The sequence below is a fragment of the Melanerpes formicivorus genome, unplaced genomic scaffold (assembly GCF_026170545.1).
Source record: "Melanerpes formicivorus ecotype bairdi unplaced genomic scaffold, bMelFor1.0.p_v2 SCAF_5, whole genome shotgun sequence".
NCBI classification, from domain to species: Eukaryota; Metazoa; Chordata; class Aves; order Piciformes; family Picidae; genus Melanerpes; species Melanerpes formicivorus.
Genome location: NW_027142357.1, coordinates 36,676,995 through 36,788,878, shown reverse-complemented (window position 1 = coordinate 36,788,878; position 111,884 = coordinate 36,676,995). Strand labels below are relative to the sequence as shown.

At 47.0% G+C, this 111,884-nt stretch overlaps 2 protein-coding genes across 10 annotated transcripts; one reads left to right on the top strand and one right to left on the bottom strand.

Moving 5' to 3' along the window:
- Positions 1–248: 248 nt before the first annotated feature.
- Positions 249–91,949, top strand: TANC1 (tetratricopeptide repeat, ankyrin repeat and coiled-coil containing 1). 6 transcript variants are annotated; one of them, XM_068139177.1, is made up of 26 exons: positions 249–287; positions 24,355–24,429; positions 43,682–43,885; positions 51,104–51,205; positions 53,429–53,550; positions 55,536–55,725; positions 60,814–61,071; positions 61,952–62,077; positions 63,208–63,489; positions 64,800–64,954; positions 67,117–67,348; positions 69,816–69,982; positions 70,392–70,999; positions 73,079–73,187; positions 73,399–73,521; positions 75,204–75,440; positions 76,011–76,199; positions 80,816–80,894; positions 83,603–83,736; positions 84,238–84,361; positions 84,479–84,654; positions 85,397–85,529; positions 86,349–86,440; positions 88,038–88,184; positions 89,646–89,746; positions 90,620–91,949. In XM_068139177.1, exons 2-26 carry the CDS (start codon positions 24,369–24,371, stop codon positions 91,947–91,949), a joined length of 5,481 nt encoding a protein of 1,826 aa, XP_067995278.1. In that variant the 5' UTR covers positions 249–287; positions 24,355–24,368. The 6 variants fall into 6 exon arrangements, with proteins under 6 accessions (XP_067995278.1, XP_067995282.1, XP_067995280.1 ...); XM_068139181.1 differs by lacking the exon at positions 249–287 and adding an exon at positions 593–698; XM_068139179.1 differs by lacking the exon at positions 249–287 and adding an exon at positions 965–1,041 and having other exon boundaries at positions 43,685–43,885.
- WDSUB1 (WD repeat, sterile alpha motif and U-box domain containing 1) lies at positions 87,685–111,052 on the bottom strand. 4 transcript variants are annotated; one of them, XR_010987424.1, is made up of 12 exons: positions 110,842–111,052; positions 109,298–109,719; positions 106,912–107,096; positions 105,163–105,255; positions 103,084–103,177; positions 101,056–101,089; positions 98,328–98,368; positions 98,136–98,242; positions 96,242–96,421; positions 94,358–94,498; positions 89,419–93,680; positions 87,685–88,434 (listed from the first exon to the last, which is right to left on the bottom strand). XR_010987424.1 is itself a non-coding variant. In XM_068139182.1 (11 exons), the coding sequence occupies exons 2-11, from the start codon at positions 109,693–109,695 to the stop codon at positions 93,523–93,525; spliced, it is 1,431 nt and encodes a 476-aa protein (XP_067995283.1). In that variant the 5' UTR covers positions 109,696–109,719; positions 110,837–111,052; the 3' UTR covers positions 92,119–93,522. The 4 variants fall into 4 exon arrangements, 2 of the variants coding, with proteins under 2 accessions (XP_067995283.1, XP_067995285.1); XR_010987425.1 differs by having other exon boundaries at positions 90,649–93,680; XM_068139182.1 differs by lacking the exon at positions 87,685–88,434 and having other exon boundaries at positions 92,119–93,680; positions 110,837–111,052.
- Positions 111,053–111,884: the final 832 nt, after the last annotated feature.

The window sequence follows — 111,884 nt, the reverse complement described above, 5'->3', positions numbered from 1 at the left end:
AGATCACTAGTGTTGCTCTCTTCTCTAATTTTTCAGTATCTTGGAAAACACGGATAGAGTGACTGCAAGTGTTGTTCCAGGGCTGGTTTTACCAAAGCCAGGCTCAGAGGTGGCACCAGCTTTCTGCACATGCTCGCTGATCCCTGCTGTAAACGGGCAAGGCACGCACAAGGATTTCTCGAGGCAGCAGCGTTCACGCTGCAGGCTTTGCTGTCATGGCCCCAAAGCCTCTCGCAGGATTCCAGAGTTCGTCCCTGCCTGCACTGCGGGCAGTGGCCACGTTCCTGGTAAGCCAGCGGCCCAGGTTGGCCGGTCGCTGGGGTCACTGCTACCTCGCCTGTCACTGGTATTCACACTCCACACATCCTTAGGTCCCTTGCAGACCTCGTAAGCAGCGACGCTGTTATTTTCAGGGTACTGCTGGGGAAGGCTGAGTGCTATGGGGTGCGACCACTTCACCCGCAGCCCTCGGGGCCTTCCCCGTGGCCTCGGCCCGCCCCAGCGCGGGGCTCCCGGGACGGGTCGCTGTGGTGCGGCTCACAGCCCGCGACCCAGAGCTGAGGTCCCCGAGATCTGAGGGAGCTGTAACGCAGGCGCTGAGGAGGTGCGGGATGAGCGGCTGTGCAGGTGTTTGGAGCGGCCCCCGCCCGCCTTCAGCCGGCGCGGGGCGGCACCCGAGGCCCTTCCCGCGCGTCCCGGTAAGTTCTGGCGGCGAAGCGGGGGCCCGAGGTGCCCCGTGGAGGATGCGTGCCGCCGGGCCGTGCCCGCCGCCCGCCCTCGCTGCCGTCCTGTGGGGTCACAGGGATCCGCGGCCTCGGGCGGGACCCCTGTGCGGGGCTGAGGCAGCGGCGGGACCTGCCCCGCTCCGCCCCGCGGAGCCGGTCCCTTGGAGGGGCGGCCGCGGGGTGCGCGGGGCGGGGACTGCTGCCGCCCGCTCCCAGTGAGCTCATCCCGCCGACGCGCCGGGCCGGCCGCCGAGCAGCCGTGCCTGGGCCGCGCCGCAGGAGCGCTGGGCGCGGGGGCCGGGCCCCGCGGGCGGAGGTGAGTCCTGCCGCCGCCCCCTCGCCGTGCGGGGCGCGCCCCTCGCCCGGCCTCTCGGGGGCTGCGCGGGGGCTCGGCGGAGCGCGATCGCGACAGAAACTTTCTGGACGAGCCGCCAGTCCGGGCATGTCGGGCTGCGGCCGCGCCCGGCGGATGCGGGGCGGGGGCCGCGGCCGGGGCCGGGGCCGAGGCGGCGCGGGGGGGCGGGTGGAAGGTGGCGGGACGGAGGCGGTGGCTGCCTCACGCCGGCGGGGCCGGGACCGGGACCGGGACCGGTGTCGGGGCCGGCACAGGTGGGGGCAGGGTGGGGAGGAGCGCGGAGCGGGGCGGGCGGCAGTAGCTGCCCGGGGCCGGGGCCGGGGCCGGGGCCCGGGGCGGGAGGGAGCAGCGGCGCTGCCGGGCGCTGCCGCGGGGGCGAGGCCTGGTGCTCCCTGCGCGGCCGCGGTTTCCGTCTCCTCGCACACACCTTTCCGTCTCTGCCTGGCACAGTTCTCGGTGCCTTGGCTAGCAGGAATTGTGGAGAGGAAGATCCTGCTTTCAGGAAAACTTGGTTTTGCGGCTGGTTTTGGTAGTCAGAGGCGAAGAAGCCCCTGCCAGGGACAGGAGCCGCGATTGCCGGGGCGATGGCACTGAAGTTGGCGGCGGCGGCAAGGGGAGCTCCGCGGTGCACAGCCCGGTGCTGGGGTGCCCTGGGCAGCGCTGGCAGGGGGAGAGGTGTGCGAAGTTCAGCCATTCACCCTGCAGACTGGCAGGGATGTGTGGCCGTGGGCAAGGACTTTTCTGTGACTGCTGCAATCGAAGGTCCTGCCCTTGTGGTCGTTACTGTTGCCTGCTGTGATCTCGAGAATAAAACGATAATTTGATTTGTCTTTTAATGCTAATAATGTATAGTAACTGGGTATTTTATCCTGTGCTCTAGAAAGCTTCCTCATTTCTCAGCAGTGTTATTTCAGTTAACTGTTTGCCCCAAGCCTCTTAATGTGTATTGGACAGAGAATAACAGTGCTAAAGGATTGCTTTCAAAAGTAGAATCTATCTGAAGATGTCTGTGTGAGGATGAGCGTGGGCGGGGAAAAAAGGGGGTATAGATCTGAGTGGGTCCCCTCGACCCCGTTCTCTGCACTGTACCCACCTGGTTGTCCCCTTTGGTGCCAGAGTGAAAGTGGCACTTGCCTGGTCTGCTCCAGACGTGGTGTTTTCTGCCTGAACCAGCAAGCGCTGCGCTAGCGTTTGGAGAGCTAAACAGTTGGGGGTGTGGGAGGTTTGCTTTGGGCTCCTGTCACTGCTGCCTGTCAGCTTGCAGGAGGTGTGCTGCCTTCAAGTATGCTGAACGTTTTGCTCATCCAAGCTGCTTCAAGAGTTTTGCAGGATTATTCAGTGCAAGCAACAGTCCTGTTTTAGATGGGCTTTTTTTTTATAGCTGTTGCTTAAAAATAGCCTGATGCTTATAAAATAAAAAATACCAAGGAAATAAAGGGAATAAATGTGATAGCTTGGATCCTACAGAATTCTCTCCTCCTGTGGCCTGATGTGGAGCTGCCAAAATTGAACCTTTCCCATTTGTTCTGCTCTGACAGTTAAGTGCTGGAAAAATAGAGCTATGTTATTAGATAATTCCCCTAAACAAGGTCAGCACAAATGCAATTTCTTTCAGCTTACTGCGGTGTACTTGGAGCCTCATTTACAGGGATGCTCTAAAGTGCTGGTTGCCTTGCTTTCTCAGTTTAGCTAACCATTGGAATGTCCAAGTGGTGATGAATTATGTCTGCTTTGGAGCCAAAACATATTTGGTTCATGGCCAGAGTTGCTCAGCTTCCCATAACAGTCTGTAGGAAAAAGACGTTTTGTGTGTCTGACCACAGTCCTGGAGTTGATGCCATAGCAACTTTGTGATCTGAGCATAGACTTCTGAAGGCAACTAGGCAGCCTCAGCAGAGCTGTTCTGTTTCTCTTTAGCTGAACTTCTTACTGTCATCAAGATCAGACCTTTCTTTGAAGATGAAAGATTAATCAGCAAGCTTTCAAACCCTTGCGTATGAGAACATCAGCCCGATCTGTTGGTTATTTGTAATGACACCCATAAGCATCTGTAAGTTGAAATGTATATTAATGGGTTTTAAATTAAGGTTTAAATGGAGAGATGTGGTTTTGACTAAAAAAAAAATATTGGTATTTCAGGCTTTATCAGGAGGTAGACCTTAATGTTTTCCAGGAAAAAAAAACAAAAGAGAAAGGTCAGCTTTGTTTTGTGTGTGGCTAAGGTCTGAGAAATCTGGGTTAGTTCATTTCTTTTGGTTGCTTTCAGCTCCCAAGACTTACCAGGGAGGTTGGAGAGTTGATGATGACAGAGCTGAGGCAGTGGAAAGAGACAAAAGCATATGGCCCAACGAATGTATAAGGTCTTACTGCTAAAAACTACGTTTGTGTGTAGGAGACGCTGCTGCTAGAAAACTGACTGCTGAATAATAAGTAAGGCATTGAGCACTTCCAGAGAGGGGGCATCCACAGCTTCCCTGGACAACCTGTTCCAGTGTCTCACCACCCTCATGGTGAAGAACTTCCTACCATCTCATCCAAATCTACCCTCTTTCTGTTTAAAACCGTTACCCCTGGTTGTGTCATTGTACCCCCACATAAAGAGTTTCTCCCCACTTTACCTGTGGCCCCCTTCAAGCACTGAAATGCCACCATAAGGTCTCCCTAGAGCCTTCTCCAGGCTGAATGACCCCTACTCTTTCAGCTTGGCCTCACAGCAGAGGGCTTCCAGCCCTCTGATCACGGTTGTAGCATCCTCTGGACCCACATGAGCAGGTCCATGTCTTTATTAGACTGGAGCCCAGAGCTGGACACAATATTCCATGTGGGATCTCCCCAGAGTGGGGATGGATGTCATCTCTCTGGACTTCTGCAAGGCCTTTCACACGATCCCCCACATCCTTCTCTCTAAGTGGGAGAGAGATGGATTTGATGGGTGAACTGTTTGGTGGGTAAGGAATTGTCTGGATGTTCCATCCAAAGGGTAATGGTCGATGAGTCAATGTCCGTATGGAGATGGGTGAGAAGTGGTATCCCTCGGGGATCCATAATGGAACCAGTGCTGTTTAATATCTTTATCGACAATACAGACAGCAAGACTGAGTGAACCCACAGCAAGTCTGTAAATGACATCAAGCTGAGTGGTCAATATGCCAGAGGGACATGATTCCATTCAGAGAAACCTGGACAGGCTGGAGGAGTGGGTCCAAGTGAACCTCATGAAGTTCAAGAAGGCAAAGTGCAAGGTCCTGCGCCTGGGTTGGGGCAGTCCTTGTTAGCAATCCAGGCTGGGGGATGATGAAATTGAGAGCAACCCTGCAGGAAAGGACCTGGGGATGCTGGTGGATGAGAAGCTGGACATGAGCCAACAGTGTGCCTTTGCAGCCCACTCAAATCTGGAGCAGGGTAGATTTAGAAGTTTTTTTACTATGAGGGTGTTGGAACACTGGAACAGGTTGCCCAGGGAGGTGGTAGAAGCCCTATCCCTGCAGACATTCAAGGTCAGGCTTGATGGGGTGCTCAGCAACCAGATCTATTTGGGGATGCCCCAGCTGACTGCAGAGGGGTTGGACTAGATCACCATTAAAGGTCCCTTCCAACCAAGTGCACTCTATGATTCTGCACCACACAGCTTGGTGGTGTTGAGGGTGCATTGATCCCACTGTCCACATCCCCGACAAAGGTGCTGAGCATCAGCAGTCCCCGTATTGATCCGTGTCTTGATACCTGAACTGCAGTGCATGGTCTCTCTGTGTCAGATTCCTGCACCTAAGGAATATTCATGAGAGTCTGGAGGCTGAAGGCCAGGTAACCAAGGTGTCTGTTGAAGTTCTCTCTCCAGTGTGTGACTGGGAGCAGTTACTGGAATATGTGTTTGATTTCCCTGGGCAGTGCCATCTCCAGCTTCATGTTTCACTTGCCCTCCTTTATCTTCTTGGTCTAGAGTAGTAATTTCTAATGAGAGTGCCAATTTGACAGCAGAAGTTCCACTAGCTTGTTGGACTAAATGCCTTGCAGAGCAGCCAGCTTGCCAGATTTGAAGTGTCTCCTCACTGGTGTCTTGTTGTGAGGGATGTCAGTTGGTAAGTGCTGGAGGAGGACAGCGTGCTGGGTTTCAGGGACTGCTTGAGAATCTCCCTGGGTCTTACAAAGGGAGCACTTCAGTGATAGCAGTAACTAAGTACTTTGCTTAGTTGTTCACAGGAATTTCATTGTCTTTGAGGTCAGATCAGGAGCAGCTCTAGGGTCTTGATGTTGTTGAAGTTGGTGGCAGTGCTCAAGACATCACTGCACATTTCACCCTTTGCTGTAGATGCTCTGTGTCAGCAGGTGGAGGGGTTGTGGTTTTCTTGTGTCTGCACAGTAACTGACCTGGTGAAGCACTGCTTTGTGAAGTGCTTTTTGGGCACTTCTGCAATCCAGTGACCAAAACAATTTTGGGAGCAGGGCTGGTCTTGAAGTTCTTCAGCTCTCCCTTTTGTGCCTTGGTGAATTCAGCTATGCCCAGACCTGTATGAAACTGCAAAAACAGATACAGCTTAGAGTTCTGGTGTTCTTAACTGTTGTACCCATGGCAGGCACAAAGCTACAGATTCACAGCTGGAATCTCTCTCTCCGTCTCTGTGTTTTTTTTCTCAGCTGCCTTAAATTCCTGGTGTTGTCTTTAAGTTTGAACTTGTTAATTGTCAATAAACATTTCAGATGTATAAACTATGGGGTGGTATTAAAAGAGAAAAAAAATCACCATAATCTAAGGTCCAGTTGTTCACAGTAACATTTTGGCCCTTAGAAGACTTTCTCTGATTAGTGATCCAAGTATTACTCTACCACCTTTAAAGACAAGATGAAGGTATTCCAGCACTGCTGAAGAAGAGTGTGGAAGGTGAGTGTCTGACGTGTGCTTCGCTGTGTGGGAAGTGAAGGAGTCGTGCTGCTGGAGTGGAAACCGCCAGTGTGGGCGGTCTGGAGAAGGAGCTGCATTGGCATCCTGGGACAGCGAAGGTGTGTGAATGTGCCAGTCTGTGGCTGGAGTCAGCAGTGTGGATGTTGAAGCTCCTTCACTTCACCTGGTTTCTTACCCTTCTACCTGCATATCCCCATCTGGCTCAGCCAAATCTGTAATTAAAGCCTTCGAGAATTAGCACGTTTGGAGCAAGGTCTGAAGACTTTGTAAGGCGACTTTTCGGCTTAATCCCAGCTACTGCTGTGGTTAGTTCTCTAATCCAGATAGCAAAGCACACTTGGCCATAGCAAAGAGCCTTGGCTTCTGGCTGAACTCCTGACTTCCCCTGTGAAGGTCACTCACTTCTACATCCATTTACTGAATTAGCAGCTGGTGTTAGTGCTTGTGTTATCTACACCTCCTGGCATACAAAGCACGGCTTCAGAAATGCATAGGGCAGAAGGGTGAGGGGCTGCTGCTTGTTCTCTGTATCACTGTCACAGATTTGATAATTAACAGCTTGAAAAGCCAAGGTGCCTGGGAAATGCTTGCTGCATTGCACTGAAGTTGCATAGCTGGTGTGGGTTCGTTTTTTCCCCCCCTTGTTTTTACTTTGTAAGTGGGTTGGGTTTTACGTTTTTAATTTGGTTTGTTGTTTCGTTTTTTTCTTTTGGTTTGGGCTTCTTGTTGTGTTATTGTTTTTTTTTTCTTCTTCTTCCTAAGACTTGATCTTAGTCTTGGTTAAATTTAGATGGAGCAGGAGAGAAGCTGGAACTTGTTAGCAGCACAGGAAACGCCCTGCAGTAGGTTTTTGATGTGTGTGTTTGTGTGAGCGTGACCTCTCAGCTACATGGCTGGAGTTAGGCTGCGGGGAGCTCTGCTGGGCTCAGAGCAGTTTTGCACCTTCCAATGTTTTATTAGGCTCTGGAGGAACGTCCCTGCCGTGGACTTAATGCAATTAAGTATTAATCATTAAACATCTATGACTTGTCAAAAGCTGGTAGTTTCAAGTCAAATTCAAAGCTATGGCCCTTAAAACAGCTGAGATGTTTAATGGCTGGAAAGACAGAGTACAGATTAAACTGTCTCAGCTTTGTTCTACCTGGAGAAACACTAGGACTTGAGTAATCTAAGGATTCTTGCAGCCATTTACAATTAAACTAACCCATTTCTTTCCTTAACAGATGTTCCTTTCCTTTCCTTAGAATGTATGTTTCTGACTAGACTTGAACAAGGTTGGGGTTTGAACAATAATAAAGGGAATAAAAAGAAACTAAAGAGAAGCAGAATATGACCTTTGCTTTTTGAAACTTAAATGAGATGGAATTTGCTAGAGACTTTAATGTGTGGGTTGGTTTTCATTCAGCTTTGGTTTTAGATGGCTTCCCCTCCCCCCCTTTTTCTGTGGTGTTTTGTGCCTGGTTTTTTTTTCCCTTCTTCTTGTTTTTGATGAAGGATGACAAAAGACAAAAATATTCTTAATATTAATTTTGGAGAGGAACAGGTTTTGTGTTTTACACCAGAAATGCCTTCGAGTTGTGTTGATTATTTAGTTAATATCCTTCCAGATCTGTTTTACTCAGGGCTAAATTCCCATGGAGATCACAAAGAGGGTTTTTTTTTTGTGTTAGTTAAGGACTGAGTTGCTGGATTTTTTTTTTAACAGTATTTGCCAGAAACTGAAAGTTTGAAGGATGGAGTGAGGAATATATTCCTGCCACAAAGTGTAAACATGGCTTAGCTATGACAAAGTAAACTTTTCAGCATGCAAGCAAAATTTTCTTTGTGCATGCAAGGAATCACTTTGAAGAGTTCAAGAGCCAAGGGGAAGGCATCAAGGTTAAACTTCACTTTATCTTCAGGTAAATTATGCTTGCAAAAGTAGATGGGAGTGTAGGAGCACTGTGCCTCTGGAATGATGTGCCCAACTGACCTACAGCTTCAGATACATTTCAAACCTCTAGGAATACAGAGCTGGAGTGTGCAGAGCTCTTGTTTGTTCTCCGCCTAAGCTGTGTTTTGTGCCTCTCTGGTGCACTTCCAGATGTGTTTTCTGTAAGTCTGCAGTAGGTCAATCAGTGCCTGACAGGAACACTTGATAATTTACACTCATTCAGAGGGTGCTCGGTGTACTTTGAAAGTTCAGGGGAAAAAAGAGATCTAATTAATGGTGGTTGGGTTTTTCCCTGACCAAAAATGCTGCTCTTTGTCTTTAAAGGACAATAAAGAAAGGAGAACAAAAGTGACATTAAGTTATTCTGCTGAAGTTCAAAGCTTTGTAAAAGTGGTTTGTTACAGAGGACTTTGTTCTCTTTCTCCTCCCTGCCCTGTGCCTGCGTCGAGGGTTCTTCCAAGGCATCCTCTGCAGCAGTGTGTGCCACCAGCACTGCATCTTGGGTCATTTGGGCTTCTTGAGGGAGCTTCTTTTATTAGCAAAGTGTTCCAAGGAGCTAGCTACCTGTATCTGACTGAGAAATCCAACCCTGTCCCCTGCTCTGGTAGAAACAAGATTGGTTTCTTCCTATTTTTATCATGTCTGCTAATAGGAAAAACAAAGGCTTCTCTCCTCAGTGAGCCTGGCTTGAGCCTCCTTTCTTCAGTTCTTACACTTTCCCCTGGAGAAACCTTGAACTCCATTTCTTTGAAGCTTTTCCCTCCGTTCACAGGATTTGGAGCTAAGTGAGTTCTTGGTGGTGTTACATCTGTTCTCCTCATGAATCAGTGAACTCTGCTCCCTGAGTTACACAGGACTTGAAAGCATCCCTTTAACAGGTCAAGGTGAGGCAGAACAGACTCTCTTGGCAAACCTGTCAAGATTTAGACAGACCTAAGAGTTGAGTGAATCTTTAGGTTTTTGAAGGATAAAAGTTTGCATCCCACCACTAGGCAAGTACTGGCTGTGTGGTTGTAATTTTTATGTTCCTTTTTAGCACTTGCCCGTGGAGGGAATGCTTTCTGAATCAGAGGTGTTAGTGGTGTTGGCTGTTTAATTGCTGCCAGCAATAGGACAACTGTAAAATTTTCATAAATACAGGCTTGCCAGGTATTTCATATTTTTGGTAAGAGCATGTAGGATCTTGTCTACACCAGGGAGTTTACTGCAGAATGAAGCAGGGTGTGAATGTGAAGCACTCTTCCCCTTGTATAGACAAGCCTTTATATTTTCTTCAAGAGCAAACTCTGGGATGTTCCATGCACGCTTTTGTCCCTCGTTTGAGCCCTGCAGTGGACTTACAGCTGACAAGGAATAATACCTAAAGCCTGTGTATAGTTTCTGTGAGTAATCTGATTGATTTCAGTGGTCTGCTTGGGTGCAAAGAGAGTGCACACACGCTGGGTGGGGGCAGGATTGGAGGGCTCACTTGTAAGCCCGTTGTGCTAGATACCGCTGGTCATAAATGTTCAAACAGAGCTTATTTTAACATTGGAACAAGCTCTCTTGATGCTGCTGCACTGCACATTAACATGGAAAGTGCTTTAAGGGAAAGGCAATTAGAAGAATATGGATGTTAGAGTTTTCCCTTGTAGTTTACACTCTAGAAGAATGCCTGAGTCTGGTCCATAAAATAGCATCATCAAGTAATTAAAACCAGAAGGTTTACATTTCACAGGAGACAGAAAACTCTGGCATCCCAGGATCAGTGATGGGAAGCAGGGAAGGTAATATTTCTGATCTGCCACATTCCTATGGGTAAGTGATTTCAGGAGATAATTGATCTGTGATTCCAAGAAGTGTTTTTTCTTCTTTCTTTACCTTCCATGAGATCCTCCTGCTCTTTTTTCTCTGTCATCTTCACTGCCTGTCTGACTCCATGGTGCAGTTCAGCATACTGACAGAAAATCTTGTCAGTGCTGGCATGGCACAGCAGGAGCACACAGCTGACCCCTTTGGCTGTCTTGTAAAGACCTGGAGCCCGTTCTGACCTTGAGCAAGCTGGGTTTTGCTCTTTTTGAGTAAAATGGAACTAGTACTCCTACTCTCCCTGCAGGCTGCTAGGAGCTGTAATCTGTTTTGAACTGCTCTGAGAGAGAAAAGGCAGTAGATGGAGATGCCTGAGATACATCGTGATCTGCATACCCTCTAGATGATGTTTGCTTCAATGTCTAATCTCTGGGCAGCCTTGAGAAAGTTCATTTTAGATTCCCAAGTTTGCTGATTCATTTTATCCACTCAGTTTACAACTTTATACTCTCCTCTTGTGTGCATGTGTGGAATGTGCTGATGTGTCCTGGACAATGACAACAACCCTGGTACGTCTGAATCTTATTTCCCTGCTTCTTTCCACGTTTCAGTCACTGAGGAGTTGCACCTTGTTCCCCCTTTTTTTGAGCCATGTTTGTTAACAGATCCCTTTAGACAGCTGCATTCTCTAAAGGAAATAACTCTGTCTACATTGCATTTTTAATACCAGTTTCCAAGATTTTCTCGTGTGACTTGCTTGACTCGGGGAGGGGGTTGGGCCAGATGGCCTCCACAGGTCCCTTCCACCCTCAGCTGTTCTGTTATTGTATCCTATTCAAAGAAATCTTAATGAGTGTGGTTACTTCTTGTCATCATGGGTATTTCAAGCTGTTGTTGCACATATACCACCCCAGTAAAGGAGGCTGGAAGATGAATGTCCTAATGTGAAAATGTCAGGATCAGTTTGAAGGCAGAGCAGTGTATTTAAAAAGTCCTGTTACAGCCTCCAGAAGTGCTCACTTAACAACAGACATGTTTATCTCCTTCTTTAGGCCTGTGAGGCAGGAAGTGTATAAATAATGTGTCCTTTGTATGCAGGGTAGGGGTAGAGCTCTGCTTTTGATTTCTGGCAACAGTGTGTGGCTGTGATTCCCAGCCATTGCAAGATGAAGGATTTTATGATTAGGGATTCTACAAAACATACTGTCCTAGAATTTGTAAGGGTAGCTGGCATGGGGAAAAAACACCCAGCAGCCCAGAACGTGGCACCTGCATTGGACATTGATGTCTGAAATGGAGACCTGTAGCGTTAGGAGAAAATTCTTAAGTAAAACAGGAGGAGAAGGACCATTTTTGGATGAAGAGTATAGGAGATCTGGAGTTAGATGGGATAAAGACCTAAAATAGAAAAAAAGCTTTGAGTTTTATCAGCACCATCTTGCTATTATTCAGGGAAATGCAGCTGTCCCAGTGTGTCCTTTTTTAGCAAAACCCAATCTCAGGCATTTTGGATCTCCTGCAAACATGGGAAGGAGCTGTGGTAATGAAGCAGCCCTGTTTGCTGTGCTCTGGATGTAATGCTGCCTTGGAGAGCTCTGCTTTCCTGTGGCCAGCTTTAGCAAAGGGGCGCTGTGTTGGGGCAGCTGGGTTCCAGGGCATCTCTGCATCGTGTCCCTGAGCAGCAGAGCAGTGTCTGGAGGAGCTCTGGGCTGGAGAGGAGATGTTACACCAAGGGAACTGCTCCCTTGCCAGATCACTTCACTCTAATGGTAGTGGTGGTACTTCATTAGTGCTGGTGGTTCAGCTTCCTTCATGTATCTGTAAAAGCATCCAGGAACAGACCTGGTAGGACTGCAAGCTCAACAGCTGTGTGTAAGAGAGATGGTGATGTACCAGTGTGCAGAGGCTGAAGGCAGCTGGGTGGCCGCCTCCTCCACCTGTGCATTCATTGCAGTGTCAACTCTCTCAATATTTTTCCTCTTCTGAGAGATCTTCTCAGGATCTGTAGGTATCTGTCATACTGAGTATCTGCAGCCAAGAAGAAGACTCTGAAAGGAAGGAAGCTGTGGGGCAGTGGCTTTGGCAGGCAGTGTACGGTGCCAGTACATATCAGCACTCTGTAAATTCAGCAGGGGTTTGGCTGGTCCTCTTTTCCTGTTTGTTCCAGAGAGATGAGGACAGCCATCCATACTTGCTGCAAATTTGCTTTTCAGTGCATGAAAGAAAAGGTGGAGGAAACCTTCACTTGTAGACACTAAGCATGTATTTTCATACTATGTCCTACAGTGTTTTCCTTGAGTTCTCCGTCTACTGATCAAATACTGCCAGGCTTCACCAAGTGCCTGCTTTGGCTTGGTATCAAATGCCTTCATGTAGCATTTGGAGGGAAATTGTTAATCCTTTGCTGCAAGGATCACCAGTTAGTCTGTTCCACTCTTTGGGACTCAGTGATCTGTTGGTGTAGGAGGTGGTACCATTGCCAGAGTACCTGTGGTAGATGTGGCAGGTGGCAATCCAGCTTTACAGGAACATCCTTCTTTCAAGTGTCTGACCGATGACAGCCATGCTGCTTGTGTTGTCTGGTGGTAAAATCATCTCATTTTGAGGTACAACAAAGGGGTTTTGCCAAATCTGGAACCACCCGATGTTGTTTATCCATTGCTCTTGTTTTGCTTTGCTGGTTTGCTGTGTGTAGCTCTGTAGACAAAAGAAACAAAGAGGGAAATGAGGGTGTTTGTTGGACCAGGTGCTAGTTTTGTGTGTCCAGGAGGGATCTGTGGTGGTACATCACTCTGAAGGCACAGTTTTTTGTCTTTTACCTGGAGTGCTGTTTTGAGAGCTGCCTTAGCTGACCAATATGACTGGCAGCCAGTCACTAGTGGTGTGCCCCAAGGATCAGTGCTGGGCCCCATGCTCTTTAACATCTTTATTGATGATCTGGATGAGGGCATTGAGTCCATCTTCAGTAAATTTGCTGACGACACCAAGCTGGGGGCAAGAGTTGATGTGCTGGAGGGTAGAGAGGCTCTGCAGAGGGACCTTGACAGGCTGGACAGATGGGCAGAGTCCAAGGGCAGGAGATTGAACACATCCAAGTGCCAGGTTCTGCACATTGGCCACAACAACCCCATGCAGTGCTACAGATTGGGGTCAGAGTGGCTGGAGAGCAGCCAGGCAGAGAGGGACCTGGGGGTACTGGTCGATGGTAGGCTGAACATGAGCCAGCAGTGTGCCCAGGCAGCCAAGAGGGCCAATGGCATCCTGGCCTGCATCAGGAACAGTGTGGCCAGCAGGAGCAGGGAGGTCATTCTGCCCCTGTACACTGCACTGGTTAGGACACACCTTGAGTCCTGTGTCCAGTTCTGGGCCCCTCAGTTTACGAAGGAGGTTGACTTGCTGGAACGAGTCCAGAGAAGGGCAACGAAGTTGGTGAGGGGTTTGGAACACAAGCCCTATGAGGAAAGACTGAGGGAGCTGGGGTTGCTCAGCCTGGAGAGGAGGAGGTGACCTTATTACCTGAAGGGAGGTTGTAGACAGGTGGATGTTGGTCTCTTCTCCCAGACAGCCAGTACCAGAACAAGACACAGTCTCAGGCTGCACCAGGGGAGGTTTAGGCTGGATGTTAGAAGAAGTTCTATACAGGGAGAGAGATTGCCCATTAGAATGGGCTGCCTGGGGAGGTGGTGGAGTCGCCGTCATTGGAGCTGTTCAGGAGGAGTCTTGCTGGGGTGCTTGGTGCCATGGGTTAGTTGTTTAGGTGGTGTTGGATTGGTTGATGGGTTGGACGCGGTGATCTTGAAGGTCTCTTCCAACCTGGTTATTTCTATTTCTATTTCTATTTTTATTTCTATTTCTAATTTCTATGTGCTTCACTGGAATTCTCCTTTTAGCCAGGTCTGATTTTGGGAAAGACAGCCTGCAATTATTTTCTTTCCCTTAAAATATTCAGGCTGATAAGAGCTTGCTTGGACTGAAAAGGAATAAAAATGGCTGCCTTGCCAGATCTGGGTTACAAATAACACATCTTAAATCTGCAAACAAAATTCTGTGCAGGCTCAAAACTGGGTAGGTTCATGCAGGATTTTTTTCATCTGTGGGATTTCTCATCTGCAGTATTTGGCAAGTTGAAAGTGTTAAGCAAGATGAAAGTGAGACTGAATACCTTTATCCATCCTGTTGTTGGTTTAGCCTGATCTTTCCCTCTAACAGAGTATTTGATGATATTAAATCTTTGTCCCTGGGATAACTTCCTTCCCTTAATTCCAAGGTGGTTGAAACAAGCAGTAATTTATTTGTTTGTCTCTGTGAGCTGTAGTCTGAAAGCCACAATAAACAAGCAGATGGTGGCTCCCCCGGCTCAGCTGCAGTAGGTCACTTGCTAAGCTTGCGGATTTTAGTGATATTTAGTGAGGCTAGGAAGGTTAGGTCATCAGTATTCAACCTCCCTGGGTGGACTTTATAATCTTCTCAGTAGTCCCAAAGGAAGGAAACGTGACCCTTGGCTGCCCACTCATCACGAGGCTGGAGACCTTACCCATCCTTTGAGGGGGCTCCCAGTAGGAGTGATAAATCATGGTTAAGACATTTCTGTTCTGCACTATGACAGCATGCAAATGTTGTGTATGCTGTCTGATGAGGAAGCACTGGCCATCTTAAAAGAAACTTCTGCACCAAAAACCTGATTAATTCAGCTGCCATGATGTCATTTTCCTGTCCACTAAATGAAATTGGGGGGTGTGGGGGTGTGGTTGGTTGGTTGTTTTTTTCCTCCTGTAAAAGAGAGCATTGAAATTGCACACAGAGCTGGGGGAGGCAGCCCTGTGAGTTGCAAAGCATCGTGGATCCGATGTGCCAGGTAGTGTTTCTGAACCAGCTGGTGGGATGACACTGCCATGCAGACACGAAATGAGCTGTCACTGGGCTCAGTTTTCATGTGGTGAAGACATCACTCCCGGTGCTCGAGGAGAAAGTGTGTTTTTTGCTTTTGCTGCAGCACGAAGAAGAGAGAATCCCCGACCAGAAATAGATGTTGTAGCCCTTTGAAAACCCTGCCCAAAATGATTGCAGGTTTGCTGTGTGGCTGGTCAGTTTGGTACTGTTATAGGAAGTTTTTGACTACAGTCATAGATGTTTTGCAAAGTAAGCATTACTTGTAGTTATTGCTTGTGTTTAGCACTAAAATATTTGTTCCATCTGGATGGGTTTATTCTTTTGGGGTTTGTTTGTTTGTCCCCCTGCTTCACTTTCTAGACCAGGAAGATTCCTTTATAATATCTGTAGGTTAACAGGAGCAGAAGCAGCTTGTCTAAACACAAACTGCAAAGACTAACACATACAGGCTGCCTGTCAAACTTATTTAGAGAAGGGGGAACCCACAACTCTTCTGAAGGGTCTGCTGGACACTGCATGATGCCTGGTGAGTCCAGAGGCCCAGCCTGTTGAGACATCAGTTAATGCAGATACCAATGTGCTCTCTGATCCCAGTTTCACTTTGCTAGATCAATCCTGTCTTCAGTTTTATGGGTCATGAAGCAGTGTCTGGAATTGCAGCAGTGTGGAGGAAGCAGGCTTGAACTGGAGTGGTGGGCTGAAGGAGGCTGAAACTGCAGCCTGGGTAACGTCAGATGGATGCACTCTGCATTGCACTTCCTTTTGGCTGCTGGGAGCGAGTGGTTGTGTTGTTTTACAAGCAGCTTGTTGATGTTCATCTGGAAATTAGGGCTGTATCTAGGACAGTTGAGAAACTGGAGACAGATTTTTATCTCTGTACTCATCTTCCATGGTTTGTGGAGAGGGCTGTGTTGTCATAACCTCAGCATACAGCTGCTTGGTGAAACAAGACTTGATTGCTGTGAGCTGGGTCAGGATTTGGGGTAGCAGGATTGTCACCTTCTTTTCCTTTCCTGTGTGCTCCTAAAGCTGCAATGACAGTTTCTGACCTAGTTTTCATCTAGTTTTAGGCTTCTGATTTTCTGCTGACATAGTGTGTGCAGGGTGTCACTTCTGCCAGCTGGAACGTGGTGAGTTTTCTTCCCCTGTGTTTTGGCCCTTTCATAATTGGTTTTAAAGTAGGGAGTTTGTCACTTTTTCTGCATTTAACGTGGGAAGATGGAGAGAGAGGTGGTGAGAGTGGCCATTATGACAAAGGCAAGAAAGAAACAGATCTATGGTTATATGTAATTTTCCTTTGCTCACTCCTGCCTTAGTGCAAACTGTGTCTGTGACACCCACTGGTTCCTAGGAATTGCTGGCTGGAGTGCTGGCAGTGTGGGGTTTCATCAAGGCTCCTTTTTTTTAGGCCTTATTTCACTCTAGAAGGCCTCTTTAAATAGTGACCTGCCACTTCAGGAGGGACCAACTGGTTTTATGAAATGTTTTTGTTGAGGAGAGGATTGTTGTTGAACACAAGCAGCAAGGAGTCTTCTCCTTACCCACCCTTCATTATTCTGCTCTCACCACACCCACCCACCTTCTTCTTGCCCCTGAAGCGAAAAACTGGTTTTGTGGCATGATCTATCTGCACTGATGCCTGCCTTGCAAAGCTGGAGGAGGGGAAAGATAAACCATTGAATTTGGAAATAAATGGCAGTGGAATGGTAGAGGGTGATGTACTGCTCTGGGAATGGTAGAGGGTGATGTACTGCTCTGGGAATGGTAGAGGGTGATGTACTGCCCTGATACCTAGAGCCAAACTGGATGGAGAAAACAGCCCTGGTCAAAGCAGAGCTAGGCTGAATGAGATGAAACCAGGAGGGCACAGTGGAGCTTTGAAGAATTTGGCAGTGTCTTGTGAATGAGAAGAGCTGGAGGGGTGAGGTTCAGAGCGAAGGAACAGCTGCAAATCTCAAGGATTTTACAGCTCCTCTGTTGACAACTGCTGCTCATTTCCCCAGTGCAGACTGGCAAGTGACTCAACCCGTGATTCTTCATCTGAATTACGTCTGGAACCATTCAGGTCCTCTCAAACAGGTGCTTACAACCTTTGGAGTTGATGTTTATGCCTTGTTGAGTGCTCTTCATCTGCTCCAGGGCAAGAGTAGTTTCTTCAGTGCTTCAGGGTAGTAACAAGTAGCTGGGGAAGAGTAATCTCTGAAACTAATGAACAGCCATTTCTGCAGTATCTGGCACCTGACCAAGAATTTTTGGACAGCAGTCAAGTGAAGAGACCATTCCTTCCCTTGTGTTCACAGCCTGTAGAGGCTCTGGCCAAATTTGCAGCTAAAAGAGTAGCCTAGCAGAGAACTGGGGGATTGCAGGCTGAGTGGATACATCTGTGACATCTGAGAAGCCAAATCTAGAACCAGACTGGTGGGAAAAAAGCTACTGCAAAAGCACATTCTAATAGCTAACATGATAAAGAGGGTTTTCTCACGCTTCCTCATCTTTCACCTCTTTCCTTGTATTTTAATAGTGCTCCAGGGCATCATTCCACTACTGAGAAGTGAGCAACAAACTGGAGACCTCAGTGCTCTTTTGCAGGCTCCTGTTAAACTGGTGCATTACTTTGAGGAGTGTCAGATGGAAGTGGGGCTGATGTGGATCTCATAGGTTATGTAATAATTATTCATGGAGCGAGCAGCAGTGAAACAAATGCAGTGTAGCTTTGTCAGTTGGGTTATCTGTATTGATCTTCCCACCTAAGAAACATCTACAAAGGGCAAAGACCATGTTTGTTTAGGGCATTGTAGAAATATAGTTCAATAAGAGCTGTTGAACTTTAGTTAGTTTGTTTAGATTTGGCTAAATAAAGTCCACTGAAAACAGCATCAATGTAATTTACCTTTTTATTGCTTGAAGTCAGAGAGAGATTCCTTCAGTGTATCTATTTGTACTATTTTTTTACTCCCCAGAGAGTGGTGGTGAATGGTGCCACAGCCAGCTGGCAGCCAGTCACTAGTGGTGTCCCCCAGGGATCAGTGGTGGGCCCCATCCTCTTTAATATCTTTATTGATTATCTGGATGAGGGCATTGAGTCAGTCATCAGTAAGTTTGCAGATGACACCAAGTAGGGGGCAGGTGTTGATCTGTTACAGGGTAGGAGAGCTCTGCAGAAGGACTTTGGCAAGCTGGACAGATGGGCAGAGTCCAAGGGCAGGAGATTGAACACATCTAAGTGCTGGGCTCTACACATTGGCCACAACAACCCCATGCAGTGCTACAGGCTGGGGTCACAGTGGCTGGAAAGCAGCCAGGCAGCAAGGGACATGGGGGTGCTGGTCAATAGTAGGCTGAACATGAGCCTGCAGTGTGCCCAGGTGGGCAAGAAGGCCAATGGCATCCTGGCCTGCATCAGGAGCAGTGTGGCCAGCAGGAGCAGGGAGGTCATTCTGCCCCTGTACTCAGCACTGGTTAGGCCACACCTTGAGTCCTGTGTCCAGTTCTGGGCCCCTCAGGTTAGGAAAGATGTTGAGATGCTGGAAGGTGTCCAGAGAAGGGCAACAAAGCTGGGGAGGGGTTTGGAGCACAGCCCTATGAGGAGAGGCTGAGGGAGCTGGGGTTGCTTAGCCTGGAGAAGAGGAGGCTCAGGGGTGACCTTGCTGTCTACAACTCCCTGAAGGGAGGTTGTAGACAGGCAGAGGTTGGTCTCTTCTCCCAGGCACCCAGCACCAGAACAAGAGGACACAGTCTCAAGCTGCACCAGGGGTGATTTAGGCTGGATGTTAGGAAGAAGTTCTTCATTGAAAGAGAGTTTGGCCATTGGAATGTGCTGCCCAGGCCTTGAGGTGGTGGAGTCACCATCCCTGGAGGTGTTTAGGAAGAGACTGGATAGGGTGCTTGGTGCCATGGTTTAGTTGCTTAGATGGTGTTGGGTGATGGGTTGGACTCGATGATCTCGATGATGGTCTCAAGCTGCGCCAGGGGAGGTTCAGGTTGGATGTTAGGAAGAAGTTCTATACAGAAAGAGTGATTGCGCTATGGAATGGGTTGCCCGGGGAGGTGGTGGAGTCGCCGTCATTGAAGGTGTTCAGAAGGAGACTTGACAGGGTGCTTGGTGCCATGGGTTAGCTGTTTGGGTGGGTTGGATTGGTTGATGGGTTGGACACGATGATCTTGAAGGTCTCTTCCAACCTGGTTTGGTTTATTCTAATAAAGGTTTATTCTAATCTCAAAGGTCTTTTCCAACCTGGTAAATTCTATTCCTACTCCTATTCCTACTCCTATTCCTACTCCTATTCCTACTCCTATTCTATTCTATTCTATTCTCATCTGTGCATTTGAATACTAGTAAAACAAACACATCTCATCAGAAGCAGCACCTTAAAAAAAGAGTCACAAGCACTATTCTCTTGCTTTCAGATGATTCTCTTCGTTCTTGCAGTATGAGTCTCTTAGACCTATGTTTTATGGTAAAATATTAGTATGGATGACCCAAAATGCAGTCATTTTAAAGGTGTGTTTTTTTTCTTACCACCTTGTTTTGGTTTCTGTCACATCAGTAACACCTTGCTGCTTCAAGCCTTTTCATTACCCACGTCCTCATTGGAGCGATGCAGTCCAGCTGAAGGAACTCAAATTTGCCAGGAAAGGGAATACTGAAACTTCTCTGTATGTAGACAGCGAAACTGTTAATGCATTTAGAGGCAACAAAAGCCTTAAAAGAAGTTTTCTGCAAACCTTAGGACCGAATCTGGGGATGTTTACAAAGTCTGCTCTTTCAAACAGAGCTCTTTGGTTTTGAAGTGTCTGTTTAATAAATCCCACGCTGAATGGTGGGGAGTCCTCAACGCTTCTGTGCAGGTGGGGGAATGACCAACAAGCCCCACTCTTCATTTCCTTGCAAATGCATGCCAGCTGGTTTTGGTTTTTTTCAGGATTTAAATGGGAAGTTGAACACCACAGCTTGGGGAAGCAGGAAGTGTGGGGTTCATGGGAGTTAGTTGAGGTAGTTACATGCCGTTTAGTTTGGGCTCTCCAGAAGTGATGAATTCTCATAGATAGATCATAGTATCATTCAGGGTTGGAAGGGACCACAAGGATCATCTAGTTCCAACCCCCCTGCCATGGGCAGGGACACCCCACACTAGATCAGGCTGCCCAGAGCCTCATCCAGCCTGGGCTTAAACACCTCCAGGGCCGGGGCCTCAACCACCTCCCTGGACAACCCATTCCAGGGTTTCACCACTCTCATGGTGAAGAACCTCCTCCTCACCTCCAGCCTGAATCTCCCCACCTCCAGCTTCATTCCATTCCCCCTAGTCCTATCACTACCTGAGATCCTGAGAAGTCCTTCCCCAGCCTTCTTGTAGCCCCCTTCAGATCCTGGAAGGTCACAATTAGGTCACCTCAGAGCCTTCTCTTCTGCAGACTGAACAGCCCCAACTCCCTCAGTCTGTCCTCATAGGAGATCTTTGAGAAGAGTAGAGTAGAGTAGAATAGAATAGAATAGGTTGGAAGAGACCTTCAAGATCATTGTGTCCAACCCATCATCCAACACCATCTAATCAACTAAACCATGGCACCAAGCACTCCATCCAGTCTCCTCCTAAACACCTCCAATGATGACAACTCCACCACCTCCCCGGGCAGCCTGTTCCAATGGGCAATCAAAATAACTCATCCTGATGGGTAAGGGATAGTAGGCAGGCAAACAGAAGCCGTGGATCCTGTTGGTACTGTTGTTGGTATCTGTCACTTGCAGCTAGAGGTGGAAAATAGTCTCATGCAGGGAAGTTGCTGAGTTTTGAGGGGAAACTCACAGAGTAAGATTTTAGTTTTTTTCATCATCATAGAATCAATAAGGTTAGAAAAGACCTCAGAGATCGTCAAGTCCAACCTGTAACCCAGCACCTCATGACTAACTAAACCATGGCACCAAGTGCCACCTCCAATCCCTTTTTGAACACCTCCAGCAACGGTAACTCCACCACCTTCCTGGACAGCACATTCTAATGGCCAATAACTCTTTCTGTGAAGAACTTTCTCCTCGATAGGATAGGATAGGATAGGATAGGATAGGATAGAATTAACCAGGTTGGAAGAGATCTTTGAGATCACTGGGTCCAAGCCATCACCCAACACCATCTAATCAACTAAACCATGGAACCAAGAGCCCCATCCAGTCTCTTCCTAAACACTTTGTGATGGTGACTCCACCACCTCCCTGGGCAGCCCATTCCAATGGCCAATCACTTTTTCTCTGAAGAACTTCTTCCTAACATCCAGCCTAAACCTCCTCTGGCACAGCTTGAGGCTGTGTCCTCTTGTTCTGGTGGTGGTTGCCTGGGAGAAGAGACCAACCCCCACCTGTCTACAGCCTCCCCTTTACTTTTCAGAGGGGGCTCCCTGAGTAGTGAAGTTAATTTGTAAGAGGTTAGGAATGAAGTAAACTGTTGTGTCTGTGCTCCCTACTCTTTACATAACCCAGCATTTGTATGTCATAACCCTCATCTTCTCTTGGAGTCCCTCATTTATGAACAAGTTGATCATACACATTCTTATATAAGGGACCTTCTGCCTCTTCCCTTTGTGCTCTGAGGATAAGGCAGTTGTGTGGAAGCTGTCATGGATCTGAAGACAAACAGCTGGGCTAGTGGGAGGGTAGCATCCATTTTAAAATGTATGCAGCATGAGCTGGGATCCAGTTGGCAGAGTTGATCTTTATACAACTTTGCAAGTGGTTTATTTTCTCTTATCATCAGATGGGCTTTTCCCAGCTGACCATGGCCGAGTCTCTCAAAAAGTCATTCTTTTTGGCTAACAGCATAGCTGGGGATGTGACTTGCCACCTTCCCATGTCCCTGCTCTTTGAGCAAGCTGCTGAGTAAGGGAGAAGTGCTGCTTTTTCCCTTGGCAAAGCTAGAAGGCGTAAGTCATGGGAAAGGGGAAGCAAGAGCACACACAATGAGTGAGAGTGGAGATCCAGCACTTGGTTGGCTTTCTCATTCCCCCCAATAACTGGCTGTTGGAGAACATGAAGTATATGGTGTTCCAAAGTGAGGAACCAGGGCTGCAGTTGAATTTTGGTTCAGGCTGTTCCACTTTAAACTTGTTTTCTAGTCGTCGGTGCTGTTGGTTCATCGTGGGAGATTCATTGCTGTGGTGGATTGTGTCTGGCTCAAACAGACAAGTAAGGAATCACAGAATGCTTTGGGTTGGAAGGGACCTTAGAGATCATCTAGTTCAAACTCCCCTGTGATTGGCAGGGACACCTCCCACTAGTAAACACTGCTCAAGACCCCATCCAATCTGGCTTTGAATATTTGCAGGGTTGACTCCACAGCTTCTCTGGACAACCTGTTCCAGTGCAGGAAGAGAGAGTGCATTCACTTTTTCTTTCTCATGATTTTATAGCTGAATTTCAGGAGAATTTTTCTTATTTCCAACAAACTGGGCATCATTCAGGGGAATGTCATTAACCACATTCTTTCAATCCAGTCTTTTCTGTGCTGCTGGACAGATACATGGAGAGCTGGCTCGCTCTGTGGGCACACTGCCTATAGAATATGATAGATACTAAGTCACTAATGAGTACAGGGAGTATGTGGTTAAAATTTTGGAAGTGTTTTTGTGGCCTTTTTCAAAGGTATTTTTTAATGCAGAAGCTGGAGAGGGCTGCTTAGTTAAGGTTCTTGGGGAAACACCCAGGAGTGCTGCAGAACTTGTTTGACTCCTCAGGTTGCAGAGCGATAGTATCGGCAGAGTGCCTGTTCTCCATGTGCAATCCTGAGCAGATCCTTTGCCCGGGCTGCAGAGCACAGAGGATGGTGTGCTGGCTGCCTGCCTGCTCTGTGCTGTGTGCCACTGAGGAGTCAGCTTGTCAGAGGTGTGTCCCTGCCAGGTGACAAACAGCCCTTGGTGTGCCCAGCTGTGCCTCTGCGGAGCTGGCCCCAAAATTCCTGCATGGGGTGTGAAATAAGCTCTGGAAACCTCCCAGTTAGTCTGAGTTAGTTGTATGTGCTTCAGGTTATTCATAGAAGCTGAAGATCTCTGCTGTACTCACTGCTCTGCTTTACTTCAGTAAAAAAGAAGTGAACTTTCTGAAGAATCCATGCTTTTTTGGGTGGACATGTTTTACTTTGCCATGCAAAACAGATGAAATCAGCAGGAAATCCTTTACACAAGGCAGCATGGTCAGATTACTCTTGTGTTTTTGGTCTTCTTCTTGCACACTCTGTACTTCACCTTCCCTAAAATGAGATCTCTTTGGAATTTTTCAGTAAGCAAATGAAATCACAATTTATAGATGCTCTTTTGGAGAAAGAATTGCTCTCTGTGATTCCTCTCCTTCTGTGTTCCTCACGTTCTGACTGAAGATAGTGACCTGAAGCAACTTAACTCTCTTCCTACATACATTTTTCTTATAGAATCATAGAATCAGTAAGGTTGGGAAAGACCTCAGAGATCATCAAGTCCAACCTATCACCCAACACCTCATGACTAACTGAACCATGGCTTCAAGTGCCACGTCCAATCCCTTTTTGAACACCTCCAGTGATGGTGACTCCACCACCTCCCTGGGCAGCACATTCCAATGGCCAACCTCGCTTTCTGGGAAGAGCTTTCTCCTCACCTCCAGCCTAAGCTTCCCCTGGTGCAGCTTGAGACTGTGTCCTCTTGTTCTGGTGCTGCTTGCCTGGGAGAAGAGACCAACCCCCACCTGCCTACAACCTCCCTTCATGGAGTTGTAGACAGCACTAAGGTCTCCCCTGAGGCTCCTCTTCTCTAGGCTAAGCAACCCCAGCTCCCTCAGCCTCTCCTCACAGGACTGTGCCTGAGACCTCTCCCCAGCTTTGTTGCCCTTCTCTGGACACGTTCAAGTGTCTCAGTCTCCTTCTTAAATTGAGGAGACCAGAACTGGACACAGGACTCAAGGTGTGGCCTAACCACTGCTGAATACAGGGCAGCATGACTTCCCTGCTCCTGCTGGCCACACCATTCCTGATGCAGGCCAGGATGCCATTGGCCTTCTTGGCCACCTGGGCACACTGCTGGCTCATGTTCAGCCAGCTGTCACCCAGTACCCCCAGGTCCCCTTTATAATTAACATTCTTCTGGAGTCTGCCACTGCTGCTGAGGTAAAATTGATGGTTAGATCTGAGATGTGGAGAACAGAAAGTCGTGCTCACTGGCACAGGTGTGCAGGCACATGGGCATGGGCACAGCAGGGCAGTGCTCAGGGGAATCTCTGCAGCTTTGCCTGTGCTGGTCAGTGGTGTTCTGCACACAGGTGAGGAAGAGTCCTGCTGATACCACGTCCCCTTGGCACCTCTCAGCTCTACACTCCTGCAGTCTGGGGTCTCCAGCTGACTCTGGGTTTCTAACCTGTGGCTGCTTCCCCAGCAGTGCAGATGAATTCTGGTCAGGAGTTAGATTTTTCTTCTGATTTATTTTCCCCACAGTCTCTTACAGTAACTTGCACGGGTTTAGCCTTATAACCCTAATTAGATGTGGAATGTGGGGAATGCTGGAGTATTTTCCTGTGCAGGAAGACAGTGAACTCCTAATTGCTTAGCTCAAGTATTAAAACATTCCTTGTGCATCAGGACTTGCCTTAACCAACCTACCATGTAAAAGTGAATGTAACTACCAAAACGTCTCTTCTGCCTGTCTGGTTGTTTTATTTGTGTTGATGCTGACTTAATTTTGTTTGGTGTTGTGTGAATGGATGCTGTTCATGTGGCATTGATTTCTGTTTCTTTCTGTTTTCTTTCAGGACCAACATTTAAAATGCTAAAGGCAGTTTTAAAGAAGAGTCGAGAGGGTGGAAAAGGGAGCAGGAAAGACTCAGGTATGAATATCAATGAAATTCCTTCTAATGGAGATGAGTTGTGCATAAGTGGAATAGAATTAACCAGGTTGGAAAAGTCCTTTGAGATCATCAAGTCCAATCCATCACCCAACACCATCTAATCAACTAAACCATGGCACCAAGTGCCTCATCCAGGCTCTCCTTAATCACCTCCAGTGATGGTGACTCCACCACCTCCCTGGGCAACACATTCCAATGGCCAATCTCTCTTTCTGGGAAGAACTTCTTCTTAACATCCAGCCTAAATCACCCCTGGCACAGCTTGAGACTGTGTCCTTTTGTTCTGGTGCTGGTTGCCTGGGAGAAGAGACCAACCCCCACCTGGCTACAACCTCCCTTCAGGGAGTTGTTGATGGCAAGAAGGTCTCCCCTGAGCCTCCTCCTCTTCTCCAGGCTAAGCAACCCCAGCTCCCTCAGCCTCTCCTCACAGGGCTGTGCTCCAGACCCCTCCCCAGCTTTGTTGCCCGTATCACAGTATCAGAGTATAACTAAGGTTGGAAGAGACCTCAAAGATCATCGAGTCCAACCTGTCACCACAGACCTCATGACTAGAGGTCTCTGGACACCTGCCAGCAACTCAACGTTTCCTAAACTGAGTGGCCTAGAACTGGACACAGGACTCAAGGTGTGGCCTAACCAGTGCTGAGTACAGGGGCACAATGACCTCCCTGCTCCTGCTGGCCACACTGTTCCTGATGCAGGCTAGGATGCCATTGGCCTTCTTGGCCACCTGGGCACACTGCTGGCTCATGTTCAGCCTACTATCAACCACTACCCCCAGGTCCCTTTCTGCCTGGCTGCTCTCCAGCCACTCTGACCCCAGCCTGTAGCACTGCCTGGGGTTGTTGTGGCCAATGTGTAGAACCCAGCACTTAGATGTGTTCAATCTCATGCCCTTGGACTCTGTCCAGACTGTCGAGGTCCCTCTGCAGAGCTCTCCTACCCTCTAACAGATCCAACACCTTACCCCACCTTGGTGTCATCTACTAATTTACTGATGATGGACTCGATCCCCTCATCTAGGTCATCAATAAAGATATTGAACAGAATCCAGTAATTAACCCTGCTCTGTTGCAGCAGAGATGCCCCATCTTGGGGCACCGGGTGGCTTCTGGTGCTGAGGCCAGCTGCCAGGAGGTCTGTAGGCCACAGCCCCCACTCTGTGTTGGGCAGAGCACAGGGAGCAGCTCTGAGCCTTCCTGGGAGGTGAATTTAGGGCACTCCTCACTGGATTGCTGCCAGGAGGCACCGGTGGCTGCAGCCTGCCCTAGGTGCTGACCATGGAGATATGAAGAGCAGGCTGTGTATGTTGTCCTGCCAGCCCAAACACATCCAGAGGTTCAGACCCTGAACTATGGAAGTATGTTTAAAAATACTTGTTCAGCTATACTATGGAAGCAAAATCTATTGAGTGTGGGCAAAACACTTTTGTTATTTATATATTTAGGAAAAAAAATACATATTGAAAAGAAATTGGCTAGCAAAATTCTCTCCTATTCCAGTTTTTGCTCTGCAGGGATTTTTGAAGGTAAAATTAATCACCAACAGATTTTACTCTAAAATAAAGCTTATTTTATATCAACCATAAATTTAGTAGGACACTGCTTGCATGTAAAAAGAGGGTAAGTAGGAGCTGTAATTGCCAGTTTGGAGGGCAGAGAAGGACCAGCAGTGCTCTCTGAGGAGTGATGGTTACAGAAGTGCAGAGGTGGTGACTGAGAGCGTGACCTGCACAGGGCAGGCAGGTTTAACAGAAGCCTTGCCTGCAGTGGCTGTAAAGCTAATGGACATGAGTGGCAGGTACTTTTTCTTCACAGTCACCTTTCTACCTTCAAACTATTGCTGTGCACTGACACATCTGATTTTCTGATGAGTTAGGTCCTAAATTATCTTCGAAAGTGAATCTCATGCTCTTTGCTAACACGAAGCTACACTCACTAAATAGAAAAGATGTAAATATGATTACTCCCTGGATGTGTTAAGTACAGAATGTTACACAGCCTGACACACTCACAGTTGTCAGAACTTCTAAATATGCAATCCTGTTTTCTCTTGCAATCAAGTTACCCAGACCTCTTGCATTGCAGCTTTTAAAACCACACTGAGCTTTACAAGGAGCTTTACAAGGGGAAGGTATTTTAAGTGTTCTTTTGCAGGAAGCAGCTCTGTGTTCCTTTGACAGGTAATGTGTTCTTCAGGAAATTCTTGTGGTCTTCTGCAGTTTGCATTCTGCCACAGTGTCTTCCTGAGTGACAGGGTGAGGAGAGCTGTCCTGAAGATAGAAAACATTGACACTAGAGCGGAGATGCACAGAAGCGATGGCAGAGCAAAGCAAAAGGCATCCTTGTTAATTTTGCGTGTACTTGCTGACTTGAGTTACCAGCTGGAGTTGTTTAAATATAGTGGGCTAAAGATTCCTGTGGTGAGGCTTTCATTGGTACATTTTTCCTTAAAATACTGGATGGAAATTGGTTTAAGCTCAAAAGGAAAATGAGGCCGTTTGGAACACAGCTTTGGCCAGGCTTTGATTAAAGTCTGAAGCTCGGAAAGCCTTTTTCCTTTAGGTCAGAAAGCACATAGTTTTGAACTTTAGGCTCTCCTCACATCTGTCTGGATTATTGTGTGCACAGGAAAGGATTTTCTTCCTCTGTTTTCACAAACCAGGGTATTTCTTAACACTAAGGGGAGTGTCAAAGTGTGGGAGTTTGGTTTTTGTTTTAGTTTCGTTTTTGGTTCAGGTTTTTTTGGATTTCTTTCGTGGGGTTTTTAAAATACAAATTGAATGTTATGGAAAGCAAGCACTTGGGGAAAAAATGGTGGGTAATGCCTGGCTGGTGAAACCTACAGCAAGGAGGAGTGCAGGAGCTGCTTTTTGGAAGGAAGTAATCAATTTCTGCAGTAAATTCCAGAGATTTTGGCTTATATTGTATTGGAAGATGTTGTGAAGAGTTTGAAGTGTGTACATTCCGTTCTGTGTTACACCCAGGACTTCCTGAAAGGTTCTGTGGAGTTTTTCTCTTTTTGTTCCAAGGGACCTGCCAGTTCTTTCAGCTGTAAGATACCTCTCAGCCTGTAGACAGGATGTGAAGCAAGGCAAAGAGCATTGGTCTTTGCAGACCTTGTATTCTGTTTGCTCTTCTCCCTGGTCCTTAAATTCCAAACGATGAGAAATGGAATTTATTGGGGTTTTTTCAGTTGTAGAGTTGTCCTATTTCATGTCCCTTCAGGTCATAGAATCATAGAATCAGTCAGGGTTGGAAGGGACCACAAGGATCATCTAGTTCCAACCCCCCTGCCATGGGCAGGGACACCCCACACTAGATCAAGCTGCCCAGAGCCTCATCCAGCCTGGGCTTAAACACCTCCAGGGATGGGGCCTCAACCACCTCCCTGGACAACCCATCCCAGGGCTTCACCACTCTCATGGGGAAGAACTTCCTCCTCACCTCCAGCCTGAACCTCCTCACCTCCAGCTTCATTCCATTGCCCCTAGTCCTATCACTACCTGAGATCCTGAGAAGTCCCTCCCCAGCCTTCCTGGAGCCCCCTTCAGATCCCGGAAGGCCACAATGAGGTCACCTCAGAGCCTTCTCTTCTCCAGACTGAACAGCCCCAACTCCTTCAGTCTGTCCTCATAGGAGAGGTGCTCCAGCCCTCTGCTCATCCTCGTGGCCCTTCTCTGGACACCTTCCAGCATGTCCATATCCCTCTTGTAATAGGGTTCCTAATGACAACAACAGCTCTTAAAATGTACTTCTCTGAAGAACCGTGAGTGAAAATGCATTCTAGTGCTGGAAGCTGGCTTGGAGACAGCTGGTGTGGAAACATTCATCCTTCCAGCCACCCTTTCAGATGAATGCAGTAGTTAAGTCAGATGCTTCTCTTGGCTTTGTGGGCACAGAGATTTGATTTTTAAAATATATTTTTTTCTGATGAGGTTTTGAAAAGGTTTTCAGGTTTTTCAGAGCTTGAGAATGTAGCAGGAAGCAGAGGAGAGAGTGCAGCTGGGTAGAGCCAGACTGAACCCATAAGGAAGACTTCCGTGAGCTTTTTTTCAGCATACACCCAGTTTAGGAATGGTGCTGGATAGCTAGAAGCTGATGGAATCTCTTTCACAATGGACAGCATGAAGGTGCCTGCAGATCTCTGCTCAGGTGCTGTGTGCACCCATGCCTTTGCATCCCAGCAGGCAGAGGAGATACACTGAGGTGCAGAGCTGCGGCTGAGGAGCAGGAGCTCCTGGAAGCTTGGTCCTGACCTCTGTGATTGTTCCACTCCCACTGAAGTCTGATAGATGAGACTTAGCTTAAACTGAAATAGCTTATTCTCAAACTGAAGTAACCCTGTTGTTGAAATGAACTCTGTTGTCCCATGGGATTGCTCGTGCACCAAAGGAAGGCCTGGAAGTGTGCGCGATTCAGAGCCGAGCAGGACAGTTCCTGTTGGACTGAAAGGAGCTTCCTGTTTGTGCATGAGCTGGGTCTCACTGGCTTCACATCTGTCAGCCTTGCAGAGCTACTGCAAACAGCTGCAGCATTTGTTCTGGATTGAAAATGGGCTGCAAAGACAGGCTGAGGGAGCTGGGGTTGTTCAGCCTGGAGAAGGGAAGGCTCCAGAGAGACCTAATAGCAGCCTTCCAGGAGCTGAAGGAGGCCTACAAGGATGGAGAGAGGCAGTTTACAAAGGCCTGTAGGGACAGGACGAGGGACAATGGCTTCAAACTAGAAAAGAGCAGATTTACATTGGATGTTAGGAACAGGAGGGTGGTAGAACACGGGAACAGATTGCCCAGGGAGGTGGTTGAGGCCCTATCCCTGGAGATATTTGAGATGCTGCTCAACAGGGCTCTGGGCAACCTGATCTAGTTGAGGATGCCCCTTCTGACTGCAGAGGGGGTTGGACTGGATGACCTGCAGGGGTCCCTTCCAATCCAGACCATTCTATGATTCTACAAAGGCACAACTGTAGCATTAAAAAGTCTGCAAAAGGGCTAAAGGGAACAAAATTAGAGCTGTTTGTTAAAAATAGCTTGCACAGGTTTTAATGTTAGAATTTCCCTGTTAGCCCTGGCATAAAGGCTTAAGAACTGAAGATGTGCATAACAGTCCTGAATTCCTGCTGCTGAGGATGTTAAATACAATTTTTAATAATGTGTTAAATTCATAGTTATCTTGAAAAAGAGGGTGGCAGAGTGTCAGTGTTGATGCTTTTGGGAGAGAGACTGAAGTGCCATGCTAAAGACCATTAAAGGGTCTTCATAGAAACAGCTTCTTCCCTAATCAGGTGGAAAGCTGTCATGTGGGAATCTCACTTTTGAATGGAACAATGCCACCAGTAGTGACAGAAAACCATTTGGTGAATGGTTGGAAGCTAGAAGGAAGAGGATAAATAGGAACATCAGGTTTTGTGTCCTGGAATGTAATCTGTGGTTTTACACCGGGCTGGAAATGTACAGCAGTTACTCCCAGTCACCCTTTGTCTCTTAAGGCTTTCATTCAGTCTCAGAAAGAGAGCAGAAATTTGCTATTTTCTCCTCTTATTGTCATCAAATAAATATTATCTCTGTAAAGGCAGAAAGAGTTTCCAGGTGCTTCAGAGATTCCTTACAAAGTGTCTTTCTAGTAAGCAGTGGCAGATCTTAGTGGAGTCTCTTAGTGTAGCTCTCACTAGTCCTTGTGACTTGTGCTTAGGGCACACATTTTCTTTCCTTAGCATTTGTTCTGCTAATGGACTTTATTTTCTAGATGTAAGATGATCTTGTCTCTTTGTTTTTACTTCTACCCTCTGTTTCTTTCACAGCCTTAGAAATTTGTTTCTGCTTTCTCTTCCGTGCTGTTGCCATAGTTGATGTGGGTTGTTATGTTTCCCAGTCCTTTCCTTGAGGTTTTTAAACCCACCTCTGTGGTCACTGGGAGACTCTCTGCCTCTGGCCTCTCTGGGAAGGAGTTCATCTTTTGACTTTAGGATAGCACAGAAACTTGGTATCTTAGTCTCAGAGGCCCTCCAGAAATGGGAGCCAGAAGGCTGTTGCTCAAACTCAAGTTCTGCAGGGTTACCTGCCAGTCTCGCCTGTGCCCACGATGAAGTGATAGTAGGGAGAACATGCAGAATAAGTTTCAGAATATGAACAAAAATTACTTCAGAATTGTGATTGGTGTAGTAGGAGTTCTCCTCTGTTACTCAGCTGCTTAAAAATGTTTCAGAGAGAGGTTTGTATTAGTATTTCCTGTTGGTTTTGCATGCTGCCAGCTGCTTTGCAGTATATAATTATGTTTGTTTTCTGGAACTGTCCTAAAGGCAGCAAGGCAGCAACTTGTCTGCATTCTGGGAATCTGCTTTGCCTTTTTTTGTCTTGGGTGTTGTTTTTTTTTTGAGTTAGGAAGGAAAAGACCATTCAGTAGGTAAGACTTGTAAGGCATTTCAACTTAAAAAGCAAATCCTGTATATTAAATTTCTACAGAACATGCTCAGTTATTTCAGATGGCTTTTTAGTAGCGTGAGCATTGTCATTCTGTTGACCCAGTATCAGGCCTGAAGGAACATGAATAATGGAAGTATTGTGCTTAGTTTGCAGTGTTCTTCCTGCACTAAATCCCACCAGAAGTTTAGCATCAAGTGTGGTACACAGTATGCAGGAGAACTTCACTGATTTCAGTAGAAATTAATGTGGTAAGTAGTTGGGGCTTTAGGTTTTCGGCTTAAAAGCTTGTTAGGCATTCCTGTAGTGCTTAAATAACAAGGGGCAGATTATTATGCCTGCAAAAAGATAATGTTGAGAAAGTAATACCCTAGTGCTTTAAAGGTAGAGAATCTGGAGAGATCAGATGAGGGGGTTTGATTTCTGGAAGATGACACAAAAGGTACTGAAGTGCTTGCGCGTTTGTATGCGTCGTGACTGGCTTCAGATCTCTTAATTGGGGCTACATAAAAGTTGTAGGTTAATAAATCTCTCTTGGATTTTGTTGGATCCTTCGTGTAGATCAGGCTTAATTTTTCACAGGACACTTGGGAGTCTTTGTTTGGTTTTCCTTCTTGTATTCCACTATCTCTCTCAAAGTATCTTTGAGCTAAGCATGAGTGTAGAAATTTTGGAGTGCTGGGATGGAATGGATACTTTTCGCTCTGCACGATGTTCTGGTGTGGATTGGTGTACTCTTTAGTCATTTTGTCTGTATGCTTTGCTCTTATCAGCTGCTTATGCTAAAGTTGGGTGAAATCTGTGAATTTCAAATGTCTCCCTTTCTATCCTTTTTGTTTTACTTATGATCAGATCCCATTGAGAAATGGAGATCCTGGTTAGTTGTCTGTTTGCAAAATGAAATTACTTTCATGGGTGTGAGCTGTGGTGGCTTGTATGACATTCTGCCATTCCTGTTTTTCTCTTCCCCTTTCCTTTTAGCACAGGCTGCTGTTACAAGCACTTGGGCAGCACTTGGAACGAGACACAGAAATCTGCTTACATTCACTGACACTTTCTTTGTTTGGTTTTTTTTTTTGCTAATGGCAGCTGAATTGCCACTTTAAAATAAAAGTGAAGTTGCTGTGCCAGGAGGCCTGATCTTTTATTAAGACCCACTACTTAATAATGATTTTAAAATTGAGCCTTTTCAGAGCCATTTCCCTGTAGCAGAAACTTTGCTCCAACTCTCCGCTGAGCTTGTTTAGTTAGATGCATGTTTGGACCCCACCTTTCTTGTGTTATGTCTCATGAAAGATCTCTATCTAGTAGACTTGAAACCAGGCACCAAGAACTTAATTCACCCTTCTGGCTTGAAATCATTCAATAAAATAAGTTTGCATTTTAAAATGGAATATGCAAATTTAATTGGCTGCTTCTCTCCAGACTCTCTCTCTGATATTAGGCTTTGAGTTTGAAGTGCAAAGGGACTTTGTGGTGCATAAAACACACATCCACTAGCTGGGACATTGAACTCGTAGTGGAGTACTTCAAAGCTTCAGTTTGACTTTTTGTTGCTGCTCTAAAAATATCTTGCAACAGAAGAAGCATTGTTTCATGCTTGAAATATGGGGCTGGTTTTGATTATTCTGTGTTGCTTTGCCCACTTTCTGCAGCTGCTGACAGTTATTTAAGAGTTTCAACTCCTTTTTTTTTCTTCCTCCTTTGCTAAGCAGTTAATGTGGTGAATGTCTTTTCCCAGAAGTTAATTCCAGGGATGCATCCCATGTAGATACAAACAAACAGAACTCCACTCTTCTCTGTTAAAATTGATTGTTTGTTGGGGTTTTTTTAAAGTAAGCACTACAAGAGAGCACTCTTAGTTTGAGTACTGGAAAAGTAATCCAGAGTTCAGAAATAAATGCCAGAAAGTGAGCAAATAATGTCAAGTACGAGCATGGTTGGCAAAGGTTGTCCTTTTGGACCTTTTATTCTAATCTTCACTTCTTTTGTTTCTCACTCAATGCACTTCGCTGCTTCTCTTGCTCAGGTCATAATGAGTTTTCTTCCCATTCCAGGCTAGTTTCCCCCTTTTCCTGGTCTCTCCATGGTCTTGAGCAAAACAGTTAAATGTTGATCTTCCCTCCTGCCCGTATTTTCTATGCCAGAAGCCTCCTCTCCTGCCCCAGAAGGCTGGCTGATCACTGTCTGCACTTGAGGTGAATTTTTCTTCAGCTCCCAGTTAGTGATGGTAGCAGTGAGTGATATATTGTCCTTATCACTTGGTGAGCCTTCTGTCCTCCTAGACTGCCCTCTCACTAAATTGAGCTGGCTGTGTACCTACAAGTCCATGCAGATACGTAAGCACTTTAATTTAGGCTCGAGGTGAGGAGAAAGTTCTTCCCAGAGAGAGTTGTTAGCCGTTGGAATGTGCTGCCCAGGGGGGTGGTGGAGTCACCGTCCCTGGAGGCATTCAAGAGGGAATTGGATGTGGCACTTGGGGCCATGGTTTAGTAGTCATGAGGTGTTGGGTGACAGGTTGGACTTGATGATCTTTGAGGTCTCTTCCAACCTTATTGATTCTATGATTCTATGATTTGAAGGACACAGATCCTTTAAAGACAGGTTGGACTCAATGATCTTTGAGTCTCTTCCAACCTTGGTGATACTGTGATCAGTGTTCTGCAATTAAAATAAAGTACCTCATAGACAGTCACTGAACTGCGCTGCAGAGGTCTGTCCACAACTGCCTGTCAGTTCTGTTGAACTGGATAAATAGGATAGGAATGGGATAAAGAAGAAAACTGGATTTTAAACTATCAAAATCGCTGGTTTTGGTAATCATAAACAGTTTCTTACTGCTTGGACATACTGATGCCTTGTTCTGGAACGTGTTAAATCTCATGCCGTTGGATGCTGCCCATCTGTCCAGCCTGTCGAGGTCCCTCTGCAGAGCCTCTCTACCCTCCAGCAGAGCAACTCCTGCCCCCAGCTTGGTGTCGCCAGCAAATTTACTGAAGATGGACTCAATGCTCTCATCCAGATCATCAATAAAGATGTTAAAGAGCACAGGGCCCAGCACTGATCCTTGGGGCACACCACTAGTGACTGGCCGCCAGCTGGATGTGGCACCATTTACCACCACTCTCTGGGCTCAGCCCTTCAGACAGTGCTTTCCAGATGCATGGCTTTCCTCATGCCATACAGCTAATGTCTTCTTCCAACTCATTAATTTGTCTGTAAAGTCTCATCTTTTCTTAGCACTTGTTAGAATGAAGCACATCCTATAAAGCTGAATAAAGTTGAATAGGCCTGTCATTAGCAGGCCTATCTGAAGCACATCTGAACGCTGGCTGTTCCTCTCTGCAGAGAGTCTTTCTTTTCACAGCACTCATGTGTGTGTTAGTGGGTACAGTTTGCTTCTTGTGGTGTTCTTCAGACTCAGCAGTTTTCTGAGAGGTATCACAGAGAGCTTGATGGGAAGAGAACAGAAGCCTCGTGTAAAGCAGCTAACAAAACACCCCAGCAGCAGTTACTGTCCTTACAATCTTCTGCATGCTCCCCGTGTCAGTGTGTCTATCTCAACTCAGACTATTGTCCTTGCTCTGTCATAGCAAAAGATTTATACCTCCTAAGCTACTATTTTAAACTTTTGCTGGCAAAGATTCTCTGAAGAGCATTGCAGGAGTTTCAGTGATGGCTGTGTGGAGTAGCTACCACAGCACTGCAGCACCACGCTTAGCCAGGGCTGGTTTTGAGTCTCTGCAGCTCTCCTGGGCAGCCTTTTCCTCTGCTCTGCCACCCCACAGTTCTAGACCAGGACAAGACATCAGTGGCTGACACAGTTTGGTAATTCCTTTGTGCCAGTGGCAGTGACAGGGCAGTTTGCAGGCAGAGCAGTTGCATGCAGGTTGAGGATGAGCCAGCCACCAGATTCGAAGCTGATTGTCTTCTCTTTATGGGCAGTACCAGTGTCCGTCTTGTCTTCACTGGATGCTCATCTCTGAGTATGGTCGAGGAAGTGGGACCCAGGTTTTTGCTACCTTCTAGCCTTCTGCCCCAAACATAATAGAAATATACAAAGTTTTAAGCTGTTCCATTGCAGAGTTTCTTCACTGCTTCTTTATTATTCAGTCCATGCTCTGGTCCGAGGTGGTTGTTCGAATCAAACTCTAGTCTGGGAGGTGTTGTTGGTGCACTTCAGCCCGTGGTGCTAGCCAGGAACATTCTTCAGCAACAGGATCCTGTAGTGTTAGCACCTTTTTTGTTGTTTTTAAAAGTAAACATCTCAGGCAGAACTGCAGAATTTCTTCCCCTATGGCACAATTTGGGTTGAGAGTCTCTTGTTTCACTTTAGTAGATAGGCTAAGGGAAAAAAAAGGCAAAACTGGCTGTCTGGGAAATGGATGTTTAGAGTGGAGATTAGGGAGAAATTCTTTACACTGGAACAGGTTACCCAGTGAGGTTGTGGTTGCTCCTTCCCTGGAGGTGTTCAAGGCCAGGCTGAATGAGGCCTTGAGCAACCTGGGCTGGTGGGAGGTATCCTTGCCCACGGCATGGGGTTTGGAACTAGCTGATCTTTAAGGTCCCTTCCAACTCAGCTGATGCTGTGTGTTTTCTGTTTGATGTTCAGACTTCTACACTCATTGGTTTAGATTTCACTGCTCTGAAGGTTGCAGTCCTATGCCTTCATGTTGAAATAATCTGAATTCCAACATCTGCACCCAACTCCAGTTTACCCATTTTGGTTGAAGCCTTTAGCATTCTTCTGGTTTCCAGGCAACATGTATTGAATGAAGAGTTAGACCTGTTTGATACTGACATACACCCTGTATAGGTTTTCATTTTAGTTATCCTTTCTATTCAATAGAAGGATTAGTTTAATCTTCCAAGTTCAAGTTCTCTTTTAGGATATTAAGCTCTCCAAAATAATTACTTGAGTTATCCTTGTATCTTTTTGTACCTTAAGGAAACAAAAAAAAAAAAGACAAGTAGTTTGTTAATCAGATTATGCCTTTCAGTTGCATCCCTAGGTGCAACTAAACTGGGATTTGGTTTCCACTCTCAAAGCTTTGACTGTGTGGTTTTAAAGCTACTAAGTTGTTCCTATGGTTACTTTGACCACTGGGTAAGAACTCTGGTGTTGATTGATGCTTATGAAAGTGTTTTGTCCAGAGGCTGTTTGGCAGTGGGAAATGTACAAGCCAAGAGTTTTTAAAAGCAGGAAAGTGGAATTTTCACAGGACCTTTCCTTATGTTTTAGTTTGACATTATCAAAACACTCGTGAGAGGTCATCTTCCTCCTGCTGCAGAGCTGGTGTTTGTCTGCTTGACATTGGGGTAGAGACCAGGGAACATCATGTAAATGTAAATGATTGCTCTGTTAGCTAAAATATTTCAAAAGTATGATTTCCCTAATACCAAACTGATGTGTGGAAAGCATAATGGATTACCTTGGGGACCCCACAGTCTTGTTCATTTGGGGGTCTGTCTTCTCATAAGTGTAGGCCTAAGTTTTGTGGGGAATTTGTCTCTAAGCTGGATGAAATGTGTACTGGTCATCAGCTCAGTTTATACAGAACAGCAGATGCAGGATTAGGGTAAATTAAACATACATGGTAGATTCAGGGACTTAGGAAAGGATGTACATAAGTACATAAAGTGAAGCTTGCCATGCCACATTATCTGCTGTAATTTAACCATGGCCAGCCATGATTAGCATCCCTTGTGTGGATAGTCCCTTCACACTGTACTGCAAACATAACACACTTTGTAGGTTCATTTCAAAGAGCCTGTGGGACCAAGAAATAGAGGTCATCTCCCTCTCATTTTGTTCTTGCTGGCTACAGGAGCCTATTACAGAGCTGTGTATGTCTGAGGCAAGTGCTTTGATAGTCAGCTGAACTGGATTGTCTCTGTGGGAGCTCAGTATCTCACTGTACTGACCTACCCTGCAGCAGCAGTTCTTCCTGTTGGGACTCTGCTAGATGGGGTGTGTAAAGGTGAGCCTCATCCTAGTACCAGCCAGAGTCTGGTTCCAACCTCCTGCAGCTATGGCTGGGGCAGTACTTGGGGGGCTGGGGTGTATGAGTTCTGTTGGTTCCCTTCTATGCCTTGTCGCTGATGTGTCTTCAGGTCGCAGATGTGGGATTGGTCTGACAGCTAGTGTTGTGTTTAGTTAATAGCTTTTAGACAGGGCCTGGAGAAACAACAGTGCAGTTGCTGCTTTCTTGGAGTGATTTGTGCCTAGTGGCTGTTTGCTATTCCATAGCAACCTACCATATTTTGTGCACAATGTGCTTTTCTGTGTGTGCTTCAGCAGAATCCACCACTGTTCAAACACATTCCAAGGGCACTGAGGCTATGGTGTCCTCACAGGTTGAAGCTAGTTGGGTTGGGTTTTCTCAAGGTGTGACTTTGTTGCTCTAAAGAGCTATTTCATCTTAACAATGTGGGTATAGGAGTGACAGTAAGCAAAAGCTGGTTACGAAATTAGGAAAAGAAGTGATTAAAAAGGAGAATTCCTGTGGTAGGCATTTTGCATTTCTGGGTTTGAAGTCATGCTGCTCTTAGACTCTGAGTCATGAAAACACACCTTTATACCTCTCCCTGCAGTGCTAGCAAGAGAACAGCATCATAAAAAAAAAAAAAAGCCTGAGTACTGCTTAACAAAAATTGCTAAGATGCAGTGGTGCATAGATAGAGCCTGCGAAAGACCCACGATCAGATAATCCAAACCTATTTATTAGCGTTGCACCAGCAGTGCTTTGAGCCCCATCTAGCTCTCTGCCATGGTGTAATGTTTCCTCTGCAATAGGGAAGGATACACTAAACTTAACTCAGAATTCAGAAGCCTACTAGGAAGGCATTGAATTAAAATGCTGATTGTGTGTGTCGTAGTAAAAGGGAAAACAGAACCGGGGGGACTGTAGGTGGAGTTACTAACCCTGGAGGTGGGGGGAGAAGGTAATTTTTGTTTGCTGTTCTCTTGTCTTTTGCACCCCCTCCCTGGCATTCCAGCTGGAGTAGAATACTTACACAGATTCCAAATTTCAACCTTGGCAACGTGTCTGGTAAAAAGCTAACAAGAACAGCAGTATTTTCCTAGTTGGAGTTTGCTGCATTGCCATGCTTATGTTCAAAGGCAGTAATGGAATATCACAAGTTCCTCTGTGCATTATTCAACCATTTCTGAAGCAAGCTCACATGCACTCTATTGAATAATAAAAAGTAATAAACCTAATGTGACATTTGTGTTTAAAACCAGCTGTTGTGGAAGTTGAATTTCTAAAGGAGCAGAGAAACCAGATCCTTAGCCTCTTGATTTCCACGGTAAGGGAATGGAAACTCAGTAACTGAGATACCTTGGTGTTCCCCAAAAAAAATCTCATACATGTGATTAGAGTGTCTCAAATATTTAGACTTTTTATTCTAACTAGATGCTTAGGCTGTAATTATTTTCCCCCCCCCTAACAGCAGTGTGCTGCAGCCACACTTGCTGAAACATGAGAAATGCTTTTTGTAGTTCCCAGAATTTTAAATCATTACTTAAAGAATCACAGAATCATAGAGTGGTCAGGGTTGGAAGGGACCTCCTGTGACTGTTTGAGGCTGTGCCTTTAAGAAAGAGACAGTGCTGGGACACCATGGCTGAATGTTTTGGAATATTAACGAGAACAATCAGATATTCTAAACTAATTTCATTGGTGGATTGGTAAAAATGCAGTTTTAAGCTTAGGTGCAGCTGGGACTTTCCTCAGTTCGCTCCTTTCCTTTTCCCTTTCCAGTTCGTCTGCTTCTGGGCTCCCTGCCAGACTGACCTTGGACAGATAAGCAACTAAGGCCTACTAATATATTTTGCTTTAATTAAGAACTGCTCTTTTTCTCTCTTTCTAGCCCTCTTTGGGGAAAAAGCGGGGAGAAGGGGTTACAGGGGAAGAACCCTCCTCCAGAGGAGGGAATTTTGTTCCTGTATTATTGTGGGTTTTTTTTACTTTGCTGTATATTTCTGTGTATATGTTGTAAATTCATGGGGTCTGTGTTGATAGGTTGGACTCGATGATCCTCGAGGTCCTTTCCAACCTAAGTTATACTGTGATACTGTGAAATGCTGTAAATTGTGTATATATATCCTGCATTCCCCAAAATTGCTTGTAAATATAGCATTTTCCCTTTTGCTTCTCTGGCTGGCTAGCTGTGGTTTCTTTCTTCCTCTTTGCGGGGGGAGAAGGCTGAGCCCTTCTCTCAAACCCACCACACCTCTGAAGGTCATCTAGTCCAACCACCCCCTGCAGTCAGCAGGGGCATCCTTAACTAGATCAGGCTGCCCAGAGCCCTGTCAAGTCTCACTTTGAAAAGCTCCAGGGATGGAGCCCCAACCATCTCCCAGGGCAACCTGTTCCAGTGTTCTACCACCCTCATAATAAAGAACCTGTTCCTAACATCCAATCTCAGTCTGCTCCTCTCTCATTTGAAGCTCCTGTAATAGTTGCAGTGAACTTCAGGGGAAAAAAAAAAAAGGCATAAAATTACAGTTATTTAGGTTTTAATTTCCATATTGACTTGATGAAACTCGAGTTGTTTCCTTAAAATCATTGCCTATGAACTTTGTTTTAATAGAGAGGAGAAATTTTGGAAAGTAGTTAGGTTGGTTTCAGAGGAAATAAAGTTTTACAGTTATGAAATGTTAAGAGAGGGGAGAGGAGGGGAGGGGAGAGGAGAGTGGAGAGGAGAGTGGAGAGGAGGGGAGGGGAGAGGAGAGGAGGGGAGGGGGAGGGGAGAGGAGGGGAGGGGAGAGGGGAGAGGAGGGGAGGGGAGAGGAGAGGGGAGGGGAGAGGGGAGGGAAGAGGAGGGGGGGGAGAGGGGAGGGAAGGAGAGGAGAGGAGGGGAGAGGAGAGGAGAGGTTCGGAGAGGAGAGGTTCGGAGAGGTTCGGAGAGGTTCGGAGAGGAGAGGAGAGGAGAGGAGAGGAGAGGAGAGGAGAGGAGAGGAGAGGAGAGGAGAGGAGAGGAGAGGATTAACACTATCTAATCAACTAAACCATGGCACCAAGTGCCTCAGCCAGTCTCTTCCTAAACACCTCCAGTGATGGGGACTCCACCACCTCCCTGGGCAGAACATTCCAATAGTCAATCTCTCTTTCTATGACGAACTTCTTCTGAACATCCAGCCTAAACCTCCACTGGCACAGCTTGAGACTGTGTCCTCTTGTTCTGGTGCTCGTTGCCTGGGAGAAGAGACCAACCCCCACCGGCCACAACCTCCCTTCAGGTAGTTGTAGAGAGCAATAAGCTGTCTACAGCTGTCTACCTGCCTGAGCATTTGACTCTAGCATAGCATTCTCCAAGGTCACTTATTCCCATTGCCCTCATGCATGGTTCTTGTGAGGAAAAAAGTGTGGCTAGGAAAAAGCCTCTCTAAATGATCTTAAATACAGGCACCTTTGGAGATAGAGAGTTGGACTTTAACATTCAGGCATGTTTAGTTTTCTTATCTTCCATGGATACTTTGAAAAAAAAAAAGAGTTAAATTGACAAACCATCTTTCCTTTCTTAACTTTTCTCCAAGGGTTAGGTTCTGAAAGAGTGTGGAAGTTCATAGCATGCAGTTCATGCTGCCCGTGGTGGAATGCGGTAGCAGAGCAGCTGTTAAAAGCTGAAGGCAGCAGTTGAATGACAACAGAATGAAGCAAAACCTGGCTTTTGTAGAGCCACATTTATCTGAAGTGCTTCCTTACTGGACAAAAATAAACCTGGTACGAGTGACTGGCATGTGAGCAGATACTCTCCTGTTGTTGGTCTTTTCTCCTACTTGGCCTTTGGGCTCAGCCATGCTGGTGTGTTGCACATGCACTTGGCTATGAAGTGTTCTGGCATTCCCTCTCTTCTTTGCACCAGTTTTGTTTTGCTATTTTTTTGTCTTTGGCCACAGCAATTCCATTTCAACAGTAACTCTTTGGCAGTACCCTAGTTTGGGTATTGAAAAAAGCTGTAGTTAGTTGTTAACCTTTCTTTTTCAGGCTCTGATTCTCTGCTTTCACAGAATGTTAGAGGTTGGAAGGGAGTCCAACCCCTCCCTGCCAAAAGCAGGATCACCTAGGGTAGTCCACACAGCAATGCATCCAGGTGGGTTTTGAAAGTCTCCACCGAAGGAGACTTCACAACCCCCCTGGGCAGCCTGTTCCAGTGCTGCATCACCCTCACTGTAAAGAAGTTTCTCCTCATGTTGAGGTGAAATCTTCTGTGTTCAAGTTTGTATCCATTGTTCCTTGTCTTATTACTGTGCACCACCAAAAAGAGCTTGCCCCCCTCCACTTGACACCCACCCCTCAGATATTTATTGAGCTCTCAATGTGCTCTTGCAGCCCGCAAAGCCAATCAGATCCTGGGCTGCATCAGGAGAAGTGTGGCTATCAGGTCGAAGGAGGTGATCCTCCCCCTCTACTCAGCCCTGGTGAGACCCCACCTAGAGTACTGTGTCCAGTTCTGGAGCCCCTATTACAAGAGGGGTGTGGAGGTGCTGGAAGGTGTCCAGAGAAGGGCCACAAGGATGAGCAGAGGGCTGGAGCACCTCTCCTATGAGGGCAGACTGAAGGAGTTGGGGCTGTTCAGTCTGCAGAAGAGAAGGCTCCAAGGTGACCTAACTGTGGCCTTCCAGTATCTGAAGGGGGCCTAGAGGAAGGCTGGGGAAGGACTTCTCAGGATCTCAGGTAGTGATAGGACTAGGGGGAATGGAATGAAGCTGGAGGTGGGGAGATTCAGGCTAGATGTGAGGAGGAGGTTCTTCACCATGAGAGTGGTGAAACCATGGAATGTGTTGTCCAGGGAGGTGGTCGAGGCCCCGTCCCTGGGGGTGTTTAATCCCAGGCTGGATGAGGCTCTGGGCAGCCTGATCTAGTGTGGGGTGTCCCTGCCCATGGCAGGGGGGTTGGAACTAGATGATCCTTGTGGTCCCTTCCAACCCTGAATGAAACTATGAAACTATTTATACACATTGGTCAGGTCACCTCTCAGTCTTCATCAGACTAAACAGCCCCAGGGCTCTCAGTCTCTCTTCATAGGGGAGATGCTCAAGTCCCCTAATCATCCTCATGGCTCTGCCTTGGACTCTATCTAGCAGATTCCTGTCTCTCTTGAACTGGGGAGCTCAAAACCAGACACTATCTAGCAGATAGTGGACTATATCTAGCAGATCCCTGTCTCTCTTGAACTGGGGAGCTCAAAACCAGACACTATCTAGCAGATAATGGACTATATCTAGCAGATCCCTGTCTCTCTTGAACTGGGGAGCCCAAAAATGGACACTATCTAGCAGACAGTGGACTAGATCTAGCAAATCCCTGTCTCTCTTGAACTGGGGAGCCCAAAAATGGACACTATCTAGCAGACAATGGACTAGATCTAGCAGATCCCTATCGCTCTTGAACTGGGGAGCCCAAAAATGGACACTATCTAGCAGATAGTGGACTAGATCTAGCAGATCCCTATCTCTCTTGAACTGGGGAGCCCAGAAATGGACACAATATCCAGATGTGGTCTCACCAGGGCAGAGTAGAGGGGTAGAAGAACCTCCCTAAACCTGCCAGATGCACTTTTCTTGATGCACATCTGACTAGGAAAAACATAGCACTTTCAACTTGTGTTTCTGCTGTCTTTGAGTCATTACTGTGAGCAATATATTCTTCTGTTGTTTTGAAAATAAATTCTTGATTTAGCTGAAATGGCATTTGTGGCATCAGCAAGAAATTTCTCTGTTTGGAGAGTATTTCCCTGTTTTGATGTGCCGGTTTAGTACGGGGTGAACCAACAGCTTCTGTTTTCCTTAGGAATAAAAACAAATCATTGCTCATGTCAAATTGCACAGGACTGGGCCTCTCAGGTGTAAAACATTAAAAATAAAGCTCAGACTGGCTATCTATGAGTGTACCTTTTAGTGATTCACCTTTGGGGGCACCCCAGTTCCTCCTTGAATTAGTTTGGTAAACTGTTTTGCGACTGGCTTGATTTCAGGATGTCACTGTAATCCAAAAATACCCTTCCAGCTCTAAAAATACTTTTAGCTTTATAGGAAATTTAGCTTCACCACTAAGGATGAAATCTGAAAAGTACTTACTTTGCTGAAGGTTATGTTTTCCTTCCCTGTTTCAGTAAAATATTCTCTGGTGAGGGGTTTGGAGCACAGGCCCTATGAGGAGAGGCTGAGGGAGCTGGGGTTGCTTAGCCTGGAGAAGAGGAGGCTCAGGGGAGACCTTGCTGTCTACAACTCTCTGAAGGGAGGTTGTAGGCAGGTGGGGGTTGGTCTCTTCTCCCAGGCAACCAGCACCAGAACAAGAGGACACAGTCTCAAGCTGCACCAGGGGAGGTTGAGGCTCGAGGTGAGGAGAAAGTTCTTCATAGAAAGAATGATTGGCCATTGGAGTGTGCAGCCCAGGGAGGTGGTAGTGTCCCCATCACTGGATGTGTTTAGGAAGAGACTGGGTGGGGTCCTTGGTGCCATGGTTCAGTTGATTAGATGGTGTTGGGTGATAGGTTGGACTCGATGATCCTTGAGGTCTTTTCCAACCTGGTCTAGTCATATTCTATCCTATCCTATCCTATCCTATCCTATCCTATCCTATCCTATCCTATCCTATCCTATCCTATTCTATTCCTGCTCATGTATTTACTTTTTTTCTGGTGGTTACCTGCATCCTGCAGCAAAGGATGCACAGCAAGATGAGTCAGGCTGAATTGTTGCCAGCAAATACATTTTCCTGTGTTAAATACTCATATTTCAGTGCAACTCTCTGCTTTTTATGTTGGTGCCTCACCTAAGGGATGACAAAACTGTGTTTTTAGCAGGTGACCCGTGCCTGGAGAGCACCTCACAGGTCACAGCCACACCTGGCCATGATGCAGACTTCCCCATGGGCGATCAGCTGGGCTGTGACGACTCCTACAGAATGAACTTGGCCAAAGGAGTCTCCATGTCTCTGCCATCCTCCCCTCTGCTGCCACGCCAGTCCTATTTGATGCAGTCAAGAGCAAACAAAAAGTCTCCAGGTAAAGTGAAACTGCTCAGCAACTAAAATCTTGAACTCAGCTTTTCATACACACTAAAATCATATTAACCTTTTGAAACAAGAACTAGAGCAATGAATGCTTTTGGCATGCTTCCAGGGAAAGAAGGTAACTGGTGATTCATAAAGTACTTTATTTCATGTGGCAAAGAATTATTGAGATATTGCAGATACCTGTATTGAAAGGTCTGGATGTGTTTAAAACTGGTTATTTATGAGGTGTTCACCAGTTAGGTAGAGGACAGCTGCAAAGCCTTTGTGCCTGTGTAAGAGTCAATGTTGTTTGTGGCTTTAGCAGTTCATTTATTTTGCTCATAGCTACCTACCTAAATGTCTGACTGGATAAACTGCTGCTGAAGTGGTGACAAGAAACTTGTTAATTTTCAACAGTTGTATCCTTAGTAATGACCTCATGCTTCTGTGTGATCCTGGCTAAATAAGGTGCTCCATCTGGTTCCCTTTTTATCAGCATTCTGCACATAGAAATCATTCCAGCCCTCTAGCATCACTTGGGTTCGCTCAGGTCACAGCTTGAGCGTCAAGTGAAATTGTCCACGTTCCTGTTGCTTGTGGAGACACTCAACACTTTTGATGTTCTTTTATTGCAAAGTTTGTAAGATCTAGGAACAAAGAGCATCAAAAGTCAGGATATGTCAGCACTGAGGAATTGTGATCGTGAATTACCTGTTTCACATAAAAGGAAAAGAAGTTGCTGAAAGAATTGCCACAAGGTGGTAAATAAAGTTTGTTAAAAGTATTCTTAGTGCAAGTTGCCTGATTTTTTTCCCTTAGTTTGCTTAATTTCTTTTTCCCTTTCAGAATTTAAAAGCAATCACACTTTATGTTTAAATAAAGGTTGGTTTTGATGCTTCACATAAACATTTTGAACCGCAGCACAGTATTCTGTCGGTCTCTTGTTACAAGGGATTTGTGTGCTGAAGAGCTTTACAACATAGAGTGAAGTCCTTGTAGTGGAGAAGGGAATGGGATTTTTGCCAAAGACTTCAGTGACTGGCAGGGTCTAACACTTAGCTTTGTTACTGTTGGGAAAACTGAACTGCATTCTAGGTATGTTTGAGATCATATCTCGTATCTTACCAACTTCCCCACTCCACGTTTAGCTCAGTGATGCACATTTGAATGAGCAGAGGGCAGGCTGCTGGCAGTTTCTCTTGCAGAAAGTGCAGTTGGTAAATTTTTAATGAATAGCCATATTCAATGGCTTCTAAGTCATTCTGCTGTGACACATAGCCAGAGAAAAAAAGACTCCTTAAAGCTCTGCAGTGCTATGAATGCTTTGGCATTTATGGAATCAGAATTGTTGTGTCTGGAAAAGTCCCTAAAGATCTCATGTATCATTATCTTCTGCAAATACTCAACCAGGTGAGAGGGGCTGATGGAGATATTCTGTGCTGGTCTTTTACCTTTCAGCAAAATATAGCTGATGGAAGATGAGTTAATGCAAATTATCTTTCTAGCATCTGTGACAAGAGTAATAAAAAGAGAGAGTATACCAAAGTGCTGATTTCAAAGCACTCCGGTCTCACAGCTATCAGGTACTAAGTTAAAGATTATTCGGGGCACGGTGGATGAAAGAAGAAAGGACTGCACAGGAAGTTAAAAGTAGTGTTCTGAAGTTATGATGCAGTAATGAAGTTATCTATCCAGTGGTAGAACAAAATTCTAATTTCAGTCCTCTCAGTTTGCAAGTGAAGACAAATCAACTACTTAGGGATGTATTTGTCACTGTAGAATATATTATTAAGATTTTTAAGTCTTTGGAGGTGTGTAATAGGGCAGAGGAAAAGCCTGTCCCGTGGCATGCAGTCATTTGTTCTACTTGTGCTGCTGTTGTGTAGGTCTGTTTGTATAACCCAGGCACGCTGGTGGTCAGACACAAGGTGATAGCCTTGCAGAACTTATCACAGCTTATATGACAGGTGTACCCAACTGAGAGGCATCTTTGTAGCAGCACATGTGTGGTCATAGCTGCTTTGTTGCCCATCCATCTGCAAATAGGTCAGCCTCTAGAACCTCATAACACACGGGCAGGCAAAAACAGGGGAGAGCAAGCTGAACTTCTTCGCTGGGACACAGGGAGCTGCACAGTCCCATATGCACTGTCTGCTGTGAGTGACACTGTCTGTTAATTATTTGCATAGGAGGTGGGGGAGATTTCCTTTGTGAGAAGAGCTTGGAAGAGTACCAGTGTTTCTGGCCCCAGTTCAGTCCTCTAACTATAAAAGGAGGGAAGAGAGAAACGATATCTTAAATTACTAAGGAGCCTAACATTTTTTTTGGCACAACTAAAGCAACCGGTTCATTTGGAGTCAAAAGCTTCCTTAATGAAATAGTTGATTGAGGAGGAGGAGGAGGTGGATGAAAGAGCAGAAACAAACAGAACAAGGAAAAGGTTGTCAGTAGGACCAGTCTGGGAAGGAAGAGCACTAAATGGAAAAACTGTCACAGTAAGTTGAGTTTCTTCTGCTATAAAGCTGGAAGGAGCATTGCTTGGGTTGGTAACCATACAGGAGTGCAGGGGCAATAGCTGACTGTACTCTGGCTTAGAGGGGTCAGCTAGAAGAATGAAAATACTGATATAAAATGGAGATTCAACAAAACAAAAAAGGTTTTAAGGAATTTGTGAATGAAAGATGGTGCTGCTGCCCTTGAAGTAAATGTTTACTGACTTAATCGTGCTTGAACGGGGCAAGGAAGCAGCTTTCCTTTTAAAGACATCACTGACTGCTGGCAGAGGCTTCCATAAATGTGCATATAGAACTTTTTAGATAGTTTTAAAATTGAACTTTAATTAAAACTTTTTATTCATAAACAAATTGATCAGCATACCTAATAATTGAGACTAAACTAGGTAAGAGAGCTGGTTTCACTTGAGGCTTCAGCTTTGCAGACTGATCTTGAGCACACTGGAAAGCAGTTTCTCTTGCATGCAGTAAGCTCTGCTCTGGGTCAGAATCAATCCCCAGTATCAGTAGAGGTACAGATCAGTTTAATGTTAATGGGAGGGAAAGCCAAGGCAGAGAATTTGAAAGGGGATCCACAAGTTAAGATGTTCTTGTAAAAAAAATCAGATCTTCTGCAGTCAAAAAAGAAACATTAAAAATCACTAGGAAAGCAAAAGATCATAACCTCCCCAAATGCATAGTTCTGCTTCCTCAGGAGGATACAGGTGTAGCTCTAGTGGTACCAACTTTAAGAGTCCATAGTAGAGCTAGGGGAGAGCCAGAGAAGGGCTGCAGAAGTGACTAAAGATGTGAAAAGGCTCTCAAAGAGAAGTTACTTAAATCAATTTGGCTGATGTTTTTCTGCCAGGGGAAAAAAAGGAATGGTGAGAAAGACACTATGATTACCATTTCATACAGTGCTGGTTAATTGTGGACAGTGCAGACTGTTAAAGAAAGGCCAGGATAAACTCTTGGAAGGAAAACCCATCCAGAACTCTGACCCATTCTGACTCAGGAAATTATAAGCCATTTAGCACGGGTCAGGAGAAGTGTACCAGGCAAGCATGTTTTCCCTAGCTTAGATTCCTCTCTGCTGTTTGCTGCTGATAAAATGCTGCCCCAGATGACCTTTTAATCAGAGCTGATTCAGCCATTGTACAGGTTTGGAAAAGAACTTCCCTTGTGCAGCTACAGCTCACCTTTGAATGGGTCCCTTTTCATCCATGGGTTAATTTGTGTGTCCCATTCCCCGTTAGTGCATGAAAATAAACCTGACATGAATTTTCCTGGCTAGTGCAATGTTGTCCATCAGATCTGCAAGTACTGTAAGTCACCTCCACATTAGCTTGTGAGGAAGAAAGTTCAGTAAAGAGCCTCTTCCACAGCTTAAAGTGTGAGGGTTAAAAATACATCCTGAAGATATTTCCACTCTGATGTATTTTACATGACTGCTACGTGTCGTTCTGGTTGCTTTTGTTGTTCAGCTTTGGCACATCTAATTATACTGCTGCTTACAAATAGCAGATTTGGACTATTGTCCCCTTAAAGAATGTGATTTTGTTTCAAAGGAGTATATTTTTAGCTACTTCCACCAAGGCCAGTGCCCCTTGTTTTTGTTAGGAAGCAGCGTTGGAAGAGCACCCTCTGGTGATGGTTGGTAACTAAGTGGTCATTGGCTTAAAACACGTGAAAGGATTTGAAAAGTCATCTCATCTGCTCTAGGTGGAGGCATAAACATCTGTTCATACATGACTTATGTCCCCCAGCCAGTATGCCTTAGCTGAGAAATTAGGCTCCTGCCATATTCTCCTTTTCCACTTCAGGTGGCAGTCTGAAAGAAGGTAAGTCTGTTCATGAAGAGCCTCCACACTTCTGAGAGGGCTGGTATGAAGATCTGGTAGAACCAGAACCTGGGCCATGATGTGTGTAGGCCTGTGAGGTAGCAGGCACACTCCTCCAGGTCAGTCGTGGTGTGGCAGAGCAGAACGGTACCAGGGGAGGCTAAGAGCAGAACAGAGAGTGTCACAACTTGCCTTTAAAAGCCATCATCCACTTTAAAGTACTCACAAGAGTGAGCAAGGCATCAGTGTAGCTCTCAGAGACTCAGGTAGCACCTGAGACTGCTGTCAAAAGGCAGAATGGGACCCTGGGGGGCTGCAAGCGTGGCAGCCTAAACAGACCACGGCTTTTGTTAAACAAAATGTGGGCTGGCTCAGAGACCTTCAGCATGCCCTTGGAGCTTGAGCCAAGCAGGATTGTGTGTGGAGACCCAAACAAGATAGGAAAGCCACCTTGTCAAGGGCAATGTGGTGAAGTTAGCCTCAGTCCTGCAGTCTCTGCCCAGTGCTTGCTGTGTGGGTTACAGTATTGCTGAGGGGGCTGCAGGCCGCAACATGGCGGGAAGTCGAAAGCCCAAAGTGCAGTCCTGAGTTACACTCAGCCAGGGACCCATCAGGATCATCAAGCCTTGATTCCTCACTCCTCACAGGGCTACCTTGAACTAAACAATATGAGTAGGAGCATTGTCCAGACAGTCCTTGAACTCTGGTGGGCTTGGTGCCATGGCTGTTTCCCTGAGGAAGTGTTCCGGTGACTGAATCTGTTCAGACAATTCTGGCTTACAGAGCTTGAGTATCTTAGAGACAAAGTTACTGCCTTCTTTTTGCTCTGGTTCCATGACATTTAGCACCACATCTGCATTTGTCACAGCCTTTAAAATAAGCCTTTGGAGTGATCTTTAGAGGTTGGAATGTTTCAAGTGGCTTTGTTGCACACATTACAAGAAGTTGGGATTGCCTCAATGGAAAGCACAGGACAGAAATTTGGGTTTGAGTCTTCAGTCCCACGGATTCTATTCCCCATGCCATTTAAATACCTTAGCTTTCCACTGTAACTTTGCAAGTTTCCCTGCTCATGCTTTTCCAACATTCTTTGTGTTGCAAATAGCTTCATGGATGTAAAATTCTGTTGGCATTATTGTTTAGGATGTGGATAAATACGTGGTGGAGTTTCAGTTCTGTGATATGTTGAGATGTTGTGCATCGGTGTACCAGAGCTAGCTGTCAGTTGGTGAATGAAGACCAGAGTTTCACCCTGTTTGTGGTGCCAGAAGGTGATTGCTGGCTCAGTAGTGGCAGTGTATGTCTTCTGGTGAAACTTCAGAGGGCAGCCTCACTCCCTTTCTCCTGGAGAAGTCCTGCAGTTAATGTTTTCTGTGCTTGCTGCTGAACTGTAGTTAGCAGAGAATAGAATCCTGAGCAGCCTGAAACCAAAGCATGAGGCTAAAAGTGAGATTACAGAGTGCATCAGTTTAATTTTGGATCAGTGTGTGTGTCTGTGTGTGAATACACTTATTCCCTGTGGGGCTCTGAAATTCCTGTGTTTGTGACTGGGAATGCTGCTGTTTAATGGAACCAGGACCTATTAGTAGCTATTAATAGTCTCTCTTCTCTTCTGAACTCATCTTCACCATTCTTCCTGATCAAGACATGTGTTAGTATTTGGAGAAAGAATGCTGTAATAGAAAGCTTCTTGAGTTTGAATTACTTAGTGTCTTGATATTGCAAGCTGTCTTCCTGTAGCCTTTTTCTCCTAGCTTCAAAGATGCTGATAATGAAATTATCTTCCTGTTAAGAGTTGAAAATCAAAGCTCCAAACCAAGGAGACCCATTGAAAGTTGTCTGAGTTTGAACATGAAAAAGTTGCTCATTTTCTATATATACAGGGGACATTTTCAAGTTTTGCAGAATCACAGAATGTTAGGGGCTGGGAGGGACCTCAAGAGATCATCTAGTCCAACCCCACTGCAAAGCACCTATACCAGATCACACAAGAACTCATCCAGGTGGGTCTTGAATATCTCTGGAGAGGGAGATTCCACAACCCCCCAAGGCAGCCTGTTCCAGTGTTCTGACACCTAAGGTTTGTCACAACCAGTGGCTTGGGTTTGTTTTCCAGCAGGCTTTGCATTCCAACAAGCCCAAGGAAAGCCTTCCCTGCTCGAGGTGAGGAGAAAGTTCTTCACAGAGGGAGTTGTTAGCATTGGAATGTGCTGCCCAGGGAGGTGGTGGAGTCACCATCCCTGGAGGTGTTCAAGAGGGGAATGGACATGGCACTTGGTGCCATGGTTTAGTAGTCATGAGGTGTTGGGTGACAGGTTGGATTTGATGATCTTTGAGGTCTCTTCCAACCTTATTGATTCTATGATCCTTACCAGAGGGAATGTACAGCAGCTCAATGCTCTTTGCAGTAGCAGCTGTATATGTAAGGAATAATTCCTCTACTTAGTTTAGTCTTGAGAAGAGAAGGCTAAGAGGGAATCTTATCAACATTTGTAAACATGTGAGGGGTGAGTGTCAACATGAAGGTGCCAGGCTCTTTTTGGTGGTGCCCAGTGACAGGACAAGGAACAATGGGTACAAGCAAGAACACAGAAGATTCCATCTCAACATGAGGAGGCACTTCTTATTGGTGAGGGTGCTGGAGCACTGGAACAGGCTGCCCAGAGAGATTGTGGAGCCTCCTTCTCTGGAGACTTTCAAAACCTGCCTGGATGTGTTCCTGTGCATCCTGCCCTAGGTGATCCTGCTTTTGGACTCAAGGATCTCTGGAGGTCCCTTCCAACCCCTACCATTCTGTGATTCTGTGATACTCATCATGAAGGGTCAACACAGGACATAGGAAACTTGTGGTCCATTTGAGAAAGCTTACATACACTCAACTCATTCCCATTGCAGGTCCAGTCAGGAAGCCCAAGTACGTGGAAAGTCCTAGAGTGCCAGGTGAGGCAGCTCTGCCACTGAGAAAAGGATCAGAGCAAGGAGAACCCACTCAGAATGGTAAGCCTGCTTTATGTGGTAGAGCAACTCTTTGTTTCAGACAGTGATACAAAGGATCCTGCATAATGAGGACATCTGATATTTGTAAGGGTGCTTTGCAGATGTAGGATGGTAAGGAGGAGATGCTTGCCCTGGTGCTACAGGATCTGGGTTCTTGGAACTGTATTGCTGGCCAAGTGATGTGCCAGTGCTGTTGAGTGCTAGCCACCAAAGGCCTCCTGGAGTTTTCCTGAACATGCTTTTAGTGTAAACTGATTCCATGCATGTAACTCTGCACTGGCTGCAGTGCTTCATCTTGGAAATGTGAAAGTTTGCTCAACAAGGAGGCAGTAACAGCAGCCTGCTGTGTGCTAGAGCTGGGGTAAGCTACTTCCCTGGAGTTATTTGGTGGTGCTGGAAAGTTTCATGTCCATTAAACTGGACTAGTTCATACCAGAGTGTGGCTTTGACAGTGAATGTCATGGTCAGAGCAAAGTCACCCCTCTGTTGGTACCTGACTGTGTGCACCATAAGATGGATTTCATCTGCCTTGTATCTGTAGGTTAATTTTTCACTTTGGCTGACCTCATTGGAGTCCTTCTGGAGGTTCCAGCTGAACATTTTTCTGTTTTCTTTTTCCTTCAATTGTAAAGGAAACTGCAGTTTTAATGGCTTTTGTTTTAAAGAGCACCAGGGAATGTCAGCTGTGTCTTGGGTGGTTAGACACCATATGCTTGCCATACTGGCCTGATGCTTTTGTGGCTTAGTGAAGCCATAAAGGAAAGACCAGAAGAAAGGGGGCAGCTCAGGCCAGCCCCTGTCTCCCCTCCTTTTTTCCCCCTTTTTTTTCTGCTCCATCTACTTTTTTCCCCTTCCCTCCTCCCCCTTTTTTCCCTTTTCTCCCCTTCTCCCCCCCCTTTTTCTCCCCTTCTCCCCACCCTTTTTCTCCCCTTCTCCCCACCCTTTTTCTCCCCTTCTCCCCACCCTTTTTCTCCCCTTCTCCCCCTCCTTTTCTCCCCTTCTCCTCCTCCTTTTCTCCCCTTCTCCCCACCTTTTTCTCCCCTTCTCCCCACCCTTTTCTCTCCTTCCCCCCCTTTTCTCCCCTTCTCCCCCTCCTTTTCTCCCCTTCTCCCCCTCCTTTTCTCCCCTTCTCCTCCTCCTTTTCTCCCCTTCTCCCCACCTTTTTCTCCCCTTCTCCCCCCCTTTTCTCCCCTTCTCCCCCCTTTTTCTCCCCTTCTCCCCCCCCTTTTCTCCCCTTCTCCCCCCCCTTTTTCTCCCCTTCTCCCCCCCCTTTTTCTCCCCTTCTCCCCCCCCTTTTTCTCCCCTTCTCCCCCCTCTTTTTCTCCCCTTTCCCTCCTTTTCTCCCCTTTTCCCCCTCCTTTTCTCCCCTTTTCCCCCTCCTTTTCTCCCCTTTTCCCCCTCCTTTTCTCCCCTTTTCCCCCTCCTTTTCTCCCCTTTTCCCCCTCCTTTTCTCCCCTTTTCCCCCTCCTTTTCTCCCCTTTTCCCCCTCCTTTTCTCCCCTTTTCCCCCTCCTTTTCTCCCCTTTTCCCCCTCCTTTTCTCCCCTTCTCCCCCCTCTTTTTCTCCCCTTTCCCTCCTTTTCTCCCCTTTTCCCCCTCCTTTACTCCCCTTCTCCCTCTCCTTTTCTCCCCTTTCCCCCCCTGCTTTCTCCCCCCACCTTTTTTTTTAAGCACTGTACAGGTCAAACTAAACCTTTTTGCAACCAGAAAAGCTGGGACCTTTGGAAGTGATGTCAGCATCCTTTGCAGAGCCAGCACAAGAAAACTCTGTGGTGTTAGCTGTAGTTGTAGCTGTGAGATTACAAAACATCTGCATTGCTCCCCTCTGCTTTTCATGTTTTTAACATTACAGAAAGCTATTAAAAGCCACTGGGCAGAATCGCAGCCTGCCCTTGAGTTTTGAGAGCCCTGAGGTGAATGCTGCTGTTAGAACAGTCACACAGATCATCAGTACAGTGATGGGCTGGTTGCCCTCAGCTCTTTCTGGACTGACTGGCAGGGCTGGGTTTTTTCTTCCTCAGCTATGTGTAGGTATGCAGAGGATCCAAGACCCACCACCAATGTAAAGCCTAATGGTCAAAGAAGTTTAAATGGCCTTAGCTTCTCCCCAGCTAGGCTGCTGACAGAATTTGTCAGGCAGATATATTGCTGGTCTTTACATTTGATTGTGCTTTTTCTACAAGGTAAGCCTTTCACCTTCAACTTTTTTTTCCTCCCCTCCAAAGCAAAGCCTGATAAGGACTCGAGCTGTTCCCCTGCAGCACAAGAGTTGATGACGAGATTGGGCTTTTTACTGGGAGAAGGGATCCCAGCCTCTGCTCGAATAGAAGAGAAAAATGAAGTCATGGTAGGACAATGAAAAAGAATGTATTGAATGTATTCTTTTTATATTTAATGTATTTAATATTCATCCTGTTTATGTGAGGACTAATGGTGTTTCCTCTGTTTGCTGGTTGCAGCTACTTGACACTTAGCAAAAGACAATCTGCACTTGCAGACGGCACCAAGCTGGGGACAGGTGTTGGTCTGTTAGAGGGTAGGAGAGCTCTGCAGAGGGACCTTGACAGGCTGGACAGATGGGCAGAGTCCAAGGGCATGAGATTGAACACATCTAAGTGCCAAGTTCTATACACTGGCCACAACAACCCCATGCAGTACTACAGGCTGGGGTCAGAGTGGCTGGAGAGCGGCCAAACAGAAAGGGACCTGGGGGTACTGGTTGATAGTAGGATGAACATGAGCCAGCAGTGTGCCCAGGTGGCCAAAAAGGCCAATGGCATCCTGGCCTGCATCAGGAATAGTGTGGCCAGCAGGAGCAGGGAGGTCATTCTGCCCTGTGCTCAGCACTGGTTAGGCCACACCTCAAGTCCTGTGTCCAGTTCTGGGCCCCTCAGTTTAGGAAAGATGTTGAGTTGCTGGAAGGTGTCCAGAGAAGGGCAACAAAGCTGGGGAGGGGTCTGGAGGACAGCCCTGTGAGGAGAGGCTGAGGGAGCTGGGGTTGCTTAGCCTGGAGAAGAGGAGGCTCAGGGGAGACCTTATTTCCGTCAATAACTGCCTGAAGGGAGGTTGTAGCCAGGTGGGGATTGGTCTCTTCTCCCAGGCAGCCAGTACTAGAACAAGAGGACACAGTCCCAAGCTGCACCAGGGGAAGTTTAAACTGGCTGTTAGGAAGAAATTCTTCCCAGAAAGAGTGATTTGCCATTGGAATGTGCTGCTCAGGGAGGTGGTGGAGTCACCATCACTGGAGGTGTTTAAGAAGAGACTGGATGAGGCACTTGGTGCCATGGTTTAGTTGATTAGATGGTGTTGGGTGATAGGTTGGACTTGATGATCTCTGAGGTCTTTTCCAACCTATTCTATTCTAATAGTCATATGGTAGTAGGATTGTAAATTAACTCTAAAAGTAGTGTGTGTTTGTTGTGAAATTGTGAGATGATCCTGCATTCTTTGAAACAGAATAGTAGGCTTATTTCTGGCAGATAAATCTGCTCTGGTATGAATGTGAGCAGCTTCTAGGGCTCTCTGCCTTATTTTAGTATTTATGAGGAGCTTCTTTTTCCTTCTACTCTCAGTGATTTGTGAGAATGGAAGATGTTGATGGCTTGTTAGGATAGGAGTGTGCTTCTGGGACCTTTGTGTTTCATTTTATCCAAGAAGTTCCCTTGCATTTGACAATATTTCCCTGTCATTTGGAGGCAGGGGAGGAGGCCCTGTCCCTGGAGGTGTTTAAGCCCAGGCTGGATGAGGCTCTGGCCAGGCTGACCTAGTGTGGGGTGTCCCTGCCCATGGCAAGGGGGTTGGAACTAGATGATCCTTGTGGTCCCTTCCAACCCTGACTGATGCTATGATACTGCCTGTATGAAACTGATCTAACCAAAACTGCACAGTAACTACCAGTATCTCTTTGTTCCCCTTTCTCTCTCCACTTCCAGCCCCCAGCCTCATAAATCTTGGTGCCTCCATTTGGGTTTTGTTGATAGTGAAATGTGAATCAGACTGCAGCTCTAGTGTTTTAAACCCAAAAAATAGATCCTGGGGGCACAGGGGAAGGGAATCCAGTAAAATGTTTAATCCATCTCACTGCATCTCTTCAGCTGGACTGTGCAATTCCCTTGTTTCTTCAGAAGTGGCTTTTGACAGTAATCATTTTAACAGTAACATGTCATTAAGGTTCCCCAATCAAGGTGAAGCTTCTGCTACTTGGGAGGTTCTTTCTTGAGCAGTGGGCTCTTTGCTTTGCTCTTACTCTCCTTCACCTTGATGTGTCTGACGTTCAGCACAGTGGTGTGTGCCTCCTGTACAACAGCTCTCTGTTTTTTCTTCACCTTGCAGTGTACAGTAGCCAGCCAAGGAGTCAGCCCCTGCTCCACCCTCACAAGCAGCACCACATCACCCAGCACCGACAGCCCCTGCTCGACGCTCAACAGCTGTGTGGGCAAAGCAGCAGCTAACAAAGGTAGTCCCTGTGGAACCATCAGCAGCCCTAGCTCCACCCTGGAGAGCAAGGACAGTGGAATTATAGGTAAGCATCTTAAATAGTAATAGCAGTCATGCTTCTCTGAACAGTACAAATCTGCTGCTTCCTGGTATTGTGTTCCATTTTCTGCTGTCCATGGGGCCTGTCTCAAACCCTCTGTACTTGAAGGATTGAAATCACATCTCCTCTCTCTCACTCCACTAGGACATTAGGAGAACATTTTTCAGGGAAAGAATGGTCAGGCACTGGAATGTGCTGCCCAGGGAGGTGGTGGAGTCACCAACCCTGGATGTGTTTAAAGGTGGTTTGAATGTGGTGCTTGGGGATATGGTTTGGGGTGAGCCTTGTAGAGTAGGGTTGTTGGTTTGACTTGGTGATCCTGAGGGTCTCTTCCAACCTGGATGTTTCTGTGATTTCTTATTTTCTTCTACCTTTTCCCCTTTCCCTTGTATGTGTCTCTACAATGCATTTCATAATGGTGAAACAGGGTGGCTCAGAGCTGGTTTGAATTGCAGCTGAAGGAAAAATAGCTTAGGAGAATACCCTAAATCAAACTGCTTAAAAACAGTGCAAACTTGTGAGCAATAGGCATGAAAATGAGGCTAAAATAGGACAGCAGGGCAGAGATGTGTGATTCTCCACTGAGTAGATGGCTGAGCCAAGGCTTTCCACAGTCCTCCTCTAGGGATCTGGTCGAGAGCAGGGGCAGAAAGAGAGGATCAGAGGGTGGGGGGACTCCTGTGTATAGCTCCATCAGCCAAGTACAGATGGCTGGTGATCATGGGACCATATGAAATTCACCTGCTGGAGTTCTGCCAAGCTGTGACTTGGGTCTCAAATTAAGGGAGAATTTGAGCAGCCCTTGGCCTGCTGTGGCAGCAGCCCTTACGTCTCAACAGGCCCAAAACCAAGAAGGGAGGGAAGAGGCATCTCTGTGACAAGTGACCTGTGCTTTTTAGACACAAAGGTGTCTGTGCATTCAAGTTTGTTAGTAGTAGTAAATGTGCATTTTAAATTATGACTACCAAGTGTGTGTGCTCTGATGTCCTTGACAGAATTCATCCAGCCATGAGAATAGCCTCCTCTCTCATCTGGGTTTCCATTGTGTTCCTACTCCCACTGTGTTTTCTGGGCCAGCAGACTCTGCTGGGAAATCTCTCTTTTCTCCTTTTCCCTCTTTTTTACTTATGGATCAAGTTTCTTTTAGCTTTTCTGTTTGAGTGCTCCAGCTGAATTCTTCTTTGCTTCCGTGGGGTTTGACAATAATAGTGGTGGAAGCAGATTTTAATCTTCAGCTGTGAGCTAAGTAGGAGGAAAGACTGGGCCACAGGCCAGAGCATAAGCTTGTGTGGATATGTGCCGCTGCTTCAGTGTGGAAATCAGCAGCAAGGTTTCCTGATGCCACATTTCACTCCAAAAAGAATCACAGCTTTAAATATTTCATACTTCAGGAGGAGTCAGATTGATTTATTTCCCCTCCTCCCCCCCCCAGCCATTAACAATGAAATGGATTTTGTCATACAGAAGCACAGTCTAGGCTGTGTGCAAAGGTTACTGGAAGGCCTGAAAAGCTTTTATTTCCATTGCCTCTAAAATGTGCGTCCTGTTATTGGTATTCCTTAGAATATGAGCTCTTGAATGAAAGCAGCAGATCTTAAATGCCTTGTGAACATGAGGCTAAGCTGGAGGAATGCTGAGTTGTGTAAGTGCCTCATCATAGAATCAGTCGGGGTTGGAAGGGACCACAAGGATCATCTAGCTCCAACCCTCCTGCCAGGGGCAGGGACACCCCACACTAGATCAGGCTGGCCAGAGCCTCATTCAGCCTGGTCTTAAACACCTCCAGGGACAGGGCCTCAACCACCTCCCTGGACAACCTATTCCAGGGCTTCACCACTCTCATGGGGAAGAACTTCCTCCTCACTTCCAGCCTGAATCTCCCCACCTCCAGCTTCATTCCATTCCCCCTAGTCCTATCACTACCTGAGATCCTGAGAAGTCCCTCATCATCCTGCAAGGCTGCAGTGTAGTTGATCTGAAAGAAGAGGAGTTGGTACTTTTGGTACTTCTTTGGGTTGGACAAGCCTCAGAGTTCTAAGGAGCAGTCAGTGTGTTTGCACTTCATGAGCAGTCCACTAGGCTGGAATGTTTAACCTCATGGTTTGGTCAGTGGAGTGTAGAGTCACTACACACAGACCTTTCACACTTTAGCCTGGGGCTCACATAGATATTATTTGAACTGATATTGGTTGTGAGTTTTATCATTATTTACTGTATTTTATCCTGTTGTCCTTTCATCCTGTATATTGTGCCTCCCTCTGGTGCATTCAGGTGTTCAAAATGCATTGGGTGATAGATTGGTAGATAAATATTTGTTGTTTAGATATTTTGTAGGAGTTTAATGTATTGGAAGTGCTTTCAGTGAGACAGGCTTGAGAAGTGGGCCAGTGCCAACTGCATGAGGGTCAACAAGTTGAAGTGCAAGGTCCTGCATCTGGGTCAGGCCAGTCCCAGGCATAAATCCAGGCCGGGTGCAGAGTGGGTTCAAAGTAGCTTGGGTATATTGATTGGTGAGAAGCTCACCATGAACAGGCAGTGTGCTCATGCATCCCAGAAGGCAAATCATGTCCTGAGCTACATCAAGAGGAGTGTGCCCAGTAGGTCAAGAGAGGGGATTCTATCCCTTTGCTCTTGTGAGACCCCACCTCGAATGCTGCGTCCAGTTCTGGCGCCCCCAGCATAAGACGGATGCAGAACTGTTGGAACAAGTCCAGAGGAGGGTCACAAAGGTGATCCAAGGGCTGGAACACCTCTGCTGTGGGGATAGGCTGAGGGAGTTGGGGTGGTTCAGCCTCTCCAGGGAGACTTTACAGCTGCCTTCCAATACTGGAAGGGATCCTACAGAAGGCTGCAGAGGGGCTTTTCATAAGGGTGTGCAGCAAATGGACAAGGTGGAGTGGTTTGAAGCTGACAGAGAGTAGGTTCAGAATGCATCTTAGGAAGAAGTTCTTCAGTACAAGGGTGGTGAGACTCTGGAATAGGCTGCCCAGGGAGGTTGTGGATGCCTCCTTCCTGGGGGTGCTCAAGACCAGGTTGGATGAGGCCTTGAACAGCTCAGTCTAGTTGAGAGGCATCCCTGCCCACAGCTGGGAGGTTGGAGTAGAAGGGCAACATCTGGGGTACTGCAGCACCTGGGGGTACTGGTTGATAGTAGGCTGAACATGAGCCAACAGTGTGCCCAGGTGGCCAAGAACGCCAATGGCATCCTGGCCTGCATCAGGAACAGTGTGGCCAGCAGGAGCAGGGAAGTCATTCTGCCCTGTACTTGACAGTGGTTAGGCCACACCTTGAGTCCTGTGTCCAGTTCTGGGCCCCTCAGTTTAGGAAAGATGTTGAGTTGCTGGAAGGTGTCCAGAGAAGGGCAACAAAGCTGGGGAGGGGTCTGGAGCACAGCCCTGTGAGGAGAGGCTGAGGGAGCTGGGGTTGCTTAGCCTGGAGAAGAGGAGGCTCAGGGGAGACCTTATTGCTGTCTACAACTCCCTGAAGGGAGGTTGTATCCAGGTGGGGGTTGGTCTCTTCTCCCAGGCAAGCAGCACCAGAACAAGAAGACACAGTCTCAAGCTGCACCAGGGGAGGTTTAGGCTGGATGTGAGGAAGACGTTCTTCCCAGTAAGAGAGATTGCCCATTGGGATGTGCTGCCCAGGGAGGTGGTGGAGTCACCATCACTGGAGGTGTTTAGGAAGAGACTGGATGGGGTGCTTGGTGCCATGGTTTAGTTGATTAGATGGTGTTGGGTGATAGGTTGGACTTGATGATCTCAAAGGTCTCTTCCAGCCTGGTCTGGTCTATTCTATTCTATTCTATTCTATTCTATTCTATTCTATTCTATTCTATTCTATTCTATTCTAAAATTAGGCTTGTGGAAATCCTCCTAACTTTGGAAGAGCTGTGCAAGCCTTTTCAAGGAACTGAATTATTTTTTATGCAAAGATCAGTCTTTTAAAATGTGAATTATCACAAAGATGAGTTTCTTTTTCTTGCTTTAAATGCAGCTTCTTTGGTGGCTGTCTCTTGTTTTTTGTGACTCCATGTCTGCAGAATGGTTGTAAAATTCTCAAGGCACTCTAGAACTTTAAAAGCAGTTGGGATATGTTTTGTTGGAGTACTAACTTCTTCCTGTACAAATTACACAGTTCTAAAGACACACCTGGGTTCTTCAGAATGTTTTCTTGCCTCCTTCCTGAAGGGTTTTTTTTTCCCCATCTGACAAGCTGTATTGTTTGGCTCTTTTAGATCAGTAATATTCTTTATATTTAATAAAACACCCAGTGGAGACATTCTGGATTATCTGCTGGCCCCAAATGCCATTTAAGTGTGAGAACACGAGTGCACCATTGCACAGAATGTCAGAGTACATCACAGTGCATTAGAGATTGGAAGAGACCTTCAGAGGTCATTCAGTCCAACCCCCCTGCCCAAGCAGGATCACTTAGGGTAGTCTACCCAGGAATGCATCCAGGTGGGTTTCCTATGTGCAGCATTGACCCTCCACGATGAACTCGGTGAACTTAGTGTCATAGCACATTAGAGGCTGGAAAGGACCTCAAGAGATCATCAAGTCCAACCTCCCTGCCAAAGTAGGATCACTTAGGGTAGTCTACCCAGGAATGCATCCAGGTGGGTTTCCTGTGTCCAGTGTTGACCCTCCATGATGAACTCAGTGAACTCAGTGTCACAGTATAGTAGAGGTTGGAAAGGACCTCAAGAGATCATCAAGTCCAACCCCCCTGCCAAAGGAGGATCACTTAGGGTAGTCTGCACAGGAATGCATCCAGGTGGGTTTCCACAATGTTGATCCTCCACAATGAGTATCACAGAATCACAGAACGGTAGGGGTTGGAAGGGACCTCCAGAGATCCTTGAGTCTAAAAGCAGGATCACCTAGGGCAGGATGCACAGGAACACATCCAGGCAAGTTTCAAAAGTCTCCAGAGAAGGAGGCTCCACAACCTCTCTGGGCAGCCTGTTCCAGTGCTCCAGCACCCTCCCTGTAAAGAAGTTTCTCCTCATGTTGAGGTGAAACCTTCTGTGTTCAAGTGTGGCTCAGTTTGATTTTTCTCTCTCTTTTTCAGCAACAATAACAAGTTCCTCAGAAAATGATGACCGCAGTGGATCCAGCTTGGAGTGGAGCAAGGATGGGAGTCTCCGAGCTGGAAAACACCAAGGTATCGGTCACGAGCGAAGAACAGACAACTGCTCACCAGTGGCAGAAGAGGAGACTGTTGGATCTGCTGAGAATCTGCCACAAGAAGTTCCAGCAGGAGAGGGTCCTACTAATTATGCACAAAGTTCTGGCTCCTTAATAATGCCTCGTCCAAACTCGGTTGCAGGTAAAGGCATGGAACAGAAGGAAAGCTCTTCTCACTGAGTCTTCTGTGGAAGTTATGTTGTTAGTTTGAAAATGCTTTTGTAGGACAGAGAGAAGAAAATGTGGATTCTAAACTGAAAAGATGAGCGTTGCCAAAGCTGTGCTTCTGCTTTGTGCTCTGCCCTCTGATACTGGGCTCCTGAGCTCCACAATCCCCTGATCACTGGCATCCCAGAATGCCCTCAGCTTTCACAAGCCCTGTGAGGAGAAGCTGAGGGAGCTGGGGTTGTTCAGTCTAGAGAAGAGAAGACTCTGGGGAAACCTTAGAGCTGCCTTCCAATACCTGAAGGCATCCTACAGGAAGGCTGGAGAGGGTCTTTTCATATGGATGTCCAGCAATAGGACAAGGGGGAATGGGTTTTAAGCTGCAGGAGAGTACATTTAGGCTGGATCTTACTAAGAAGTTCTTCAGTGTGAGGGTGGTGGGACTCTGGAACAGGTTGCCCAGAGAGGTTGTGGATGCCTCCTCCCTGTGAGTGTTCAAGACTAGATGGGATGGGGCTTTGAGGGGAGGTTGGAGTACATAATCTCTAAGGTCCCTTCCAACCTAAGCCATTCTATGATTCTATAATGACCCCTCTGATGTGGTAGTACTCACAGTCACAAATGAGCATGAGAAGTGTTTACCATGTGAGGAAGCTAAGGCAGGTGTGAGGGCTATCTGGAAGGGGAAAAATCCACCTCAATCTTTAGTGAGCTGGATGGAAAAGGTTTTGTAAATGTTATGAACCACTGCCATTGTCTACAAAACCTTGGCTGTAAGCTCTCTGTTGAGGAAAGCACTGCAGCATGTAATAATGCTCCTTGTAACTTACATAACCTTCCATCCTTTAAAACTGCAGCCACAAGTTCAACCAAACTGGAAGATCTGACTTATTTGGACGGACAACGAAATGCTCCTCTGCGCACCTCCATTCGCCTGCCGTGGCACAACACTGCTGGTGGCAGAGTGCCTCAGGACAGCAAAGGTATGCACAGCTCTCCTGGCACAGCACAGCTGGGCAGCTCTGCAGCTTGGCAGATGGGCAGGCTGAAGTCAGCTGGGCTGTGTCACTTCTGTTCTTGTGGCTTCCAAAGGATGGAAAACTGGGCAGTAATATTGTCATTGTTGTCGTTCTTATTACTATCTTTAAAAAGGTAGGGATTTTTAAACCAGAAGATGTTATTCATTCTCTGCTCCTGCTTCTGTTTCTCTGTAAATGTCTTTACAGATCTGAAGACCTGACACTGAGAGGCTCAGCAGTGTAGTTCACTCTAAACTGCAAAATGTTTGGCCCTTCCCCATTTGCAGAATTATTAATGTGGGTTTTTTTAAGAAGATAATAGGTTGGACTTGATGATCTCAAAGGTCTTTTCCAACCTGGTCCATTCCATTCCATTCCATTCCATTCCATTCCATTCCATTCCATTCCATTCCATTCCATCCTCTCCTCTCCGAACCTCTCCTCTCCGAACCTCTCCGAACCGAACCGAACCTCTCCTCTCCGAACCTCTCCAAACCTCTCCTCTCTGAACCTCTCCAAACCTCTCCTCTCCTGTCCGAACCTCTCCTCTCCTCTCCTGTCCGAACCTCTCCTCTCCGAATCTCTCCAAACCTCTCCTCTCTGAACCTCTCCAAACCTCTCCTCTCCTGTCCGAACCTCTCCTCTCTGAACCTCTCCAAACCTCTCCTCTCCTCTCCGAATCTCTCCTCTCTGAACCTCTCCAAACCTCTCCAAACCTCTCCTCTCCTCTCTGAACCTCTCCTCTCCTCTCCTCTCCTGTCCGAACCTCTCCTCCCTGAACCTCTCTGAACCTCTCCTCTCCGAACCTCACCTCTCCTCTCTGAACCTCTCCGAACCTCTCCTCTCTGAACCTCTCTTATGTTTGTAGCATCTCTCCTCTAGCATTTCAATCACACAGGAATTATGCAGTGACCTGAGTGACTCTGGAGCTAACTGAGCATCTCAGTCTCCATAGTTTTCACAATGAAAGCTCCAACAAGTCTGACAATGAATGCTGTTAACCAGGGCACTGAATGAAGTGATCTAACCCAGGGCTGGATGATTGCATGCAGAGTTTCTTCTAATAAACTGCTCTCTGTGCCACCTCTCCTCAGCTCGTTTCATCCCCTACAAGCCTCAAGACATTTTGCTGAAGCCGCTGTTGTTCGAAGTGCCAAGCATCACAACAGACTCGGTGTTCGTTGGAAGAGAATGGCTGTTTCAGGAGATTGAGGACAGGCTGGGGGACAGCAACCCAGCAGAGAACAGGGGAGCAGTCATCACTGGCAACGTGGGATTTGGGAAGACTGCCATCATTTCACGGCTGGTGGCACTTAGCTGCCATGGGAGTCGCATGAGGCAAATAGCTTCCAACAGCCCTCATTCATCTCCCAAAAGTATGTTCCTTTTTCTGAGCAGTTGTTGGGGTTATTGTGCTGGTAACAAGAGCCCAGTGTTGTTTGCTTTTTTTGGATGGGGGTGGTCAGGCTTCGTGAGCTCCTCAGCAAATCCTTGCTTCCTCCTCCTGCGAGGAAAGGAAACTGTTAAAATTGCTTGCTTTGACAAATGCCTTCCACATAATGCAGTGTGGACTCAGCAGGCCGGAAGAGAGGGGAAAATGGAGATGCAGAATCTCTTCCTGTGGTCAGGCAGTGAGTGTGCACCCTAAACTCATTAGCATTGTGACTGTGGGAACTCATTCTTTTGGAAGGAGAGAAGTGATGTCTTTCTTCCTCACCCTGTACCACACGCTTGCCACACAATTTCAGTAATGGCAAGAGTAAAGCTGTGGAGAAGCCTGCTCTGCCTGCTGCTGGCATCCACAGCTTTCTTCATCTGACCAGTCCAATGCCTGTGTTAACAGGAAGGATGATGTGACTGTTCATGGAATAATGGAATAGTTTAGGTTGGAAGGGGCCCTAGAAATAATCTACTCCAACCTCCCCCACCATGGGCAAGGATGCCACTCACATAGGCTCTGCTGCTCAAGACCTCATCCAACCTGGTCTTGAAACCCCCAAGGAGGAGGCATCCACAACCTCCCTGGGCAACCTGTTCATTATACTGAAGAACTTATTCCTAAGGTCCAGTCTAACCCTTTTCTCCCTCAGCTTCAAACTGTTCCCCTGTGTCCTGTTGCTGGACACCTTTAATGAAAAGTCCCTCTGCAGCCTTCCTGTAGGATCCCTTCATGTATTGGAACGCACCTATGAGGTCCCCCAGAGAGTCTTTGTTGCTGCTGTTTCCCCTGCTGACACTTCTATTATTGTTGTTGTTAGTATTTATTATTATTACTCTTTTTATTGGGTTTATTAGTGGTGTTGTGGTTAATATTTATTTATTAATCATTATTATCACTATTTTTATTGATTTGATTATTGTTGTTGTTGTTGTTTCCCAAGAGTTCAGGCATATAATAACTAAGCCATCACATACATCATTATCCTAAGGAAATTTCACTTCAGCCTGATTTTGCTTTCAGTAACTCTGTAGGTTTTGATCTAAAAGTCAGTTGAACTGCTTAGAAATTGTATAGTGACAAATATGTGCCTTTATTTATCAGACTAGTTGCAGGCTTCTTCTCATATCCTGTTGTTCAGTTTTAATTTGTACTCTGGCAGTAAAGATACTCCATGAAGTTTTCCTATAAAGCAACCTGCTGCCAGCAAGTTTAGGCTCTTTTGTGTTTGTTGTCTTTGAAATGTAGGTGGTGACTCCTGCCAGGAGATTCCCTTAAGCCACTTGCCCTCATCTGCTCCTCCAGCAAGTGGTACCAGCACAATGAGGACTCTGAGTTGTCCTGGGGCTCCTGAATACCCAACTCAGATTCTGGGTGATTCTGTCCGACGCCTCGCCTCAAAGGTGAGCTTTCACTTCCCAAGAGATTCTCAGTGTGTTAGAAAACCTCTAGCCTGGGGGGGGTGGCATCTGCTTTGCAGGGCTTCCTGACCAGGCTAGTGGTCACTAGTGGGAGGAGAGGTGGCAACCATGGACACTTCTAGAAGGTGTGTCTGTTTCATGACTGGTGAAACCAGTTTCCTGTCTCTTCTGCCTCTCAGGTTATTACTTGAATCCTGCTTGGTCATAGGAAAAGTTGCATAAAAAAATGTCACATCTACTTTCTGTTTGTACAGGAGGTCATAGAATCAATAAGGTTGGAAAAGACCTCAAAGATCATCAAGTCCAACCTTTCACCCAAGACCTCGTGACTACTAGACCATGGCACCAAGTGCCACGTCACTTGCAGAAGGGGCTTCTGTAGGTAGATGCTCCCTCAGTGTACCTTCCAAAAGCAGCATTCTGGGAAAAAGTGAACATAAGATGTTTGGCCTCTGTATAATCCATTTACATTCTATGACACAGGCTGAGTCTGAGTGCAGTCCTTCCATTTTCCATACTCTGAGGGTCTAAAGGAAGCAATTAAAAGTAATTTCTGCATTAGATTGTTATGATGGTTTTCATGTCTTTGCCTAAGTAGTAAAAAACACTTAATGTCCTACTTGCACACTACATGCAAACAGCTGTGAAGAAAACTGGAGGTCATTGTTGACACAAAACTGGGTGGAGTGGCTGACACGCCTGAAGGCTGTGCTGCCATTCAGTGAGACTTAGGCTGGAGAGTTGGGCAGGCAGAGATTGAATGAAGCTCAACAAGGGCAGGTGTAGAGTCTTGCACCTGGGAAAGAACAACCCCATGGATCAGTATAGGTTGGAGAGCAGTGAAGAGGAAAAGAACCTGGGGATGGTCCTAGTGGATGGAAGGATGACCATGAACCAGCAATGTGCTCTTGTGGCCAAGAAGGCCAATGCCATTCTGGGGTGGAACAGAAGGGCTGTGGCTATTAGCTAGACAGAGATTCTCCTGCCTCTCAACTCTGCCCTGGTGAGGCTGCATCTGGAATATTGTGTGCAGTTCTGGGTGCCTCAGTTCAAGAAGAACCTCAGTGAACTGCTTCAAAGAGTCCAGTGCAGAGCCACAAAAATGATGAAGGGAGTGGAACATCTTCCTTACAAGGAGAGACTGAGGGAGCTGGGACTCTTCAGCTTGGAGAAGAGGAGACTGAGAGGTGACCTCACTAATGTTTATAAATATGTAAAGGATGAGTGCCAAGAAGATGGAGCCAGGCTCTGCTGGGTGATGAGCAATGATAGGACCAGGGGCAGTGGGTGGAAGTTCCATGGAAACAGGAGACATTTTTTTTTCCCTGTGAGGGTGACAGAACACTGGAACAGGCTGCCCAGGGCGTTGTGGAGTCTCCTTCTCTGGGGGTATTCAAGACCTGCCTGGATGAATTCCTGTGTGATCTGCTCTGACAGGGGGGGGTGGACTGGATGATCTTTCAAGGTCCCTTCCAGCCCCTAACATTCTGTGATTCTGTGATTTATATTGTTTGGAAACCACATTATGGAAGTCAGTGAAGTGCAAACTTTATTTACTGGGAGCACCATGTTTTCCTTCAGGGTTGTTTGGGTTTTCCCCACAGAAATCTGGCCTATGTTATGTTCTGGGTTTAAGTAATAAACACTTACTAGTCAGGATAAAGCAAATTGTTGTCTTCCTCTGTTTGCTGTATAAGGGTGTCTTTATTGGCTGTCTGTCATTTACTTCTGCCTGATGATGATCAAATTAGTCCTTGGGTGGTGATGATCAGATTAGTCCCTGGGTGATTACAGCACAGTTAAATCCCAGCTATTGGGTTGCTTAGTTGGAGCTCAACTTAGCTGTTTACTCACTGTATCCAGATAGCCTGAGCTCACATGACTCTGTTTTCATGCCAGAGTCTGACATTTTGATTTCTTTTCCTCTTTGCATGCCCTACAAGGTCAGAATCAGTTTCATTGTCTTCCTTTCTGTGTCTCTGACAGAGGCCCTCGGAGACCAGCCTGGGGGTTAGATAATTATTCTAACACTGAGAAATGTCCTGTAGCTGCAGGAGAAACAGTTTGATGCAGTTAGACTAAGTAGTGCCCAGCAGGGACACTGAAGGGTGCCACTTGTGTTGTGTTTGTCCCACACTCTGCAGGTGGTTGCTTACCACTACTGCCAGGCTGACAACACCTACACCTGCCTGGTGCCGGAGTTCGTGCACAGCGTGGCCGCTCTGCTCTGCCGCTCCAGCCAGCTGACAGCCTACAGAGACCTCCTGATCAGAGAGCCTCACCTGCAGAGCATGCTCAGCCTCAGGTCCTGTGTGCAGGACCCAGCAGCAGCTTTCAGAAGGGGGGTGCTGGAACCACTTGTGAACCTCAGGAAAGGTAGGCTGAGCAGGAAGTGACTTGGAATCTAAACTGTATTCAAAGTGGGGATTTGGGGGGGGGGGGGGGGGGAGAACTAAGAATGTGTGTTTCCATGCTCTGAGGCAAGAAGCTCAACAGGAGCTCTCAGTGTGCACTTGCAGCCCGCAAAGCCAATCAGATCCTGGCCTGCATCAGGAGAAGTGTGGCCAGCAGGGCAAGGGAGGTGATTCTCCCCCTCTACTCAGCTCTGCTGAGACCCCACCTGGAGTACTGCGTCCAGTTCTGGAGCCCCTATTACAAGAGGGATGTGGAGGTGCTGGAAGGTGTCCAGAGAAGGGCCAGGAGGATGAGCAGAGGGCTGGAGCACCTCTCCTATGAGGACAGACTGAAGGAGTTGGGGCTGTTCAGTCTGCAGAAGAGAAGGCTCTGAGGTGACCTAATTGTGGCCTTCCAGGATCTGAAGGGGGCCTACAGGAAGGCTGAGGAGGGACTGCTCAGGATCTCAGGTAGTGATAGGACTAGGGGGAATGGAATGAAGCTGGAGGTGGGGAGATTCAGGCTAGATGTGAGGAGGAAGTTCTTCACCATGAGAGTCGTGAAGCCCTGGAATGGGTTGTCCAGGGAGGTGGTTGAGGCCCCGTCCCTGGGGGTGTTTAAGAGCAGGCTGGCTGAGGCTCTGGGCAGCCTGATCTAGTGTGGGGTGTCCCTGTCCATGGCAGGGGGGTTGGAACTAGATGATCCTTGTGGTCCTTTCCAACCCTGAATGATGCTGTGATACTATGATACTATGAAGCAAGTAGAACATGCCTGGAGAAAGGGATTCCTTAAATGAGGTAGCTGTTTGTAGCAATTACATGCAGGTTTTGAACAGTTGTTTCTCATGTTTTAAAGTAAAATCCTATGAATCTTAGTGAAGGTCATGGAAACTTCACACATTTATTTTTCTGCCTAAAAAGCCCAAAGATAGCTTTGCAGCTTGCAGTGAAGGCCAGAGGGTTGGCAGGAAAGGTTGGTGTTTGCAGATGCTGTGTTGAGTTTTGCCACACTTCCTCAGTGTGCCATTTTCTGTGTCTGTGCCTGAACGCCTGCAAAGCAGATGAGGCTTTTGCTTGCTTCTGAAATGGATACAGCAGTTTGTCAAGAAAGCAGGTGGCAGGATGAGTTCCCTCCTGTAGAAAACCCCAGCAACCCCCTGCCATCTCTCCTTCTAAGGAGGATGTTCCACTTCCTTAATTTCTATGGCTCTGCACTGGACTCTTTCAAGCAGTTCCCTGAGGTCCTTCCTGAACTGAGGGAACAATATTCCAGATGCAGCCTCACCAGGGCAGAGTGGAGGGGCAGGAGAACTGAGTCTGAATGCAGTCCTTCCATTTTTCCATGCTCTGAGGGTCTAAAGGAAGCAATTAAAAGTAATTTTTGCATTAGATTGTTATGATAAGCTTTTCATTTCTTTGCCTAAGCAGCAAAACCACTCAGTGCCTCAGTTGCACACTGTGCAAACAGCTGTGAAGAAAACTGGAGGGCATTGTTGCTGGTGACACAAAACTGGGTGGAGTGGCTGACACACCTGAAGGCTGTGCTGCCATTCAGTGAGACTTAGGCTGGAGAGTTGGGCAGGGAGGAATTGGATAAAGCTCAACAAGGGCAAGTCTTGCACCTGAGAAGGAACAACCCCATGGTGCAGAGCCTGTGCCATTCCTTTGCAAACTAGTTTGCAGTTATTACATAGAATAAACCAGGTTGGAAGAGACCTTCAAGATCATCGTGTCCAGCCCATCAACCAATCCAGCCCACCTAAACAACTAACCCATGGCACCAAGCACCCCATCAAGTCTCCTCCTGAACACCTCCAGTGATGGTGACTCCACCACCTCCCTGGGCAGCCCATTCCAATGGGCAATCACTCTCTCTGTATAGAACTTCTTCCTGACATCCAACCTAAACCTCCCCTGGTGCAGCCTGAGGCTGTGTCCTCTTGTTCTTGAACTTTGTTGGCAGTCCCCAAAATTCCTGTGAAATCCCCTGGCAAGTCTCATGTTAACCCCTGGGATTTTCATCCTTAAAGGGGTGTTCAAAATGAGTGTTGCTGGTTGCCCAAGCTGTTGCAAAAAGAACCTCTTCTCCTCAGCACTGAAAGTGCAAACCAGTGCCTTTGATATTTGCAAACTGTACACTTATTTTTTGTTTGGTAGCTCCAAGAAAGGAGCTCTTTATAAATCAGTTGTGAAATAGATCCATCACAACAGGGCAGTGAAAACCCCCCAGCTGTGATTGCTTCCACTTCTTTCACTTCATGGCACTGTTGTTTTATATCTCCTGATGTTGCTTTGACTCTCCTAAGTAATGCTTAATGCCGTAAGGTGGATTGCTGTGCATAGAAAGATGTTTTTAATCTCTTGGTGTTCCAAACCTGGGGAGAAAAAAATGTGTCATTTAACAGGAGAATTGGCATTCATGCTTTCCTCTCCTATTTTTGCCATTTCAGAGCAGAAAATTCCTGAGGAGGATTACATCATTTTGATAGATGGTTTAAATGATGCTGAGTTTCATAAACCTGATTATGGGGACACGCTTTCTTCGTTTCTGACAAATATCATCTGTAAGTTTCCTCCCTGGCTGAAGCTGATTGTGACTGTAAGAACCAACTTCCAGGTAAAAACACCCTTTTAACTTTTCTCTTCCCCTCAAAGACTAAGGGATTTTTTGGACAAACACTGGGTATGGAGGAATTCCAAGTAAAGCCTCTTGGGGTTTTTTTCCCTCCCTTCCTTTGTTGTTGCATGTTTATTTGCAGTGCACAAGTGTGATACCTGAAGGCTGTTTCTGTTGTGAATCACTTTGAGTATGATAGTGGAATCAATAATACAAGAAGTGGTGAAATCAGGCTGTGTTTCCTTGACCTTCAGGAGTGAAGTGGGCCAAGGAATTACTTTTTAACCTCTCTGGTACTCATTGCAGAAGAGAAACGCAGCAAAGATGCATTGTTGAGTTTTTGCTGCTGGACTACTCTAATGCCTGTGTGGTTTGTTTCCTCTTTTTTTCCTACCTCTTCCCTTCACAGGAAATAGTAACTTCCCTGCCCTTTGTCACAATATCCTTGGACAATTTTCCAGATAACAAAGAAATTCATGAGGACTTGAATGCTTATATTCAGCACAGAATTAACCACAGCCAGGAGATTCTGAACAACATATCTTTAAATGGAAAAGCTGATGCATCTATTATTGGGAAAGTGAGTAACCACCTGATCACGAGAAGCCTGGGCTCCTACCTCTACCTGAAACTCACTCTGGATCTTTTCCAAAAGGGTCACTTAGTAATCAAAAGTGCAAGCTACAAGGTTGTTCCAGTGTCTCTCTCAGAACTGTACTTGCTGCAGTGCAATATGAAGTTCATGACCAACTCCGCCTTTGAGCGAGCCCTGCCAATATTGAACGTGGCGCTGGCGTCCCTGCATCCCATGACAGATGAGCAGATCTTCCAAGCTATCAATGCAGGCCAGATCAATGGTGAGCAGAAATGGGAAGACTTCAGCCAAAGGATGGAAGCCCTCTCCTGTTTCCTGATCAAAAGACGTGACAAAACGCGCATGTTCTGCCACCCTTCCTTCAGGGAGTGGCTGGTTTGGAGAGCAGAGGGGGAGAATACTGACTTCTTGTGTGAGCCAAGGTGAGTAGGACCTGTGGCACAGCATGGCCAGAGAATCAGAGAACCATAGAATGGCTGAGGTTGGAAGGGACCTGAGGTCATCACCTCCAACCTTCCCTCCTCTCAACTAGACTCAGAAGCTCAAGGCTGCATTCAGCTTGGCCTGGTTTACTCCATTCCATTCCATTCCATTCCATTCCATTCCATTCCATTCCATTCCATTCCATTCCATCCCATCCCATCCCATCCCATCCCATCCCATCCCATTCCATTCCATTATGCAGATTTGCCTGTGACTTTCCTACCTTCCTGGAGACATGAGGGTACTAGGTTATTAATAGAGCAAAATTGGTGAGAATGACATGCAGCAGCACCTTGTCTGTTCAGAGCACAGGAATAGAAAGAACAGATTGTTTGGGCTCTTTTAGACATAAAAACACCAAAGCATTTCATTCTATAATTATATCCTGATGGCACAGCTTCAGTTTGTTCCATCTCACCTTTGACTTAGCATGAATTAGTTAGCTGGGAGACGGCAAAGCTGTTGGTGCACACTCTCCCAGCCTGCATCTTCCATTTGTTCCATGCTCCTCAGGGTTTTAGTTGTTTGGGTTATTTTTAACAAAATAATAAACAATTCTGCCATTTAAAATTGTCACCAACCCAGAACCTCTGTGTGTTGGAGTGGATGGAACAAAGGTGGCAGTGCCAGGGTTGCAGGGTGTTCAGCCCCACCATTCTTCACCTTGCCAGCTGCACGCTGGACAGACCCATTACGTTCCTGGAGTGGGGCTGCCTGCTCTGCTGGGAGGTGGAGCACTGCCCACTCTGGCTTAGAGCTGCCCTCCTTGGAAAGCTCTGCTCAGAAGTTTCTGAAGATGGGGTGAGAAGGGCCCTGCAAATTCACCCTCCAGATAAATAGTCTAAGTGGCATATGGTTAGTTGTCCAGTTCCACTGCTAAGGAAAGCATTCTGCCCTTGTGCTCAGCACTGGTTAGGCCCATATGGAGGACTGTGTCCAGTTCTGAGCCCCTCAGTTCAATAAAGATGTTTTGTTGCTCAAACATGTCCAGGGAAGGGCAACAAAGCTGGGGAGGGGTTTGGAGCACAGCCCTGTGAGGAGAGGCTGAGGGAGCTGGGCTTGCTTAGCCTGGAGAAGAGGAGGCTCAGGGGAGACCTTATTGCTCTCTGCAACTCCCTGAAGGGAGGTTGTAGCCAGGTGGGGGTTGGTCTCTTCTCCCAGGCACCCAGCACCAGAACAAGAGGACACAGTCTCAAGCTGTGCAGGGGAAGTTTAGGCTTGATCTTAGAAAGAAGTTCTTCCCAGAAAGAGAGGTTTGCCAATGGGATGGGCTGCCCAGGGAGGTGGTGGGCTTGATGTCCCTGGAGGTGTTTAAGAAGAGACCGGATGAGGCACTCAGTGCCATGGTCTAGTTGCTTAGTTAGGATTGGGTGATCAGTTGAACTTGATGATCTTGGAGGTCTCTTCCAGCCTGGCTGATTCTGTGATTCTGTGTGGTGACCTTGTTTTCTCAGGCTTCTGCCATTCCCACTGTTTCCTAGAGCACTGACCACCAGCTAATGTAGATGGTCAATTACTAAATAGACATTTTATCTCACATTTCAAAGGAATTCACAGCACCATAGGATTGTGTAGGCTGGAAAAGATCTGTAAGGTCAAGTCCAGGTATTAACCCAGCACTGCCCAGATTCAGACCTTCTGAAAGGACTGGGTTTTTCCTGAGGAAAAAAACCTGCAGTTCCTTACAGGGAGATGGAACAAGACAGGAGGGGAGCAGTGTGCACATCAGTGTCCTAGGCTGCACTGTTTCTGACATGGGCCTCCTAGGAGGTGACAGGAGAGAAGTGTTGGGAGTGTGTCTCAACTTGAAAATTTGCCTTTTTTTGTTGTTTTTTGCATCATTTGGCTGGGGAAGAAGCTTTGTTTGGATGGCATGGCAAGTGCCAGAAGTCTGCCAGAGGAAGCTGAGCTATTGTGACAGGCGTGCAGCTGTCACAATGTAAAATGCAAGTACAATGTAAAGAGCCATAGTGAGAGGACAGTTCTAAAAGCAGTTCTCTCCCCATCCTTTCTGCTAGGAACGGGCACTCTCTGCTGGCTTTCATGTTTTCTCGACAAGAGGGGAAGTTAAACCGCCAGCAGACGATGGAGCTTGGTCACCACATCCTTAAAGCTCACATTTTCAAGGTAAACCCTTACAGTTTGATAGCTTTTATGACCTGTTCACCTGACTGCATCTTAGGGGGTCTCCTCTGAGTTGCTTTATTTAGTACTTTGTTAGAAGCTTATGTTAGTGCTGACAAACAGGACTGTTGTTTCTCTTTCTACTGCTGAGGTGTAGCTGTCAATTGCATTTCTAGTCCTACAGAGAGATTTCCTCTCTTATCATTCCTGTTAGGGTCTCAGTAAAAGGACTGGGATTTCTTCCAGTCATCTTCAAGCCCTGTGGATTGGCTACAGTACTGATGGACTGTCTGCAGCCCTTGCTTCTCTGAGAAACATCTACACCCCCAATGTGAAGGTAAGGGAATAAGCATCATGTGCCACTGCTGCTGGGACTCTGGTGGTGAATATTGAAATCACTATTATAGTATCATAGTATCAGTCAGGGTTGCAAGGGACCACAAGGATCATCTAGTTCCAACACCCCTGCCATGGGCAGGGACACCCCACACTACATCAGGCTGCCCAGAGCCTCATCCAGCCTGGGCTTAAACACCTCCAGGGACGGGGTCCCAACCACCTCCCTGGACAACCCATTCCAGGGCTTCACCACTCTCATGGTGAAGAACCTCCTCCTCACATCCAGCCTGAATCTCCCCACCCCAGCTTCATTCCATTCCCCCTAGTCCTATCACTACCTGAGATCCTGAGCAGTCCCTCCCCAGCCTTCCTGTAGCCCCCTTCAGATCCTGGAAGGCCACAATGAGGTCACCTCAGAGCCTTCTCTTCTCCAGACTGAACAGCTCCTTCAGTCTGTCCTCATAAGGAGAGGTGCTCCAGCCCTCTGCTCATCCTCATGGCCCTTCTCTGGACACCTTCCAGCACCTCCACATCCCTCTTGTAGTAGGGGCTCCAGAACTGGACGCAGTACTCCAGGTGGGGTCTCACCAGAGCTGAGCAGAGGGGGAGGATCAGCCCTTAGAAGAAAAAAAAAGCCACCACTCTGCATCTGTAACTGAACTCCTTTGGAACAAGTCTTCCTGTGCCTTTTTTAGGCTGTTGTTAAATTCCACTTCAGTTTTCCTTGATAGTTTCCATGGAAAGCAGGGTTTCACCCTGGTGCTGAGGCACCCGTGCTCTGTAGCAGGGATCAGTGTGTGGATGCATCCTGAGGGGTCAGATGTGCCCCCTGGTTTGCTGGCCACACTTCAGCCATGTTTTCCTGTGTGGGCAAGTACCACAGATTCAATAAGGTTGGAAAAGACCTCAAAGATCATCAAGTCCAACCTGTCACCCAAGAGAACTATAAAAGGAGAAATACTGAGTGAAAGGATGAGGACAGAGTCTCAAGCTGTGCCAGGGGAAGTTTAGGCTCGAGGTGAGGAGAAAGTTCTTCACAGAGAGAGTTTACTCACCGTTGGAATGTGCTGCCCAGGGAGGTGGTGGAGTCACCATCCCTGGAGGTGTTCAAGAGGGGATTGGACGTGGCACTTGGTGCCATGGTTTAGTAGTCATGAGGTGTTGGGGGACAGGTTGGACTTGATGATCTTTGAGGTCTCTTCCAACCTTATTGATTCTATGATGTAAAAAGCCAGATCTTTGCTCTGTTATTGGAGTCACTGGATTGTGGATAGGAAAATCCAAAGGGGACAGCTGCAATTCTAGCCAGCTGCTAAGCCTTTGATTGGCAATCTGTGTGCACTTGCACACACACTCACACCCAGGCTCTGATAACTTTTGTCAGATTGCTTTCTGTGCAGTCTGGTTCTTTATTGATAGAATCAGTTGGAGAGTAGTTGCAAGTCACAGGGATGAAATTGTGGTGAGAAAGTAGAGAGCCTCAGGGAAGAGGTGAGTAGAGAGATCAGTAATGCAATAATCTGTTTGCTAACAGATGATTTTAAACTTTCATGGTGCTATATATGAGATAAAACCCAACATCAGCATTAGGTAGGGACATGTGGATACCTGAATCAGGATGTCAAGTCTCTTGATCAGACAAAACTGAGGAGCAATTGTTCTGCTTCAATTCAATTTTAGGTGAGCCGGCTGCTGATCCTGGCGGGAGCAAATGTGAATTACAGGACTGAAGTCCTGAATAATGCTCCAGTGCTGTGTGTTCAGGCACACCTCGGACATGAAGAAGTGGTCACTCTTCTGCTGGAATTTGGAGCTGCTGTTGATGGGACTTCAGAGAATGGGATGACAGCACTTAGCTACGCAGCCGCCGCGGGCCACATGAACATAGTTTCACTGCTGTGCAAAAGAGGTGCAAAGGTAAGCAGGTGCACAAGGACTGCCAAAAAATCATGCAGAGGCCTAGGGAAGATGTTGTTGATGCACAATTCACACACATGGTCTCAGGGCAGGGCAGTGGGGGAACATCCACGCTGACTTCCATGAAGCATTTTCTACCTAGCCCATCCAGGCAGTTCAGGTCTACCTCACTGTGCACTTAGTCAGCTTGTCCATGACTGTGTCATGGGAGACAGTGTCAGAAGCCTTACTGAAATCAAAGTAGACAGCATCCACTGCTCTCCCCTCATACACCAAGCCAGGTATTGATGGCTGTCAGTTTTGTCAACTGTGATTTCCCCTTGGTAAATCCATGTTGACCACTCCCAATCACCCTCCTGTCCTTCATATGTTTGGAAATGGTTTCCAGGGTTAGTTCTTCCCTCACCTTCCCAGCAGCTTTGGTGAGGCTGTTTGGTTTGTAATTCCCCAGATCTTCCTTCTTGCCCTTCCTGATGATAGGATTGACGGTTGTTCTCTTGCAGTGCTTCTCCTCTCCATGGCCTTTCACTGGACTCTCTAACTCTGAACATGATTTTTCCTTCAATGCAGGCTGACTATGTGGACAAGAAAGGCCAGTGTGCATTGGTCCATAGTGCTTTGAGAGGACATTGTGACATCCTGGAGTACTTGCTCAATGTTGCTTGGACAGCTGCTTCTTCCCAAGAACAAAATTCACTAAGAAAAAGCCAGGCCCTGCAGCAAGCTCTAACAGCAGCTTCCAGCATGGGACACTGCCAGGTAGGTTGGGTAGCTCAGGTGTTGTGTTTGAATTCATGAGAATTGTACAGCACTGCTTGCAGCTGTTTTTAAAAAGAGGGTTGAAAAGCAGAACTGTTGAAACTTAAGATGCTAGGAGGAGTTTGCATTCTTAGCAGCTGGTTTAAATTAGCTACCATTAATTACCCAATAATGATATAATGTGTAATTTTCTGTCTACCTTGTGCCCTGTGTTTTTGGAAGCTGACTTAAATCTGTCCTGACCTCAGTGCCAGGCAAGATCATGGAACAGGTCCCCTTGAGTGCAATCACACAGCACTTACAGGATGGCCAAGGGATCAGGCCCAGCCAGCATGGATTTAGGAAGGGCAGGTCCTACCTGACCAACCTGATCTCCTTCTATGCCCAGGTGACTGCCTGGTGGATGTGGGGAGGCCTGTGGATGTAGTTTACCTGGACCTCAGCAAGGCCTTTGACACTGTCCCCCACAGCAAACTGCTGGCCAAGCTGTCAGCCCCTGGCTTGGACAGCAGCACTCTGAGCTGGGTTAGGAACTGGCTGGAGGGCCGAGCCCAGAGAGTGGTGGTGAATGGTGTCACATCCAGCTGGCGGCCAGTCAGTAGTGGAGTCCCCCAGGGATCAGTGCTGGGCCCCATCCTCTTTAACATCTTTATTGATGATCTGGATGAGGGCATTGAGTCCATCATCAGTAAATTTGCAGATGACACCAAGCTGGGGACAGGAGTTGATCTGCTGGAGGGTAGAGAGGCTCTGCAGAGGGACCTCGACAGGCTGGACAGATGGGCAGAGTCCATGGGCAGGAGATTGAACACATCCAAGTGCCAGGTTCTACACATTGGCCACAACAGCCCCATGCAGTGCTACAGGCTGGGGTCAGTGTGGCTGAGAGCAGCCAGGCAGAGAGGGACCTGGGGGTACTGGTTGATAGTAGGCTGAATGTGAGCCAGCAGTGTGCCCAGGCAGCCAAGAGGGCCAATGGCATCCTGGCCTGCATCAGGAACAGTGTGGCCAGCAGGAGCAGGGAGGTCATTCTGCCCCTGTACACTGCGCTGGTTAGGCCACACCTTGAGTCCTGTGTCCAGTTCTGGGCCCCTCAGTTTAGGAAGGAGGTTGACTTGCTGGAACGAGTCCAGAGAAGAGCAACAAAGTAGGTGGAGGGGCTTCTAACACAAACCCTATGAGGAGAGGCTGAGGGAGCTGGGGTTGCTTAGCCTGGAGAGGAGGACACTCAGGGGTGACCTTATTGCTCTCTACAACTACCTGAAGGATGGTTGTAGACAGGCAGAGGTTGGTCTCTTCTCCCAGGCAGCCAGTACCAGAACAAGAGGACACAGTCTCAGGCTGCACCAGGGGAGGTTCAGGCTGGATGTTAGGAAGAAATTCTATACAGAGAGAGTGATTGCCCATTGGAATGGGCTGCCTGGGGAGGTGGTGGAGTCACCATCATTGGAGGTGTTCAGGAGGAGACTTGATGGGGTGCTTGGTGCCATGGGTTGATGATCTTTAAGGTCTCTTCCAACCTGGTCTGGTCTGGTCTGGTCTGGTCTATTCTATTCTATTCTATTCTATTCTATTCTATTCTATTCTATTCTATTCTATTCTATTCTATTCTATCCTAAATGGTGGTGATAATGATGTGCTGTATCAATGATCCACCCCAGTATGTGTTCTGCTTCAGCCTGAATTATTTTGTTGTCTGTAGTGTAACAAATTCTGTGCTGCACATGCTTGGCTTTTTAACCTGAAGCACTGTCAAGGTACAGACATCAGCTTGCTGCAGCCTGATGTCACCTAAGACTCAAGTGCTGGATTGTAGGCATGTCTGTGATGAGAAGAGTTACTCAGCATGGCAGTGTTACTCAGTGAAAGCAACACTAGAAGTAAATACAAGAAACACACAAGATGCTTTAGACAGTTAGGTAGTGCATGTCTCCTGTTGGGTGGGAAAATACCTCCAAACCTTGCTAGCAAAGTAATCAGTAAGAAGTGATACCTGAAGAAAGATGGCACGAGGCTGATGGGAGTTCCTCTGTAAGTATTGTAAGCAATGTGCCGAAAGTGGAAGCTTAACCAGCTCTCCAGCAGAACCATTTTGATAATTACTTCTTTTTAGGTCTATTTTTCATTGTTACAAGGTCAAGAACCTGATCTTTTAAGTTCTTTACATGATTCAGACATAGAAATGTCTGTGTACAGTTAATTGATGATGTGGTATGGAAGCCATCACTGTCACGTTTGAGCACTCCGAGCTGTGGTTAACTTTAGTTCATGGACAATGCCTTCACTCTCAGAAGAGTTCCTGGTTGCTATTCACTGACTAGATGGAAACTCCTGAATCACAGAATTGCAAGGGTTGGAAGGGACCTCAAGGATCAGCCAGTTCCAACCCCCCTGCCATGGCCAGGGACATCTCACACTACAGCAGGTTGCTCACAGCCACATCCAGCCTGGCTGCAAAAACCTCCAGGGATGAGGCTTCCACCACCTCCCTGGGCAACCTGTGCCAGTCTCTCACCACCCTCATGGGGAACAACTTCTTCCTAACATCCAATCTCAATCTACCCATTTCTAGTTTTGTTCCATTCCCCCCAGTCCTATCATTGCCTGACACCCTAAAAACCCCTCCCCAGCTTTCTTGGAGCCCCCTTCAGATACCAGAAGGCCACAATTAGGTCTCCTTGAAGCCTTCTCTTCTCCAGACTGAACAGCCCCAACTCCTTCAGTCTGTCCTCAGAGGAGAGCAGCTCCAGCCCTCTGCTCATCCTCATGGCCCTTCTCTGGACACCTTCCAGCACCTCCAGATCCTTCCTGTGCTAGGTGCTCCAGAACTGGACACAGCACACCAGGTGTGGTTTCACCAGGGTAGAGCAGAGGAGGAGAATCACCTCCCTTACCCTGCTGGCTCTGCTTCTCTTGCTGCAGCCCAGGCTCTGGTTGGCTTTCTGGGCTGCAAGTGCTCACTGCTGGCTCATGCTGAGCTTCTCAACTCCTTTTCTTCAGAGCTGCTCTGAATTAGTTCGCATCAACAATAAATACTTGCTCTTACCTGAAAATGTCCATCTTCTCCATTTGTAGGGCAGTAAGATGCTTGATTTATCTTAGCTAGGAAGAAAGGCCAGTGTGTCTCATGGATTTGGAATACATTATATTCTAGCATTTTGAGGTTGAGGTTTTTCCATACAATGTGTGCAGCACTTCTCATAAAGCCTAACACAAACTTTCTCCTTTCCTGCCACTTTCCCACAGCACCAGAAATTAAGTGTGCTTCTACTCCCCTGCTGCAGTCTCAGTGACAATGTTCTGTGTGGACCTGGTACTTAGTGGCATGGTTTAGTGTTGACCTTTCAGTGCTGGATCAAGGGTTGGACTGGATGATCTTTGAGGTCTCTTCCAACCAGATATATTCTGTGACTCTCCATTAGAAAAGTCTGTTTAAAGTAGCCTTTCAGGAGAGGTTTTAATTTAATAATCTCCTACTAGGAGCTGGTTACAGAACAGAGGTTTCCTTAACAAAATAAAAACACAGCAAAACTTAACTTCCAACTCATCTCAGTTTAACAATTAGCAGCTGACAAAGTCTGTTTAAAGCATTCTGTGGGGAAAGTTTGAAACCCAGGCTCTGGGTGGCCTGGTCTAATTGAGGGATCATAGTATCATAGTATCAGTCAGGGTTGGAAGGGACTACAAGGATCATCAAGTTCCAACCCCCCTGCCATGGGCAGGGACACCCCACACTAGATCAGCGTGGCCAGAGCTTCATCCAGCCTGGGCTTAAACACCTCCAGGGATGAGGCCTCAACCACCTCCAATGACAATCCATTCCAGGGCTTCACCACTCTCATGGGGAAGAGCTTCCTCCTCACCTCCAGCCTGAATCTCCCCACCTCCAGCTTCATTCCATTCCCCCTAGTCCTGTCACTACCTGAGATGCCCCTGCTTCCTGCAGGGGGGGTTGGACTAGATGACCCTCAGTGGTCCCTTCCAGCCAGGACCATTCTATTATTCTATGACACAGACAAAAGGAAAAAGCCAGGACTCACCAGCTAATGAGATGTATGTGGATGCTCTTTTTTTCCCCCACTCCTCTGTTTTAGATAAGATGGAATTTCCTCACTTCAACTGCAATGCTTTACTTTTACTTTTAGCATTGTTTGTCTTGATAATTCTGGTATCTGTAGGTCACAGAATCATAGAATTGTCAGGGTTGGAAGGGACCTCAAGGGTCAGCCAGTTCCAACCCCCCTGCCATGGGCAGGGACACCCCACACTAGGTCAGACTGCTCAGAGCCACATCCAGCCTGGCCTTCAAAACCTCCAGGGATGAGGCTTCCACCACCTCCCTGGGCAACCTGTGCCAGGTCACACTGGAGCTCACTGGATCATAATCATGCAAAACATCCTGAACCAATTAATTGAAAGGCACTGGGCTTGTTAAAAACTGCTTCCAACAGCATTCAGCCATCTACCAGGTCATACTACAAACCTTTCAGACCTTGCTGGAACTTGATTCATATGCATTGAGAGAAGCCCTCTCACTTACTTTAAATCTTTTACCCATTGCTGTGCCTTGTTACAGCAAATGGCTTTTGTGCCTCACTGCATCTCTGCTTTGACAGGTGGTTTGCTACATCTTGGCAATGGAGAAGGACCTTGACATAGACATCAATGAGACTGATGCCTTGTGGGGAGAAACAGGTATGGCCTTTCTCAGGGGTTCCATAACTCAGCTGTTCAGTCTAGAAGTAAGAGCTTTCAATACTGATTTCAGGGTTTTGTGTGGCTTGGGTTTTTGTTTGCTTGCTTGGGTTGGTTTTTTTATGATGGAAGTTTTGGGGAAACACCAAATTTTTCATAACAAAATACAGTTTATAGGTGTAAGGGTTTCTGACTGACTGAACCTACCTGTGTGTTGTACTGAAGAGTGATTTGATACTGGAATTGCTGTAAATCACTGACTCAAACTGAAAATTGTCTGTGGAAATAGAGTGCTGGGAGCTTCAGTACAGATTGTCTGTCTGAGAACTCATGTCTTTGTAGGAAGTGTGAGGTGATGGCCTCACTTTGTCTTCTGACACCTGGGTAAGGTTTAGAGAGTTGTGATCACAGGCTCATAGGATGTTAGGGATTGGAAGGGACCTCTGGAGATCCTTGAGTCCAACCCCTGTGCCAGAGCAGGAGCATAGAATCCAGCACAGCTCACACAGGAACACATCCAGATGGGGCTGGAAAGGCTCCAGAGAAGGAGACTGCACATCCTCTCTGGGTAGCCTGTTCCAGTGCTCTGTGACCCTCCCAGTGAAGAAGTTCCTCCTCATGTTGAGGTGGAACCTCCTGTGCTGGAGTTTCTATCCATTGCCCCTTGTCCTGTCACAGGGTGCGAGCAGAGCCTGTGCCCTCCCTCTGTGTTGCTGCTGTCCTGTGAGTTACACCTTGAGCCAAAATGCTGGCAGTGACAGAATCACAAGTGTAGAAGTTTGTGGACAGGACAGCTTGTTCTGCCTTTAATGGGAATTTCTCTAACTGGTATCTTCCAGCTGTTCAGAACTAAACAGCTGATGTAAGAGTGAAGCAGCAGGGAGTGAAGAGTGGCTAGAATGTTGTGTAAAAAAGAGACTCTGCTGCTTCCCGCAGTGTTGGGAAGTTCATCCACTTTCAGCATCTGCTGGAGTTTGTTTGAAAATGCTAAAAACCATAACAAATTCACTACTGGACTCACCTCTTACTGGAACACAGCCTTTCTTGGGTTGTGGAAAGTGAAGGGGTGAGTCTTTCCCCACTTCCTGCAGAAGCTACTGCACATGGCCCCACTTGCTACACGGTGTTAGCATCACTGACGCTTCCACACAAACAGCAAAAGCATCTGAATTTCAAGCTCCATTTCAAGCACACAATGAGTTGATGTAAACAAAATGGAAGAGGCGGGGGGGGAAAAATCAGGGTGGGGAAAATATTTTGTTGTCAAGCTTCAGTGAGCATCCTAGTGAAAAGCAGGGAGCGTAACCAGCTACAGGAGAAGGTGGCGAGTGGCACTGCTGCAAGGCTCTATGTTTAAACTTCAGCCTTCTGCTGCCAGGCAGAAGCACAAAGTATTGGTGCCAGATGTGGGGAGTTGTCCTGCTTTCTTACAAGCCAGATGCTGGGAACAAAAAGATGCAGGGATTTGTAGCTTTCAGAAGTCTAAAATAAAGATCACAGCAGTGGATTTATCACTGTGCTGTCCGGAGCTGATTGCTGCTGCGCTCTTGGGCAGCCTGCAAGGGGGTGTGCATGCAGCTGTGATGCTCTGGTGTTAGCAGCCAGGGCTCAGGAGATGCCTTCTGTCTGTGCAGGACTTGTAAGGTTACTGCATTTTAGCTGGATGTCCAGACAACATACACTGTTCAGCTGACAAGAGGTTTTTAAGGTGACCTAGGATGTTGATGTCTCTTGTGTACTGGGAAATGTACAATAATCCCCTGATGCCTGGAGCAAAGGTGAACACAGGGATTGCAGCTCTGGATTGATAACCTCCTGTGGTTTTCACCATGAAAAACTAGGGGAACAATTCTAACTGATGGACAGTGAAGCTAAATTCTCCAAGTGTTATGGCTTGAGACTGAGTGCCTTTGAAAACCATAAAGTTACAGACCTCCAGAGGCTAGATAGATACCAACTGCCTGCAGAGACCTGCTTCTTGCTATTACATCACTGCTAGGGATGGAGTAAACAGAGCTTCCTGACACTTGAGTTCCAGGCCTCTTGTTGAATCCCAGCACTGTTGCCATCTGCACCTTTGAGCAGGGCCTGATGGAAAGGGGTGAAGCTTTCTTGTCATGAAAAGGTGACTAATGATAAAGGACCTGCCTCAGGCTGGTGGGTTTATCCAAAACTTTCAAGAAGGTTCCTTCTAACCCAAAAGCTATGCATGTGATGCAGTGCCTTCTCCCAGGCAAACAGCACCAGAACAAGGGGACACAGTCTCAAGCTGCACCAGGGGAAGTTTAAGCTGGAGGTGAGGAGAAAGTTCTTCACTGGGAGAGTAATTCGTCATTGGAATGTGCTGCCCAGGGAGGTGGTGGAGTCACCATCCCTGGAGGTGTTCAAGAGGGGATTGGATGTGGCACTTGGTGCCATGGTCTTGTCATGAGGTCTGTGGTGACAGGTTGGACTTGATCTTTGAGGTCTCTTCCAACCGTGGTGATACTGTGATTACTTTGAGAGGCACCTTTTTGTTCAGCAGAGAATGTGTGTGGCTTATTGACTTGGCCTAACCTGATTGTGACTGAGGAGAGTGATGAAATTCTTACAGAGCAGCTGAGCTGAAACAAATGGGGGATTCAGTGAGACTCTTGGAACAATGTGCATGTGTCAGAAGATGTGGTAAGACAGCTAAGAGCTGCTGTTGATGAACGTGCTTTCTTTAGCCCTGACAGCTGCTGCAGGAAGAGGAAAGCTGGAGGTCTGCGAGTTCCTTCTGCAGCACGGAGCAGCCGTGACGAGAGCCAACAGGAGGGGGGTGCCTCCCCTCCTCTGTGCAGTACGGCAGGGGCACTGGCAGGTCTGGCACATCTCTGCCAACTAAAGGGATTCCTTTGGGGACTGGGCCTTGATTTCTCCTCTCTCTAGCCCTCTCATAACTCAGTGTACATTTCTCCTGTGCCTTTGCATCAGCTTCAAAGGGACCTATTCTGAAGCTCCCTTTTGAGGTTACTTGAAGAGATACAAGGGATTCGGAAGTACGTGGGCTGCATGACAACCTGAGGTGTGATAGACCTCAGTGGCAACACATGGGAGTTAAAACAGTCCCTAGGCCAAGAAGAGAGGCAATTTTAGATCCTCTGCTGCTCCTGTGTTAATGGGGAGAGAACCTTAGAGTCAGGAGCCTTCCTAGTGCTGGTCGCTCCACTCAGGAGAAGGCCCTGAACTGCCAGCAGCGCAGGCCTGAGCTGTGCAGGATTTCTCAAGGATTGCCAGAAACACCTTAGTGCTCTTCTCTGTGCTATTAGGGCTAAAATCTAAGCCTGCCAATCGATTTTTAAACTGCTGTTTTCTCTTTCAGATTGCTAAGCTTCTAGTGGAGCATGGGTCTGACGTGAACTTAAGTGACAAGCAAGGCCGAACTCCACTGATGGTGGCTTCTTGTGAAGGACATCTAAGCACTGTGGAATTCCTGCTGTCTCAAGGTAGAAAATAAAGAGTTGATTTAAAGAGCTGCACAGCTGTCCCAGAGAGCACAGCTGTGTCAGTGAGCTGATTGTCTCATTGAACAGGGCATAAGGAAGCTAATTTCCATTTTACAGGGGCAGCGATTTCGTCTTTGGACAAAGAAGGACTAACAGCTTTGAGCTGGGCCTGCCTGAAAGGGCACAGGGAGGTGGTTCAGTACTTAGTTGAGAAAGGTGCAACAACGGATCAGACAGACAAGAACGGACGGACGCCCCTGGACCTGGCAGCTTTCTATGGAGATGCTGATATTGTAAGTGGAGCTCACAGCAGCAAAGCAAAGCCTGGGCTGGATCTCCAAAATGCAAACCAAAGCTTAGAGAAAACCTTGCTGACTGAAATAGAGAGGGAAGGTGGGGAAGTGGCTGAGGTGCTGACACTGCTGGCATCTGGACTGCAGTGCCAGGGTTTCCTCAGGAAAGCATTTTAGTACCAAGGTAGTTCACAGAATCACGGAACTAACCAGGTTGGAAGAGAAGAGGCCTTTGAGATCATCAAGTCCAATTTATCACCCAACACCATCTAATCAATTAAATCATGGCACCAAGTGCCTCATCCAGTCTCTTTTTAAACACCTCCAGGGATGGTGACTCCATCCCCTCCCTGGGCAGCACATTCCAATCACTCTTTCTGGGAAGAATTTCTTCCTCACCTCCAGCCTAAACCTCCCCTGGCACAGCTTGAGACTGTGTCCTCTTGTTGTGACAAAGCCCAGCATGTTCTTTTACAGGCTGCTGTTGTACAGAGCAGATGAAATGCAGAAAGCTTTTGCTTCTCCATCAGAAGGCAGCATTGCTTGGCTCTGATGGGTACTGCATGTGTTTTGCATGACTGGAGAGGAGCTGTTGGAAATCCTTCCCCCTGTGAAGGTGGCACTGAACACATCAGGATGCGTACTCGGTGTATTTCAAGGATAAGTGGTAGCTTGCACATTTTGCTGGTCTGCCTCTCCTATCAAAAACATCATTGCAGGCCTGTGTTGTTTCTCCTCCCAGGTGCAGTACTTGGTGGAGAAAGGAGCAATGATTGAGCACGTGGACCACAGTGGCATGCGGCCGCTGGACAGAGCTATTGGCTGTCGCAACACGGCGGTGGTGGTGATGCTGCTGAGAAAGGGAGCCAAGCTAGGTGAGTGGAACCACCTCCTGCTCGAGAGGAACAGCCAGGTGTCTGCTCTGCCAGAGGGCTGTTGGTGGTGTAACGTGGATTAAACAAGCAACTGTGGAAATACACATGGGGGCTGCAGGATGTGCAGGTGCCTGCTTGGGAGAAATCATCCCTCTCTTGTAAAGGCAGGCACTGAAGGCTCACTTCAGAAGAGAGGCAATGCAACTGATTGCTTCTGTTCCTCTCTCTGATGTGTGCTGAGGAGGAGGCTACAGGAGACAGTCTTTATCTACTTTATCACAATATACTTGGAACAAGAAACTTGATTACTAGTGATACTTCTCACACTGTTAGTGATTTAGATTTCAGAGTGTTAGCTTGAGTAACATCCTTTTATTAAGTCACAGCATTTGTGCAGTTTTGCAAGGGGTGGGCAAAAAAAACCCCAACCTGTGTCCAAGTCATGTCATATCAGTAGGCAGGTAGGTGGTGCAGCTGTGTACATGATAATTGCTGCATCCCTAAGAGCTTTAAATCCTCATTTACTGTCATAAGTATGACCAAATACAGGGCCTTCCTTAGGCCTGACCTTTACTGTGACTTTCATACTGTCCTGTAGTCCAGGAGTGAAATGAGTTGGACTGTTTCAATCCCTGGCTGCTTCTTTGTGGGGAGGCAGGGGGCAGGTATGGACATATAAATTTATCTATGATGCAGCTCTGTTTGCACACACTGACCATCAGAGTTGCAGGCAGGTAGGATTAGGATTTCTGGTGTGAGTAGGTATCAGAGACACACTTTCTTCCCTTTTATCAGAGATCCTTAAAATTTAACTTGCAGGAAATGCAGCATGGGCAATGGCCACCTCAAAACCTGATATTCTCCTTATTCTGCTACAGAAACTGATGGAAGAAGGAAATATTCTGTACAAAGTAGGTAAATTATTTCTTTTATGACAGCAGAGTATTTGTAATGGACTTCTGTCTGAAGGGAGATCTTTGCACTTCCTTTCCTGTTAAAGCACGATGTGCACTTGCACATCCTCTCATGTGGGGAATGAGACCCTGAAATCTTGAGAGCCCTGGGAAAGAAACACTGAAACCTCCTGTGTAAAATGAATGAAAGACTGAAGATGGACAAGTGCACTTTCTTTCTGTTGAGCAAGTCTCTGTGAACATCTGTACCAGTCAGTTGCTTCTTAAAAGCAACTCCAAGTGTGGGCTGCTGGTTTGAAAGTGCTGTGTTGAATGAAGTGACCTGTAGTCATCTCCTTTTCTTCAGGATAATGCTCTTTTGTGCACTATTTAAACACCTAATGAGAAAAGTGACAGCTCTCTGGATACAGTCTCTTTGCTTGTGGTGCTCTATTGCTCAGGAGGGAGGCTGGAGTTATTGTTGTGTGCTGTGTTGTTTCACCACTGCAACACACTGTTGCATGGCTTCTGTGAGCACCACTCAGTGTCTGTTCTAGCTACAGGACTTGTAATTTGTAGGGGTTTTATGAGGGCCCTCAAATATCTCTGCTACCTTACCTGTGACCTTTGTTCTGTATCAAATGGCTTTGTGTAGAACAGAAGAGAGCCTCCTAAGACTTTGCTGTCAGGTGGACTTGCTTGGAGTCTCCCAAATGTTGTACAAGAGTCTTATAGACTAGACTAGACTAGACTAGACTAGAATAGAATAGAATAGACCAGGTTGGAAGAGACCTTCAAGATCATTGTGTCCAACCTATCATCCAACACCACCTTATCAACTAAAACCATGCAACCAAAACCATGCAACCAAGCACCCTATCAAGTCTCCAATACACTTAGATAACTGACCAGGTGTGTTGAGCCTGAAACATTTTTAGAGCTCTACATGCAAGCAGGTGCCTTCTAAGCAGCCTAAAGGATCACAGATTTTATGCCTCAGAGGCTGTTCTGCCACCCCTGGGAAGCCTCCCCAGCGTCACACCTCTGCAGTGGTGTGCTGAACGTGCCTCTCACTGGTGGTCAGGGAAAAGGTGCCACCATGTCACCAGCACCAGCTCTTTGTCTTCATGTTTCCCTTCAGTTGCTGCTGGGACTCTGAGGCCAGAGAGTGGGGCAAGACTCAGGGCTAAGATGTTTTACTGTTTGTTAGAGGGGGTTAAACTCCCAGTTGGTCTCTGTCTTTAGACTGTTAAGTTTATTAGAGTAATTTAAATGGACTTCCCAGAGCTGTGGTAGGTCATCAGCTTCTTCAGCTTCTCCCAATACGCTCTGATTTTCTTTGCTAGATGTTTGAAACTGATGGTTATTGTGCAGAGTAACATTTATTTGAGCACGCTCAGGGTATGGGGTACATTTTCACCACTTCATGAAGATGAATTAAATAGAAGACATCCCATGTTTATGTAAAGAAATGAACCTTGTAAAATGTCAGTAAAGAACACAGCTCCTTGAAGACACCTCCTGTTGGGAGGTGTCAAATACCAAGGGTGGCTTTTTGCCAGAGTATTGCAACAGTTAGAGTTTGTGACAAGCCTCTTGTTCCCTACGTCTGCAGAAAGGAAAGATGAAGGAAGCAGCCCAGCGCTATCAGTATGCCTTGAGGAAGTTTCCAAGAGAAGGATTTGGAGAAGAAATGAAAGCATTCAATGAGCTGAGAGTTTCCTTGTACCTGAATTTATCCCGATGCCGCCGAAAAACAAACGTAAGCTCCTGCTGCTCGCCGCTCGGGCAGGCCCTTGGGCTGTGGCAGCAAGGCTATACCTGGGACATTTATTGTTGCTGTTGTTGAATCCTTTTCACTGCAGCCTGGATATGGGCTGTGTCCCAACAAATGAGAACAGTTCATAACATAAAACGACGTTGCCATGGGGGATCTGTTACAGCTGTCCTTGTCATGGAATCAGCATGGGTTGGCTTGGAAGGGACTTGAAAGGCCGTCTGGTTCCAAACACCTGCCATGGGTAGGGACACCTCCTGTTAGACCAGGTTGTGCAGAGCCTAGAACTCCCTGAGATGGGGCAGTGTGGTGCAGTTACTGTGCATGCAGTGCAGGTGGTTTGGAATGCTGAGCTGCTGGATGCTTTTGGTACTCCAAAAAGACTAAATGGAAACTGCCACCACTAGCCCTGGTTACTGCCCAGCACAAGCTGCTGCTGCTGCTGTGGCTGTATCACATCTGCTGGGTGTTCTTGGCACCTGCTTTGCTCTGAGGGATTTCTAAGCATGCTACAAAGGCAGCTGAGTGCTTTGCACAGCAGTACTCATCCTTTTCTTCTGTGCTAAAAGTGCTCTCCTGATGCCTTCCTAGACAAGCCTGCCTTTTTCACTTGGGTCGGGTTAGCAAGAAGTGGCTCTGCAAACAGCTCCCCTGTGTGGCTCTCATCACACCCCACTGAAAAATCCTCTCTTTTACACCTGATAATCCTGGAGTGCTCCACCTCATGCCTAAAGCTGTTACTCTGCTCTTGCAGGAGATCTCGGGGTGTGGCTGTCTGCTGTTACTGCTTTCCAGCCTCCTGCATCATCAGGCTCACTTCACTCAGAATCAGGAAGGCCCTGTGCTCTGTGTGGCTGTTATAAAAATTAGCCCTGCTTCTGCCTCATCCTCCCTAGAGCCCTCTGTGCCCCCCTGCAGTCCTGCTTTGTTAAGTGTCTTTAGTTTAACCAGCAAGTTGCCAAACTCTTACTCTGTGTTCTTGTTAAATGAAGACCAAATACTTTGTTTAGTGCAGCTGTTCTCTCAAAATTCCACCTGCCTTACCGAAGCAGGCTCTGGCCTACTCCAACCCATCTCCTGATTCTTCTCATCTTTCTCTACATTCCTAGGTCTTTAGCTGGCCTTTTTTCACAACACAGTCTAAAGTCATTTAGCCTGTTAACCATTCAGCCCCATGTAGCACTTTGACACCTCTGGGTTGACAATAACCACCTCTTACCTACAATGATACTGCTTTTTAGCCACCTTGGAGTCGGTTTCCCTTAGACACGAAAGGCAGGGGTGGCAAAGGCAAGCCTGCTCTCAGTCTTTCAGAAGACATCTGCTCCTGCTGATGACTCCTGCACTGCACAGGTTCTCCACACTTCTGGAGCTGTACCAGAACCAAAGAGCATGCAGCTTGCTTTTGTTGTCAGTGTATAATGGGTGCTTGTGTTGACATTCCAGGACTTTGGTCTGGCTGAAGAGTTTGCTACAAAAGCTTTGGACCTGAAACCCAAGTCGTACGAGGCCTATTACGCTCGAGCACGAGCCAAGAGGAACAGCAGGTACTGTCTGATTCACGCCTGCACAGCTATTTTTACCTCCCTAACACTTTGCAATAACTTCCTCCCTCTCTTTTCCATTAGTCCTCTTTGGAATTTGCAAAGCAAGTTATTTGTCTTGTGCCCCTTCTGTCAGTATTAGGTCTGTGCATCAATGCCAACCAAACCCAAAAAGCAATATTCGCACTCAGGTCATTATTTGGCAGTCCAGAAAGTAACAAATGGCTATGCAGAGAGGCTAGTTGAAGAGTAAGGGTGAATGGCTCTGCTGTTCCACGTGCTCAGCTGAATGCACCCAGCAGAATTATTTACCACCAAGAATAACTGAGTGCTTTTACAGGACAGGGTATGTTGAACTGTGATCAGTTTGAGATAAAAAAAAGGCTGGAGAGGAGGAACCATCTCTTGAAGCTGGAGAAACACCAAAGTGTGTGGCATAGCTGAAGCACAGGAAGAGCTGGAGAAACACCACAGTGTGGTGGCATAGCTGAAGCACAGGGAGAGCTGCCTGTTTGTGTCTTTTCTAAGCAGCACAACAAATGGTGACAAGGCTGAGTTCAGCAAGTCACCTACACTCAGAACAGTGCAGAAGACAAAGCCTCAGTGCCTAGCCTTAGCAGCAGGCTTCTGCTGCTTTCGTGACAGAGCTGTTAAGATGCAAGGGGAATGGTTTAGGGCTGGCTCTGCATTTTCACCCTACAAAAGAATTTCCTGGCTAAGGTCCAGTTCTTACATTGTCACCACCTGCAGCAGCAGGAGACAAATCTGAATATATCTTTGCAAGTGACACAGGTGGATTATCAGTAGCAATGCTGAGGCTCAGGTTTGCCCCAGGTTTTTCATCCAGTCCCTTTTTCTTCCCCCTCCCCTGCACAGAAAGCTGCTTGCTGCTCTTGCTGACTTACGTGAAGCCACACAGCTGTGTCCCAGCAATCAAGAGATAAAACGTCTGCTGGCTCGAGTGGAAGAGGAATGCAAACAGCTCCAGAGAACACAGCAACAGAAGCAGCAGGCTCCACAGCAGCTACAGCAGATTACCAGCTCTGATAACGAGGAAGAGGGCGTGAAGGATAATTTTAATCTTCAGGACAGGGAGGATGAGCTGCCACACCCTGATGAATCTGCCTCCTCTCCACAAAGGCTGCAACAGTCCACAGCTGCCTCCTACAGCAGGACCCTTCAAGAAGCTGTTCAGCAGAAGGCACGAGCTGCATCTCCTCAGAGGAGAACAGGCAGCAAATACCTGAGAGAGCCAGGCTTGGTCATGCAGCCAACGAAGCAAGCACAGATTGTAAAAACTAATCAGCACCTGAGCTCCATCCAGCCTGGGTCCAAAACGGGAAGCAGCCAGGGCAGCACAAAGACACAGGCATCCTGTCAGCATCTTCCCCAGAGTGCCCTGGCAGTCCAGCACGCCAAGGTTCAGCATTTGGACGGGGCACACACATTAACGTCTGGCAGCGTTCCCGCAGGCGCTGGGTCTGAGCCGTACGGCGAGAAGGTGCCACCTGCCCACTGCTCCCATCCCCAGCGTGCCGAGGGGCTCTCTGCTCATCCCTTCACAAGCAAGTCTAAAGCTGCTGACCGGCCAACAGCCCCCACTCAGGCAAGTCTGAGTGAAACCAGGCAGCAAAGCCCTGCAGCCAGTGCTGCCTCGTCTAGCTCCCCAGCCAGCAGCACGATTCTGGCCACCTCCAGCAGCAGCTTATCTTCAGCCAGCAGTTTCTCAGAGAGTATTAAGGGGCTGGGCCCAGATGTTCGACTCAAGGAGAGCCATGTTAGCCAGGGTCAGGGTGCTGCTGCAGAGCACAGACCTCGCAGTACCCCCTTCATGGGCATCATGGACAAGACTGCAAGGTTCCAGCAGCAGAACGCTCAGGCCAGTCGCACTTGGCACCCTCAGGCTTCGGATGGACTATCAACCAATGCTGCTTCTGGGGGTGTTCAGTCCTCCACTTTTGAGCACTTCTCAGTCAGACACTACCAAACTAAAATCTACTCTGCTGGTGCTGCCCCAGGAGACAGCAGCCAGAACGGTGTGCAAGCTAAGGAATGTGAGGAGCTTAAGTGCCAAATACCCACCCACTGCCAAGATGGCAGAGCCCCCAGCCAAGCCCCGCAGCAGCCTCACCTCACCAAGGAGGCCCATCTGAGCCAGGTGACAGCCACAAAACCAAAGCGATCGTTCATTGAGTCAAATGTATAGCTGCTGGCAGGGCTGCAGAGCTGATCTCAGAGCTTCACAGAGCTTTTACTCCTAGAAGGAATCCTGACTTGGCTGGTGCTGTGCGCGGTGGTGCAGGCCATCCCTGTAGGCCAGTGCTTAATGGGATACAACCACTTGCAACTGTTCCTACCACCACAGGACAGTTACAGTAACTGGAAGAGCAAATCTATTGTAGAAAGATGCAATTGGGATCATCAGGCCACCAAACCAGGACATTAAGCAGAGAAATCCTTTCCATCAAGACTTTCCTTTTATGCAGGGCTTTAAGTCTTGGCTTTGGTTACCTTACAGCTCACCACTGACCCAACAGCCATGCCTCTGCAACGCCTAAGTGCTTCCATCCCAAGGCAGCGGTCAGGATGGCACCTGCTGCGCAGGGCTGGGAGCTGTGTGGGGTTTGTAAAGCAGAGAGAGTATTTTATCACTTTCTAGTGGGATCTGACTGGGGTTGCATGATGTACATTTAGGAGGCATCTGTTGTTTGTGTATGAGCGAAAAACCATAAGCAGCCATGTAAATAGAACTATTTTTAGTAACTAGGAGATACCAAGTTAAAAAGGTTTGCATGTGTATGGAAAGGCTGTGACCATATTGGTCACTGCCCCGAAGAACACAACTTTAAGGCATATTAACAATAATCGCACTTTATCTAGGTTACCTAATCACCTTTGGGTGCTATCTTCAAGTGATTTAAGTGTTTGTCCCTGAAAAAGGTACAGAACTGGCTGGCAAGTGTGTTTGTGGGAAACATGAGTGAGCGCGAAAGCTTGGCGAGAAGTGTCTGTGCAGGGTGAAGCTTTGGGGAGGAAGGAAGGTTTTGTGCTGGTGAGACTGCTCTGGAAATCAGCAGCTGTGGGGAGGGATCCCAGGAGCGGTGAGGTTGGTCAGCTCCACGTGGTCACCTTCACCTCTCTGTGTTCCCCTGGACACGGAAAGCAGCTGTGCCCACCTTGACAAACCCTTTTCCTGAGTTTGCATCATTATGCTTCAGCTTATTTATTGTTTACTGGTTCTTTGATATTTTGTACATGTCCTATATTAGTCTTGTCCTGTAGTTCTATTTTTGCACAGCTACTGTATTTTTTTCCATTCAAAATAAAGATTATTAATATAGCTGTGGGAGGAGCGCAGTCACCGCTGGCTACAGGAGAAACTCTCCTCCATCCTCAGTAACAGGGAACAGAGAGACACTCACCCAGGGTTTAACATGAGAAAAAGCAATAGGGATTAGCCACTGGGCTGTTTCTTACCTTCTTCTTGGTCCTAGCAAAATCAAGACTCAAAAACCTCAGAAGCGTAGTGAGGATTTAAAGGAAGCCTTATCTGAAAATGATCTGAACACTCCATTTCCTAAAACAGAAATGCCACAACATTAAGTTACCAATAACGTAGAAGCTGTTCAGTAATTCTCTGAGAGCTTCCAACAGTGAAGGCTTCCTTCCTATCACACATTTACGTGACAGCTGTAGATCAGAACAGGAGCAGCCTTGTTTCTGGCACAGTGGTCTCCGTTAGCTACATCCACCCTCAGTTAACGTCCACAAGTTCCAAGTTATTTCTGCTGAGTCTCCAGCCAGCGGCTGATGGCCATTTTCAGTGTCCTGTTTGGTGTGAGCATGAGGGAGGGGAGAGGAAGATTCGTCATGGGACTCGATCGTCGTTTGTTGGTGATCCAGTTCTCCATCGCTTCCCTCTCATAGGAGTAGCCATCTACAAAGAGACCGTCACAGACCGTGCAGGGGTTAGCTGTTCCAGCCCAAAAGGCATGGGAGGAAGGGCATTGGCATTTCCCAGCAGGAACACTGGGATGGGAGGAAGGGCATCGGCATTTCCCAGCAGGAACACTGGGATGGGAGGAAGGGCATTGGCATTTCCCAGCAGGAAAACAGGGATGGGAGGAAGGGCATCATCATTTCCCAGCAGGAACACTGAGATGGGAGGGAGGGCATCAGCATTTCCCAACAGGAAAACTGGGATGGGAGGAAGGGCACTGGCATTTCCCGGCATGAAAACAGGTATGGGAGGAAGTGCATCGGCATTTCCCAGCAGGAAAACAGGGATGGGAGGAAGGGCATCGGCATTTCCCAGCAGGAACACTGGGATGGGAGGAAGGGCACTGGCATTTCCCAGCAGGAACACTGGGATGGGAGGAAGGGCACTGGCATTTCCCGGCATGCTTGGTCAGTGTTGCTGCTGCTGCTTGCTGTGGCATTCTTCTCCCCACCAGAGAGGTCTTTTGGCAAATGAAGCATGCACCACAGCTCTCTGTTCCTGCAGCAGCTGTTAGAACACTTTCTCTAACTGATAACATATGCCAAATGTTGTGTTCCCACACATCTCTTTACCTTTAAGTAAAACAGTGTTGGCTAAGATTGATTAAGACCTACCTGCTGCAATGACAGGATCCTTCATAAGCTCCCTTGTTATGGGACACAAAAACTCATCAGGGACAGGAGCAGAAACAGCCCTCGTGTCCATCCTCAGCGCTTCAATTTTCTGCAGGACTTTATTGCGCAGGCCCAGAGACTCTGTAGAGTTATTTGTAGGTGAAGTTAATAACACAGCCATGTAAGGCAAAGAGCTTGGCTCTTCCATTAATTAGCAGCTCAGTTACAGGAGAGACAAGCCCTAGGAGGAGAGGCTGAGGGAGCTGGGATTGTTTAGCCTGGAGAAGAGGAGGCTCAGGGGAGACCTTAGTGCTGTCCACAACTACCTGGTGGGGCTTCTCTTCTCCCAGGCAACCATCAACAGAACAGGAGGACACAGTCTCAAACTGCACATGGGGAAGTTTAGGCTCAAGGTGAGCAGAAAGTTCTCCAGAGTTGTTGGCTATTGGAATGGGCTGCCCAGGGAGGTGGTGGAATCGCTGTCCCTGAAGGTGTTCAAAAAGGGACTGGATGTGTCACTTGAAGCCATGGTTTAGTTTGTCATGAGGTGTTGGGTGACAGCTTGGACTTGATGATCTTTGAGGTCTTTTCCAACATTATTGTTTCTATGATTCTATGGCAGAAAGATCTGCAGACACCCACTGCCACCAAAATGAGCAACTCAACTACACCATGTCACACTGTCAGCCCCCCAGCCACCTCACAGCTGTGCCTTTTCCCCACTCCACCACACCACAGGCACAGCTTAACTGCCAGCTGTGCCAGATGGAAAGCAAAAAAGAAAGAAAACTGAAGATGCTGCCCTGCCAGAGGCACCCTGAAAACAGAGCTCAGCAACAAATCTTAGCATGGCTTTTTAATACTAGTCTTAGAAAAATGCCTTTACTGACACAACTTTGAAAGCTTAAAATATTTCAGTTGATGTAAGCATTGCTTGAAATTTAATAGAAGCCATGAAATGGCAAGCTCCAAACCAGAAGGAGCTGGCACAAAACTAACTCCAAGCCACAGAGAGAGGCGTTTCTCTAAATGCCCACCGTGTTACAAACACAGCACTGGCCCAGTGCCTGCCTGCTTGCAGGGCTGAGAAAAGTGATTCCAGAGTAAAAATCTGAATAGCTCTTACATGCCAGGGACTGACTCCCCTTTGTACTAGCTGTTGTGTCCTCCCAGCTGTGCCAAATGGAAGGACACACCACTTCAGCACGCTCCCTTCAACTTCATTTTAGCTGCTGTCACACATGGTCACAGGGAGAGGCATCTCTCCACACAACTTGCCTCCTGTGCAGTATTGCTGTCCTGTGGCCCACAAAGAGACAACTGAAGAATGCCTGAACCTGTGGTTTTTAGTTTTATGTCCTCCTAATCTAAAAATAAATTGCAGGCACAGCTCTTACTCTCCTAGGTTGCCTTGTTTTCCTTCAGACTCTTTAGTTGTATCAGTCAGGGTTGGAAGGGACCACAAGGATCATCTAGTTCCAACCCCCCTGCCATGGGCAGGGACACCCCACACTACATCAGGCTGCCCAGAGCCTCATCCAGCCTGGGCTTAAACACCTCCAGGGATGGGGCCTCAACCACCTCCCTGGACAACCCATTCCAGGGCTTCACCACTCTCATGGGGAAGAACTTCCTCCTCACCTCCAGCCTGAATCTCCCCACCTCCAGCTTCATTCCATTGCCCCTAGTCCTATCACTACCTGATACAAAGGTACAAAAAAGAAAAGAGCATTGAGGATACTGTGACATTAGGGGGCATCAGCCTTGGCAATGAAATAAAAACAGGGAAAAACCATGGATGTCTGAAACTCCTAACTTGCTTTCATTCCTATGTTTCAGAGGTATTCAAAAGATTAAAGGTTCTGTGGATTTCTATAGTCTTACCAATTTTTAACTCATTAGCCAGACTTTCTTTAGTAAGATTCAGGAGCTCCTTGCCATCAATGTTATTCGTTTTGAAAAGCCCAACGAAGTCTGCCAAGTCTTGTGCACAAAGCCAGGCTGAAACATCATCCTCTGACCAGTCCTCGACAGCCACCTTAGATTCATGCTCTGCAGCATTTCCTTTGAAAAGGGAAGATAAAGGACAGTTAAAAACCCTCCATACAACACCCTGCAATGAAACCCCCAGTTCCAACAAACATGTCAGCCTTCTCCCATAGATGTTCTCACTACAACCCATTCCCCAGCACTCCTAACAGCAGCAATGCCTATTGGACATCATGGGTGGGGTCAGGAATTTGGTTTTGTCTTCTACTATGAGTTTTCAAAGTCTGAGGAACTGAATCTTTTCTGTGTCTGAGGAACTGAACCTCTCAGATGCCTACACTTCTGTCAAACTTGACAGGAACAAGTCTCAGCTCCAGACCAGGTTTATTCCTGTGCTTTGGAGTCACCATCCCTGGAGGTGTTAAAAAAGGGATTGGACATGGCACTTGGTGCCATAGTTTAGTAGTCATGAGGTGTTGGGTGACAGGTTGGACTTGATGATCTCTGAGGTCTTTTCCAACCTTATTGATTCTATGAACTGTGATACTGTGAACCTTTGTTCCACATACTTGTAACATTAATTATCTTGGGTTTTACACTTGTAACAACTGGTTAGCTGTACTTCCTGTTGACAATTATGCAAGTATAATTAGCACGTTTTCTTTTTAACTCCTTGCCAATAACACTTGCCCAAGAAGTCTTTCAGTGCTCTGGGAATGTAGCATTCAGGACAGCATTTAAGAGATTGAGAGTGAAAAATGGTGAGTATCAGAAAAGAAGATATAGCAGATCAGTATAATTAAAATACTTCTAGCACACCTTTTCTTTGAAAACCCCAAAGAGAATACCTCTGGAGGACATTCATAAGGTCAAAAGATAAACAGCATGCACATAGCCTGAGGTTACTAACTGCATGTAAGAAAGTGGGGCTTGGAATCATAGAATCAGTAAGGTTGAAAAAGACCTCAGAGATCATAGTATCATAGTATCAGTCAGGGTTGGAAGGGACCACAAGGATCATCTAGTTCCAACCCCCCTGCCATGGGCAGGGACACCGCACACTAGATCAGGCTGCCCAGAGCCTCAGCCAGCCTGGGCTTAAACACCCCCAGGGACGGGGCCTCAATCACCTCCCTGGACAACCCATTCCAGGGTTTCACCACCCTCATGGTGAAGAACTTCCTCCTCACCTCCAGCCTGAATCTCCCCACCTCCAGCTTCATTCATTCCCCCTAGTCCTATCACTACCTGAGATCCTGAGAAGTCCCTCCCCAGCCTTCTTGTAGCCCCCTTCAGATCCTGGAAGGCCACAATTAGGTCACCTCAGAGCCTTCTCTTCTCCAGACTGAACAGCTCCTTCAGTCTGTCCTCACAGGAGAGGTGCTCCAGCCCTCTGCTCATCCTCATGGCCCTTCTCTGGACACCTTCCAGCCCCTCCATATCCCTCTTGTAATAGGGGCTCCAGAACTGGATGCAGTACTCCAGGTGGGGTCTCACCAGAGCTGAGTAGAGGGGGAGGATCACCTCCCTCACCCTGCTGGCCACACTTCTCCTGATGCAGCCCAGGATCTGATTGGCTTTCCGGGCTGCAAGTGCACACTGAGAGCTCCTGTTGAGCTTTTTGTCCACCAGCAGCCCCAAGTCTCTCTCCTCAGGGCTGCTTTCCAGCCAGTCACTGCCCAGCCTGGATTTGTGCCTGGGATTGCCTTGACCCAAGGCCAACCTTCTGCATCTTCAGAAAGTGTCCAACAATGCCATGCTTTAAATGTAAAGAGCAGATCACAGATACCTGCAGAGGCTTGCTTAAGGTCAAACTGCCATATGTTCACAGTTTTATCCATTGAACCTGTGGCAAGTAAGGGACTGCATGGTGCAAAAGCACAAGTGGTAACGTATCTACAAGTAAAAATAAGGGTGTGAACAAGACAAGGATGCCATTTCTTTTATGTATTAAAACACTATAATCATATTGCATTCTTACCTGGTATGCTGAGACAAAGTATGCAGGGTATTACCAGTACTCTGCAAAAGAATATTGGTGATTTAAATTCTTAAAGAATAAAAAGAATGTTCATTTCTTGGTACACTTCCTTTCATGATAAGCAACAACAATTGCTGCTTGGAAGATGACAGAATTGTGTAACTTCAGAGAAGCTTGACAAATGCTGACCAGCAGCACAATCAGGAATGCAACTGGATTTCTGCTGCTTGAAGCCCCCCTCTTCAGCTCACTGGAACACTGCTAGCCTCCAACAAGCAGCCTGCATGGAAGTGTCAGCATAACAATGCAGAAATACCAGCGGAATTCGTTGCACCCATATTGGCTGGTTGCTCATGTGGGTAAGGACTGGCTATGAATCTCAGACTAGAAATGACCAGAAGTGCAGAGGTAACTGAAACTGAAGTAGACTTCATGCTCTAGTTCTTCAGCTGGGCTATCTAATCCCACCTAATATCGTAGTGTCAGTCAGGGTTGGAAGGGACCACAAGGATCATCTAGTTCCAACCCCCCTGCCATGGGCAGGGACACCCCACACTAGATCAGGCTGGCCAGAGCCTCATCCAGCCTGGGCTTAAACACCTCCAGGGACAGGGCCCCAACAATCTCCCTGGACAACCCATTCCAGGCCTTCACCACTCTCATGGTGAAGAACTTCCTCCTCACATCCATCCTGAATCTCCCCACTTCCAGCTTCATTCCATTCCCCCTAGTCCTATCACTACCTGATATCCTGAGCAGTCCTGTGATTCTCCATCTGCCCACTAGATGCTACTAAAACCCAAATTCCTCAATTTCCACACAGCCTTAACTGATGATCTGAAGGACTTTTTTCCTCTTATGAAAGACACTGTTTCTTTGACAGGTACAGACAGATTGGAAGGATGAAGAGCAAAGATACTCTCAATCACCAATTGATTAGTCAGCTGTGGTGCCCTGCTTTAGGCTCTCCTACAAGCCTGGAGAACAGAAGGGTCCAGGGAGACCTTAGAGCAGCCTTCCAATACATGAAGGGGCTACAGGAGGGCTGGGGAGGGACATTTGACAAGGGCTTGGAGTGACAGGATGAGGGACAATGGCTTTGAGCTGGAGGGGTGGAGATTTACAGCAGAGATTAGGATGAAATTGTTTCCAGTGAGGGTGGTGAGACACTGGAACAGGTTGCCCATGGAGGTGGTGAATGTCCCCTCCCTGGAGGTGTTCAAGGCCAGGTTGGATGAGGCTTTGAGCAGCTTGGTCTAGGGGGAGGTGTCTGTGCCCACAGCAGGAGGTTGGAACTCGATGATCTTTGAGGTCCCTTCCAACCCAACCATTCTATGGATTTCTATGAATTTGAGCTTTTACTGTCCTCACTTCTCAAGAAGCTGTAACAGTTATTCTCTCATTCAGTAAAAACCTAAGGACACAAAGCTGACAAACAGTGTTAAGAAACACTTATGCTGTACATTTGTGCATCTTTCAATTTTCTGGGGTTCCAAAGAAATCTACTTCCTTGTCTGAGCTTCAAACTACTGGAATAAATGGGCCAAAATTTGTGAAGGAACCCCAAAATCAGTGATTAAGATTTGTTCATCCTTCAAACTCTTATTTTTAATGCTATACAAGTACTGAAGGCAAATATCACTTACAGGTGAAGAATGCACCAATAGTATGATACAAAATGCTCAGACTATACTTTAAAGACATTTTATTTAACATTAGAAATATATTTACTTCTTTATTATGCTTCTATTTTGTGTGCACTGGATATATAAGTAACTACTCAGCTCTGGTGAGATCCCACCTGGAGTACTGCCTCCAGTTCTGGAGCCCCTATTACAAGAGGGATCTGGAGGGGCTGGAAGGTGTCCAGAGAAGGGCCACGAGGATGAGCAGAGGGCTGGAGCTGCTCTGCTATGAGGACAGACTGAAGGAGTTGGGGCTGTTCAGTCTGGAGAAGAGAAGGCTCTGAGGTGACCTAATTGTGGCCTTCCAGGATCTGAAGGGGGCCTACAGGATGGCTGGGGAGGGACTTCTGAGGATCTCAGGTAGTGATAGGACTAGGGGCAATGGAATGAAGCTGGAGGTGGGGGAGATTCAGGCTGGATGTGAGGAGGAAGTTCTTCACCATGAGAGCGGTGAAACCCTGGAATGGGTTGTCCAGGGAGGTGGTTGAGGCCCCATGCCTGGAGGTGTTTAAGCCCAAGCTGGATGAGGCTCTGGGCAGCCTGATCTAGTGTGGGGTGTCCCTGCCCATGGCAGAGGGGTTGGAACTAGATGATCCTTGTGGTCCCTTCCAACCCTGAATGATGATACTATGATACTATGAACTAAAGAGTTTCTATTACCACCATTCCCAATTTTAGGCCAAAAGCTAGGGCACTTCTTGCCTTGGAAGTTCAGATAGATTTAGGATAACAAAAGAAGTCCTTCTGCTTCACTGTGAAGATAATGTGTGTGTACAGAATTCACTGACTAATGCTCTCCTGTGAAGAGACCAAATAGCAACCCTCTCATGAAATATAATAAATAAATATTGTGGAAGTCTGATCAATTCTCAAGAGGGATTTTTCCTCATACTCCTTCCCCTGCTCCATGTGCACTAAATGTTTAGGGTTTATACAGCTTCTGTTGTTTAGTATGTCTTTCTGTTGATAAGACACCACAGAAGCAGTGCTGATCTTTAAGGACAACCACCCAATTAATTAACCTTGCACTGTTCTGTACTTACAGTTTCATGTACTATCACACACTTGTCCACAGACCTTTAAAAAATAAAACAATCCACATTAAAATTATGCAGAAAAGAACAAACAAACTACTTTTAATTAAGAGGAAGGAAAAACCCAACCTTTCCCACAAACAAAGTAAGAGCAAACAGGTTCCTTAAAGCACTTTATGAAAAGCCCCTCACTCCAAGAAGGACACTGAGGTGCTGCAGTGTGTCTGGAGAACAGGTCTGGAGAGGAGCAGCTGAGGGAGCCAGGGTTGTTCAGCCTGGAGAAGGTGAGGCTGAGGGGAGACCTCATTGCTCTCCACAACTACCTGAAGGGAGGCTGAAGCCAAGTGGGGGCTGGTCTCTTCTCCTTAGTATCAGGTGATAGAATGAGAGGAAGTGGCCTTAGATTGTGCCAGGGGAGGTTTAGGTTGGAGGTTAGGAACAATTTCTTTCCCACCAGAGTGGTCAGGCAGTGGAACAGGCTGCCCAGGTGTTGCAGTTTGAGCTGGGTGCCCCCCTGCAATGTTTACTTCCTGTGTCCATAAGTCCAGCCCAGAGGGGTGGACACAGGAAATTATGTAGTATTTCCTACCACAATCCTTTGCACCACTATAAGATCCAGTGCGGAGTCTAGCACTGCCTCTTTTCTTCCTCCTCCATCAGCCGGTAACTGGGGGAGATGTCTCCTGGCTTTGAGCCTGGCTAGGCCCAAGGCCACGGGGGGATGGGCAGTCTCAGATCTGGCCAGCTGAGACTAGCCTAGCAGTGGGAGGGGGAAGAAGGAGCCCTGGGGGTCTTGGGTGTACCCTCAGGTGGGGATGGGATCTCTCTGGGTCTGTTTTGGGATCTTCCTTTGTCACTGCGCTTTTGGCTTTCTGTAAAAGTTCACTGCTTTCTATTTAAACTTTCCATCACTTTTGCAATCCGTTTGTCTGAGTGTGTGTTGTTGCCAGGGGTGGGAAGGGGGCTGCCTCAACCCAGCACACCAGGGAAATGATGGAGTCATCATCCCTGGAGGTGTTCAAGAAAAGTGTGGGCATGGCACTTTGGGACAGAGTTTAATAGTCATGGTGGTGTTAGGTCAACAGTTGGACTCAATGACCTTAGAGCGCTTTTCCAACCCAAAGAATTCTATGATTCTATCTAAATCCCTTCTACCCATGTCCACCTTAAAACACCATCAGTAATTAACTCCAGCACTGTGTAAAACCCAGTCCTTAAAAACAAAAACTCTGCGATTCCATGAGAATTTCTGACTTGGAGGATCTGCACAGTGCTGATGCAAACTGCCCCCCACTCCCACTGCTACCCAACTCTTTGTGTCTTTGCAAGAAGTTATCTGTAAGGCAGATGGCCAGAATCTAGCTGTCCATGATCTGCTCTCAGCACCTCTATTTACTTCTGAAAGCTTTTCACTTGCAAAGCGAGCCAGAGGAAGCAGTGCAATAAACACACACAACAGAATGCTGCAATGCAATCAATACATAGCTCACAAAACACAGGCTGCACAGCACACTTATTTACCATGACAGCAGTTTTTCCTCAAAGACTTTATGAGGCAGACATTTCACTTACAACAATGTAAGTGAAAACAAGAATCCATTTATCTAATGGAAAACAACTCTAGATCACAAACAATCCATAATGATCTTCAAACACTGAAAAAGACTCCTTTAAAAACAATACAGAGTAAAATGTCAGAGCAAGCTGATGTCTCCTGGGGCTGCTATGGATGGAAGTTTATTTGCTGGCTATTGTAGTCTTTTCATTCTCCTTTGGAAGGCATCAGTTTTTGTGGGTCCACTTAAGTTGACACTGAGAGACCACACCAAAAGCTGTGCGACATCCTGGATGCCAAACCCCGTCACCCACAAGACACAAAACCAACTGGAAAGACACTTCAATAGTTCTGGAGGTCACAGAATCATTCCTTAATTATTGTTGTTATATTCTGAAACCTCCAACTCTTTTTCAACTTGCTGTTTTACAGCACTGAACCTGGGCAGCACGAAATTTAAACACTTCAAAGGTACTGCTTACCCTGAAACTAGTAGCTGCCCATCATGAGAAAATGCACAAGCCAGAACTGGGGCAGAATGTCCATTCAGTGTGCATTTATGTTTCAATTCAGCACCTAAAAATAATAACAGCAATAAAAAGAAATTAGATATGGATATATTTGACAAGGTGTAACACAGCTGCTTTTCACAGGATCACAGTATAACTAAGGTTGGAAAGGACCTCGAGGATCATCGAGTCCAACCTATCAACACAGACCCCATGACTGGACCATGGCACCAAGTGCCACGTCCAATCTCCTCTTGAACGCCTCCAGGGACGGTGACTCCACCACCTCCCTGGGCAGCACATTCCAATGACAAATGACTCTCTCAGTGAAGAACTTCCTCCTCACCTCGAGTCTAAACCTCCCCTGGCGCAGCTTGAGACTGTGTCCCCTTGTTCTGGTGCTGGTTGCCTGGGAGAAGAGGCCAACCCCTTCCTGGCTACAACCACCTTTCAGGTAGTTGTAGAGGGCAATGAGGTCACCCCTGAGCCTCCTCTTCTCCAGGCTAAACAATCCCAGCTCCCTCAGCCCCTCCTCAGAGGGCTTGTGTTCAAGGCCTCTCCCCAGCCTTGTTGCCCTTCTCTGGACACGCTCAAGTGTTTTGATGTCCTTCTTAAACTGAGGGGCCCAGAACTGGACACAGGGCTCAAGGTGTGGCCTAACCAATGCAGAGTACAGGGGCACAATGACCTCCCTGCTCTGCTGGCCACACTATTCCTAATGCAGGCCAGGATGCCATTGGCCCTCCTGGCCACCTGGGCACACTGCCGGTTCGTATTCAGGTGGCTGTCGATCAGCACCCCCAGGTCCCTCTCTGTTTGGCAGCTCTCAGCCACTCTGACCCCAGCCTGTAGCTCTGCATGGGATTGCTGTAGCCGAAGTGCAGCACTCGGCACTTGGACTTGGTGAATGCCATCCCATTGGACTCTGCCCATCTGTCCAGTTGATCGAGGTCCCTCTGCAGAGCCTTTCTACCCTCTAACTGACTAACATCTGCTCCTAACTTGGTGTCATCTGCAAACTTGCTGATGACTGACTCGACCCCCTCATCCAGATCATCAATGAAGATGTTAAAGAGCACAGGGCCCAGCACTGATCCTTGGGGCACACCACTAGTGACTGGCCGCCAGCTGGCTGTGGCACCATTCACCACCACTCTCTGGGCTCAGCCCTCCAGCCAGTTCCTAACCCAGCACAAAGTGGAGTGGTCCAAGCCATGAGCTGACAGCTTAGCCAGCAGTTTGCTGTGGGGGAAGCATAAAGGTGCACTCAAGATCTGGACTCGATGTCCTCAAAGGTCTCTTCCAACCTGGTTAATTCTATTCTATTCTATTCTACTCTACTCTGTGACATGCTTTCTACAAAAAAAGTGGATAAAAGACCACAAGACAATTTTAACACCTTTGCCTTCCTCACTTTGTAACCTTAGCATGCCTAGGAGTATTGTAGATAATTAAATGTGCACCTGTACAGGCAATAGTCATTCTTCAGACTTCCATATAAAAGTGATCAGAAAGAAAAACATGCCCTCTGAAGATGGCTTTGGCCACCTGGCCTGTCTCTGCATAGCAGTTGCACATCTATACTGCAGTTCTAGCAGGAGGAAACACTTTCCATGTCTCCAACTCTTGCTGAAGGGCCATGGTGTAGTGCTGAAAGATGAAAGGAAACCCCTCCCTGATAGGTTTCAATCTATCAACCTGCTCAAATGGTTGCAATAGAGTTGTTACTGGTTACAAAAAGATAAGAATGCTAATTCAACCCAAATGTCTATCGTAAGTTTGAGGGAGTCAGGGAAATTATTGGGTTTTTTTCAGTCTTTTCTTTGACAATTGATCAATTTTACAATAGATCACTAAATGGAACCTACAGGGCCCATTGTCACAAAGTGCTGCATGCCTGAACAACTGAAAGAAAACTTTCAACCTCTAGTTAGTTTGGCTGTGAATCCATGACAGCAGTATAAATTTGATCTTAGATGTTAAGTCACTAAAAGCTTAAAATACAGGAAGCAAAACACAAATAAAACAAAAAACCACCAACATTATACACACCTGAGGAATCTGCACACAAAATAAGCCAGAGTTTGATGTGATTATCTTGACCACAAGAAGCCATCTGGAAGTATCTCAATGTATGTTCACCATCTGATAAAATTCAAATGTGTTACTATGACTCAGAAGCACTGAGAGTAGCAGCATATCAGTGAAGTAGAGCAGCATTTGGCAAATTTCCTTCATCTCAGAAGTTCTATAACCATTTACAAGTGAGAAATAGGGATCACTGTTACACTGCTTCCTAGAGCAGGCAGATAAAGAACCAGAACTGGGCTCATATTTTAAGTTTTCTTGGTGGTACATGTTTGCTTCCTGTACCTACTGAGTATAGCACTAGAACCTTGTAATGTAAATGATGTGGTTACATCCATTTCTTCTGCAGTTAACTAGTTCTCAAACTCATCCACATATGCATGCACAACACCTGAGAGTATCTGACAGCCCATTACCTTTTTTGTCCCCTGTTTTTGTTCTTTTTTCAAGTCCTGTACCAAATTATTTCTGCTCTTCTACTCCACAGAGCCTGACCAGCCTGACCTGAGTCTCCACAACAATCCCTCAGTGGCATTACCTCTGCCAGCACCAAGTCTAAGAATCCCTACAAGAATCACCAGGACTGAGGCTGGAAATCAGAGAATTCTAACACAAACAAGAAGTATCTCACAAAATAACTGCAGAGATTTTATCTCCACTTTTCCACCACAGAAAGTGTACTTTAATTTCATGTGGCTATTGCAACAAAATCCTAGCGCACACGGACCTGCCCACAGTAGCCACCGGAGCTGCAGGACTGTGGCAGACCTCAGGACACACCTGAAATCTGTTGGACATGAAAGCACCAAAGTGCATCAGCACTGCCAGGATTCCCCAGTCAGGTTTAGATCTCCAGGACAGAAAGGAGCAGCAAGTCTTAGCTATTCTGTTGCAACGTTTCTTGGTAAGTAAGAACGAACTTGTGACTTGGGAACTGGGTGAGGATAGTAACAATGAACACTGACTTTGAGACTGTTTTACAAGCTACCAACTTGTTAATGGGCTATTTACAGTGTTGTACAGGCAGAACTCCTTGAGCTAACTTAGAGAAGGAGTATCCTGTCTTCCAATAGGGTCACTAGAAAATTTTAGCAAGATCTGCCAACTTTTTGTTAGTAGGGCTAGGTAATTTCACTGAAGTTTACTTATTCAGGAGGAGGGAGCAGTGCTGAAACTGTGCAGCACCACAGCTTTTAGAGGAACACATGAGATCCTGAGCTCGCTGCTCCCCCAGATTCCTCCAACTGAGAAAGTGAGGCACAGGAAAACAGTCTATCTATTCACATCCCACAGCCTGTTAGCTTTGCAGCTCTCTGCACTGCTTTAATCCAGTTCTGCTCCTTGGGGAACCCAAGTATGAAAGAGGAAATAGTACCCAAAGCACTGCATCTTCCAACACCCTTGTCAGCCTTGGCCTAGGCTTCACTGTTTACAGCCACTGCCCAAATATTTTCCAAAGCATGGTAGGATAATTGGCTACTGAAAGCTATTATAAGCATGCTAATCACCTTGTTTGTTGACCCAGATTCCTTGTCATCAACCTGACAACAACTTTTAGACAGGACTATTCAGAACATTCTAAAACATCAGCTCTTCCCAGTATCATTTGTACCACAACACTGATGGCAAAGAGTATAAAAACAGAAGATAGAGAGAAATAAAGCAACTCTATTTTTCCTATGTTCCTTGCCTGGCAAATGGAAGTGAACTAACCAGAAACTGGCTGTGAGGAAATATCACAGCAGGTAACACCAAGATCATGTGCTTTTTCATTACACAGGCATCGCATTTTGTCGTCCCAAATGGTCAAATCACCACACGATGATCCTGTGACAAAGAAGTTTCCACTAGGAGCAAAGGCACAGGCCACCAAGGAACCATCTTTAACATTCCCAGATCTGAAAGGCAAAGAGTACACAGGACATGAATTTAGAGTGAGCAATGCTCTGAATAAGTGATCTCTAAAATTCAGTGTGATACAACAACCCAAGCTGTTCTGTTATGCACTTTGGAACTTGGTAACAGAAGGGAGAGAAACTCACACCCACTGTGGACAGAGAGGCAAAGCAAGTACAGTACAGCTGCAAGCACCAGGATCTGCTCTTCGACTGCAGGAGGGAAAACGTGAGATGGCTTCCCAAGGCAAAAAGTTTAACTAGGTGATAAAATAATTTTCAAACTAAAGACAATCTGCATGGACTTACCATCTGACAGACACAATGCACTGTCAAGTTTCTATGGCAGGACACATTTTAGAAGTCAAATACAAATACAGAGCTATCATAACACGGAGCAACAACGTTGGTGAGGGGCTTGGAACACAAGCCCTATGAGGAGAGGCTGAGGGAGCTGGGGTTGCTTAGCCTGGAGGAGACTCAGGAGTGACCTTATTGCTCTCTACAACTACCTTAAGAGGGGCTGTAGACAGGCAGAGGTTGGTCTCTTCTCCCAGGCAACCAGTACCAGAACAGGAGGACACAGTCTCAGGCTGTGCCAGGGGAGGTTTAGGCTGGAGGTTAGGAGGAAGTTTTACACAGAGAGAGTGATTGCCCATTGGAATGGACTGCCTGAGGAGGTGGTGGAGTCGCCATCACTGGAGGTGTTCAGAAGGAGACTTGATGGGGTGCTTGGTGCCATGGGTTAGTTGATTAGGTGGTGTTGGATGATAGGTTGGACACGATGATCTTGAAGGTCTCTTCCAACCTGGTCTGTTCTGGTCTATTCTATTCTATTCTATCCTATTCTATTCTATTCTACACATGCACAAACAGTGAAAACAGACCCTCAAAACAGTTTTTAAAGGCAAAACAGAACACCTCCTAAGCCATATGATAAGCTGTAGCCAAGAAGAATATTTCATGATTTATGACACAGGGCTAGTTTTGGACTACTCCTACACAAAAGGAAGCATCATGAAAAAACATTGCTGCTTTTTGACCAAGTCAGTCAAAGTGCATTGTAAAACTCATCTTAAAGGGAAATTCCTAGCAGATATGGAAGTGTGCTCAAGCCTTGGGAAGGAAGTGAGATCAAGCTAACATCCTTTAGGTTATCTGAATACTCCTTCTAATGGATGTTAGATCCAGCCCAGCATGCACAGTAGAATCTTTAAGTGCTGCCATAAGCAAGTCACACAGCCAGACAGGCCAATCTTATTTACTCTGTCACTGCATTGTGTAGAACAGCTGCTCATTCTCTTCTGCTGATAAAACTTTTATTTACTGCCAGAGGTGTCAAACTTAATGCCACAGAAGACAATTTCAATAAACTTTGCTGAGAATCTCTGCAACAGACCCAGGACCCTTCACCGCTGAAAACGCATTACGCTGCCTGCTGGGTTTATATGCACCACCCTTTTTCCTTAGTGCAGCCTTTAAAACTTGCCTTCTTTCACACAAAAAGCTGCAGGTTCTGCTCTGAATACCTAACAGTAAAATAAATAGACACATTCAGTACAGGCAATGAAGACTCTCAGGGCCCGGTACTGGTATGATAACTACTGAAGGGAAACAGAGAACACAAGAGACACACATGCCCCCAAGAGACACACATCCCACGGGGAAACACACAGCCCAACTTGGTTTGATGTTGCTCACACCCACCACAGGGATCATGTAAATTGCCATCTTACTTCACAATTTGAACAGTCAATTACCACAGCTGAGCTGATAAAGAGTAGCTGCTTATCTTTGTTGTAAAATACCATCCATGTCAAGTGTGCTAAAAGGTGTCCTCTTTCCTCAGCATCAACACAACCAGCTGTTGTACAAGAAACTGAGGACCACAGGTGGTTAACTTAGATCTTCTGATATAATTTTGAAGCACTTTGATAATTTCTAAGTAGTATTCTGATAGAGATTTTCAAGCACTTTGATAATTTCTGAGTAGTATTCTGATACAGATTTTAAGCCCTTTGACAATTTCTAAGTAACACTGATCTGAGCTTTAAGAAAACAGAACAGGTGCATTTTGCTACCTGCAATTACAAATGTGAACAATGACAACATTATTATTATTATTAATGATAATAATCTGAAAATAGATACACACAAAATAGATACATTGTGAACAAGGCTGTCAAAAAGTTTTTGGCACTCACCTGTACAGCTTCAATGTCTGCATGTTCCAAAGGACTACACTGCCATCCGCTGCCCCTGACACCAGACAAGTGGAGTCAGGAGAAAATCGGCAAACTCTAACGGGACTGCTGCTGGGCTGCTCCAGCACTGCCAGCATCTGGCCATTGCCAGCGTCCCACACCACACTCGTGCCATCTGTGGAACACGAAGCTAAAAAGTGCCCTGATGGAGAGAAGCAGCAGCAGTGGACAGCGTATGTATGGCCTTTTAAAGGCGAGTAAGGAAGCTGGGTGAAGTCCTTTAAGGAATAAACGCGAACTGTTTTGTCCAGGGAGCAAGTAGCCAAGCATGATGATGAGAAGGCACAGTAGTTGACATCGTCACTGTGATCTGCTAAAGTGTGAATTAAGGTCACCATTTTGCCTACTTTTAACAAAAGGATCTGAAAAAGACGCAACAGTTAGACTTAACTATGTCATAAATACCTTAACAAGACACATTCTCCAGGCAAAAAACAAACAAACAAACAAACAATAAATTCACTTTCAGAGGCAGATTTTTCACCACAGTTGTAGCTTTGACTTAAACCAGAGATCAATCACAGCAATGAGGTAAGAGGTTTATGGCTTGATAGTTGGTATTAACATACCTAAACTTTAAATGTCAGCTTGCAGTTCTATAGTAGAACATGCAAGATTACATCGTAGCTGCTTGGTCTTAGAGCAGCAGCAAAACAAATTATTCTAGCTATTTAATTTATGCTCAGCTGACGTTCACACTTGTTACAATATCCAAAGGGGCACTGTGGAAGACAGTCAAAGCATTAACTAAGGTTGTCCCAGGAATACAAAAGGATAGAATGGTTTGAGTTCAAGGGACCTGTCAGAGACATTCTCTTCTAGACCCTCTGCCATGGGTACAAACACCTTCCACTAGATGAGACTGCTCAAAGCCCCATCCAGCCTGGCCTTCAACACTTCCACAGAGGGGGTGTTCACATCTCAGTTCCAGTGTCTCACTACTTTCATAGTACAGAAGTTTTTCCACCCACCCAATCTAAATCTACACACGCTTTGAAACTGTCCTGTCCTGTCCCTGCGAGGCCCTGGTAAAATGTTTCTCTCCCCCCTTTTTTATTCTTCCCTTTCAAGCACTGAGAAGCCAGCAGAAGGCCTCCCCAGAGCCCTCAGGCTGAGGGACCTGTCCTCCCGGCAGGGGGTCCCTGCCCTCAGAGTGCTTCTGTGGCCTCCCCAGGACCACCCCAACAGGTCCCTGTCTCTCCTGTGCTGGAGCCCCCAGAGCACTGCGGGTGGGCTCCAGCTCCATTCTGAACGGTAACTTCAGGGCTAACAGGACACCACAGAGAGGTTTAGGTAAGCAGAGCGTTCTTTGGAACCACATTGCTTTCTCCAGCAGTTACAGTTTTCTCCTAACCTGCTAGCAGCTGCTCACAGAAATTAGAGCAGTTCTAGGCACTGCTGAGAATCCCTTTCCTACCACCGCCTACAGTCTGTCACCGCCTGAGGCTGACATCAAAGGGCTCCAAGGATGGCCGGTACCTCACCCTGCTCTCCAATGGCGGCTTCAGGTAAACGCCCGTCAGGACCGCGGGGCGGGAGGCACCGCAGCGCTTCCGCAAGGGCGGCGGCGGCAGAGACCGGCGGACCGCAGGGACTCCAGCTCGCCGCCTCTAGAACCGCCGCTCTCGGCCACGGCAGCGACACGTAGCCGCCTACGGACGGCCACAGATGCCACCCGCCCCGACGTGAGGACACAGCCCCTGCCGGGTCCCGCTGCGGAGCGCCCCTCCTGCGTTCCACCTCCCGGCCGCTGCGCAGGCGCGAGTCTCCTAGCAGCCTCCCCCCGCTCCTCGGCGTGGAGCAGGCCGGGCCGGCTGCCCCTGCTGTGGGCCGCGCCACGGCGCGCCGGGCCGAAGGGGGTGGCGGTGTTGCTCCGTTCACCGACTCCTCGCTGCCTCGTGTGCCGCACCAAGTCAGCGCGAGAATGGGTGCTGATTTTACCCTCACTGTGCACGCAGTTCTTGCCCGAAACCCTTGAGATGCGGTGGTCTGGATCCGTTAACACCCGCAGGCATGGCACCTGCTCCAGTGCGTTGGCCCCGTCGTTGGGAGGCAGGCCGAAGGCGGTTCCGCTGCCTCTCCGAGGGCAACGCTGCAGGAAGAGAGCTCGGAGCAGAGGTGGTTGGGCATGGATGCTGATGTGTCTTCAGAACTGGTGAACTCTGGATCGTGCCAGTCACGACAGAGCCAGAAGCTTCCAGACGAGGCATTTCTGAGAGCAACGGCTGTCTCTCCCAAGGCTGCAGGACTGCTTTCTCAGCTGATGGAACAAGATCCTTTCTGCCTTTCCCGGCAATTTGCAGGCTGCCACCACCACGGCCCCCTGCAGAAGCTTAGGACGGGGCCTCCTACCCTGTGCTCCAGCCAGTGAAAGATTTGTGACCGAATGTGTGAAGTTACCTGCGAAGAGCAGCTTCACTGAAGGCGTTTCAAACAAATACAACTCCCTCAGCCCCATCCTCTGTCAGGAAATTTACATCATTGCCATTTTCACACCCAGATACATACACAGAAATTCACGCAGAAT

Coding starts and splice junctions, on each gene's coding strand:
- TANC1 (XM_068139177.1), top strand. CDS start 24,369: ATGCTAAAGGCAGTTTTAAAGAAGAGTCGAGAGGGTGGAAAAGGGAGC. Junction 51,206..53,428: donor AGGAGAACCCACTCAGAATG/GTAAGCCTGCTT, acceptor TCCCCTCCAAAG/CAAAGCCTGATAAGGACTCG. Junction 62,078..63,207: donor AGTGCCTCAGGACAGCAAAG/GTATGCACAGCT, acceptor ACCTCTCCTCAG/CTCGTTTCATCCCCTACAAG.
- WDSUB1 (XM_068139182.1), bottom strand. CDS start 109,695: ATGGTGACCTTAATTCACACTTTAGCAGATCACAGTGACGATGTCAAC. Junction 105,256..106,911: donor TTCCTCACAGCCAGTTTCTG/GTTAGTTCACTT, acceptor GAATTTTATCAG/ATGGTGAACATACATTGAGA. Junction 98,243..98,327: donor ACTTTGTCTCAGCATACCAG/GTAAGAATGCAA, acceptor TTTTACTTGTAG/ATACGTTACCACTTGTGCTT.